At 33.9% G+C, this 144,179-nt stretch overlaps 13 protein-coding genes across 14 annotated transcripts; 6 read left to right on the top strand and 7 right to left on the bottom strand.

Moving 5' to 3' along the window:
* Positions 1 to 3,049: 3,049 nt before the first annotated feature.
* LOC120119093 (3-hydroxyacyl-[acyl-carrier-protein] dehydratase FabZ-like) lies at positions 3,050 to 3,786 on the bottom strand. Its single transcript, XM_039138982.1, has 3 exons — positions 3,513 to 3,786; positions 3,370 to 3,430; positions 3,050 to 3,278 (listed from the first exon to the last, which is right to left on the bottom strand). Exons 1-3 carry the CDS (start codon positions 3,712 to 3,714, stop codon positions 3,050 to 3,052), a joined length of 492 nt encoding a protein of 163 aa, XP_038994913.1. The 5' UTR covers positions 3,715 to 3,786.
* Positions 3,787 to 6,071: 2,285 nt separating this feature from the next.
* LOC120119014 (type I inositol polyphosphate 5-phosphatase 5-like) lies at positions 6,072 to 9,340 on the top strand. The gene is made up of 7 exons (XM_039138929.1): positions 6,072 to 6,118; positions 6,215 to 6,319; positions 6,577 to 7,156; positions 7,246 to 7,439; positions 7,540 to 7,648; positions 8,904 to 9,052; positions 9,121 to 9,340. The coding sequence occupies exons 1-7, from the start codon at positions 6,087 to 6,089 to the stop codon at positions 9,338 to 9,340; spliced, it is 1,389 nt and encodes a 462-aa protein (XP_038994860.1). The 5' UTR covers positions 6,072 to 6,086.
* Positions 9,341 to 14,997: 5,657 nt separating this feature from the next.
* On the bottom strand, positions 14,998 to 15,760 carry LOC120119015 (zinc-finger homeodomain protein 1-like). Its single transcript, XM_039138930.1, has one exon. The coding sequence runs from the start codon at positions 15,731 to 15,733 to the stop codon at positions 15,035 to 15,037; it is 699 nt and encodes a 232-aa protein (XP_038994861.1). The 5' UTR covers positions 15,734 to 15,760; the 3' UTR covers positions 14,998 to 15,034.
* A 1,760-nt stretch (positions 15,761 to 17,520) lies between these two features.
* Positions 17,521 to 17,970, bottom strand: LOC120119092. The gene has a single exon (XM_039138981.1). It carries the CDS (start codon positions 17,968 to 17,970, stop codon positions 17,521 to 17,523), a length of 450 nt encoding a protein of 149 aa, XP_038994912.1.
* A 19,322-nt stretch (positions 17,971 to 37,292) lies between these two features.
* LOC120119036 (putative GEM-like protein 3) lies at positions 37,293 to 43,420 on the bottom strand. Its single transcript, XM_039138947.1, has 6 exons — positions 43,417 to 43,420; positions 41,675 to 41,682; positions 39,724 to 40,105; positions 39,535 to 39,636; positions 37,876 to 38,147; positions 37,293 to 37,698 (listed from the first exon to the last, which is right to left on the bottom strand). Exons 3-6 carry the CDS (start codon positions 40,082 to 40,084, stop codon positions 37,510 to 37,512), a joined length of 924 nt encoding a protein of 307 aa, XP_038994878.1. The 5' UTR covers positions 40,085 to 40,105; positions 41,675 to 41,682; positions 43,417 to 43,420; the 3' UTR covers positions 37,293 to 37,509.
* Positions 43,421 to 67,616: 24,196 nt separating this feature from the next.
* LOC120119016 (flavonol sulfotransferase-like) lies at positions 67,617 to 75,637 on the bottom strand. Its single transcript, XM_039138931.1, has 2 exons — positions 75,632 to 75,637; positions 67,617 to 68,774 (listed from the first exon to the last, which is right to left on the bottom strand). The coding sequence occupies exon 2, from the start codon at positions 68,762 to 68,764 to the stop codon at positions 67,751 to 67,753; it is 1,014 nt and encodes a 337-aa protein (XP_038994862.1). The 5' UTR covers positions 68,765 to 68,774; positions 75,632 to 75,637; the 3' UTR covers positions 67,617 to 67,750.
* On the top strand, positions 74,637 to 75,242 carry LOC120119090. The gene has a single exon (XM_039138980.1). The coding sequence runs from the start codon at positions 74,637 to 74,639 to the stop codon at positions 75,240 to 75,242; it is 606 nt and encodes a 201-aa protein (XP_038994911.1).
* A 19,520-nt stretch (positions 75,638 to 95,157) lies between the features above and the next one.
* LOC120119021 (homeobox-leucine zipper protein ATHB-6-like) lies at positions 95,158 to 102,574 on the top strand. Of its 2 annotated transcripts, none has more exons than XM_039138935.1 (4): positions 95,158 to 95,508; positions 95,615 to 95,988; positions 96,117 to 96,146; positions 101,963 to 102,574. In XM_039138935.1, the coding sequence occupies exons 1-4, from the start codon at positions 95,445 to 95,447 to the stop codon at positions 102,572 to 102,574; spliced, it is 1,080 nt and encodes a 359-aa protein (XP_038994866.1). In that variant the 5' UTR covers positions 95,158 to 95,444. The 2 variants fall into 2 exon arrangements, with proteins under 2 accessions (XP_038994866.1, XP_038994867.1); XM_039138936.1 differs by lacking the exon at positions 101,963 to 102,574 and adding an exon at positions 96,365 to 96,837 and having other exon boundaries at positions 96,117 to 96,331.
* Positions 102,575 to 105,220: 2,646 nt separating this feature from the next.
* On the top strand, positions 105,221 to 107,355 carry LOC120118908 (40S ribosomal protein S6). The gene is made up of 6 exons (XM_039138824.1): positions 105,221 to 105,299; positions 105,385 to 105,449; positions 106,181 to 106,238; positions 106,330 to 106,438; positions 106,545 to 106,817; positions 106,944 to 107,355. Exons 1-6 carry the CDS (start codon positions 105,294 to 105,296, stop codon positions 107,180 to 107,182), a joined length of 750 nt encoding a protein of 249 aa, XP_038994755.1. The 5' UTR covers positions 105,221 to 105,293; the 3' UTR covers positions 107,183 to 107,355.
* Positions 107,356 to 115,385: 8,030 nt separating this feature from the next.
* On the top strand, positions 115,386 to 118,674 carry LOC120119011 (polyadenylate-binding protein 2-like). The gene is made up of 6 exons (XM_039138927.1): positions 115,386 to 115,672; positions 115,756 to 115,858; positions 116,225 to 116,295; positions 118,043 to 118,234; positions 118,418 to 118,536; positions 118,622 to 118,674. Exons 1-6 carry the CDS (start codon positions 115,550 to 115,552, stop codon positions 118,668 to 118,670), a joined length of 657 nt encoding a protein of 218 aa, XP_038994858.1. The 5' UTR covers positions 115,386 to 115,549; the 3' UTR covers positions 118,671 to 118,674.
* An 8,406-nt stretch (positions 118,675 to 127,080) lies between these two features.
* LOC120119010 (chaperone protein dnaJ A6, chloroplastic-like) lies at positions 127,081 to 132,291 on the bottom strand. Its single transcript, XM_039138926.1, has 8 exons — positions 132,232 to 132,291; positions 131,246 to 131,409; positions 130,710 to 130,851; positions 130,544 to 130,601; positions 129,657 to 129,699; positions 128,509 to 128,557; positions 128,345 to 128,425; positions 127,081 to 128,238 (listed from the first exon to the last, which is right to left on the bottom strand). The coding sequence occupies exons 2-8, from the start codon at positions 131,350 to 131,352 to the stop codon at positions 127,369 to 127,371; spliced, it is 1,350 nt and encodes a 449-aa protein (XP_038994857.1). The 5' UTR covers positions 131,353 to 131,409; positions 132,232 to 132,291; the 3' UTR covers positions 127,081 to 127,368.
* Positions 132,292 to 137,843: 5,552 nt separating this feature from the next.
* LOC120119089 (PLAT domain-containing protein 3-like) lies at positions 137,844 to 138,429 on the top strand. The gene is made up of 2 exons (XM_039138979.1): positions 137,844 to 137,915; positions 137,986 to 138,429. Exons 1-2 carry the CDS (start codon positions 137,844 to 137,846, stop codon positions 138,427 to 138,429), a joined length of 516 nt encoding a protein of 171 aa, XP_038994910.1.
* A 140-nt stretch (positions 138,430 to 138,569) lies between these two features.
* LOC120119031 (protein SCO1 homolog 2, mitochondrial) lies at positions 138,570 to 141,969 on the bottom strand. Its single transcript, XM_039138945.1, has 7 exons — positions 141,863 to 141,969; positions 141,265 to 141,397; positions 141,062 to 141,137; positions 139,374 to 139,577; positions 139,197 to 139,286; positions 138,957 to 139,089; positions 138,570 to 138,877 (listed from the first exon to the last, which is right to left on the bottom strand). The coding sequence occupies exons 1-7, from the start codon at positions 141,931 to 141,933 to the stop codon at positions 138,760 to 138,762; spliced, it is 825 nt and encodes a 274-aa protein (XP_038994876.1). The 5' UTR covers positions 141,934 to 141,969; the 3' UTR covers positions 138,570 to 138,759.
* Positions 141,970 to 144,179: the final 2,210 nt, after the last annotated feature.

The raw sequence follows: 144,179 nt of genomic DNA, 5'->3' as shown, positions 1-144,179 counted from the left end.
AAACTGAGATGCTATAATATATTTTAATATATAAATTATTGTCTTCTGTTAAAATAAGAAATGTAGAAAAGAGAAAAAATAATAATATGTTATACTTTTATATACACACATTTATCTATCACTTACATTAGGTGTTGTATCATTCGAGTCATCTATGTCAGCTGCGGAGATGGACTTAGGTGGGACTAGTAGGGTTGGTCATTTCTCTCTAAAAATTTAAAATTATTATATATTTATTTTTTATTAAAAAGTTGTTTTCGCCCCTTAAAATTCTATAAGTTCAAGTTCACTTCTAACATAAAATATTACGTCTGTCACTGGTCAGGTGCGGTAGACCAATAATTTAGCCAATATACCTCGAGATGCTGGTAAGTATTCTAGAAAGACAATTCAATATCTTTTATTGAAAGTGACTAATTCTTCACGCTTACGTAGATGACTAATTCTTCTTTTACATAGGTGCCTTCCGGTAATTGAAGCAAGCATTTTATGTTTAGCTTTTATAACACATTTTGAGTTGGGATGAGAATGTTTCCCCATGAACACAAAACGTGAAGTAAAAAGGATTTGGTTAAAAGAGGGTTTCGGATCGATGTCATCACCGATCAGAAAAATGTGATCGGAGAGATTAAAGTGTGGATTAAAAGAGAGGTTGAGAGAATTCAAAAATCGAATCGGTATTGTCTAAATTTTAAGGGATCAAATTAGAAATTAATCATATTTACTGGACAACGACATTGCTTATAGTTCATAGCATTGAATTTATGAAAAATGTTCAAGGCATTTATTTCACCCCGTCTGTTCCTGGAAACAGCCTGTTAAAGACTTTTTTTACAAAAGTTATTGAACCCTGCAAATGTTCCAGATCATAGTACCGAATAGGCACTGCAAATTGTTAAACCACTGTTTTATCATAAATGCTAACCCGTCTCAGCCTACATGAAATGATAGAAGAAACTTCACAAAAAAAAAAAAGAAACTACCATATCGTCAAAGAAAAAAACGATGAGAATCGCCGTGAAACGGGGACGCATGCGGAACAAAAGCCTAAGGAACAACATGGCTCATGACCGTCCCCGAATTCGATCAGCCGTATCCTCTCACCGTGACACGTCTCCGGTATGTACCCCGGCCGTCCTCGTACCGTCCCCATGCCCGAAACGCATCGGGTACTTGAGACGGACACCTTTGCCAGCCCCGTGCTTCATAGCATACTTGATTGACAACTAAGCATTCTGACCATGGAATCAGCCAATAATAATAGAAGCACCAATGTTGTCTCTATTAGCATGTTTGTTTCATGCTTCAAGTAGTTTCACTAACCGCCATTGATCCCCCACCCCATCCCACACCTCGTACGTGCATATTATTCAGGATAAAAAATGCTAAAAAGGTGAAGTGTAGTAGACGTGGACCCTAAGCGCCTATAAAGATGATATAAATAGGTAGCACTGGGCAGAGTGGCAGACAATCGAATTAAACCGATTTAATGCTGATAGTGACGCTATAACACCATTACGAATTTGGAACTAAGCCATTTTAGAAAAGGCCATAAACAAGTTATGGATAACATTATACTTGGGTTCCTCTGCATTATCATTCAAGTCAAAGGACTGGCCCCCAAGCACAGCTGGAATAGAACACTGCATTGAGGATTACTACTGTAAGACAAAATTTGCTGGTTTTCCCAATTAATTAGTCGGTAGTTTTAACAAAAACACCATTAAGGATGTCTTTACCTAAATATAACCTATACAAAATTACAGTAGAATCAGCTACCATAGAATAGGGGAGAAAATATATCTGGGGGTTTTTATGCAAAGACAAGAGACACAAAAGATGGTGTTTTAGAGATAAAAACCACCACCATAGGATATCAAAGGATGTAAATGGAAAATAATACATAGTAGCTACAAGAGCCGGGAAATTACATGAAGAAACAAAGATCTCAACAGGAATAAAATCCAGCCACAATTTTCCGAAAATGTACAAGGAGCTCAATAAAGCTTGATTTTCAACCCAAAAAAAATGCATTGAATAACAAAGAATCAAAAATACTGACAGTACTTATTAATGCTAACATGCCCTACACAAGTCCATGTCTAACACTCAACAGCCAGTAGCATCTCTGGGGTGAAAAAGACTTCACAGCTGATTATCTACCAAATCTTTGGTTAAGCCCATGTTTTTACCTCAAACTTCAACCTAGGCTTCATACAACAAAATTTTACCTCTGCAGTAAGATTGTCGACACAGCCTTACTCTATTTATGTGATTGAATAATGAGGTATGGGCCAAAAGAAAATAAGCTACTGTCTAAATACATAACCATGGAGTATTGACCAAAAAACAATCTAGCTGGCAGAATACACCCGTGGTTTCATGCATGCAGATAGAAATAGAAAAAGTTTTCATCATCATTGTATAGATCTTAGTAAATTAGTTTATGGAAACTGGATAATGTGAGCACCTAATTTCATGGAAAAAACACTTTAAGATAAAAACATTCAAACATTCAGAATGCAGAACTGCGTATCAAGTGACTAATGGAGAAGAAACATCATGAAATATGCATAAACGAAAAGAGAAAAAAAAAGGAGGAAGAAACTTTGTACGCTCTGGAAAATCCGATTATATAGAAGATGCTAGATTATTTTTGAGAAACATTAACCATTCAATTCATCCTTGATTAGTTAAGCAAAACTGGTACAAATGTATCTCAACTGATATCACTGAGCTTGAAGTTGAGTATGATAATTAAGATAACTTTTGACAAAGTAAAGTAGCTTAATCGAGCAAGCCCAAGCAATTTGATGTTTATATGCTAGAGCTTAAAACGAAACCCAAGTGGGCTCGAGCCAAGCTTACAAGATGTGCACAAGCTTCTCGAGTGTGCTCGGCTTGATTACACCCCTACCCATATTACTAAGGGTGGTAATTTAGGTGACAGAAAGCAGGACCAGAGCACTACCTCATTTATTAGATTGATAACCAAAAAATAAAATTATCAGGGACAACACAAAGTTATACATATGATTAAATCCTACATTCAGCTCCTAAAATAAAAATGGACAAAATTCAAATGATAAACAAAGTGATTAAATGCCCAACCATTCAGGGAAAAAGAAGATACCTCAACCATGAGAACACCGGGCATTATAGGCCTCTCAGGGAAGTGTCCAGGAAAGAAGTTATCATTTATGGTCACATTCTTTATACCAACAGCCGATACCCCTGGATTATACTCTATTACTCTATCCACCAACAAAAAGGGGAACCTACAAACCCAAAAAACCAGTTAAAATGTATCGGAAACAAGCAAAAGAAAAGCTTATAAAATAATAAATTAACACGGGATAATTTTCTCACCTGTGTGGCAATACCTCTCTAATTTTGTTAATGTCCATCACACTACGATAAGCTGGGAACCCTGAGAAGTCACGGGAAAAAGAGAAACAAACCCAGATTTCAAAAGAGTGAAAATTGAGTGTAAAAACAAAAATGAAAAGTACTTGTCTCAATGGGGGTCTCCTTATCTGTGCTGCTGGATGCATCTAAAGAGCCAAGTAGGGGTGAGTTGGAGCGGCGAGTGAGCTTCAGAGAGGACGATCCGGGCAAAGGAAGAGAAGGGGAAGGAAGAAGCCGGAAGTGCCTTCCGCGTTGACTCAATGAGCCTTGGATGAAAGACACGAGCGAGTTGGAAGCGACTGCCATTGGTGCAGAGATGCAGAGAAGCGGGTAGCAGCAGAGATTTCGAGTTGAAGCAAGTCGGAACTGAAGAACGCTTTGGTTTGACCATGTTGTTTAAACAAATAAAAAATAAAATAATTTCATTATTTTTATTTTAATTAATTTTATAATTGATATTAGGGTAAATTAAGTCGTTAGTTTTAATTAGTTCTAGTATTTAAACTTTTATTTTTTTTAAAAAATCATACTTGAAGTTCAGTTTTAGTATTCGTTTGGGAGGGTTTTATTATGTTGTCATGTTGATAAAAGAAGAATAATACCATACCACATGAATTGGTGAATTGAGTCGAATTAATGGTTTATTTATAGGGTTGAGGGTTCAATTGAATCTAATCGAGTAAAAAAAATTTTAAGTTGAAGAGTTCTATTTTATATCTCAAAATTTATTTAAAAAAAATTTTGAGTCGCATTGTTCGAGTTTATATTTAAATATAATTATAAATATTTATAATATTATGATATTATTTGATTTTAATTTAAATAATTTTTTATAATCATTTACAATCCGGCAGGTGTCCATCCTAAGCGAGTGTACATTTATATAAAATCCCAACTTTCCCTCTTATAGTAAGTATTAAATCCTCCGAAGCAATTGGCGGCAATGTCTCCTCCTTTCAAACAGATAAAAGAAAAAAATTCATTTAATTATTTTCCAGAACAAAATTTAAGAAAATTTGATGAAAAAAAACTTCCACGCTTAATGAACTCAAACACCCAGAATTTATTGTGTATCGTCATGAATCTCTGTCATTTGACGGTTTAAGAGTATTGAAAATTGACAGTAATTTTCCAAGTAACCTAATGAATGCAAGCCAACTCGGGGATGATGAAGATCGCTTGCACCACCAGACTGCCCACTCTCCTGAAAACTCCGTCAAAAATGACAAGAAAAAGAAGGTATCTATTATACTTTTTGATCATTTTGTGCATGGCTAAACAATCGTTTCTATATTTGATTTGATCTGTTTAATTCTGCAATGGGTTCAAGTTCAATATTGCAAAGATTTTTTCTTCTAAGAGACGAGGTAGAGGAGGCTCAAACGACGATTCTGCGTCACCGGATTGTGATGCAATTTCTGCCGGTATCACCCTTATCCGACTATCAATTTTCCTTTTCTTTTTCGGTTTTTTTGAAGTATTTTATGGGCCATATTTGGTAGATTTGGAGAAGAAGATTAAGATTGCACCGACGAGCAAGGACTTTTTGGAAGCCTCTTCTTGAATAAGAAGAAATTTCTTAGGTATGATTAGTGTATGAGGTGCAATTGATCCTAATTTCATCTGAGGATGTGGTTATGAAATTTTTCATATATGATATATAAAATAAATATATTTGGAGAATAATGAATCCTCTGAAGAAGGAGAATAACATTTCTTTATATCGCCGTGACCACTTAATGAATTCTGTTTTTTTTATACATTTGGAGGGTAGATTTTGAAAATAATGTCTATACTTGTATTTAGAAATGTGTTAGACATGAGTACATAAGAAAAATGAAACGTTGAAGAAACATAGACGATAATAGTGCTCGACAACTGAGGTTGTAAATGAGACGAGATAGATTACGAGTTACTCGAGATCGACTCGGTCAAAGCTCGATAAACACTTGATTTGAATGGACTCGATTCGAGTTCTTAACGAGCCGAAACGAACTACTTGATATTCGACTCGGAAAACTCGTGAGCAGTTCGAAAATATAATATATTAAGATTTTTTTTTAATAAAATAAATTATTAATAATATTAACATTTATGTGTTGATTTTTTTTAAATGTAGTATAAGGTTTTTTATGTATTTAAGGTTCGAGTTCGAGTTTGAGGATTTAATTGAGTTAAGTTTTAAGATTTTTTTTTCTTTTAGAGCATTTTCGAGCTTTTACGAGCTCCAATTCATAATTTTGACTTCGAGTCGAGCTTGAAAATTTTAAACTTGTGAGTTTTCGAGTCGAAATGAGCTCAACAATACTCGAGCTTGACTAACTGTTTACAGCCCTATTGACAGCTTTCATTTCTTGTGCCATCGTCAAGGAGACTAAGTTGTTATCTAGTATAAAACTTTGGTAGCTTACCTAACAACAAATAGTTTGATTTATAAGCTAGATATTAGAAATTTAGATGGGGAAAATCTTAATGGATCAGTGGAAGTACCAGTTCTGATGCTGACCCTTTGGCCTTTATCATTGACAAAGTTGACAGTATTAGAATATAGAATTGGGAGAGGAAAAACGAAGAAAAAAAATAATGTACATCTTGTTGCTAATTCCTATCTACTTTCAGAAAGAAGGGGAAGTGGTGGGTTGCTCGAAGGGCTGAATCTCTCGAATTTCGAGTGTTCCATGGCTTCAGTGACTGAGATTCGAGATTTTCGGTATGGATTCCATGTTGTGGTTTGAAGTTGTTATTTTACATTGATTAGGCCTGTGTTACATCTTACAGCAGGAAAATCCCATTATTGAGCTTGCAGGATATTTGTTGCAACCTGGAATGTGGGAGGGAAGATACCCAACAGTGACATGAACCTGGAAGATTTCTTTCTAAGGGAGGGCTCTGCAGATATATATGTTTGTGGGTATGATTTACTCGGAATTTTGTTATTTTTTCAGTTTCTGGTCTATTTTGGCATTGCTTAATATCACATGAACACAAGTTTAAGATCGATTATACAGAGATTAACTTGGAGATACGATACCATTAGCAAGATGATAAGAAAGATTGTGTCAATTTGTCATGAGTTGCTTGATTTTGTTTCCCAGATTCATACTGATTTCTGGTTTCTTCAATGAGAGTTTTTGGAGTTTGTTTACAATTAGAATATTGATTTCCCAGGTTTCAAGAAATTGTTCCACTCAATGCTGGAAACGTTATAGGAAGTGAAGACAATGAACCGGCTACAAAATGGCTGGCTCTTATAAACCAAGCACTTAACAAGCCGCGTCACGGTCCCAAGCACACGTCTGCGGACACTTGCAATGATTCAAAAAGCACCAATACTGATGCCTGCAAGGAATTGAAATCACTTACCAATCCTCACATTTTCGATAAACAAGTGCTCAAAATCCTTAGTAAGAACTTCAGGGCCGGGAGTAGCCTTCTCAAGACTTGCAACTGCCCTGTTGATTACACGCATTGGGAGAACACAAGGCAAAGGGCCGTTCGGGGTTTAGCAAATGATCAAGATCTTAGTCCCTTACCTGTGGGTTACAATACGAGTATCAGAGAGTTGGTTGCCCTCTCTGAGATGTTCCCACTTTGTTCAACTGAAGAAATGAGTTACCGCCTTATCACTGACAAGCAGATGGTCGGACTTTTCCTCTCGATATGGGCTCGGAAGGAGTCGATGCCATACATCGGTCATGTCAGATTGTCCTCTGTGGGAAGAGGAATAATGAAACGCCTTGGCAACAAGGTTAGCGTCTAAATGATGATGATTCGATCTTCTCAGTTTTATTATATGATCAATTATATTCTCGAGAATAAATTGTCAAATATTTGCAGGGGTGTATAGCAGTAAGCATATCGTTGCACCAAACAAGCTTTTGCTTTGTGTGCAGTCACTTAGCTTTGGGTGAAAAGGAAGGCGATGAGGTGAAGAGGAATACCGATGTTTCTGAGATCCTCAGGGGCATACAGTTTCCCATCATTTGCACAACTCCAAATCACCGAGCCCCGGAGAAAATCATTGAGCATGAGTATGTTTGCATTGATATAACCACTGGACCCTTCTTTTATTGAAAAGGAAAAAATATATCGCCATTACGTCTTTGATCCATCAATTCTTAAATGTTGCAGCCGAGTCATATGGCTTGGAGATTTGAATTATCGGGCAGCCTTGAGCTATGAGAAAACCAGGAGCTTGTTGGAGGATAACAACTGGGACACCATTCTGGAGAAAGATCAGGTTTATCACTTTCCACTTTTATTCTAAATAATTAATAAAAAAAAAGTCTTTTAGATCAATAACTTTCACCAAATCAGACTCTGGTTCGAGTGATGGGTTGATATATGTCTAGTTCTGAAGAAAAATCCCTACTGAAACTACTTAAGATGGTCAATACATCATCATTGTGAGGCCATGTTTTCGTTTGAGTTAGAATTATTCAACCCCTTTTCATGAATATAAGTAAAGGTCAATAACAACTACCTTCTGCCATCAGCAAACTACAGAAAAGTCAAAAGCCGTCCAGTCCTTTTTCTAGATGTTGCTTCCATGAAAATCCTATCATGTATACTCTAAAAAAAATCACACGATTGATAATAATTTTGATTATAACGAGAATATATATTATGAGGATTTTAATTTAAAATGTTGCATCGTCTATTCTAAAAACCCATATGATCGGTAATAATTTTGATTATAATCAAGAATGTTATATTATGGGAGATTTTAACTTAAAATATTACATTGTCTACTCCAAAAAGTTACACAATTGATAATAATTTCGGTTACAACTAAAAATGTTACATGAGTTTCTTTACGATAACATTTTAGATTACAACCAGAAGAGTTACACAATTTACATGATTTGTTATAAAGATGATATTAACCAATTAGGCACTTAAAAACTTTTTTATTAGAACTTATTTAGTCATTTTTCAGTCTTATATTAACCGTTTGTATATTAGATTCCTGAAAAATTCTAATGCGGTAAGTCAAAAGTTATGTTTGAATTTAACTGTTACTCTCAATCAGAGGCCGAACACGGTGAGGTTTAGTGGGGTCATGGTTCCCCAAATTTTGAAAAATTATAATTTTGACCCTTAATGTTTTAAAAAATTTAATTTGACCCACAAAATTTTTAGGAATTCAGATTATGCTTTTAAATTTTTGAATGTTCTTAATTAAACCCCTCACATAATTTTTAAAAGTTCTCATTAAGCCTCTCAAAATTTTAAGAATTTTAGTTTGACCCCAATTTTTTTAAAAAAAAATATAAATAGAATCATTTAAACCTTTTGCAAAAATTTAATTTTAACCTCTAAAGTTTTTAAAGTTTTAATATAGCCCCAAACTCTATAACCAGTTCCGCCACCGGTCTCAATGCATCAAACAGACAACTATAAAGCAAACAAAAGAGGGTGTGGGTTACACTAAACTGGTAAAAATTCTTTTCATGTTTGAACTCGGTTGACCTGTTGTTTTCAACTGAATACAGCTAAATATGGAGAGAGAAGCCGGAAGAGTATTCGGTGGCTTCAAAGAGGGACGGATACTCTTTGCTCCTACATACAAGTACTCGTATAATTCGGATTCATATGCCGGAGAAAATGGCAAATCCAAGAAGAAACGCCGAACGCCTGCATGGTATTCTACATCAAGGCTAAACAGAACTACTCGATTGTTTTTCTTATAAACTCGAAACTTTTCTTCAGGTGTGATAGGATACTATGGCGCGGTTCTGGTATCGAGCAACTATCTTATTTTCGGGGAGAATCCAGATTTTCTGATCACAGACCTGTTTCTGCTGTTTTTTCTGTTGAGGTCATAGCGAGAAGGAAATACGATAAATTCAGGAAAGGCTATTCATGTGGTCTAAGGACATTTGACCACGAAAAACGCATACCTCGAAGGCATAGTTTCTATGACCACTAACTTCAAACTTTCTATTTCCATAGTTTGATTTAGATCGTAAAGTTTTTGGCAAAATGGTAACTTTTGCACCTGTAGTAGACTCACTTTATCACTTTCGTCCCTAACGAATTTTCGTATCAATTTAGACATCGAAGTTGCTCAATTGCATTATTCTATACCTTACACTTAACTTAAAACCCTAAACCATAACCCAATAACCTTAGTGTTTATAATTTAGAGTTTATAATTTAGAGTTTTAAGTTAGAGATAAAGTATAAAATGATGCAATTGAACAATTTGATGGTTAAATTAATACGAAAATACGATAAAAACAAAAATGATAAATTTGATCTACTACAACATAGGGGGAGAGTAATATTAGGGAAGGTGGGAAATTGAAAAAAAGAAGAAAAGCAAAACCTTGAATCGGACCTCAGAACTTTTACTGATTTCTTCGAGCTTATTTTCTGTTGGAAGTGAAGCCCCATTCAAGTGTTTGAGCAAACTTGAGCTTGTAACTGTCAGATTACTCGATCCCTGGTCTTTTCTTGACTCGTGATTCGGATGTTCCATCAAAGCCACGTATCCCAAATTGAAGTTAATCCTTGATCATCAATGCTTTCCGGTAATTACGTGAACGAACCAAGCGTTTAACGCATCGTTCGTGAACTATTTGGCGAGAAGTTCGTTTATGTTCGTTTATTTATTAAATGAACGAACATGAACAATATTTTATGTTTGTTTATTTAAATAAACGAACACGAACAAAGGGCTTGTTCATTCATTTACATTCGTGAACGTTCGTTTATGCTCGTACGTTTGTGTCCGTTTACATTCGTTCGTTTATCATTTTAACGAACGAGCATGAACGAATACGAACAAGCTAAATTTCTTAACGAATGATCACGAACAAAAATTTTCATCCATTTATTCGGTTAAAGTTAAACGAACGAATATGAATTTACTCTTATTCATATTCATCCGATTCGTTTATAGTCCTATTTTATGGTGAAGGTGTACGAGGACGTAATAAAACATCGATATATGTCCTTTTCCGATTCAAGTAATTTCTAGGATAAAAATTCCTTTTAGAAAAATATTATACTATCTTAAAATCTGAATCAATAATTTTAAATTAGTATTTGAGTAATTAGTTCGAAGATATTATTTTGAGCATGATATGATGGATGTAAGCACGTTAAATGTTACTTTTGCTTATGTATTACCTCAAATTTCAATGTCCGAATTCAACTTGTGGGATGAGATTTTCTCGAGTAAATTTTTATTGAATATTAAGTGATCTTGATTTTTAGGAAGCGACTTGTAATTGTTAATGAAATGTAATTTTTAAATTTGATATTGGATAATTATAAAATATTTTATACCGAATGTGATTTTTTCCGATGAATTATTATTTCAATCGATATTATAAGATTTAATATGAACCAACTAGTCTTAGTGGTTAGAAAAATTGTTGTTGTTTCTAGGGGTTACGAGTATAAACAATTCTAGAGCAGTATTTAGTGTCAGGTAAGCTTTCCGAGAGAAGAGCTATGTTTCTCCATCCATGGGAAAAATTCAGGTTTGGCTTAAGTCTCGGGTTCATTTGGCTTGTTTCAATCTCTTTGCGCTAGCATGCATTCGGTTGATGCTAATTGATCCCTAACAACCTCGTGCTTCGTGTTGCTTTCTTTTATGTGATGCTAGTATTTGGCTATATTTAGAGCTATTTACTGTTGCCTTTGTGAATAATATTGAATCATTTGATATTTTTGATTTACTGATGTATCTTCATTTTATTTCACATGTAGATGATAGTAAGTGATCACGGCATGACGGAAAATGGTAATCACGGGGGCTCTACCTATGAAGATGATTGTTTCACCCTTGCTCCTAGACGATAACAGAGTGACATGTTTTCTTCTTTATGAGTATGATAATGTTTTTTTTTCATATATGCATTGCTCTATTCCTCTACCCTTAGGATGCTGCTACCGTTAAAGACTCATGGAATTGCACATTTACAGCTATGCATAGTGTGCAGCAAAAAAGGCTAAACTATAACTATATGTGTATTTGGAACTGGTGGAGTTTGGGTCAAATTGTTGTTATCCTCTAGTCTTAAGTGATATGGTGAGGAATTAAAGGATGTTTCAATGTAGAAAATAAATCTCCTCCTTTTTCGGCCCACATAGGTGCTCATCTAATTCCATTCCTTCTCGATGAAATCAGAGGACCAACATCTGAGGGCCCTGGAGTTGAATGCTTGGCGGTTACTCAGATTGTTGCATGCTCAGTTATCAGGTTTACCATGCATAAATTTCCCCTGTGATGCATTTTATGATCATCAGAGTTCAGGTTCAAGTGAGTGCAATCATACCAAAGAGAATATGCTTTGTTTCTTGTATATGGAAGCGTCAGCTCTATACACCTCTTGGAAGTCTAAGAGGGGCTTTGGGTTTTCTACGTGTCAAGACTATTTTAGTATCCCAACGATGAAATGATATCCTGATAAAAAAAAATCCCTAATTCCGTTGTTTCATAACTTGTAGGTCCTCTAGCAACAAAGATTACAGAAGTGCTGCAGCAGCATATCACAAGTTCCTGAAATCTGCAAGTGAGTGGTTATCACGAAGAACAACTGATGTATGTATATTAATTTATTTTTCATTTTATCCTTAACAATTTTCCTTCTCTTTTTTTTTTCTTTTCAATTATGTTGGGGCAGAAACCTGTTAAGCTACTTGCACTTGGACTGGCAACAATGTTTATCTCAAGTGTAATGTTATCAAACCTGATATTTTGTCAGCTCAGAGAAATTTAACATGGAGGAAAGAAACAAGCCTCAAACTTAAATGATAGCATGAGTGGTTGGTCTTTCGATGAGACATTCGTTGTCAGTGTTGTCTTAATCCTTGTTACATGTATGACATCAAGTTCTATGGTAGAGGAGGAGCATTATACATGGTATTTTTTGATATCCACATTCTATCTCCTCTTACTCCGTAAAACAGCACAGTCCCTTGCATCAGCTGGTTTGCAGAGTTCTTTTCTCGTGCAAAAAGGAAAAAGTGGAGAAGGTTACTTTAGAATATGTTGTATCTTTCTGCTACTTATCTCTGGAAGGATTTTGAGGGGCTGGCATCAAGGTGGCGTAAACTGGACAAGTCTTCCCGACATTTCTAAATGGCTTGAATGATAATGATTATCGCATCTCCCTCGAGAATGACACGCCCCCACGTATTTTCAATCGCAAAGCGAAGCCCGTAAATGAATGCCAATACCTTAGCAGATTCGGAAGATTGGGGGGATCCAATCTACGCGCGAGGCCACCCAAAACAAGTCCATTGTGATCACGAGCCACCACTCCTAGCATGGCTTCCCCGGAGCTTGGAAGGAAGCTCCCGTCAACATTAAGTTTGACGGTCTCCTCAACTATTTTCCATTTCAGATTTGAAGGGGGAAACGGAAGGCCGTCTTGAAGATTCGAAATTCCGGTTCGCATCCCCAAATTCCGTCAGCAGATGCTTTACCGTGACCAGATAAAAAAATTTACCTCTAGAGGTTATGTAAATCTGAGTATCTTTTCTGTTCTCATGTAAGGTCTAGAACTTGTCTTTTTTTTAAATTTGGTCTCATGATCAGCCTATTTGTCTTGTAAATTTTAAAATTTAAATTACGTCAAAAATCATTTTTTTAGGACAACCAATCCAGTTAAATAAAGCTGGAGATTAACATATATGATTTGAAATCATTATTTAAATATTTATACATATTTTGTAATCTACCTCCTATATATATACACACACGGATCAACATACATCAATAATTAAAAGGAATTATTGTTGTTTTTAGGGTTACGGGTTCGAACATCAGTGATTATCAGTGAAATCATTAATTAAACGTTCGTTATTAAATGGTTGTAAATATTTAAAACAAATATATATATATATGTATAGTTAAGACAAACCAAAGCAAAAATTAATAAAGAGAGTGGTTCCATATCAAGTAATAAAGGCAAGGAAGAAGATGATCCATCACTATCCGATGAGATTAAGCTTGGAACATGATTCCCAATAGGACCACCAACACATGCATTTCCCTATATATGCAGCTTTACCTGCTCCCACTGTGGTTTAAATTTCCCGAATCAAGCAAACTATCCTCCACAACATCTTCCTGCTGCTCATACTTTGGACACTACAGCAAGCAAACTATATATCCCACAATGATACCATAAGTGTCCAAAAATTTTGCTCATTATTGCGCCACAATTTCTTGCCCTGTAGAGGGAAACAGGTCCCTCTTTTACCAGCAATGTAGTTGAATTCTGACTTCATCTATTTCTTATAGTCCCAACGATGAATCAATCTTTTAGTTTATTATAAGACATGAAAGTTTTATTACAACCTAAGACCTAAGACTAGGAAGTTCACTTCTCATGTCTCCCATGAGGAATCGGAATATAATTATGAAGTTCAAGTGCCACGTTTAATTCAGACCGGAGAGTTGCAGACAGAAACATGAATCTTTTTTTATGGTTCCTTGCTGTTGGGAGAGGCCCGCATGTTTCCCTTGGAAGCATTACAGAAGAAAATAGCTTTGGATCTACCCACAACTGGGTTTGAATTTTGCATTTTGGCAGCCTACAAAATATTAGTGCACATCATCTTGAATATTCGGAGAGCGACTAGAGGGAGGACACTCAGGACAGTCGATATCTCTCCAAATTTCAAATTCTCATATATTTTATGAGCGTAAACAAGATGTAAAAATAAAAATTGACCCCTCTTTACATGAACATCTGGCTCAACCATAAATACATAAATTTAGATGAACAAATTTGAGAATCTCATTATTCATACGCTAGGACAATAATCAGTACTGAAAAAGTAAATGCGGTACCAGCAAAAACCAGAGGAGGCCCCCATGATTATAAACCTTTGTTTGCGTACAACATTAAAGGTAAAATGCCTTAGAAAAAGGGTAACTGCACTGAAGGATGTGAAGACTGAAGAACAAGTGCAACAAGGAAGCCAACTGCTGTGAAAAAGCAGCCCTTACAAAAGCATCTACATTCAATGGAAGAAGAAAGACCAATTGTTGAAACAACAAGCAAAAAAAAAACTACATTCATTAAATGCCATGACGCCATCCATAACACCTCAAACTCTAAGGCTCTAAGCTCCACCGACCCCATTGATCTCTCCTTCCTTTCTCACACTTTTCTCAAGTACACAAATCAATGGTAGCTGAGGATTTTAAGTAGAAAAAGACTGATAGAAAAGAACATTAACTCATAGTAAACTGCATGGAGAAACACACGTAAAGGAAATCAAACAATCTTATGTTTATATATATGTATAGAGAGAGAGAGAGCGACCACGGTAAAAATTATGGGTCTTCCATTTTCAGGCCACTTGCATTGCATTGCATGTCTCCACTTTGCCTCAAAGCGGCATTATCTAAACCTATTTCATCGTTGAAATAAAGCTTTCGAAAGGCAACAAAAATGAAAATAGATTTATAGCTAAAATTCAAGTTCCCATTAACATTACGAAATAACCTAATCTGAAACCAGACTTGATAATACTATTAACAATCCATCTCCAACATCATATTCACTATCAAAGTACCCATATATATATATATATAATCGCCATAAAATTAGCCAACTTTTTTGTTTCCTCTCTCAATAACACGAACAAGCTGTTTCTAGAGTTTCTTACCAAGAGTGTGCTTGTTATTATGCATCCAAACTTTCAAAACATGCCTTTTGACCCCAGTTTCGTTGCAGAACTGTTGAACAATCTCTTCATCGTGTTTTTGAAGGCGCCACCCTAACCTTTCAGCCAACGCCAGCATCTTATCCTTTTGTTCCTGCGTGAACTTTGTTCTGAATCTCTTCCTTGAGCTCCCTTGGTTGGAAAAGTCCTCTTGATCTTCCCTGCTGTGTCCTCCTGAGATTGACGGTAAAGCCAATGGCCTTTGTTGTCCAGCGACGTGGAGGTAACCCGTTGGTGCTCTAAAGTAAGGCGTGAATTGCGGTGGCTGGTGGTGGAGGTGGCGGTGGTGGGGGAAGTAGAAGTCCGTGGTGGGAAGCTCCGATTCCTTGCGGTGGAAGTTACGATGACAGTTGCAAGCAGCGCATCTGAGAGCGTCGAGGGTACCTTCAGTTCCTGCCGGCATGAACTCACCGCAACCATCGACAGCCTGACCGCCGATCCCCACGGCATGGTTTTTCAAGCACTCCCTATACCTAGGCTTCCTCTGCTGCTGCTGCTGTTGACCGGTTGGAGTAACTGAACCCGGTTCAACACCCGACATTCTGACTCTAGATGAGTTACCCAGCGAGTCGTAACTCTGGGCCAAACCCATCTCCTCTTCTTGCTCTTCTTGATCCTCAAACTCCATTTCCCTCCTTCCCGATAGAACAATGATATATTTTTTAATTAAAAAAATGAAACTTTTTTCCTGATTACCGGAAAAGAAGACGATGATAAGAGGAGTAAGAGAGAGAAAACATAGTTTTTATTTTCCTTTCTTTGTGGGTGATGTTCCTCTTTTCCTGTCTATCTATCTGCAAAATGATTTTTTTTTTGGATTTTGGTTTCAAAGGGGCGTTCGATTATTCTTCATATAAGACTTCCCCTTCCTCTGAAATCAAAAGAAAAGAAAAAAAAAGGGTTTGTTTGGTTCAGGAACGTAAGATTATCAGCGGGAATAAAAGATTATCAGGGAATATGATTACTGAGAATGTTGTATTTTGTGTTTGGTTGGTTTAGTAGGAATATAAGATTACTGTGTTTGGTTAAATAAATAAAAGATTATAAGAATGTATATTTGACCAAATTATCTTTATTATATATTTGTTTTTTAACAAGTTGGAAAATATTTATATATTTCCTTTAAAAAAATTAAATTTATATAATTTATATAATTTTTTTCAAAATTGAAAATATAAAAATGTTTAATGAAATGGTAAAATTTTATTTTAACTCTTGAACTTCATATAAAATTTTAATTATAGATTTTTTTTGTAAATCTAAAATAGTTTAAGGATAAATTTGTAATTTAACCTTCGTAGAATTTTAATTATTTAATGACAGAATAATGATATTTTTGAAAGAAAAAAAAATTTAAAGGTATTTTAGTTCAAAACACCGGTAATCTAATAATACCTAAGGAAAGGGAGGCAATAACATTCCCGGTAATATACCCCAAAAAATTTACTATTGGTAACGTAAGATTCCCGGAAATGACACTCCCGACCAACCAAATGAGAGAATGTGAATTTCATTCCCATAAAAATCTCACATTCCTCAACCAAACACTCTTAATATTAAGTCATTGTGAATATAAATTTACCTTTTTGTTTCCACTGTGGAGTGAATAAGAGTGGCTACAGTGAAAATATGAGGGGTTCTCCACTATTGGCTACAGTTGCAGGGAAAATGGATTCCAACCCATCACGCGCCAGACCACTCACCTCCGTTGCGAGAATGAAATTTTGAAAAGAATAATTATGAGATAGTGTTTATTTTAAAAAATAATTTATTGATAATATATATATTCTCAGTTACTTAAACTTAAATCTGTGATTGGAATTAGCTCCATCGTTTGTTACTTTAGCAAGCGATCTTGCATAGTTTCTTTGTTGTAGTTTGATATTATTTAAGAGGCTTTTGATTAGGATCGGGTATCTCTAAAGAAGTACGTGGTTTCTTGGATTGCAGTTAGTTTGTTGCAAAGTTTTTTTTCCTTCTAAATACTCTCAATTATTTGACGATAAACACTCAATCATCATGCTGCAGGCGTTGGTGCTCGAATTCCGTGACCTCTAGCAACAACAATAATTCTTTTAACCACTAAATTAAATTGATTCGTCAGACAACCGATAAATGGGGAACCAAACAAATCCCAAGTAGCCATATGGAGGAGATACAAAAGTTTTAGGCACTTGTATCATTCTTCAAAAACTTTTAACCCTAGTACAAGTTTACACTTTTTGCTTCCTTTTATATGTCATCACATTTAAATTAACTCAAAGTATGGGAAAGTCCGTCGTTGGTAAAATAATGTAATGCTATGAAAGTATTATATATTAATCTTTGTTTTTATATATATATATTTTTTTTTGGATAAGTAACTTATATTCATCCAAAGAAAGCAGCAAAAGCTGCAACAAACAACGGTAAACACTATATCAGTCCCCAACTCATATACAAGTGCCTATATACATCATCTCTTCTATGTGTAGAGTGTCTATACAATTTGTAATGGACAGTTTCTTTAATCTTTGTAACAACCGCATCAACTGAACGCGAAACCCTCCTAAAAACTCTATGGTTACGCTCCTCCCAAATGTGATACAAATAAACAGTCCAGGCAAGCTTTAAAAACCTCACTCGAGGGGACTTACCCCTCAAATTCTCAACCAGCCAATCCATTCGTTCATCCCAGTTGTACAGACCAGAACGAATCCCACACACGACAAGAACAGCATCCCAAACCTCCTTAGCAAAGGAACAGTTAGCAAATAGGTGGTCACGTGTTTCCAGCCCATTGCCACACATAATACAGCCATTGTCCATTTCCAGACCAAAACGAATCAACCTGTCCTTAGTGGGCAGTCTATTAAGGATGACCATCTATGAAATGAGAGAGCATTTCGGAATATGAGCAGGGAACCAAATGACTTTGTGCCAGTTAACCTTCTCTCTGCTAGTTCTGATATTTTCCCATATCCATTTGCTACTAATTAAATGCCAATCAGTGCTAGGAAGAAACAAAGTTCTAGCCACCTCGCGAAGCTTCAGCAGTTTTTTTATAATCCAACTGAAATGGCCTTTACAGATCACTTCCCAAAAACTCACAGCTTTAAAACAATACTCTTTAATCCAAGCTATCCAAATAGAGCCTTCATTAGCCAGAATGTTTTTGATCAACAACAAGCAACATGCTTTACTCCACAGAGATAGGTCTCTAAGACCCAGACCACCCTCAGACTTCAATGAACAAATCTGGTTCCATCCAACACGAGCTCCTCTGGCAGGAGAGTCACTGCCCTTCCAGAAAAACCGCATGCATAGCCTCTCAATGTCCCTGACAATCCCCTTGGGGAGGATGAGCTGTCTACTCCAATAATTGAAAATACTGTGCAGCACAGTCTTGATCAGCTGAAGCCTACCCCCAAAGCTAAGCTTCTTGCTAGACCATTGGGAAAGCTTATCCCTAATTCTCACCAAAAGAGCAGCACAATCCTTGCTGGAAAGTTTCCGAGTGACCAGAGGCACTCCAAGATATCTAACAGGTAATTGAGCCACTCTAAATCCAGTAACAGAATGTATCTGAGCAAGGGAACTCCCACTTAAACCACAAGCGAACAGTTCCGTCTTCAGAGCATTGAGCTTAAGTCCTGACAGAGAGTAAAACCCCTCAAGGGTGCATTGGACCCCAAGTACAGATTCAAGGGAACCATGACAGAACACAAGGAGATCATCAGCAAAGCTAAGGTGAGTTAGGGAGATTCTTCTACATTTCGGATGGAATCTAAAAATTCCAAGCTTAACAGCTTTGTTCAGCATAGCAGAAAGAACATTCATCACCATGACAAAAATATAAGGAGACAAGGGATCACCTTGTCTAATCCCCCTTGCCCCCTTGAAATACCCCACCAAGCTACTATTCAAGCAAACAGAATACATAGGGGTAGTAATACACTCCCTAATCCAGTAACAGAAAACTTCAGGAAAGCCCATAGCCTCAAAGACAGACAGCAGAAAGTCCCAGTTAATGGAGTCAAAAGCCTTTTGCAAATCAATTTTAATAGCACATCTAGGAGATAGTCCATTCCTAGAGTATCCTTTCACAATTTCCTGGGCTAAAAGGGTGTTATCAACAATGCTCCTACCCTTTACAAAGGCTGATTGGTTATAGGAAATCATGCTAGGGAAATAAGGAGTAAGCCTATTAACCAGGATTCTAGTGATGGTTTTGTAAACTACTGAACAACAAGAAATAGGTCTAAACTCCTTTGCCATACATGCATTCAAAGACTTTGGGACCAGGACTAATATTGTAGCATTAAAAGCAGGCAATAAACAGGAAGATTGGAAAAAATATCGTACGTCAGCAATAAAATCACTGCCTACAATGCTCCAGGCAGATTTGAAGAAACCAGAAGTATAACCATCAGGGCCAGGGCTTTTGTCCTTACCTTGCTTAAAGAGAGCATCTTTAATCTCCAAATCACTGACCTCCTTTGTAAGGAAGGTATCTGCACCATCAGGGAAAGAGTAGTTCAGAAGGTCCTTCAAAGCTTCAGCTGAACACCCTTTTACAAGAGAATCAGGGGAGCCAATGAGGTTGATGAAATAATCCACTAGCTCAGTAGACATTCCTTCAAAAGAATCATAGCACTGCCCATCCTCACTCTTAATAACCCTAATAGTGTTCCTCTTCTTGTTGGAGAGGACCCTTTGATGAAAAAACTTTGTATTCAAGTCACCCTCCCTTATCCAATGGACCTTGGCTTTCTGTCTATAGAAAACAGCTTCAGCAACTTCTAAATCAACTAAATCAGCATAGATCTTCCTTTCTTCATCAATCCTCCTCTGGTTAATGTGAGCTAGATTGAAAATCTGAATCTGCTCCAATTCTGCCCTCTTATTCTTGACTCTACCAGAGATATCAGCAAAATAATCCAAATTAAACTGCTTAAGAACAGGCTTAAGTCTTTTCAACTTGTTGAATAAGCAGCTCATAGCATCACCAGCACATTGGCCCTGCCAAGAATCCCTAACAATATCTAGGAATTTCTCATGATCAGACCAAATGTTAAAGAACTTGAACGGCTGAGGGTTCTTTGCCATAATTCCCTTATGAGTCCACATCATACCCAGGCAATGATAAACAAAGCTTCTTCTCCTCATTCTTATACTATCATACAAGTCCGCATGCAGAACAGTGATGGACAGTCTAATCATATAAAAATAAATGTCCAAATAATTTTACATTATAATTCTTCGTTAAATAAACCCACTACTCCAAAGCAAAGATAATTGACATATGAAGTGACAATCGTTGACTCCCTTGACTTTGATGAACTATTATGGGTAAATTACTTAAATAGCCACTCAATTATGAATTGGTGTAAATATGATGATCATATTTTCAATTTTGATAATACAACTATTTAAGTATTTTTAATGTAATTGCTTGTCGTTACAAAACAAATGTTGTAGCCTATTTAATTAGATAATGATTTTCGTAATAATTTTAACAAATAGTTTTCACCAATATTTTTATTTTATTTTAAAAGTTTAATATTGATTACAATTTTTTAAATAGGTGACGGGATTAAAGCCTGGTTATTCATTTTAGTTAAAACATACTTTTAGTCAAAAGTGTTTTTTATACAATGAATAATCAATAACAAATAGTTTTTTATTTTCAATTCAAACGTAAAATCTAAAATATTATAATTTTTTAAAATATTTTAGATATAAGATTATTAAAACATCCTCATTTTATTTTTATTTTTTATAATTATTATACTTTGTAAATTTAAAATATATATTTTAATTCTCCATTTTTTTAAAAGGTAAGTTGGTTTCTTTTGAAATAGAAGGAACCCGTAAAATAATAAGGTCTGGTACAACAGAAAAGAGTCAAAAGACCCATTCATCCTAATTTTTTTTTACGATAATGATAAACATTTAATATAACAAAATATATTTTTTATAATATTAAAATATTTTAAAAAAAAATACTTATTAACTCGATCACAATAAATAATTAAGTGTAGGATTAACCGTCAGTTGTCGTTTCATACATTTTAACCCTAATGTTTTTTGTTAAAACCGTACTATTAAATTGGGAAACGGAATTTCAAGAGTTGACCACACTGCGTCTTTCTTTTTAATCTATATTTTGTACTTAGAAATCGGCATTTTTATCCAAAAAATCACCCAAAAATTAATAATTACATGTCAAGCACCTTTATTCAAATATTATCGATCTAGCTCCCATTTCAACAGAGTGGTAATAAAGCGCATTGCAGGATATTACAGGATGCACGTCTTGCAGACATGGACGCAAGGCACAGATCATGATGTGCGCCTTCCTGGAGTTCTGTCCGAGCTGACGTTACGGTGGAAAAGTCCATATTGTAATATGTGCCTTCGCGGGGTTTTCTGACACGTCAAAAAGGCATGGAGTATGAATCGAGCCTTCGATTATTCCTCCTCAATTATTTCACATTTTATTATTACCGCAACTGCCTTAAATCCTAGACGATCCCTCCCCCTCCCTATAAATACCCTCAAATCCAAATATCAATCCACACCAAAATTACATTAACATTCTTCCTATTTTGTTATAGTTTTTACAAGGTAAAATTATTTTTATTATATTATATTTATTTCATATATAATTTATTTGACCAAATTTTATTGTACTAATTATTTTTTATTACTTTTTGCAGTTGTAAAATATAAGACATGATCATATCTCGAGATATTTTGTTGATACGATAATAATATTAAATTGGGTTATTTAAATTATTGTGAATATTTTTTAATTTTTTAGTAGTAGTTTATATTTTAATTCATATATTATTTATTTCATTATGAGAATGATCGCATATTAAAAACAATTATTCGTTTTTGCATATATAAGACTTTCAATCTTTCAAACTCTCAAAACGATACGTATTTCAGCTATTGTTTACTATAATGGAGAAATTCGGAAAGATGAAATCGGCGTTATCTTCACATCAAATTATTCTATCACCTTATCCTTCAAGAGAAACATCACTCTTGAGGAGTTGATCACTAAAATTTCAAAGAAGGTTCATGTTGAAAGTACTAGAAGAATGTCCTCACTTCAGTACATATTTCCAACTGCACTATTTTCGTTAATTTATATAACATTTGAACTCTCCAAAGATGACGATGTTGCTATGATGGTTTATGCTCAGAATTAAAATTCAGACGTTGTTACACAAATGTATGTCACATGTATTAAAGTGTTTGCGGTTCGTGGTATGTAATTAGTCTCCCACTATGGGCTGGCTAAACAAGCTGATCAATTTGACAACCCAACTGTAGTAATGTGTGATGATTTTAACTCGTTAATGGGAAATCAATATCCTGGTACCATCTCATCAACAAGTTGTTACGATCTCAATCATTTTCATTTTTTATGGGAACTTAACAGTAAGTACTACATTTGACGTGCATGGTACGAACTACTACCTCAAACGTTTGAGTCCATGCTTCAATATTTACGAGGAAAAGACGAGCAAGGATACACTTACATCAGCCTCATCAACAAAGAAATGTGGACAAATACATATGATTGTGGATATCGATATGAACATATGACAACCAACTTGGTTGAGGCTATCAATTCGACCTTAAAGGGGGTGCCATTTATCAGTAACTACTTTGGTTAAAACGACATATTTTCGTTTGGGTGCGCATTTTGCTAAGATCAAGGGACAAGCTCAAACTTGGATTTAAAATGGTCATGTTTATCACCCAAGATTAGTTACAAATCTACAAAAAAAGGATTTATGCATCAAATGGAATGTATGTAACAAGCTTCTCTTGAACCCATGAATTATTTCATGTCATAGAAATGTCATGACCTCTTCAAGGAATTGAAGCTAACTCGTTTAAAGTTAATCTACAAGACAAGTGGTGTGACTGTGGGTTATTTCAAGCTCTAAAGTATCCATCTTCCCATGTCATAGCGACTTGCTCTTATACCCGTCGAGACTATAATCGTTTTGTGGATCTCGTATACCAACTTACAATTGTATTTAAGGTATATGAATTTGAGTTCCCCCAATAGTTAATGAGAAAGAACCATATTAGGTTCAGAATTGACTTCCGATTGTACCAGTTCCGTCCTTATTGAGGAAGGCATATCGTCCAAAATTCACTCAAATTCATTGTGATATGAATATTCGAGAGACGTCGAAAGAAAACAAAATAGGGTATGCGATACCACACCCATGATTGGAGAAGAAAGAGATATATGTCGATAGCATTTTTCGATAATCATTTGCTCGACACATTTCTCTATACATAGGTGTCAAGACACATTTTGATAACATGATTCGAGTTGACGTAACCACATACAATGAACTTAGTTGCGAGATTTATCGGACATCAAGATATATCCTATGAGTTGTAATATGCAAGCCCGAGCAAATATTTTAGCCTGTTCCTCGGAACCGTCTTCACTTAAATGTTGAAAATTTGTAGCCAACCATGATAACGATATTCGACCACCGTTTAAATTAGGCAGGATACCTTTAAGATACTCCTCGCAAAAGGAATGCTAATTACCATCCGCTACACCAGAAATAACATCCCCATCTACAAGAAGCCTCAAATATATGAAAACATCCTTTAGTGTAATAGTGTACTCCTTACACAAAAGATGTAATATTTGTGTCTTTGGTCTCCACCTCTCAATAAGTGCAGAAATAAGGTTGGATTCAAGGTTATAGTGCCCTTCATATTTCGTTTGTAACCAAATTCAGCCTCAGCTAAATACGGCCAGACACGACTCGATATCTCTAACTTAACATTACGAATAAATTGATCTAATATACGGTCATTCCCCTAATTAAATAAATAATATAAAAATTAAAATATAAACTAATACTAAAAAATAAAAATAAAAACATTCACAATAATTAAAATAACACAATTTAAAATTGTTACCGTATCGATAAAATGACTCGAGATATGATTCTCATCTAAACGCAACAACCACCTTCCATTTTATAATTACAAAAAGTAATAAAAAAAATTAGTAAATTAAATAATAAACTATTAAATGATTATAATATAATAAAAAATTTATAGCTTCTAAAAACGATAACAATACTTATTTAAAGCTTGTTATAAGAATTGATAAGGAAGAGAATAAAAAATTTTGGTGTGTTTAAGTGTTGTATGAGATGGTATTTATAGCAGGAAAGGAGTAAGGGGATGAGCGTTTGGGCGGTATTAAGGGGGTAGGTGGTAATTTAATGATTCGCACCTTCCGTCACGTGTCAAATTCCCTGCTAAGGCGCGGATTACAATCCACGCTTTCCCATCGTGGCGCCAGCTCGTAAAGAACCCAGAAAGGAACTCTTGATGATCCGCGCCTTCCGTCCACGTCTGCAAAGCACATATCCTGAAACACACTTTATTATCACTATGTCAGAAAGGGTGCTAGATCAGTAGTATTTAAATAAAGGATGTCTGACATGTAATTATTGATTGTTTAGATTTTTAGGTAAAACACCTTAGAAAATAAACTTTTTAAAATGAATAACACTTTTCTATTATTTTATTAAAAAATACATCTAACCAACATTATTTAAAAAAATGATCCATAAATTGTCCACATAAGAATACTTCGTGTTCTGCAAAAACATATTTAAAGATTTTGATTTCTGCAAAACGCGAGATCCATCAACATGAAAAAACTTAGATGCAAGAAAGACATGGAACTCACTTTCTACATAAAGTCTTTAAACATTTTCTACAACACGCAAAGTATTACTACATGACTAATTTGGGAGTCATTTTTTTAAATAATGTTGTTGAGGGTCGTTTTTCTGATAAAATAAAAAAGGGTTGTTGAATAAAAAAACCATTAGAAATCAGAGGATTTTTACAACCGAATCAATTCAATTAATTATAATTTAAATTAATTCAAATAATCAAATTAAATCAGTGTGATAAAATTTAATATCATAAACATATCTTAAATAATTAAAATAATATTTAGGATAAATTACACATTTAGTATCTAATCTATCAATTTTGGTTCATTTTAGTATCTTAACTTTTATTTTTTTTTCTAAATCATGCATAAAGTTTAGTTTTTGTTTCATTTTAGTATTCTGCCATTAGAAACTTTAGTTTTTGTTTTATTTTAGCACTCTGTACAAATTTTACGTTAAGTTTTAAGAAAATGAAAGTTTAGGTATTAAAACTGATAATTTAGGTACTAAACGCGTTAAGTTCTTAATGACGAGGTACTAAAATGAAAAGAAAACTAAATGTTAGGTATGATTTTGAAAAAAAATAAAAGTATAGATACTAAAATGGATTAGAACTGATAGTTTTGGTAGCAAATGCATAATTTACCCTAATATTTATACTGGTTAATTTAGTTGTTTTAATTATGAAATTTTATAACTGAAAACCAATCGACAAATGCTATTTAACCTATCTTTCAACCAACTAAATCGATTAACCTGATTAATTTGAAAACAAGCAAACCCATTAATTTTGGTTTTGTCAATTCTTTTTTGTTAGAATCGAAAATTACTCTACTCTAAATATTAGGGCACATGTTAACATAGAATTTTAACTACTTATTCTTTCAAGATGTAGGTTAGGTTTGTAAAAGAGTCGAGCCGAGTTCGAGTATTGTGGAGTTCAACTCGATTCGAAAATTCTAAAATGGAGCTCGAATCGGTTTAAAAACTCGCAAGCCTAAAATTTTAAAACTCGACTCGAACTCGAAACCATGAATTGAAGCTCACAAAAGCTCAAAAAACTCTAAATGAAAAAAAAATCTTAAACTTAACTCGATTGAAGCTCAAACTCAAACCTGAACATTAAATACATGAAAACTTTATATTGCATTTTCTTAAAAAAAATCAACACATAAATGTTAATATTATTAATAATTTATTTTTTTAAATATTAATTATTATAGTTTTGAGTTGCTCACGAGCTTCTTAAGTCGAGTATCAAGTAGTTCGTTTTGGCTAGTTAAGAACTCGAGTCACGCTTGAGCTCGAGTCAAGTCTATTCCAATCGAATATTTATCGAGTCGATCTCAAATAACACATGATATATTTCGTCTCATTTAGAGCCCTAACTAGGTAAATGTCTTGGCCTGTTCATTGCTGATCACTTTATCTTAAATTTGTTGTTTGCTTCTTCTATACATTACAATAATTACTAGAGGTTCCTCGTAAATGCATATGCAATTATCTAATAATATGCATTCATGTCATAATAATTATTGGGTTTTTTTTTTCATATCAGCTACTAAAAATGCTGAATATAGCTAAAATGATGGTGTATGCTTTATAACTGCAATCAGATAATTTCTTTTTTGAAGCTGCATCCGTATAAAATATTCAAATAACAGCAAACGTTTAATACTAAAATAATTGCTCAAACTGTATCTTTTTTCTCAAATAGATGTATAAACTATTTTTTGACTAATCCTAGTGTCTAACATTTTCTCCGTTACCATTTTAGGTGTTTAACGTTTTCTCCGTTACCATTTTAGGTGTCTAACGTTTTCTTCATTAACATTTTAGGTGTTAGGGCGTTAACCGCCGTTAAAAAAACCTCGTTAAATGACACATGTCATACTAGGGTAATTTTGAGAATTTTATTTAAAAAAAATAAAATTATCAAAATTAAAAAAATCTGCGCAATTCCAACCCCCACCCCGCCGCATTCCCCCTCCCCTTAGCCGGTTCTCTCCCCATCGTCCCCTTCGCCTGTGCTCTCCCCATTATCCCTATGCTTCAATTAATTATAGTTTGGGTTGAATTTAATAATAAATTTGAGATTAAGAGTAGGGATTTGGGTATTTGGTTTAAGGATTTATGTTTATGAACTTATAAATTTAGGGAGATTTAGTTTTCGATTAGTTGCGAAAGTATGTGGTTTTGTTAGTAGGTGATTGGCCGGTCACATGTAGTTGGTTTTTCGACCGATTGACAGTGTTGATGGTGGACGACGGTGACAAATAAATTAAAATTAAAGTTTTAAAAGTTTTATATTTTTTTAAGATTTGAACAACTTTTAGTTTTTTTTTTTGAAAAAATATTTATGTTTTTAAATAATTTTTTAAAAATTACTAGAACATGACATCGAGATTAGTCTAAAAATAATTTAAACACTTATTAAAAATTATATAATTTTGACACTGATTTGTTTTTATTAAGCGAAAATCAAAAGGCTAACTGATAAACATAATTCACAAAAGTAAGTGGTGAGTTAAACAACAAAGAAGGGAACATTAGGGTTCCATTTTTCAGCAGATGTGAGGGAGGGGGACAGGGTTTCCCATGTGATATCAAAAGCAGACAACAAGGCAAAGAAAGACATCTGATGAGACATACTGACAATGCATAGAGACAGTACTCCCCAGAAAACAACACAAGATGTGCCCTAAAACCCACAAACAAATAATATTTTTTATTTCTTTGCGAACTGTGAATCAAAAACTAAAGAGATGCAAGTATAATGGTATTGTCAGGTGGAGGGAAACCGCTAAGCCAATACAGACAGATTACAAAAGAAGCAGACAGAATTTTCATTTCATTGTAAGCTTTTTTTCTCTTCCTTTGTATATCAGTTATTTGGCTCTCACACGTTTCCCCTCTGTATCTGTCCGACCAACCCAAAAACTAATTAAAAATAAAAAGTTGAGAGTTAAATTGAATAGCAATATGTCATTTCCACACGAATTAAGTAATTTTCGTGATTAAAAAATTATTTTTTATTTTTTAAATTCGAGTTTAAAGATCATAGATGTCATGAAATTTTAATATCTAAAATTTAAAAATTATCTTTAAATAAATAGTTTCTTATACTTACATCATATTAATAAAAGAAAATATGCCGCTCCCCTCTCTACCAACCAACATTTGAAACGGGAAACGGAGATTCTCTGGGAGAAACAAATAGCAGTAACGGGACGGGGAAAAGGGGTTTTATGTTTGAGAGAGAGAGAGAGAGAGAGGAAATTACGGGTAAAAGGGAAGTAGATAGTGACATGACCTGAAAAGAGTGGGACGGCCTTGATTTTGATTTGCCATATTCTTTTACAGCTTTCTTTTCTCTCCCTTTTCTTTTCCAAAACAAAGTAAAAACAGTTAATATAAAAATAAGACTTAATATCAAAATAAGTGTATAAACTATATTTCAATTCTTCAATAGGTGTCGACTACTTTTTATTTATCCATATACTTAATGTTACAAACGTTGTTTATTTAGGTGTTCAGCTATCAATGACGTTAATTTTTTTCATTAAGTGACATATGTCATCATAATCTAGTGATTTTTATTTTTTTTAAATATTACTATATTTGTTAAAAAAATTCTAATTTATCTTAAATTATAAAAACTCCAAAATACTTAAAATCCCCAAATCCTATATCGTCGTCGCCCTTTCCGACCATGACCATCGTTGCTGACATAGTCTCTATCATCCTCCTAGCCATACATCATCCATTGTCGTCGAGATTGCATGAGATCACTATTTTCATCCTACGGTTTATGGGATATAAAACGTTGATTCTTCGTCAACCAGTCACGATTTCACATGAGTTTTCGTCATCTAGGGGAGATGAGGTCGGGTGGAACTTCGTCGACAGCAAAGGGTAATAACTGACATAGGTTTAGGGATTGAACACCTAAATGAGTAACATTTGTAATGTTAGTCACTTGGATGGGTCAAAAAATAATTTAGGCACATATTTAAGAATTGAGATATAGTTTGGGCACTTATTTTGGTATTAAGCCTAAAAATAAGTGCCTAAACTATACATTTTTTTCTCATTTAAATATCTAAATTATTTTTTTGGTTAATTTAGGTGTCTAACATTTCTAACGTTATACTTTTATGTATATGGATTGTTATCATCGTTAAATTCAAAAGTGAAATGACACGTGTCATCTTTATAAAATTTTAAAAATTATATTTTTAATAAAAAAATAAAAATTAGTTGAGCATGACATGTGTCACTTAACAATATAATTTAACTTCCATTACTGTTGATGACACCTAAAAGTGTAACGTTGAAAATGTTATATAGATTTGAATTGACTGAAAAATTTAAACACCCAAATAAAAAAACCAATATAATTTAGACACTTATTTTTATATTAAACAAAAAAATATATGTTAAATAAATAAATAAGACAGTGGGTCCCAGCTTTAGTTCTTATGTGGCAATTATTTTCATACAAAATATAAACAAAATAATTAACATAGAAACAAAACCCTATCTCGTTTGTTTTCTTCTTCCTTATTGTGATATGTTCACGGCAGAATATCATATTTAGCATTATTATTTTAATTATATCGTATTTGTGTTTTAAAAGAAATTTGTTATTGAATTTATTGAGCGATTTAAGTAGTAAAGAGATTGTTATTTTTTTAAAAAAAACTCAAATTCTAGTAGATAAGTTTATAAGGTGTGTAGTGTTATCAAAATATTAAAAAAAATTGAATAAATATTACCTTATAAACATCTTAACTATTAAAAAAGTTATTATTTAATGGACAAAACATTTAATATTATATATATTGTTTTAAAATATTTAATGTGATATTTGTATTTCAATAAAACATACTAATATTTTATTTTGATAAAATGATTTATTTTGACATTATCCTTGTGCTCATTTCTCTAGGTTTCTTGGATCGACAGGCTTCATGCGTGGCCAGTATTATTCACTACTTCCAACTCTTCTTTGTTATTGAAATCTATACTTTTTAAATTGTTGAAACAAACTTAGGGTGCGTTTGGATGGGGAATATGGGATTCCCCGAGAATGGAATCCACATTTCCCCGTTTGGTTGGTCGGGAATGTCATTCCCGGGAATGTTTTATTACCAATAGTGAATTTTTTGGGGTATATTACCGGGAATATCATTACCTCCCTTCCCTTAGGTATTGTAACATTACCGGTGTTTTGGACTAAAATGCCCTTAATTTTTTATTTTTTCAAAAATATTCTTATTCTTTTATTGAATAATAAAAATTCTACGAATGTTAAATTATAAATTTATCCTTAAACTATTTTAGATTTACAAAAAAAAGTCTATAATTAAAATTTTATATGAAGTTCAGGGGTTAAAATAAAATTTTACCCTTTCATTAAACCTTTTTTATATTTTTAATTTTGTAAAAAAAATTATATAAATTTTATGAATTTAAATTTTTTAAAGAAAAATATATAAATATTTTTCAACTTGTAATATTATACAAATATATAATAAGGACAATTTGGTCAAATATACATTCCAATAATCTTTTATTCCTTTAACTAAACACAGTAATCTTACATTCCTATTAAACCAACCAAACACAAAATACAACATTCACAGTAATCCTATTCCCTATTAATCTTTTATTTCCACTGATAATCTTACATTCCGTGAACCAAACGCACCCTTAGAGTTATTTCTTAACCATTAATAACGCCAACAGTCCTGGCATACTTTTAATAAACCCTAAAGATACGTGGACAGCTAAAGGATACAATATGATGTATCAATGTCTGCTATAAATGTGGGAATAGTGTGGTTAAGGGTTTGAACGATTTAAAACATTCAACTTCTTGTCTGTCTCTATCTAAGTTTGAATTCAGATATCTACTCCCAACAGGATCTGTCGTGTCAATTTTTGAATTCAATGTATCCGTATTTACATGTTTTAAATGTCTGAACTTTGTAGGATATTTTATGGTTTCTCCAGCCTTTAGGCATATCAACTTAAATTTTAGCTTGTTCTTCCAAAATACATACTTGAATTCAAATGCTTCTCAATGATTCCATTTGGGGTTTAAGTGATATTGTGATTTTGAAACCAATAACATTATTTATTACCATCATCTCCACCTTGTATCAACAATGGACATATTGTACGAACCAACTTTAATCAGCGGATAAATGAATTTTTATTATTTTTAGAGGTCATGAGTTCGAAAACTAACAATTATAACATGGTAATTGAACATTCATTGTCAAATGATTGCATCTCATGCCGTTGTACTCTTTGCAACTTTTGTATTGTTCCAATTGCATTCATTTCTGCCTAAATTTTGGTGTTCGACCAAGTCTAAATTTTGGTGTTCGACCAAGTCTTATATCCCAATGACAACCTATGTTCTATAATTTTAGTTCTCGTCATCATGGTTAAATAAGATTTCCTGTCTTTGGTCTAACTTTATATTAATTTATAGTGTTAATAATACATTATTGGAGTATTTCATAGAATTATATTATCTGTTATATCTCTTTTAGATTTTTTTCTACAAATATACATATGTTGTTATTCTTTTTCGTATTGAATCCTAAGACTTTCAGAGTTATTCGAAGTCTCTGAAATTTTGTATTCTTCATACAACTATAATTTCTAGATATGATCTCTGATAGATCCATGCAATTAGTAGTATCTACTATATATATGACAATCATATCTAATTAACCTGTCAACTTAGAAATAACCCTCATCACTATGAGACTGGCTCCAACAATAAGAGTTAATATATAAGGCATCTTGATAAATCTGGGGTGAATACAAGGTAATATATATTTAAACTTTCAATCATTTGATAATGAACACTCGTACTCATACATATACAGTGCTAGAGGCAGGAACCTCAAGTGATTATAATAAACCCTTTAATCATTAAGACCATTTGGTTCGTACTACATGTCACCGTAAATCCCTAGAGATCAACACACGCCGTTTCTCCCGTCAATCACTGTTGAAGGTTGAAAAGTGTCTTTCTTTCCAGTGCATTGGTTTGCAATATTCCTATCAAAGAGGATTTTTACGTAGCGTATTCAAGAGTCTCTCATGCAAACTATTTAAGTCAATGACTAAATTATTCAATTCTCTAGATAATGCGTCACACGAGAAATTATTAGATGTATTCGATTCATAACGTCATTTGTGGTCCTAATCAATAAAATTTATCTATCTCAAGGTAACTTTCAAATAATTACGTATTCCTTTTTTACACGGAGGAAAGAGATGAAGATTCACATTGGAAAAAAATGAGGTAGATGGATTTTATTGGTTGAGACCACGAATGACATGGTGAGCCAGATCTATCTAATAATTTTTTACGTCACACATATTAATGTTTTTTTTATTAATCTGGGTAAGTACAAGGCAGTATCTGCTAAAAAAATAAATTGTTAACCTTTCAACATTGATCACTCACACCACTAACATCTATGGTGCTCGAATCCGGATCCTCAAGAATAATAACAATTCTTTTATAATGAAGGCCACTCGATTCGTGACACACACATCAATGCTGAAATCTGATTTCTAGGTAAAATGGTCAAACTCAAATTTACACTTGGGATGGCTTCCAATCCGAACAAATGTCTTGAGATTCACACTTGTTCTAAATTTGCACGCTTGTTTCATTAGGCAATAACATTTCTTCCTGTTTCATCTTACAGATAAAGAAAAATATTTGACCTTGACACAGTAAAAGGGAAGAATATCGGTAGCTACAAGAGTGATCAATTGATATAATTTTTCTTGCTTTTAGGTATTATTATGCTTGTATTTACAACTATCAAGGCGATTAACCCACTACCTTTGAAGAAACATAATGGGAAACTTGGATGGTTGGAAACTGAAAGGATGAGTAAAACAAACATTTTGATTAATAGCTAGGTAGAATTTGGAAATGATTGGGAGTTTGAAAAAAGAAGAAGCAACGAACTAATTTATTTAATTGGTTAAAGGAATCGTTGTTATTCCTAGATGTCACAAGTTCGAGCACTAGTGATTGCAACAGGATGACCGAGTGTTCATTGACAAATGATTGAGAGTATTTAAAACAAATACTACTTTATAATCACCTTAGTTAATTAGTGATCCATCTAAATTTCAAATGACAAACCAACACCGGGTTTTATGAGGTTTTGCAAGTAGGTCTAAACCAGACATTTATACTTACAAGTTCATTGTTTGAATTGAAGGAAAAAAATAATTGAATTCAACTTGTTTATTGTTTATAGTAGAACTAAACTCAAGCAACTAGAGTTATGATGATTCAAACTCAAGTATCTTAATACTTAATTAGAGCAATTGACTAGTTGGTATATATATAGAATTTTTTTACAATGTGTAAAATTCTTTTAATTTTAGACTTTTTAAGACCATTGGGTGAGAGAAATTAAATGCTGAGATTAATAGTAGAAAATGAAAAAAGATATTTACTGGAAAAAAATGCAATAAGTTAATCTCAACTTTTGATTTTTCTCAATTTAATGGTCGTAAAAATGTGTAGAACTAAAAGAGTTTTGCACAGTATAAGTGGATCCTAAGCTATCTACTTTAGGGAGGTTTTTAATGAGACTCCTAACTATGGTCTTATTAAATAAATTCAATCTTGTAGAACAAAAAAAAAAAAGAGTTTTACACAATATAAATGGATCGTAATCTATATATATATATATATACACACTAAAAGAGGTTTGCACAGCATAATAATATCTTGCCATAGATAATAACTAAAATTCTAATTAATCATATTTAAATTATATTTTAACATATTTCTATAGTTGTAATTAATCGATATTCAAGTTTATCTAATGAAGTAAATTATTTTAATAATAACAATTATTAGTGAATAAGATTTTTTGATAATTGAATTATATTATTATATATATCGTAACCTAAAATCTGATGTAAACATTACGAGCGGATAGAAGAGATCACATTAATCATCAAGGTGATCGTCAAATATAAAATATACTTACCAAATCGATTAAATTCTTTAATAGTCTTGTCGTCTAGCTCAGTTGGTAGAGCACAAAGCTCTTAACCTTGTGGTCGTGGGATCAAGTCCCACTGAGGGCAATTCATAACGGAAGTCTTCCACGGAAGCTGCTCTCAACCTGACGGTCGTGGGATCGAGTCTCACTGAGGGCAATTCATAACCGGAGGTCTTCCACAGAAGTTGCTCTCAACCTGACGTTGGGGCAGCCTACTACCCTACCTCCCCCTTACCACATTACATATGGGAATAGGGTCAACTAATTTTTTTTTTCATTTCTCGACATCTCAACTCTTTTGACCGGTTAAGCCTGTATTTTTTTAATGAGCTTTACAAGACGGGGCCAAAGAAACGAGTAGACTTTGAAATAGCCAATGAAAGAATGTGAAATCATAATATAATAGACAATGATGGCATCGGCTATTAAAATCAATTCTAAGGAGTAACCTAGAGATTACGACTAAAAGTATGGATGATGGCCATCATTATATCAAAAGAATAAGAATTATTTGGCCCAACACTCAAATGCCAATGCTTTGTCAACCTAATTTCTTGAGAATCATCACTTTATTTTTAGGGTAAATACTAAAATAAGTGTCTAAACCTACTTTTTTTCCAAATAGATGCCTAAATTATTTTTTGACTCATCCAGGTGTCTAACGTTACAAACGTTACCTATTTAGGTGCCTGAGCCGTCAACAGTGTTAATTTTCCCGTTAAATGACATGTATCATAATATGGATTTTGAATTTTTTTAAACAAATAAATTAAATATTATTATATTTATAAGAAAACCCCTAATTTCTCTTAAATTATAAAATAGCTTCCAAATCCCTAAAATATCCAAATCCTCAGCTTAACCCGCCCCCGCCCCCTTTTCGACCACAACAACCACTACCAACGTAGCCCCTACCATCCTCTTCATCATATGTTGCCGTAGTTGCCATCGATTGGCCGTCAGAATCACGTGGGATTGCGCTTTTCAACCTATAGTTCGCAGAGTATAAAACGTCAATTTGCCGTCGACCAGTCACGATTTCTTAGGGATTTGGTCAACGGGGGGAGAGGAGGTCGTGTAGAGTTTTGTCAACTGCAAAAGGAAATAACCATCATAGGTTTAGGGATTGAAATGAAGGTTTTCAAAGTTTTAGGTTTATTTCAAAATTTGTGTTTTCTTTATATATATAGATATATAATTTTAATTTTATAATTTTAAATAAAAATTTAAATTTGCTAGACTGTGACACGTGTCACTTAACGAGAAAATTAATACTGTTGACAGCTCAGACATGTAAATGGGTAACGTTTGTAACGTTAGGCACCCGGATGAGTCAAAAAATAGTTTAGACATCTATTTGTGAAAAATGATATAGTTTGGACACTTATTTTGATATTAAACCTTATTTTTAATGCAATTTATTGCCACTACCAATGAGTTGGTTAAAGTGGTAAGCAACTTGATATCGCTTAAGTGAATCTTGAGTTAGAGCCTTTTTTATACAGAAAATCTCTGTTGGAAGACTCACCCATTAAAATTAGATGTACGACCAGTAAATGTGAATCCTTGGAAACCGGGAGAGAGAAAAAAATGAAAGAAATAAGCTTTCACCCGAAATGATTTGCTTCAAAACAATGTAAGAACTTTTGTACATTGTAAATGCACTAACCGTCTTGAAATTCGTGGTGTTAAGTTTCTTCTCAAATTTCACTTTCCTGGAATAAGATTCAATATCTTAGTGAAATGATATCTCAACCGAACAAATTGAATATATATATATATATATATTCTTGACTGTCGATGACTCACTTAATTAATCAACCTTTTTTCATCTTTTCTTCCACGTTGATTTTGGCACTATTATAGTCTCAAAATTAAGATCAACCATGCCGACAATGAAAATTACATTTTAATCAAAGGGAAAAAAATGCCTATATATTTTATGATACACTTCCTAATGTTAATACAATGAATTTTAGGTAACTGCTGGTTCTTTGGTTTAAGCTTGTTTGTAGCAATGGCTCTTTTTCTTCTATTTAGATTAGAAAGATTTTTAGCGAGTCTCATATGTTGGATCTGGCTTTAATTTTAAATAAATTGATCTTTGCCGTAAAAAAAAATCACCAGCTAATACTATTTAAATATTCCCCTATTGTAAAATTGCACAGATGGTTGTGAAAAGTGCTACTAAGGGTTGTCGTTTTCTAAGTTTTTCTTTGCTATTTTCTAACCATTCCAATGGCTATAGTTGGTCGTATGTATACGATTGTCACCATGGAGTTCCTCATCCTGCTCTGAACAAAACCCAATCGGTGGTAACCCTTTGTCGGAGGAGGAGGATGGGAGGAAGAGGGACGACATGGGTTGATTTTTTTTTTTCTAAATTTTTTTCTTTTTTAAAATAATATTTTTATTATTAAAGAATAAAAATATAACGGTAGACTTATAAAGTGTAACGGAAAAATCCTTAGACACGTATTTTTAATGAAAAACTCTTTAAGTATCAAAAGTCAATTTGAAGTATAATTTAAACACTTATTTTTGTATTAAACCATGAAAATAATATCTATAAAATTTAACGAGAGTAAATAAAATGAAACTAAAATCTATTGATGTAGACAATTAATTTTGCCTTAAATAGTAATTAAAAGAAAGCAGTTGTGTTTTCGTTTCTTTTAGAAAGACTGATATTGTTGCCAGTGGTGCTCGTGTCAGCTGGAATTAGATATGTTATCTGAGGTCTGAGAGTGGACTTGGAGTTGAGGATATTGGAGGCTTAAATAAGACTTGCATTTAGGCGTTGATCAGGAACATTCTGACTGATAAAGGCTCTATCTGGGTAACTTGGATTAATGCTTATATTTTGAAGAATGGTGACTTTTGATAGGTTAGTATTTCATCCAATGTAAGTTGAAAATTTAGGGAGATCCCGAAGCTAAGGTCGAATGCTCATCAGCTGTTTGCTAGTGCAAACAGTAGGGTGCTTAAGGCCAAATGAATTTGGTATGAAATTAGGGTGAAGAGGCCTAAATTCCCCGACATAATCTTGTTTGATTTGTTATGTTCTTAACACAATATCATTGTGTGGATGGCCATTTTCGGTACGTTGCTTTGTAAGGATAGGCTGTTGTGGATGAAAATTCATATATATGATGATAAATGTGTTATTTGCAGTAATATGACTGAAACCAAATTCATTTATTTTTTTTATTGTATCTTTGTATGGAATCTCTAGGAGGATATTCTGGATTTGTCTTCATCCCGTTAATCGATAGTTCGATACCCTGCTTGATAAGGCAGTTGCATATAGCAAAAAAAAAAAAGTGAAAAATATGGTATGCTATGAAGTAATAGAAAGGATTAAAGCAAGTCAAACTACAAACAGACGAGTTCAAAACAGCACAGATTCATTTTATCGTATTCTTTCAACTTCCATATGATTTCCAGATACAACTACACCATTACCTAATCTTTCATTGGCATAGAATATCGAAGAGCTTCCGAAGTAGCATTTTCATTCAAATATGCCTCCAAGCAGTGGAGCAAATGCTCGCATGACAGCATGTTACAACCGGGGGGTGAATGCTATTCTGGTAGAAACAGTATCACACAGATTGTAAGCTATGTTGTTGCAAAGCTTCCTGCAAGCATGTAACCGCACCTTCATAATTTAAGAAGCCCATGAACCAAAATTCATGACTATCGACGGAGATAATCTGGATGTACTTTTCAGAAGGATTGACTCGGCTTGTTGAAGGATTAATTGCTTTAAGTTGATGTAATGGGATAACTACCTGTTTAAGCCAACCGAATAAATGTCAAGAATCATAACACAAACGTGCAACCAAACCCTTTGATACAAATGGTTATCGATGTGGTATAACTTTGTCATCCTGAAGCGGAGAGGAAATATGATCTCATTGCTACCAGTATTTTATAAATGAAAGCATGTAAGGTTAATGCAAACAAACCTTGTAGTAGCTCCATTCCGTCTTGCTACCGTTTTGGTAGGGAAGAGGACTGTCACTGCAATATGCTAGCTTTGCTGTAGATACATATAAAACTCCCATGACAGGACCAGCTGATGTGGATAAGTAACATGCAAATGAATTTTGAAGCTGCTCTTCTGGAACTGTCTCAAACGTTTGTCTAAAAATCTTCTCATAGCCACCTTCTGCTAGAACCTTTGTTCCCTGAGCAATTCTTCCCATGGCAGCCTCAGCAAAACTAGGGCTTGTTTTTACTGATAAATAAAAGAGATAAAAACATATGTTCAGTAATTTTATGTATGTGAAACTGCTAGATAAGCAAGAATATAAGGCAGGGAGGTGAGAGCAAGGTTCATGAACAAAAGAAAAAAGAATCCATCAAAAATAGCATATGATTTTAATTTAAAAATGTAGACGTAATTTTCCATACATCTTTCTTTTATAAAATTGAATATTTGACAGTATACTTCTTATGTCCAAACAAAAGCAAGAGTGTGATTCTAAAGGCAAGCACCATACAAGACCAATAGACAAGAGACCAGATAAGAATAAGGGTACATAAGATCAATATTTTGCTGTCATCCAATGTGTGAATAAATTGAGCATATTCATAGTGCAATGCAAGAGTTGTCATCAACAAATGGACATGAGACCTGAACAATGAAATAGCAAACATTGTTTCGATGGTAATAATTCTATTCATTAGTAGAAACGAGAATGTATCTTGTGACATATTCAACATATGGGTAGGTTTGAGCTTCATTAAGGTTGAATCGGATGATCATATATGATTTAAAAAATAATACTAGGGTTGAACTTGAAATAATTAGCTCACTTCTAAGTTCTAGTCCAAGGTCAAACACAAGAGATTGGAGACAATGAGAAAACAAACAACAAAGATTCTTACCAACTATCGGGACCTAAGGAATGCAATCTCATGAATCTATATAACTGTCTCATCAGTCTGAGAAGAGAGACTAGAAAGCTAATCCTAACCGCCGGGACACATGGAAGCAGTAACTACAAAATCTCTGGACACGAAAGCTATGTGATGCCCCCAGTTTTACCGACCCTTAAATTTTACATGAAATTCTATTATTTCCCAAGTAAATAGTTCAGAATAATTGTTAACTGCAACCAACATTTGACTAAATTGATAATTGCATTTCCATAAAACACCGGCCGAAAACATGTTTAAAAAAAGCAATGAAGAATATCACTTCCTCTACCTTTCCTTAATCACAAAATCTAAAATTCTCCAACCATTTGGAAAAATGATGCTTACATAATATCCTTCATTACTCCTAGAGGTGGTGAGCTAACACCAATCCAACAAAAGAAATAGTAGTGTAACCTAGCCTTAATCCAGATAGAAATCCCTAATTCAATATCTGAGATTTCAATCTTCAAGAACTTAATATCAATAGCAACAACCCAAAGAATCACATAGTTCTATCTCATTACAAACTAAAACAAATCAAATTACCAATCCCTCGTTATCAATTCTAACTTAAAAGCTCATATATTGCAATCTAATCCAAACCAGATATAATCACACAAATACAATCAAGAAGGAAAACACTAAAAGAAATTAAAAAATAAAATAAATAGAAAGCATTAGGAATTTTAAAAGAAAAATACAGTGCTGCCACGTGTTCCCGGCCAGATCCTCCGCTTTCTTCGTCGCTTCAGCCACTTTTCTCCCCCATCTCCCCAAGACATCCTTAACTACACCCATCTTCTCTGTTTCCAAATTCAAAAGCAAACAATTTAATCATCAAAATTATCAAATAAAAGATCAAGTTAGAAATAAAACGTGTAATGGCTTGCCTTTGAAGGAAGCCGAAGAAGATTCTGGAGGCGGAGCATGAACAACGTAAGGATTGGATCCGTAAGGGGCTGACATGGTCGCGCTGTGATCCACAGCAGGCGATTCACTAGCCAGTTCCGGACTCCAGTGAACTGATTTTCTCGAACCCGATGGCGACTGAACCTCTGATTGCGGGCTTTGAATCTGACTTGCTTTCAGATCCCGAGTCTTTTTCTCTTCCTTTTCATGTGGCTCTGATGTAGGCACCATAACGAAGCCCTCCGCGTCCATTGCGGGATCCGAATCTCTCGGGTTCGGTTCTCGAGACGGAGACTGAGTTGAGCTGGATTTTGGATGGGTTTCCATCTTCGATTGTTCCATTCTTCTGGAACGTTCGAGGAAGAAAAAGTTGCGCGTTGAGTATGGGTGAAATTTAGCAGAGGGACTGTTATTTAACCTTTGATTTGTTTAGCACGGTAGGAGCTGTAAAATTTATTATTAAGTGATTGGGAATATTTAAATATATATTAATTTATAATTGTTTTAGTTTAATAAAAAAATTAATTTGTTTAAAAAAGAGGATAAAGAACACTACATAACACTTAATTTTGTATGTTGGTCCATTTATACATTAAATTTTTAATTTTAATAATTATAGTACTGATTTTTAGGTTTATATTCAATTATCTTACTCCTTTAAGTTAGTTGATTATTGAATAGCGACTATCGAATAAGAAAAATTAAAAATTGATGAATAATCGTAAAAGCGTAAATTATTAAAGAATGATTGAGATATTTTATGAATTAGGAAGAATGAAATGACCATCCAGCTCAGTTGGTAGAGTATAAGGCTCTTAATCTTGGGGTCGTGGGATCGAGTCCCACGGAGGGTATTTTATAATTTGGAGGTCTCTTACGGAAGATGCTCTCAACCTGGTGTTGGGGGTAGCTTATTATCCTACCTCCCCCTTACCCCATTACATATGGGAATAAAGGTCAGCTAATTTATGAATTAGGAAGAATCAAAATTTAAAAGTTTAAATATTGAGCATGAAACAAAAAAGACAGAAAAAATCATTTAGGACTTCATGTTGCATCAATCATCGAGTTATAGGAAGGAAAACACGTAAATTAAAAAGTAAAAATTAAAATATTATCTTAAGTATGTGGGGTCGAATCGGATAATATATTTTTAACATTATATTTAACTCTGACCTGTAACACTGTAATCCAATTTTCCTCGAATATTCATGAATTCCAATGTAAATAGTGATAAAAAATTTCCTTTAAAACTGCTTATAATTTACTAATAAATAATCATCCATAAAGATAAAATAAAATGAGATAAATACACGGGTTTACAAATCGATGGAGAGCTCCAAAAATATATCTACAAAATACAAATACAAAATACCAAATACCAAATAAAGTTACGACTGAATACAAAATGGGTTCATAATAGTACATACCCTCTAAAGATGACTCAAGTCGTAGTTTGAAGGTCTCTGAAAATCTAGTCCGTTGCACTAGAATGTCTGGTGAAAATAACTCCCCACAAACTTCCATAAGAACCTGCGCACGGAAAAACATTCCAAACTCTAAGCTTACGAGCTCAGTGCCTCATTAATAAATGTACTATATTACATTCATTCATTAAATGAAATGGAAAGTGGCACAGGTCTGAGCATACAACTACTGAACTACTAATATGTGGCTGACATCATGGTGCGACTGAGGGATTCTGCATCTCGGAGCTCACACACCCCTCTAGCACTGCCAATGTACCCTCGGGTACACCTAGGGTGAGATCTGAAATTTTGTATTGGAAATATTCACACGCCAATTCACACCGTCGAGTCTTAGGGCATCTGCACCCAATTGGCCACTAAAGTGCATGACAATGACTTGGATCCACTGACTGTCGTATTCTGCTAGAATGAACTTGGGCGTCCTGGTTGTTTCCCGAGCATCAAACAAGGCTAGTTTTATGTAACCTAGTTGTTAATGTTTCTACTGTTATGTTATGAATTTATGTTATCAATTCAAGTCTTATTTGAGATTATTCTAAGTATATGGGGTACCTCGAGTCTAATCCCTCAACCTTTGGATTATTTATCCAAATCTATTTGTGAGTACCGATACTGACCCTTCAGTATCGATATTAAACCCTTGGTATCGATAGCCACCTGATGGTATCGATACTCACTGACTGACATGGCTTTTGGATTAAGGCAATATCAATACTCTGGGGTAAGTATCGATACTTTGGTGCTGGGGTATCTATACTTGGCTGAGTATCGATACCAAATTTTGGTTTGATGTTTTGAAAAATACCTCATTATCGATACCCCTATGGGTAGTATCGATACTTCTGCTATGATATCAATACTCAATGAATGAGTATCGATAATACCTTTATAAAACTGCCTATTTTCTGCCCGAATGAAAAATAATATCGATAATGTTCTTACAGTATCAATATTGTCACTACTGTTCTTACAGTATCAATACTGTCGCTACTAGGTGCCTTGTTTTGGCATGAAAAATCATATCTTTCTATCCCAAATACCCCATTGAGGTCGTCAATTGATGCTTAAATGTTTTATTTGATATTAGGGGTTATAAAGAGTCTGTAAGCATACAGAAAACACTCAAACAATGCAATCTACCACGAGCATGCTTCAAGCTCATGTACTTACACAAATCTTACCTAATGAACTACATGTGGTATAGAAGAGTTAATAGTGAGTTACCTGATGATTCTATGTTGCTAGGGACGTCAAAGGTTCAACCCAAAGTGAGTTTTCTCTTACCACTTACTTGATAGCTTTTCCCCCACCTCTTTCACTATACAAGAGAATCAAAAACATTGGTTACTAATATGTTTTAGGGGTTAAGAAGGGTTTAAAAATACTTTCTAAGCTATAAATCGCTGAGACGAACTGAATCTTCCAAGCTCACTAAACCCCTATTAAACTTATTTACTAAAGTCATGGCCAAACTTTGTGTTTGGGAGCTTGAATTGAAGCTTATGATGGTTAGATTCTGAAACTTCCTTTTGAAATCCTTAGTAAGGATTAAAAACTATAAAGTCTTGATCTTTGCTAAGGTTTTGTGAATGAGAAAATAAAGGAAGAAGAAGAGTAGATGAGACAAGCTTGTAAAAAAGAAATGGACAAGCAAAGATGCGATCTCACCAAGTTTTAATTGGTTTTCAGCTTTAACTTTAAACTATGGTATAATTTCCTCCTTGGTCCATATGATTCTGACTGCATATTAAAACACCCTTTTTTATTCTCTACTAGGCTTTACTCAAGCCCAAATCCACTTCAATTTAGGTCAAAACTCGTACTTTTTGAACTTCACCATATCTGCATCCTTAACTGATAGTAACTTGATCGCAGATAATCTAGGAAAAGACGCACGCTCCTCTTAGTTGATTGAAGAGATCGTCTATCCTAGGAAATGGATAACAATTCTTGATAGTTAATTTATTCAACTACCTGTAGTCGATGCACAACCTCATCAACCCATTATTCTTCTTAACAAACAACACCGACGCTCCTCAATGAAATATGCTCAGTCGAATGAAGCATTTCTCTAGAAACTCCTGAATTTTATCCTTCAATTCCTTCAGTTCTATCGGTGTAATGCGATAGGGAGCAATGGACACCGGAGCCAAACCTAATATTACTCCAATGCTAAACTCCAACTCACGCTTGGATGACAAACCCGGTAATTCCTCTGAAAACACGCAAGGAAAATCTCCTACTGCTCAAAATTTCTCGAGTTTGGGTGTCATCCACGTGAGCCAAGAATGCCTCATACCCACGATCGATTATTCTTCGGGCTTTCAAAGCCAAAACTATATTTGTTTGGAGGGATATCTCACTAGTCACTACTAACTTGGTCTCATCAACTGTTCTTAGTTTAAGTCAACTAACTTTGCACCTTAAACTGGCATCATGCTCGGTTAACCAATCCATCCCCATTATCATGTCGAACTCCCTGAAGGGTAACTCCATCAAATCTGCTGGAAAAGTCTGATCCTGGATTCTCACTGGGCTATGTCAAAAAATTTTATCCTCGAGGACATCTAGACCTAAGTTGCTCGTTACCAGAACACCTATCTTGAGATTCTCTACTGGAGTTTCTATTTCTTGAACTAGGTCAGAGAAGATGTAAGAGTGGGTGGAACCAAGGTCTATTCGTGCAATAACTAGTCAGGAAAATACTGTAAAGGTACATGATATGACATCTGCTACGTCAACCTCCTTTCATGCTCACACTGAGTATTGTTTAGAGGCCACTCTAGGCTCCACACCAGCCACCGATCCAGCTGTCCCTTGACTCTACTTCCCAGACACTACATCATCATCTCTAGCTAGCCTTTGACTCTTCTGTAATGATGATGCCGATTGTTGAGTCACTAGTGATGCTGCACCATAAGCTATTGGGATGTCTCTGACGAAATGATCCATGGAGCTACAACTGTAGCAGCTTCTGAATCCCAACTGGCATGTCTCCGGATGTCTCTTCCCACACTTAGTACGTGTGGTATATGTGTATCCTCTGAATGGCTCACTAACAATGCTATTAGAAGTTATGTTCAATGGTCTCCTCCTCGAGTTGGATTTACCTCCACGACCTAAACTCTGTCCAATCTTCTTGGACTGAGATGTTAGAGGTCTCAAGGAACCCTAACTGTCCCTGACCCTTTTAGTCAGAGTTTGAGAATGTCTCGTTGACTCAGTGGCTCTCCTAAATGATCATGTCACCTCAATGAACTATCTAGCCTACCTCTTCAAAGCCCTATTAATCACCTTTCCCTGGCAGGTTAGCTGAGCAAATACCCTGGGAGGATCAACAACAAGTTGGATCAATATATCACCACGAATGCCATCTTTGAACTATTAACAATGACGTTCCTTAGTCATTATCAACTCTGCTACATATTTTCTAAACTTGAGAAACTATCACTCATACTCTAACACTGAGTGATCACCCTGAGTCAAGTGCAGGAACTGCTCCATTAGGTCATTAGTGTGAATCTGGTTGATGTACTTCTTTTCGAACTCAGTGAGAAACTGATCCCAAATCAGCCTCTTTGGCTCCATCGCTATCTCAAAAGTCTCCCACCACTCTATCACGTCACCCTTAAGCAAGGCAGTGACACACTTAAGGTTACCCGTTGGGGTAAGATGCAACTACTTGAGGGTATGGAGTGTCTCAAAGAGCCACTAGTCGGCTGCTATAGGATCATCATCCTCTGAGCCGAAGAACTTGGTGGTTTTATATCTGCGTAGTCACTCAACTTGGAGCTTCTAGGGTATGGTAACTAGCTGAGCTGGGGGTACTGGCGAGGGAGGTGGTACAGTTGCAGTACTAGGGAGAGAACTAGTTATATATCTTTCTGACTGTGGGCTTAATCGTCTGTTATGGGTTCTATATGAAATTAGAAAGAGAAATGAGGTCATTATCTTTATTCCAGTTGTTATAGTACTCTTGACTCCTTAGAGACATATATATATACAAACACTAACTTACTCTAACCCACGAGTCCTAGGAATGACTAATCATGGACGCTTTGATACCACTAAATGTAACACTCTAATCCAATTTGACTCGAATATCCATGGATTTCAATATTACATGGGACTATTGAAAGAGTGACCCAAAAATTCCTTTAAAACTACTAATAATTTACTAATAAATAATCATCCAATAAGATAAAATAAAATGTGACAAATACATAGGTTTACAAATCGATGGGGAACTCCCAAAATACATAAACAAAATACAAATACGAAGAACCAAATAAAGTTACGACTGGATACAAAATGGGTCCATAATAGTACATGCCCTTTAAAGATTACTCAAGATGTACTATAAAGGTCTCTGAAAATCTGGTATGCTACACTAAAATGTCTAGTGACGATAACTCCCCACGAACTACCCCTAAAAATATACGAACAAAACACATTCTGAATGTTGAGCTTACGAGCTTAGTGCCTCACTAATAGCTGTACTATACTACATGCATTCATTAAATGAAATGACAAGTGGAACATGTCTGAGTATACAACTATTGAACTATTAATCTATGGCTGACATCATGGTGTGACTGAGGGATTCTGTATCTCAGAGCTCACACACCCCTCTAGCACTACTAATGTACCCTCGGGTACACCTAAGTGAGATTTATAATTATGTATTGAAAATATATACCAGCCAACTTACTCCGTCGAGTCTTGGGGCATCTACGTCCAGTTGGCCACTGAAGTTCATGACACTGACTTTGATCCACTAATTGTCGTATTCCGCTAGAACGAACTTGGGTGTCCTGGTTGTTTCCCGAGCATTAAATAAGTCTAGTTTTATGTAACCTAGTTGTTATTGTTTCTTCTGTTATGTTATTAATTTATGTTATCACTTGAAGTCTTATTTAAGATTATTCTAAGTATATGGAGTACCTCAAGTATGATCTCTTAACCTGTGGATTATTTATCCAAGTCTATTCGTGGGTATCGATACTGACCCTTCAGTATCGATACCCATATGAAGTCATCGATACCCCTTGACTAACGTGGCTTTTGGATTAAAGCAGCATCGATACTCTGGTGTTGGGGTATCGATCATTGGATGAGTATCGATACCAAATTTTGGTTTGATATTTTGAAAAATAGCTAGTATAGATACCCCTATGGTGAGCATCTATACTCAATGAATGAGTATAGATACTACCCTTATAAAACATTATCGAATACTATTCTTAAAGTATTGGTACTGTCGCTATTGGGTATCCTATTTTGGCACGAAAAATCATATCTTTCTACCCTAAAAGCCCCATTGAGGTCCCCAATTGATGCTTAAGTTTTTTATTTGATATTAGGGGTCATAAAGAGTCTGTAAGCATACTGAAAACACTCAAATAATACAATCTACCATGATCATGCTTCAAGCTTATAAACTTACACAAATCTCACCTAATGAGCTACATGTGGTATAGAAGAGTTAAGAGTGAGTTACCTGATGATTCTAAGCTACTAGAGACATCAAAGGCTCAAACAAATGTGAGTTTTTACTTACCCATTGCTTGAGAACCTTTCTCTATCTCTTTCACTAAACAAGAGAATAAAAAACATTGGTTACTAATCTATTTGAGATAGACTAAATCTTCCAAGCTCACTAAACCCCCATAAAACCCATTTTCTAAAGCCATTGCCAAACCTTGTGTTTATGAAAGCTTATGATGGTTAGATTATGAAAGTTACCTTTGAAATCTTTAGTAAGGCTTGAAAACAATAAAGTCTTGATCTTTACCAAGGTTTTTGTGCACGAGGAAATGAATAAAGAAGAAGAGAAGATGAGACAAGCTTGTAAATAAGAATGGGACAAACACAGGCGTGATCTTACCAAGTTTTAGTTGGTTTTCAACTTTAGCTTTGAACTATGGTATAATTTCCTCCTTGGTCCCTCTGATTCTGACTCCAGATTAAAACACTACTTTTTAATCTCTATTGGGCTTTACTCTAGCCCAAATCCACTTTAATTTGGGTCAAAGCTTCCTACAAGCTAAAGAATTAACCCAAGGCCTATAATACCCATAACCCGTATATGCCTCGAAATACGAATTATAGATGTTACATCAACACTACAAACATTCATTGATGATAGATGCCTAAACTTTTTGTGCCATTTTTAAAACATTTCTTTATCAGCTTTAAAACTTTTTCATTAATTGTGAAAATCATAAAATAATATTTGAACGTTCAAAACGAATCATATTCTACGTCACAATTAGGCAGTTTAGTGTTGTATCATAAATTATATATAATTACATAAACACTGCTTAATTATGAAACCATTTAAAGACAAGTATGATAAAGCAATATACATATATAATATACATGTCACTAATAAATTAAAGATAGGATGTCTTACTGATTTTGATATTAGGTATGTTTTTTGAAAAGATGCTCATGAGCCTCATCACTTCACGTTCCTTTCTTTATCTGAACCTACACATGAAAATTATCACACACTAAGTAAAACTTATTGAGGCAGTAATATAGCTAAAGTGAAATAATACTTAAATTTCATAAAGTATTAATAACATAAAGTTGTAATTTAAACCGAAAACATTAAAACTTTTAAACCGAGCTATTCAAGTTGTTTTCCTCTTAAAAACCTAAAAGTCATCATTTTATGATTTTATCAAAAATCAGTAAATCAACATCAAATATCATAAACAAATCAAATTTTTTCCTTCATATACTTGTCATAACTTTCACATTTACTTTTATATCCCAATGTATATATAAGAGAATGCAAGGTACATGAGTTAAACGAGTGTGAGTAATATACACTTCAGTGCTATCATCATAATCAGAACATGCACTCCAAGTATATCATTTGCACCAACAGTGCTACACATAATGTACACAAATGTACCATATCTTAATCTTAATCCCTCCACCTCATGGCATGTCTATCGTACCTACGACTCTCAATGCAACATAAAATAGGCATACGAGACATATCTTATTCATTTCATAATCATTATTTCAAATTCAAAATCATTTTTACTTTATCATCGTCGAAATAAAACGTGGGTAATTCATACATTAAATAATCCATAAAACATTTATGTAAACTTACTTGAAAAATAATAAGGTTGACTTATCACTAGTCGCCCTCATTCAAAATAATTAATTAAATAAACTATACTCACTTTGACACTTTATAAATCAAAATATAAGACTCACTAAGCTTTAGGTTTAGTCCTTTGTTTTCAATTACTTCAACTATAAATTTTATCGAAATTTCATACTCTGGAAGTTTGCACAACCTTAAAAGAAGTATTATTTTTTATTAATATACATACTTAAAAATCATTTCGTTTGTACCTATGGAAACTATACTCAAATATGAATATAACCATATAAGGCACTTCTTTTATTTCAACTTGTACAATTTATAACGAATTTTCAAAGCTAACTTATAGAAATTGTTTTGAGCAGAATATGCTTTCTGACCTATCATTGATAAAAAAATTCATATATTTTTGTATACTCCTTGAAATCAGTGGACGTTTGTTTTAAACGAAACTAGACTGATATAAGAATCTAACAGTATAGATATCATCCTATAATCACATCTGTATAAATTATAGTGATTTTATAAACTTACTGTTCAAATTGTGACTTCTAAGTAGCTTTCCTTAATTAGCACCCTTGGCTTATTTCATAATTTTATTAACTTACCAAATGTATGTGTGTGTGTATATATATATATCACAAATCACATAATATTTAGGGGTAACTTCTTACCATAGTAACTCCGTCACTGGCTCATTGCAAGTCAATGTTCGTTCGATAACATAAGTACAATTAAATATGCTCTCACGTTTGTCACACTATCGAATCTTCTCTACGATAATCTTCTTGATCCCGTACTTTTTCTTTCTCTTTCAAGTTACTTGAATCACTAAATTTATCGAGGTCTGACGATGTCATATAATAACATAAAATATTCAAACTATATGTTAGTAGCAAACTATTATAATCTAAGCTTAAAGGTAAAATTTGATAAAAATAAAATCGATATAAAACTAAATCATATTTTACATCAAAATTTCAAACTTCTCAAAATACTCATTAAATTTCATATATATTTATTTCCATCATAAACCCTTCAACTTTTGCCAATTACACAATCATGCCTCTAATTATGAATTCTTTCTAGAATTCACCTTAATTTTTTTGTTAAATTTATAATGATCCTTTACCATTATGATCATTGTACATTAATTACTAAAATTTCCAGCACCTTAATAAAATAATCTAATCCATACTTAAACATTCAAAAACTTGTAATTTCGTCTTAAACTTTCTTAGACTTTTCAAATTCAACCATCCATCTTTATAAACTTGAAATTTGATCCCAACTCAATATTTAAACTCAAAAATTAGCATACTAATAAAATTCCTAGCATTGTATTATTTCTTGTTCAAAATAATACCAACATGTTTTCAAGCTCATAAACAAGTCCCTAAATTGTGAGACTTTTTGAATTCCACCCCTAAAATTTACCAAACTTATAATTTGGTTCTAACCAATTTCCCAACTTGAAATTCTAACATTTAAATATTAAATTTAACATTGAACATCCCAATTCTCACATTTAATCAATGATGTATCATAATTCTCAAAACTTGCAAATAAGACCTTTTACTATCTCAAGGCTCCAAATTGATCTGCAAGTCATATAGAATACTTCTAATATCAATTCTAGACCATAGGAAAATTTTCAATATTCCCCCAAATTTTCCTTATGGCTGAACCAAATTAATGCACTAAGGTAAGGATTTCATTCATTTTCAAGGATGAGTTCAACCTCTTATGATCAAATTCATGCAATTCCAACCATCATAATATAAAATTGAATCAAAATCAATCAATCTCCTAAAACCTTAAGCATGGCCGAATTCAATACAAGGCTTTACACATACTTTGAATCATCATACAAGCCTTAGAATTAATCTGCAACATAAAAAATACAATAATAATCTTCCATTAAATCTTTAAAATCCATAAACCCATCATAAACCCTAATCACTAAATCTCAACATCCAAGCATGCTTTACATGAATTTCTTATACCAATTCTCTATTTCACAACTTAGTCAAAAAATAACTCATACAAGCTTAAAAATCAAAAATGAAATATTTACCTTGAAGTAATAGTGGTTTCGGCCTCAAGCTTGAAGATGGCTGAAATTGTGCTAAATTTCTTGATTATTCTAGTATTATAATCCTTGACACATGACTTATTCATAATATAATTGAATTTAAAATTCAATTTGTAACCCCCCAGACCGATGCGGATAACCCGATCCGATCTGGGTTGTCACATTAGGGTCACCGGAGCGACCCACTGTAAAAATAACGGAAAATTTAAAACTTTTTATCAGAACATGTAAACTTATAAAATCATTTGTCACTATTTAAAAATAAAACAGATTTCCAGACTCGTATATAAAACAAAATACAATTACATGCCCCATAATCACATGTACCATACTCTGCAACAACGCCGGAAGAACTCCCTTACTGAAGTCGATAGATGCACTGGTACAATTCTTTTAACCTGAAAAGGTGAGTAATAGAGTGAGCTTCGAAAAGCTCAGTAATACAGAACTACCAGATGATGCTGAAGAACGTGCAGATACAGATAAACATACATATCCTTATTATTTCCGAACATTTACATATTTTTATGCTGAGCAGAGATCTTACTGATATTTCAGATGGTAATGGACAATGAGCTTTCAGTTCAGACAAATATTTTGGATGACTGAGTTCAGGAGATCAAAATAGGTTATCTAGTGTGTTCCCGTAAAACCAGTAAAAAGATACAGATCTTTTAAAACATATATATATATATACCCCCATCCCATCACATCAGAATGTGTAAGTTCCCCAGAACAGAGATATCAGAAATCAAAACAGAATTCAGAACAGATATCAGAACAGAATCCATATCAGAAATCAGAACAGAATTCAGGTCATGTATCAGAACAGAGTTCAAGTCGGAAATCAGATAAAATAATTATATGATTAGGGAACACACCAGAGTTTACAAATATTATTCAGAGGTACTGGATAATCTTAGCAAGTATAGAAACACGGATTTTCAGTATACCGATAGAATGTCAGAATTTAGAATCACTATTGTAAAAAGTTCAATAACTGATGGAATCATCAGTTATTCAGAATGTGAATTATCAGGATCATATCTTATTCGGACAATTTTCAGAAGTTGTACGTAATCAGAAGGGTATTTAGAATCCTTTACATCCATGTCAATTGATCGGATAATCGAACAACTTGAGAACGAAGATTCAGAACCTTAACAATTTATGTTCACTGGTCAATTCATTTTCCTTCCAGGGTATTTACTTTTTAATACCACAAATTCTTGTTCATAGATCATCTTCAAAATCATCGCTGAATAGATCTTCCAATGATCTTTATTTCATTTCCAAACTACCACGATATCATGAAATACTGACGTGCTTGATTTTTAGTTCATATTCCATAAGAACAGTACATCTTATAAACTCATCAGAATTTCCAGACTTATCCAATGCACTTACTTAATCCTCAATCATTGAGGTTACTTAGCTTATTTAGCAGTCAAGTCCATTCTAGTTACTTCAGGGTTTTTCAGAGTAATACAGACGTTCCTGTATTTCAGATATATATTGTACTTCAGATCCATTCAATTTGGTCTTCTTGGTTGATTTCTCTAACGAATATTTATTTTCTTAGTACCGGATGTGATCCAGAGTTGAGCTGAGTACTTTCAAAATTATCATCGAACCACATTTGAGAAGACGAACACACATTCAAGAAACATTTATGCTGTTCAAGTACTGACATATCTTTAAGATTGATCAACTTACTTAAGTTGTGATCCATAACTTCTAAAGGTAGTCCAACACCTATGTTTATTTGGATTCCTTAATTAATCCAAGGCATTTACTTAGAATAGGACACAAGGGTATTTTGGTAATTTTGGTGTTCATTTTTATTCCATTTATTTCAGAGCTTGAAGATATCCAATCATTCTTAAGCTTAGTGGTATTCTTGGGTCATTTCTATTATAGGGGTATTTTGGTCATTTTACCGATTCATCGTATTTCAATCATTTCCTTTCGTCTGCTCTTACTATTAAATTCAATCTTATTATTTATTTCAGTTCTTTCGAACAATTATGACAATAGAACACCCCGACAAATTATTCTTCAGGTATTTACTCATAACTCGGATATTTTTTGGTCAAGTGTCTTCTCAGATTTTACAAACAGAATATCAAGAATTTTCCTAAACTAAGTCAAGATCTTAACAATCAAATCCGTACTTAATAGAGTTAAGTATGAATCCTCAAAGTATTTTCTCATTCAGGGTCAACTCAGACTATTCTAACTCTTAAGGGCATTTCTATAATTTCTTAACCAAATAATTTCGATATTAGCTCTTAACGAAAATAATATAATTTAGAGATCCTATGATTAATTGCTTTCTTGAACACTCTCTGATCTTGAAACGGTTCTCTTAACAGACTTCTAGTATCCTTCACAAACTCTCTTAGGATTAAAACCGGTTATCCATAATTTCCAAATAAAACTAATATTTCTTATGCACATCAATATTTTTATCAGATCAATATGTATGTAAAATCCTCTTATCTAACTTCCATATTCAAATCTTGTCTTTTTATAACATAAGGGTATTTTCATAATTTTACCCTACCGGAGTATTCTCATAATTTCTCATCCAAGTACCTTTAACATTTAACCTTTGATGAAATAAATTATAAGTTGCAGATACAGGGCTGATTTATTTATCACTAATCACAAACTTGTAATTTAATCTAACAATTCCTCAATCTCTTATATTAGTCATTCGATCCGTAATTAGTTACAAAATTTCTACCACATCATATCGAGTGTATAAATTATTCAACTCCACCAAAGTGACCAACATTATCTTGTTCATGCATTTATCAATATAAACATGTTCCATAAAGCATAAAGAGGTAGTAAAGTATTACATCGATTTCTGTGCAATACTGATCGACCATAAAAATTCTATTCGAATGCCTTTGATCTTCAATTCAACTTCCAATTATTCCTCAGATACATATTTGTTGAGTTAATCGATTGACGGATTTGGCCAAGAGGGGGGTGAATTGGCAATTAAAAATTTGATGGAAGCTTTTGCAGAAAATTGAAAGTAATTGCACAGCGATTTAGAGTGGTTCGACTTTCTCAATCAAAGTCTACGTCCACTACCTTAGCTATCCACACTAAGGATTTTCCAACAAATTCACTAATTTGTTCTTTCTTTTGAGGCCAAAGAGATAACCTTACAACACCCTCAAGAATATACCCCAATTCTTGAGAACACTCTTTCTCAAAGAGAAGATTACAAATTTGCAAACTTACAAGGAAAACCTCACAAGGTAAGATGTTTGCACAATTCTAGAACAAGAAAAGAACACTCAAAGATAATTACAAATGAGCACAAATGGTGTTCTTGAAAGCAAAATGAATATTGAAAGGAAAATTGGCTTGATTTGCAAAAACTTGGTGTTTGATGCTTTCTCTCTTGTTTCTCTATGATTTCTTTATGATTTCTTGTTGATCAAGGGCTTCAGAACTTGTTTAAATACACCTTGAATCACTTATGAACGTTGGGGATGATTAGTGAAGATCATATAGCCGTTTTAGTGTGAAAACAATTAATAAAACAGCTTGGAGCGTGGGGGGAATCGGTTCCCTAAGTGTAAAATTCAAATATTTCGACCGTTGAACAGGGGGGAATCGGTTCCCTCCGAGCATTCTGGAAATCTCGGAGCCAAACCATTCAGGGGGGAATCGGTACCCCATTAGGGGGGAATCGGTTCCCTCTGAGCAATCTGGAAATTTGGCTTTGAAATGGTTCGAAATACTTTGAAAGATTATTTTGAAATTGTTTTAAGATTAAAACTTAATTTTACACTTAAGTAAGGATTAAAAATGATTTTTGAAATATTTGGAGTAATGTTTTGATATTCGAATAATTATATCGAATATACTTAGAAAATCATTAGGAAAATATTAAAATTCATTTAGCTTAATTTGTTATATCGAAATATCAAAATGTTTTCAACAATCTCCCCCTTTTTGATATAACAAAACATTTTAGTAATTTTAAGATTTTGAAATCAAGTTTTGAAATTACTCCCCCTTACTTTAACACTTCTTCCATTTATCATTTTAAAAACACTTTAACATTTCTCCCCCTTTTTGTTAAATCAAAAAGACATTTTAAAGAATTTAAACAAGGTTTTGAAATCAGTTACCCAATTGATTATATATATAATATAAGCTGCTAAGATCACAAGCAAGAGAAACGTTAGCCATTAGTTTCATAATCAATATTCATAATTAATGTGAAATGGAAAAAATTGGTCATAATGCAACTAATATGTAAATGATGCAAAAATAAACATTAAGCTTAAAACGAAAGTGAAAATCAAACCAAATATATAAGCATATAAGTTCAAATATCCATTTATCCAACAAATTCAAACACCCAAAATAAAACAATCCATGAACATCAAAATGTTTCACAATTAAAAGTCCTGAGTTCGGGACGATAAACCCATTGTGACCCAAAGACCGAGTTTGATAAACAAATTACTAAGGAGACAACCATAAACCAAGGTTTCTATATTCTTGGAAGGAACAATGTTTATGGAAACTCACTAAAAATGATCTGTGGCAGATAAATCTTCTTTTTATGTTGGATACAATATATCCACCATATATCTATGTTCCTAAGGGAGGAGTACCTACCTCCGTATGGTCTAAACCACCAAGAGATCAAATAATGAAGGAATCTATCACGATGAGTTCTTAGGGTACTCTCACTATCCTTAGACTTATAGGGTGAATCACAGTCCCTTTTTCATTAAACCTTAGGTATCTAGTCCAAAATGGGTAGCGATTGTGCCGGAGTCAATAAAAATGAATTTTCCTAAAAGATAGGATCAAATTCTAATAGTTTCAGATCAGAGTTCATTTTGGACACATACCACATTGGAATAGAAAAATACATACTAATTGATGATAAACCAAAGGTTTGAGTTAAAAGAGTTTATAAAACTTATAGGATTTAAGAGTAGGAAGATATTGGAAGTCCATATCTTCTATAGCTTGGATCGAAGGGATACACTCTTCCCAGATTTTATATGACTCAAAACAAGTATGGTACATATGGTATAGATCTTGTCCATAACCAGGTACGTTGAAACAAGAGTTCATAATGGTCATATTTGGGTTATTTGGATTGGGTGGAGGAATAAGAGGTCGGTTTTGACTTGAGTGACTAGACAATGTCCTAGGTCGTTTAGGATTTGACATGGTTTAAGAATCGGAATAGAATATATAACCTACAAATTTAAAAAGCACATGTATGTAATTCAATCAATCTCAAAACTCAATTGAGTCCTCAATATTTCAAGGTTCTCTAAATCAATCCTAATAGGCAAAGTTTTTGAAAACTTTTGAAAAAAAATGGTTTTGAGAAACAATATAGTTTTCATAACATCAACATAATTCAATCAAAACACAATTAATGCCCGATCTAAAGTTCATCGTAGAACTAATTAAAACTAGTTCTATGTTTATAAATTGATGAAATAGAAGTTTTGGAAAAATACCTTGAAGGATTTCGGATTTGAGTGAGATTAGATGAAGTTTGCACTTTTTTTTATGATTCCAACAGGTTTAGAGGATGATATTTGAAGTGAATTCCGATTAATATCGTTGATTTGAGGAAAAAATGGAGATTTGAGAAAAGTTGAGAGAGAACGGCGGAAGAGGGTTTGAGTATTTTGGGATTTTGGGTGTTCTGCCCGATTTAACAGAACCCCAGGGGGGTATCGATTCCCCTGTGGGGGAATCGGTTCCCCTTCAAAGGGGGAATCGGTTCCCTCATGAGGGGGGATCGATTCCCTCTGCACCAAAATGCTAAAATCCGATTTTTAAGCACACAAAATGCTAAATTAATCTTCTCTAGTGGTATAGGCAACTCATATATTGAAAAATAATTATGTTCAAACAATTAAATTAATCTTTAATCGATATTTGAACATAAAATTAATTTTTCATCAAGAATCATAAACTCCCCCTAACTAATAGCAATGAATGCAATCAAAAATTACTATTATGAGCATTTTTCAGTATTTATTAAAAGTGCTGAATTATTTTAAACACTAAGTGAAGATAGGTCAATTAAACCTAATTCTCTCCTAAGTATCGAAAACCTTTCCTTATCTAAGGGTTTTGTAAAAATATCCGCTAATTGATGCAAAGTATCAACAAATTCTAGAACTACATCTTCCTTAGTGACATGGTCTCTAATGAAGTGATGTCTAATTTCAATGTGTTTAGTTCTAGAGTGTTGGATGGGATTTTTAGTGAGACAAATAGCACTAGTATTGTCACACTTGATAGGAATAGTACCTACTTCAATTCCATAATCAAAAAGTTGTCGTTTCATCCATAAAACTTGTGCACAACAACTACCAGCTGAAATATATTCCGCTTCAGTGGTAGATAATGCAACACAATTTTGTTTCTTTGAAAACCAAGAAATCAGCATATTTCCAAGGAATTGGCAAGTACCGGAGGTGCTTTTCCTATCTAATTTACATCCTCCATAATCCGCATCAGAGAAGGCATGCAAGCTAAAACTAGAGTCTCTAGGATACCAAAGTCCTAAACTAGGAGTGTCCTTAAGGTATCTAAATATTCTCTTAACAGCTAGTAAATGTGATTCCTTAGGACATGATTGAAATCTAGCACATAAGCAAACACTAAACATAATGTCCGGTCTACTTGCAGTTAGATAAAGCAAAGAGCCAATCATTGACCTATATAATTTAATATCTACACATTTACCTCATTCATCTAAGTCAAGCTTTGTTGAAGAGCTCATTGGAGTGTCATGAGGTTTCCCATTTTCCAGTCCAAACTTCTTGAGCATATCTTTGACGTACTTAGCTTGATTAATGAAGATGCCATCTTTTCTTTGCTTGATTTGGAGTCCCAAGAAAAATGAGAGCTCCCCCATCATGCTAATCTCAAACTCACTTTGCATTAGCTTAGAAAATTCTTGGCAAAGAACATCATTAGTAGAACCAAATATTATATCATCAACATAAATTTGAACTACTAATAAATCTTTACCTTTATGCTTTAAAAACAATGTAATGTCAACCTTTCTTTTTGAAAAACCTTTTTTAATTAAAAAAATTGATAATCTTTCATACCAAGCTCTAGGAGCTTGTTTTAAACCATAAAGAGCTTTTTGTCAATTTAAGAACATGATCTGGAAATTTTGAATCTTCAAAACCTGGAGGTTGTTCCACATACACTTCTTCTTTTATAAAACCATTTAAAAATGCACTTTTAACATCCATTTGATATAATTTAAATTCATGAAAACATGCAAATGCTAATAACATTCTAATTGCTTCCATCCTAGCTACGGGAGCGTATGTTTCATCATAGTCTATGCCCTCTTCTTGAGTATACCCTTGAGCAACAAGTCTAGCCTTGTTTCTCACTATATTACCACTCTCATCAAGCTTATTCCTAAATATCCATCTAGTACCTACAGTAGATTTATTACTAGGCCTTTCAACTAATGTCCATACTTTACTTCTCTCAAATTGATTTAACTCTTCTTGCATAGCCATAATCCAAAGTTCATCATTTAATGCTTCTTTAATATTCTTAGGCTCTATGCATGAAATAAATGCAACATAATTACAAATATTTCTAAGAAAAGATCGAGTTGTTACCCCTTTGGATGGATCACCTATAATCTCACCACCCTTGACATAGTTGTACTCTCTTGGATAAGATACTTCCATTTCTTCAATGGTTGGATTCTCAAGAGGATCATGAGTTTCCTCATTCTTCGTTTCTTCATTTGATGATGGTTCTCCGACTTTATGTCTAACATCATTTGTATTTATAACACCTACATCATCATTCACACAAGAATCCTTCATTGGAAGGGGATTATCATCGAAAACAACATGTATAGACTCTTCTACAACTAAGGTTCTTTTATTAAATACTCGATAAGCTTTAGAATTTAAGGAGTAACCCAGAAAAATTCCTTCATCACTTTTAGCATCAAATTTGCCAAGGTTTTCTTTACCGTTGTTTAAAATAAAACATTTACATCCAAAAGGATGAAAATAGCTAATATTAGGCTTTTTATTTTTGAAAATTTCATATGGAGTTTTCTTTAAAATTGGCCTAATCATTACTCGATTAACAACATAACAAGCAATATTTGTGGCTTCCGCCCAAAAATATTTTGGCAAATTATTTTCACAAAGCATAGTTCTAGCCATTTCTTCTAAAGTTCGATTTTTCCTCTCACCAACTCCATTTTGTTGAGGGGTTCTAGGTGCTGAAAAATTATGACTAATACCATTAGAATTACAAAATTCAATAAATCCAAGATTTTCAAATTCAGTGCCATGATCACTCCTAACACTAGTTATAGAGTAACCCTTTTCATTTTGGAATACTTTTGCAAACGTGATGAATTGTTCTAATGCTTCATCTTTAGTATTTAAAAATAAAACCCAAGTATATCTAGAATAGTCATCTACCAAGACAAATGCATATTGTTTTCCACCCAAGCTAGTAGTTCTAGTTGGCCCAAAAAGATCTAAATGGATCAATTGTAAAACTCTACTAGTTGATACATCATTAATGGATTTAAAAGAAACTCGCTATTGTTTTCCTTTAGCATAAGCATTATAGATTTTATCATTATCAAATTTAAGCTTAGGCAACCCTCGAACTAAATCACCTTGAATTAGCCGTTGCAAAACACTCATACTAGCATGTCCTAGTCTCCTATGCCATAACAAATCATCATGCTCATCCCTAGCAACTAGGCACAAAATAGTCATATTAATAAAATCTAAATGCATCATGTATATATATATATCCCTATTTTATGACCAACAAGCATAATCGAAAATAGATGCAATGTTAATAAATTTTGCAATCATTTAAAATAAAACATTGTATCTTTTATCAAATTTATTTTTCAAAAGATTATACTTTTAATCCATTCACATATAAAACATTATGCAATGTTGATTATAGAGATTAAGAGAACATGCATAAAGTTTTTGAAAATGTTATGCATTAAAACTTTATAATATTTAAACAAAAAATCTATGCATAAACATTAAGAAAAAAAATTTTAGGTCAAAATTTTGCAAAACCAAAGTTCTTGAAAAATCGATATCAATTGTTAAAGAGATATCAATTACTTTTTAAAAACAATTTTGACCAAAAATTAATATGATGAACTAGAGTTTATAAAACATTATCAAAATTTACCATGTTCATCATACAATATTTTTCAACATACATGAGATAAAACATAATTCAACTTTTTAAAACCTCATGCATGCATAAACTAAATGAGCAACCAAATAATAAAAACATTAAGTTTAGAGGTTACCCATTCCCTTTTTATGTGTGGCTTAGAGCATCTTGAATATCATCATCTTTATCACAATTGCTCTCACACACCTACAAGAGACATTTAAGTAGATTTTGGTATCCAAATTGCTTTGGATCCTTGAACATTAGTTTCAATGCCTCTTGTTCCTTTTGGAACCCATATTTGTCTAATTTTAAATCGTTTTCCTTTCTTTAAAGGACAAGTAAGTTCCTTATGACCATGATAATGACAATGTGAACATATTGTCATTATTGAACTAGATGAATTATTTAGAATGATCTCTTTTTCTCTTGTTAAACATTCAAGCTTATCTTTCAAATTGAAATTTTCTTTTTCAATACTTTCAAATTTCATTTTTGAGAGTTCTAAATCCTTCTTCAAGATTTCATTTTGATTTTCAAAATCTATTTTCATTTCTAGAAGAAGTTTGTTTAATTTGAAAATTTCTTTTTCAAAGTTTTTAGATTTTATTTTTGAAAGCTCTAACTCCTTTCTCAACATTTCATTTTGATTTTCCAAGTCTATTTTAGCTTTCAAAAGAATATCATTTTTAGCAATAAATTTAGAAATCAATTTATTGTATTTGGAGTTCATGGTCTCAAACTCCGAAAATAATTTATCATAAGCATCTTGTAACTCATTAAAAGATTTTGAATTTGATATATTTGAGTTAGAAGATACCTTTGGCTCTGTGAGAGCTAATAGAGACATCACTTTTATTGGTTCTTTTTTTTCCTTGTCTCTATAGATCTCCTCAATCTTATCCCACATTTCCTTGGCACTTGAACAAGAAGAAACTCCTTTATATACATTAGGATCAATTGCACAACACAACATGTGCATAGCCTTTGAGTTTTGTTGAGCTTCCTTCCGTTCTTGAACACTCCACTTCTTTGCCTTCTTAGTAGGAGAGGAATATCCTTTCTTGATTATCATCCAAGCTTCCATATCAAATGCTTTGATGAATATCATCATACACCTCTTCCAATAACGATAATTTGTTCCATTGAAGTGTGGAGGCACGTCAATAGGTATGGATTCTTCCATGGAGAATGAACCGGAAGTAGACGCCATCTTTATCGATTTAACTCTTCCCGGATCGACTCAAGAGGCGATTAAACCTTCAAATGAGTGAGGCTCTGATGCCAATTGTTGAGTTAATCGATTGACGGATTTGGCCAAGAGGGGGGTGAATTGGCAATTAAAAATTTGATGGAAGCTTTTGCAGAAAATTGAAAGTAATTGCACAACGATTTAGAGTGGTTCGACTTTCTCAATCAAAGTCTACGTCCACTACCTTAGCTATCCACACTAAGGATTTTCTAACAAATTCACTAATTTGTTCTTTCTTTTGAGGCCAAAGAGATAACCTTACAACACCCTCAAGAATATACCCCAATTCTTGAGAACACTCTTTCCCAAAGAGAAGATTACAAATTTGCAAACTTACAAGGAAAACCTCACAAGGTAAGATGTTTGCACAATTCTAGAACAAGAAAAGAACACTCAAAGATAATTACAAATGAGCACAAATGGTGTTCTTGAAAGCAAAATGAATATTGAAAGAAAAATTGGCTTGATTTGCACAAACTTGGTGTTTGATGCTTTCTTTCTTGTTTCTCTATTATTTCTTTATGATTTCTTGTTGATCAAGGGCATCAGAACTTGTTTAAATACACCTTGAATCACTTATGAATGTTGGGGATGATTAGTGAAGATCATATAGCCGTTTTAGTGTGAAAACAATTAATAAAACAACTTGGAGCGTGGGGGAAATCTGTTCCTCCTCATAGGGAATCGGTTCCCTAAGTGTAAAATTCAAATATTTCGACCGTTGAACAGGGGGGAATCGGTACCCCCTATGGGGGAATCGGTTCATTCCGAGCATTCTGGAAATCTCGGAGCCAAACCATTCAGGGGGAATCGGTACCCCATTAGGGGAGAATCGGTTCCCTCTGAGCAATCTGGAATATTTGGCTTTGAAATGGTTCGAAATACTTTGAAAGATTATTTTGAAATTGTTTTAAGATTAAAACTTAATTTTACACTTAAGTAAGGATTAAAAATGATTTTTGAAATATTTGGAGTAATGTTTTGATATTCGAATAATTATATCAAATATACTTAGAAAATCATTTGGAAAATCTTAAAATTCATTTAGCTTAATTTGTTATATCGAAATATCAAAATGTTTTCAACAATATTAACATAAATTATATCAGAAACGAAGCTTAATTGCGATAAACGGATCGAATCAGGTGATAAATCAGTGAAAAATAGCTTACCGAGTTCGAATTTGGCGAAACGGACTTCGGATTCAGATTCAGGACGTCGAAAGCATAAAATATGACTTTTCAGAAATTTGGTATTTTTGATCAAAATCAAAGTCAACGGGTTTGACCGGTAATTTCGAGCCTTAGGGTTCGAATTTCGAAAAACAGACTACGGAATCGGATTTGGAACGTCGAAAAATGTCAGGATATGTATACTCGGTCAAAGTCAAAGGTCGTTTAATGCCTGGTTAAAGCCTATCAAAGTTTTGGTTAACAGTGGTCAACGCCGGTCAACGGTCAACAGGTCGGGTCAACGGGTCAGTTCAACAGGTCGGGTCGGGTCGGGTTATGACCGGTCAAACCGGTCACTTTTTCCTTCCCCACGCGCAGTGGCGACGCGTGGGGGCGCGTGAACAGTGCTAAATTCCCGAAAAAATTCCTAAAAATTATTTTGAGCAATTTCGAGATACTTACAAAGCTCGGTTCACAATTTTGAACGTTGGAGAGCTCGATTTCAACAAATCGGAAACTTTGACCGCTTCACCTCCTCACGCGCCCCCGTCGACGGAGACCAAGGATGACACTAGTAGACTCGGAACGATGCAAGGAACACGATGGTGCGGGAGGTGTCGTAAACGGATCATCGGATCATCGTGAATCGACGAAAAACCAATTAAAATTGAGTTATTACCGACAATACTTCCGATTGAAATTAACGACGAACGACGACGATTCACGACGAAAGGTTTGAGGGGTTTTGTTCCTCGTTCGACAACGAACACGATGGTGATTTCGGCTCGTTGATCGGAGGTCGGACGGCGAGTAGATCAGAGTTGAAAGAGGGGTTGACGGGAGAGGGAAATGGGGGATTTCTGGAAACTGAGCACGGGTGGGGGGAGTTATATTTCATCATATATAAAAAAATGGTTAAATCATAGGTTTAGTCACTGAACTTCCTGCACTTCTTAAAATGGTATGCCAACTTTAAAATTTTACAATTTAATCCACCGTTTCTTTCAAAATACCAATTAAATCCAATACTTTATAATTTCTTAAAATTTAGCCCCTAAATTAGGGTGTTACAATTCTCCCCTCCTTAAAAGAATTTCATCCTCGAAATTCATTCATGTCACATTATTGCAGAAATGAAACTTCCATCAGTTTTTTTTATTCATATCTTTCATGTAGCTCTTATAGAAATATGAATCCTCCACTAATCCTTAACCAGTTGAGTATATCTTCTTATCAAAAATCTCTCTCATTCCAAGTAAATAATCAAAACAACTTTATCCTTGTGAAATCAATTCAGTCTTGGTTACGAGAATAGGCTCATAAAGCAGTAGCATATCCCAATTTCATTTCTGGAGTTGGGTCAGTATTTCTCGGATAATTAACTCTCACATGGCTCGTGAGGTATTTTACAACGTTTATACAGATGTTACTGGTATTCCTTTTTGCAAAGGAAGGGTCTTAACGAATAGAAACTTAGGTTTACTCATTATAGATAGGGACTCAACCTTGGAGTTCCGGCTTAGAGAGGTATGATTGTATTCTAGGGGCATGTTCTGATCAGACATATTTTGACATTCGACCGGTCGGTCTATCTTGAAAAATTTTGACTCAAATCATAGCTCTGATACCACTAAATGTAACCCCCAAGCCGATGCGGATAACCCGATCCGATCTGGGTTGTCACATTAGGGTCACCAGAGTGACCCACTGTAAAAATAACAGAAAATTTAAAACTTTTTATCAGAACATGTAAACTTATAAAATCATTTGTCACTATTTAAAAATAAAACAGATTTCCAGACTCATATATAAAACAAAATACAATTACATGCCCCCTAATCACATGTACCATACTCTGCAACAACGCCGGAAGAACTCCCTTACTGAAGTCGATAGATGCACTGGTACAATTCTTTTAACCTGAAAAGGTGAGTAATAGAGTGAGCTTCTAAAAGCTCAGTAATACAGAACTACCAGATGATGTTGAAGAACGTGCAGATACAGATAAACATACATATCCTTATTATTTCCGAACATTTATAGATTTTTATGCTAAGCAGAGATCCTACTGATATTTCAGATGGTAACGGACAATGAGCTTTCAGTTCAGACAAATATTTCGGATGACTGAGTTCAGGAGATCAGAATAGGTTATCCAGTGTGTTCCCGTAAAACCAGTAAAAAGATACAGATCTTTTAAAACATATAAATATATACCCCCATCTCATCACATCAGAATGTGTAGGTTCCCCAGAACCATACACCCAACCCAACACATCATATAAGGCCCTGAGCACAAAGCCGAGGAACCTGCGGAACTTTTTCCTTCAACAATACCCTCCCAATAAAAAAAATTTCCGTCATTAAACGGAGATATCAGAAATCAAAACAGAATTCAGAACAGATATCATAACAGAATCAAGATCAGAAATCAGAACAGAATTTAGGTAATGTATCAGAACAGAATTCAAGTCAGAAATCAGATAAAATAATTATATGATTAGGGAACACACCAGAGTTTACAAATATTATTCAGAGGTACTGGATAATCTTAGCAAGTAGAGAAACACGGATTTTCAGTATACCGATAGAATGTCAGAATTTAGAATCACTATTGTAAAAAGTTCAATAACTGACGGAATCATCAGTTATTCAAAATATGAATTATCATGATTATATCTTATTCGGACAATTTTCAGAAGTTGTACGTAATCAGAAGGGTATTCAGAATCCTTTACATCCATGTCAATTGATCGGATAATCGAACAACTTGAGAACGAAGATTCAGAACCTTAACAATTTATGTTCACTAGTCAATTCATTTTCCTTCCAGGGTATTTACTTTTTAATACCACAAATTCTTGTTCATAGATCATCTTTAGAATCATCGCTGAATAGATATTCCAATGATCTTTATTTCATTTCCAAACTTCCACGATATCATGAAATACTGACGTGCTTGATTTTTAGTTCATGCTCCATAAGGACAGTACATCTTATAAACTCATCAGAATTTCCAGACTTATCCAATGAACTTACTTAATCCTCAATCATTGAGGTTACTTAGCTTATTTAGCAGTAAAGTTCATTCCAGTTACTTCGGGGTTTTTCAGAGTAATACAAACATTCTTGTATTTCAGATATATATTGTACTTCAGATCCATTCAACAGTGGTCAACGCCAGTCAACGGTCAACGGGTCGATTCAACAGGTCGGGTAGGATCAACGGGTCGGGTCGGGTTGTGACCGATCAAACCGGTCAAAACAGTTCCAAAACCGGTCAAACCAGTGTAGGGGTGCGTGAACAGTGCTAAATTCCTGGAAAAATTCCTAAAAATTATTTTGAGCGATTTCGAGATACTTACAAAGCTCGGTTCACAATTTTGAACGGCGGAGAGCTCGATTTCAACAAATCGGAAACTTTGACCGCTTCACCTCCTCACGCGTCGCCGTCGACGGAGACCAAGGATGACACCGGTAGACTCGGAACGATGCAAGGGACACGATGGTGCGGTAGGTGTCGTAAACGGATCATCGGATCGTCGTGAATCGACAAAAAACCAATTGAAATCGAGTTATTACCGATGATACTTCCGACTGAAATTAACAACGAACGGCGACGATTCACGACGAAAGGTTTGAGGGGTTTTGTTTCTCGTTCGACAATGAACGCGATGGCAGTTTCGGCTCATTGATCGGAGGTCGAACGACGAGTAGATCGGAGTTGAAAGAGGGGTTGACGGGAGAGGGAATTGGGGGATTTATGGAAACTGAGCACGAGTGGGGGGAGTTATATTTCATCATATATAAAAAATGGTTAAATCATGGGTTTAGTCACTGAACTTCCTGCACTTCTTAAAATGGTATGCCAACTTTAAAATTTTATAATTTAATCCACCGTTTCTTTCAAAATACCAATTAAATCCAATACTTTATAATTTCTTAAAATTTAGCCCCTAAATTAGGGTGTTACACAATTAATGAGAAATTCCAAAATTGCCATTAATGAAACTTAATAATTATCAAATGATATTGCATTATATTCCATTAAAATATTCCATAGTCAGAGATGAATCAAGTTAGCTTTGAATTTCTACTTCAGTCATGCAATTTTCTAAAATTACATTTTAGTCACTAAAATTCCACTATTCGGACAAATCTGAAAAACTACACTGATCTGAGCTAAATTTCTCTAATATAAAAGATGGAAATAATATTTCCAACCATTATATAACATTCTTCAAATTTTCAAAAAATTTTGGTTCGATTCGATTATCCAATTTTTACATCGGACTTTAATGCTTTATAGCTTCTAACACAAATCTGATTACCCCAAAAATTCTTGTTTTAGGCCAAACTGTTCATTTGCGACTAAAATATATAACTTTTCAAAATTAAAATTTTTTGTTATTAAACTTTTCAAAGTTTATACTTTAGCCACCAAACTTTCAAAACTTATATTTTAGTCACTGGCTAAAATTTGGGGTATTACAGAACCATCTCGGGTTAGCCCAAAACTCACAATCCGAAAATTGGGGCATTATAGACCCAAATCCAAATATTTTTATATAAAATTTAAGTCAAGTTCGATTTTGTAAGAAAATATTTGATTATATTAGATTAAATAGAGTCAAAAGCTATTAGATATAGGTTTCATGTCCATCCCTACTCAAGTACATATAATATGTTGTGAAGAACAAGTTGAGAGGAAAGATGGAGTATACCAAAAAACAACAACTGAAACTACTACCTTGTTTCAGATAAGCCATTAAAACTTTTGGAACTATTATAATTAAAATTTTGTCTCTAAAATTTCTTTTTGATATAATTGTTTTTGGGATACTGTCAATTTTAAAATTAATAGAATTAAGCAATGATCTTAAATTTGTATGATTCCATTATTTTATAAGGCATTTGAATTTAAAATTAATCTCTCAATCTTTCAATTTTTTTGATCTAATTATCTTTTAAGATCATATATATTTTAAAGTTAAACAACTTGCTCCTCTCGTTATTCAATCCTGATTTCGTTCATGCGGGTGATCATTCGGTGATCACCAATATCGACTGATTGTTTTCTTCCACGCTTTTATTAGATGCTGATCGGTTTAAGTCATTTTTATTACTTGGTGGTCACTTTGGATGCATCGGAATTCTATTGTTCATGAAGGTGTTCACCGTTTAGTTGAGGCACAATGCAGGGTTATGACCTTTCTGCTGTTCTTATAGTTTTGGAAGATGTGAAACATTCAGCGATTTAAATAGCGGTTAGTGATCAAAATAACACTTGTAAAATAATAGCGTTGTCCTCTTTGACTGTTTTTATATGACCGCAATCTTTGTAATAATATCTGTTATGTCATCAATCACGATAAACACGATATGATCGAAAGCGCTACCACAACTACTATTTGAATCCGTCAACAACGATATAAATACACTTAATACATGATATATTTATCACACATTTTATTCGACAATCTGTGTCCATAAAGCACATAGTTACCACGAAAATAGGAACATAAGTCGCCCCAAATTTATTTATTCTTTTATCAAATGCAAGTCATATTCACTGAGATGGTGAATAGATTTATTAACAGCGATTGCTAAATCATTCAAACAGCATGAAATACCGGGGATCAACGAAAGCTGAACCCAGTACCTTGAAGCTTTTGTTCTGTGATCTGGTCCAATGTCTCGGCCATTTGAGGTGACAAATGATTGACCCAATCTCCAACTTCTCCTTTCCTGAAGAAATCTGCGTTGCTGATAGGACGTTTCGAGTTTCTGGTCTCGTTTTTATTCACGTCCTGCTCGCTCATATTCTCAAAACTGCACAGCTTCACTATATCTTCCACGATCTTATCGTTTTGTTCCTCGGGTGAAAAGGGTACCCCCAAGAACTCCGCCACTTTCCTCACACAATCCCCAGGCTCCTTCTTCACATCTTCATATTTCAAGAACAAAACCTTCTTTGGTGACTCCAGGCTAGCTTTCCAATACACCAAGACGTGATCCCAGTACGGTCCGTAGTGCGAGACCCCTTCGCAGAAAGAGTCAAAGGCTTCGTCTAGCGTAATCGGTGGAAGATCTTTGGGTCTCAACTTGTTGGCGAAATGCCACTTGGAGATTAAGACGTCTTTGGGATCTCTACAGATGTAAACAAAACGGCAACCGGAGGCATCATCGGTCATGCGTTGTGGAAACAAGGAGTAAGGAAGGTGGGTTGAGAGAAGCCGAGGCGAAGGGAACCCATCGATGAACGAAGTTGACCCGTCGACTTGAATACATCCATCCAGGAAGGGGACCAGTTCTTGAGGGTTGTTTTTGCTCAAAGGATGGTCGCTGAAATCGAAGGAGCTCCTGTTGTAGATGGAAAAGACGAGGGCCCTTAGCCACGTCGTGCCGCACTTGGGGGACGTCGCGACGATGATGTCCGTGGGTCGAGGGTTGAAGTGATCGTTGACCAACATGCTTCCCCGGAGGGCAAAAGTCGATAGCCAGAAGCGTTGGTAATGAAAAAGCTGGTCCAACCACCAGCCTTTCCTGGGGATGAGAGTGGGCAGCACCTCATCCAAGTTCTTGTAAGTCTTCTTGTATCCTTCGGCAAGTTCTAAATTCTCAATGCGCGAAAAAAATTTTGAAGTCTCCATGGGGAAAAGGCTAAGATCAAGAGCAGATCATTGCTACTTAAGCCGGCCACTAGGTGGAACATAGAAAGGAGATTCGAGATAATTATCGAAATAAAATATTGGATTAGCCGGAGATTTTACAGAAATAAACAATTTGAAAAATAATATTTAAAGAAAAAAATATTTTTTATTAAAATAAATAATTACATAATAATATATGTTCTAAATATTTTCAATCATCTGATAATGAATGCTCAATCACCTATTACTAAATATTTTCAATCATATGATAATGAATGCTCAATCACCTACTACTGTAGTCGTTGATGCTCGAATCCATAACGGTGCAAAAAAAATGTTGATTTGAGTTTAAATGATGTTAACTTGTATTTGATCAATATTTAGCCACAACTTTAATATTTTAAGCATTGAAGGATTTGCACGAGATTTTATAGAAATAAGCAATTTGAAAAATAATATCTTAAACATATTAAAATTATAATCAGACATCATTCATATCACATTCAAGTGTTATTATCAATACACGAATCCAAGGCAAATATATATATATAGTGGCTCTAGAAAAATGCTACTAACAAATTGCATTTTTATTTTATGTAATGAAATAAATGTTATTTCTTTAAGTAATTTTTTAAATGCCATTCTCTTAATTAATTATATAAAAAGAATAATTTAACTAAAATTCGCCTAGAAATAAGTTAATAAATGCAAGAAAAGTCTATTTCCACATAAATCAATGGAATTAATCAATGTATTTTGTTTAACTTATCACTTTTAACCCAAAAAACTTGATCAGATTAGTTAATCATCTTCACCTTCTGATTAATCATATTTAACTCCTTTTTCTGCCTTAAAATACTCCTTGTTCTACTTCTTTAGTTTTAGTAAATATTATAATTTGGAAGAATACAAATAGAATGACGAACGGGATGACGCCTACGATGGCCGTCCCATAATTTATTAGCTTCAACTCATAGCAAATAGTCAACTTTCTATTTATTTTTTTAATTATAAAATGGTTAAAGTTTATTTATTGTATTTTGTTCTATTAGTGTTTTTAATTGTATTGTGTTTGAATTGTGCAAACATATTTTTTTTGAGAATTTTCATTGATTGTTACTTGTATTTATCTCATTGGGAGTATATTATTTTAAGATTTTAGATATAAATTTTAAGAGAATCGTAAGTATATACTTTATTCTCAAAGTTAATAGACTGGTGAATTTTAAAAAATTTCTTTTGTGAATAACTATGATATTCGATATACATCACTCTAAATTATTGTATTAAATTTTATTACTTTTGTCAAATTTCCAATACCCTTTTATTTATTAATGCATCTCATCTTGATTATTTTCCTTGATTAATTAATTCAACAATAAGGTTTATTAATTTATTTAATTCAAAATTTTCAACATAATTTAATTTAATTGTACGAACCAACTTACCTCGATAATTAGAGAATTCGTTGTAATTTCTAGAGATTACATAATCACGGTCAAACAAATACATTATGGGGATTGTGTATTTAAAACAATGTAACCGAGGCCATGCAATGAGGTGTCAAAGAATTGAAGAAAGGTGGCAGCACAAATTAATTAAATCCACACGTGGCAATAGGAGTGGAAATAACATGGAACTGATGGAAGCATATGCATGCATGTTAACATGGGAGAAACAAATTGAAACGTGACAAATAAAGCTCCATGTTGCAGCATTGTTTAAACTTGGTGCAAGGGTGACATACAAATCACGGCAAGTAATGTGAGCTGCCAAATTCAAGGCGGTAGAATTGGTAACATCCAGAATTTTTTATGAGGCGATTTAATTATCTTTTATATATATATATATTATAATCAAAAGGTTCTTAATCTTGAGGTTATGGGATCGAGTCCCACGGAGGACATTTCATAATATGGAGGTCTCCCACGAAAGTTGCACTCAACCTGGCGTTGGGGGCAGCCTACTATCTTACCTCCCTCTTACCCATTACATATGAGAATAAGGGTCAGCTAATTTAATCAAAAGAAAAAAAAAGAATTGCATAAGAAATTAGATTTTGTGTATCTAAAAGTATCGGCAACTGCATAACACCTTTGATTGACAGTAGCAATATTGCTGGGATAGGAAATTGAGCTTAGTTACTAATAGAAAACGAGGGGGCATTTGCACCATTCAAAGCTTGTGTTGGTTCTCTCTGCTCAGTTCTCACCACTAGGTTGTGGGAGTAGTTTACTCAAGTAGATTGATTTTAATTTGTGATTTTTTGGCGATCTTTTAATAGTTTAATATATTCTGGTGGTTGGTTTATCGACATGATCACATCTTTTTGTATATATTTTTAGAGTTTTTTTAAATATTTTTCTTTTTCGATTCTTATGTGATATTAACTGATTAACTTTTTGTGTTAATGATAATAAGAAGTTGTCTTTATTATTTGTTTAGTTTGCGATTGTGATTGTAAATTTTATTGTAATTTAAAAACTAACGATTTTTACTTGTCAAAAAAATTCCACTGAAATTACATTGCATGTAGGCATGTAGACAAACTGAACATTTAGTAAATCGTTCATGAACTGTTCGGTGGAAAGTTTGTTTATGTTTTTTTATTTTAAACGAGCTAACATGAACAAGATTTTATGTTTGTTTAATTAAATAAACGAACACAAATAAAAGACTCGTTCATTTATTTAAGTTCGTGAGCGTTTGATAATTTGTTCGTTTATGTACATTCATCTATATTCGTTTATCTAATTTATTCGTTTATGTCTGTTTATATTCAGTCCAATCTCCAGACCCGTTTGAAATATTAAGACTAAATAAATTTTAAACTTAGACGTGTTAATATTTTAAAACCCAATTAATTATAAACCTAAATAAAAAAAAACTCAAATCAATTAAAGAAAATATAAATCCTAAAATTTTTTGAAAAGAAAAAAAAACTCTTCTCAACTATAGATCCAATTAATTTTATGTTCATTTATTTTTGTTCGTTTATGTTTGTTTATTTGTGTTCGTTTATCATTTTAACGAATGAACATGAACAAGCTAAATTTCTTAGTAAATGAACACTAACAAGAAATTTCGTTCGTGAAATTATTCGTGTTCGTTCGTTTGTTCAGTTAAAGTTAAATGAAAAAACATGAACATTCGTTCGTATTCATTCAATTCGTTTGCAGGACTAATTGCATGGCCATCTGGATGGGGTTTTAACTCCATAAACTTTTTTTGTTTTTGTTTATGAACCCATAATATTTGAAGTGCTATTTTTTTATATAAATAAAATATATATAAATTTATATTTAATCTACAATAAATTCATAGTTACCTTCTAGTAATAAGTACAAAAATTCGTTAAAATCTAACCCCTACAAATAGATCCAACCCGAGAATACTTGGGCCAAAACTCATAAACAAATTTAAGTTTGGTTCCCTTAATTAGCAGCAAGAAAATTATATTTTTTTTTATAAAATAGAAAGTTTATGTGATCCAATTCCAACTTACCGTCGAAGTAATTTATTAAGTGATTTCAATAATTAAAAAAGCCTTAAATTTGAATTGTTGCGTTCGTAGAATATGAGTGCTGATAATACATTATATCTACCGCGTACTTATTGTAGCAGAAAAATATAAAATATTATAAAAATATAAATATAGATCATTAAAAATATTTTAACCATTGAAATATATAAAACATTGTAAGAATATAAAATTACAAAAAAAAATTGATTATATTTTGTTTGTTTAATTAGATAAAAATAATAATATCACACATAAGAAAGTATTTTTTGAGATATTATATTCTAGATTTTTTCTTACCGAAACTATATTATAGATTTTAATTAACCACTTAACTACTGATTCATATCTAACTCGTCGCTTTGATTCTATTCTAGGGTAAGCTATTTGAAAAACTAATTAATGGGAATTAAATGGAAGAAATTGCCATCGTAATTAAATTTTTGGGCCATTAATTATATTTATATTTAATTTCTATTAATTAAATTATTTTTAAATAGTACGTAATTATTACAAGATTTAAGATTAATTTACTTATTCAATCTTATAATAACTACATACTATTTTAAAAAAAATGACTTAATATAAAAAACTTGGCTAAATCTTCAAGTTACTTTACCTTTAGTTGATAGAAGACAAATAGGGTTGTGGTTAGGTTGTTGGAAGTTATGTGCAAATTTTTTACACCCTTAGATCTCAAAATTTTTTTTCTGAAATAATAAATGACTAATTTCATCAACTTTAAAAACTGATAGATATACTCTATTTCGGGGCTCCTGTGCAAAATTGAAATTGTTTTTCCAAAAAAACTTTTTGCTTGTTAACGAGATTCGAACTTAGGATCAACAAAGTCATGTGCCCAATGATCTAACCACGCCCTTGAAGACATGACGCCACTAATTTTGGTGTTGATCGTTTTTGTCTATATTTTTTGTATTTTTAATTTATTATCAACTTTACCTTATAACTCATTTTTCTCTATTTGTATGACATATTTTTCTCTGGTTTTTGGTATATTTTTATCGTTTGACATTTCTTTTCGTCTATCTTTTTTACCAATGTTAAATTTGACAACACAATGACTGATCAAGATGATATTTATTTGTTATAATATTGATATTTTCTGCTTTGGACCCTCATATTGGATTTGAATAGATGATTTATGTTTGTGGATAGTTTTCTCATGTCGTTCGACTTTTATCTGCATTTTATTGGTGATCTTTTAATAGCTTGATCATCTTTTGTTATTCGTTTGCCGATGTGATCAAATCTCTTCTTATATATTTTTGGTTCAAGTTTTTTTATTAGGATTTTTAACATTTTTCTTTATGATACTTGTGTAATCTTAAGTGACTAGTTTTTTGTGTCATTGATTATACGAAAATGTCTCAATTATGTATTTAGTTACATTTGTGATTGTAAGCCTTTATTATGATATTTGATATTTCTTTTTTAATAAAATTAATAATTCTCATAAAATATTATATAATTTATATTATATTAACCCAGAAATAAAATATCAGATAAAAATTATCATTATCATATATAATTATGATATAATTAATTAAACTAATAAAATGATATATTAGATTTATTGGGGAAAAATCAAAATTTTGAATTTTCATATTATGAGAAACTTAATATAAATTTTAAATTATAATCACGAAAAAAAATGAAGGGTAAACTATACATTTAGCACTTAAACTATTAGTTTTTATCCGTTTTAGTACCTAAACTTTTATTTTTTTCAAATCATACATAACGTTTAGTTTTTGTTTCATTTTAATATCTCGATGTTAAAAACTTAACGCATTTAGTACTTAAACTATTAGTTTGATCAATTTTAGTACCTAAACTTTCAGTTGTTTTTAAAACATAATGTTAAATTTTGAATAGGGTACTAAAGTGAAACAAAAGCTAAACTTTAAGTATGATTTTAAAAAATCTAAAATTTAAGTATTAAAACAGAAAAAAACTGATAATTTATATACTAAACGCATAAATTTACCCTATAATGAAATGAAAGCCTTGTAAGCTAAAATATTAAAGTGTAGAAGTCTTCCCCAATAATCCTTTTTGTATTAGTAAAATAAAATGTTGAGAAAAAGGTCGAGTGGGGGCTTCAGCAACCACAGATGTATATACACACACAAACACACAACTTAAGGCAAATCTGTGCACGCAAGAAACGAATTTCAACTATTAAAAAAATGTATCTTTCTTGCACTACTCTCTCTCTTATACCGATCCACCAACCCTTTTTCGTCCTTTTTCGCCTAAACCAAACCCATTCCTTCCAGATTCTGATCCAAACCGATTGAAGGAAACGCGGGATCGATAGAGACATCGGCCATGGCAACGCAGGCAGCGAACGTTAACAAGAAGTTGAATTATTCCGTGGCCGGTAAAGAGAACGATACCATGATGTTAGGTGGTGGTCTCGTTTCCAATAAGTCCGGTATCGATCTGATGCAAAACTGTGATCTCCCTCCGCCGGTCAAGGTGTTTACGGGGCTGGATAAGGCGGTGGAGTTGATGTCGATGAATAGCAGGGCGGTTTACAACATCACGGGACGAGAGGACGATGAAGACGACGGTGGGTTCCGTGACGATGGGAAGTTGGAAATCTTCAGGGCTTTGAGATTGTCCCAGACGCGTGCGAGGGAAGCGGAAAGGAAGGCGGCGGGATTGGCGGAGGAAAAGCATCGTTTATCGAACGCCTTCATGAAAGATTCGTTGCAGCTGTTTGCTTACCGGCAATGGGTGAGATTGCTTGAGATTCAAGTCTGGGTGCTGAAATCGCAAATGGAGACGAAACGTTGTGATGAAACAGAGGGAGAAAGATTGGAGGAAGAGAGTGGAAATAATGGGGACGAAATGTCATGGTTAGTTGCTCTGGCGATTTGCTTTGGTATTGCTAGTGTTGGTTTTGCATTTGGTTGTACATATTTGTTTTGAATTATATATATATATATATATTACAACTTTGAATCAGTTTTGGATCCAAAACCAAACATCAAGAACAGGAAATGTGTCTTTTGATCTGTCTCCCTTTAAGATCCGACCATAATCTCATTCTTCAATGATAGCACGAACCGAGTCACTTAAGTGGTAATAAAATTGTTGTTATTTCGAGGTCTCTAGTTCGAGGTAAGGAATTTCAAGATATGAACGTTCAATATAGAATGATTGATAGTATCTTTAAACAGATGTTGTCTTGTATTTATCTATATTAATAAAAAAACGTGTTTATGGGACCTATTAAGGATCGAGAGACAAAAGCTCGAGGCCAAAATGATGAATACACACCGAGAGAAAGTACATTTCTAACCGTTGGGGGTTTGGACCAAACAATCGGAGATCTATTAACACTTGTCCCGCGACAGATATGGATGATACCCCGGTGGCACCTTCAAGCTGGTAGCCATTTTCTACTTCATACAAGCGAATGGGGAACCTTACATGCCCACAAAACTAAGCATCCATTGTACTAGCTAAATACTTAAAACTCAGGCTAAAATGCACGAAGTTTATATGAATGTGAGCAGGATGGATAGAGGGGAGCAGGTGGGACCGTAGTACTGAAATTTTCAAATTTTCTTATATTTTTAATTTTTTGTTTGTATGTATTCTTGTAAATTTTATAAATCCAACGTTAATACAAAATCTTATCTTGAACGTGAGCCAAAGGTTGAAAATAACCAGTTGAATCATTCAGCTTTTACACCAAGTAGCATAATTGAGTAATTCTGTCAGTCATTAATACGAAGACTAACATTTGACACTTCAACTGCAAGCTTTGCCCTTTTTTTTTTTTGAATATGAAAGAGAGCTAACAATACAGCAGATTACATATTATTTCTCGAACAGGCCGAACTAACCTCCTACAGCAGGTGGTCAATCACTTCAGGGGGATCGTGGAAAAAATTTAGACCAAAGGGAAGGGACCAAGCATGTTTAGCCAGGCCATCCGCCACTCTGTTGCATTCACGAGGAGTTTGCACCATGTCAATATTCCAACAACGAGCAAGCAGATGTGAGTCGTCAGAGGGGAAGCACTAGTTGGGTTCTGTCTCCATTCAATCGCTGAGAAAGCTTCTTTGCAATCCGATTCAACGATTACTGCTTGAACATTAAGATTCCAAGCCATCATAGATGCCCCACAGTTCAGCCTCCGTAGTCGAGCAAACACCAATGGATTTCGAGAAACCCCTCATCCAAGCTCCTGTTGAATTCTGTAAAAAAAACCTCCTCGAGAGCTCAATCCCGAGCTTGCATTCCTGGATCCATCGATGTTAAGCTAAAACCACCCCCACCGGGGAAGGGACCAAGTTGATGTTCGGTTCTGGTTTCTCTCCCTCACGGGTTGGGAAAGGCGAGCCCGGATGAAACCTTGTTGCATTTTCACGCTCCTCTGCAACACATTCTCACATTAAAAAAATTCAGGATCGAAAATTACCTTGTTTCGTCGTAACCAAAGGTTCCATATGATCAAACCAAAGAGCAGATCCCAATCTACAGCGTTGATCGGAAAGTGGCTTTGATTTCGTAAATTGAAATCCTTGTGTCATATCTCACAGCATCTTTACAATTTCTCCCGGCAATGGCGGATGCACGTATTTTCTAAAGTGGACACTAACCCAATTTAAAATCTGATTTTTTTTTATGTTTGTTATTTATTTTATTGATAGTGTTCATCTTGAAATTTTATTGAGGCCTATTCCATACAAAAAATTTCTACTATCAATATATCTGTGTCAACCTCAAAAAAATATTTCTTGATCGCCCTCCCTCTAAGCTGCAAACTTTCTCGTGAAAACCATAACGAGTACAAATCAAAGTTTGCATTCCACGCTCAGAAGATGCCATTGAAGTGATGCAACATGTTGCAAACTTCTTAATCAGTTTAGGAATGTTAATAGTTCTCCCCATATTGTTAAGAAAGGAAGCTTTCCGAATATAAAAAAGATGAAAGGGAAAGAAAAAGACTTCTTTCGTTTTTTTATATATAAAAAACAGCCTATTTGGAGCAATGGTAATTGAAAATTTAAGCAGCTAAAACCATGCATTCATAACTTGTTCTGTTGATTTCTTGCAACACCACCAAAGCTTTTCTGGTTATGAGGTCCTCTTGAAAGTTGTGAGGGTTTGAATAGGAGGACTTTAGCCATTATAATTGCAGTTGGGGTTTTAGGTGCTGCGGTTTTGATGATGTTTGGATAGGGGATCCGAAAATATATTTTAGGGTGGGTGTATATAAGTTAACGGTATAAAATTTTTGAATGAGGTAAGTATAAATAAAATTTCATGGTGGAAACTATTAATAAAATGAGTCACTAATAAAAGAAAATTTAAATTTCAGGTGAAAATTATAAAATTTCAAGATAAACACAATTAATAAAATAAGTGACTAATCGAAAAAAATCTTAACCCTCAAACCATGAGTGCATCCGTCATTGTTTGGATTTGGACTTCGGTGGTGGCACTATTTGAGATGGGTATGACTGAGGAAAAATAGTGTTTTTGGAAGAGACGGTGATAATGGTTGGGTTGAGTGGGTAAATTTATGGGAGAAAATGAAAAATTATTCAAATGTTAGTAAGTATTACTATAATTTATCTTTTTTAATTATATATATATTTATTTGTGTCACACAATAGTCTGTTAAATATCAAACGACATTTAGCTCTCAACGATCATATCTTAATTAAATTAAAGTGAAAGTGATAAAATATTATACCATTTGAATTTAGTAAGAAAAAAAATACAAAACTTAAAAGAAAATGATTAATCCTCTAGTTTACCCTAAAAATAAAAATATTCTTATTATAATACAAAAAATGTTTTTAGGTTCGGAAGTATTTTCATGAAAATTGTTCGTGTTTTGAGAAAATTATAGTTATTATCATACACGAACTAGGTGATCTTGGTGGTAAATGAGTTATTGTTATTTTTTGAGGTCTCGAGTTCGATCATCAGAAATATTAAAAATGTGAGCATTCAATGTAATTAAAATTTGTCTTTAAATAAATATTGACATGTACTTATCCGTTATTAATTAAAAGACAATTATTTTCAGTCATTTTAAGTTAGCTATAGTTGAACACTCATAAAATTATTTTCTTGATTTGTTTTAAATTCTCTCTGAAGATTATTATAAAGATATGTTTTTTTATTAAAAAGATATATATTTAACTCTATATAAAAATACATTTGAGAATGCGAAGAATGCTAAAAGACTCGTGTGATGCTAAAAAAGTAGTACCTTATTTTTATTTATTAATCCGACATAGGTACGATATAATATTTATTTAAAGTTAACTCTTTATCGTTTGATATTAAAAATTAATATTCTGACATTCAAGGTGTTTGAACCGAAGATCTCAAAAAATAATAATAATTTATTTACAACTAAAATCAATTGATTCGTGTAATATCGTGTTTAAATCAATATATTGTTTTGATTTTTTTTTTCATTTTTGAATTATAATATAATCATAAATTTTACATATAATATTATCTTATTATATGAGACCAGTGATTTTATGTAAAACAGTTATCTACCTATTAAATTATAATAATTTATTTATAAAAAATTATAACTCAATTCAAGTAATTTTAATAGTCAAATAGAAAAATATATTCGAGTATCAATTATGAATGCAATATTATTCGATGCGAATTAGTTTACACATTAAATTAAAATCGAACCATTAAACATAAATGACCATAATTCTAATCGGAATTAGAACCAAAATAACCTAAATTTTTTCTCTCAGTATTCTTGTGTCATTTTTTTTCTCTTCATTTGTTTTTTGTTTAGTCCGTTACGACACCAATCTTAATATTGATTGCTGATCGCCGATGATTATTATTTTTCTTGTTCTTTTTCATATTATATCTTTATTTTTTTTCTTGACTTTTTTTACTTTTAAATAAGAATTTATGTTATTGTGACACATTTTCTCTACTCTTGTAATACGCTTTTCTCTGTTCTTGTGACATGCTTTTTCTCTACTCTTGTGGCACGTTCCTTATGGTTTTCGGTAAGTTTTTCACATACTTTTGCGATCGTGTTGGTGTTTCCATAAAGATTCTCATTGTACTTGTTTTTTTGATTGGCTTGTCGGTGGGAATATATTGTAAGATCCCATCTTTTGTAAATGGTCGTTTTCCAATATAATTATAATTATGTAGTGAACCAGTCTATCAAAGTGTTTGATTTGCTCACCACTCATTTATCACATCGTAAAACGTCTCGTTCGTTCGACAGAGACAGAGTTTTATGAAGGTTATTGGATTGTTTTGGTGTTTGAAAGTTTTTTTTTCTCTTCGTATCTTTGGATTTAATATTTTTATTTTATGTATGAGTTTTTTGTGACCTTGTATTTAATTTTCTCTTTAGATGCGTTGCAATTTTAATTCCTCCATTTTTATTAATGAAATTCAGTTGTCATTATTCAAAAAAAATAAAATAATATAACCATAACACGACATTATTTAATTTATAAATCCTAATCCTTATACCTAAATTTGAAATTAACATGACCTAAAATCGATCAAAAAAATTAAGGCTTAATACTAAAACAAGTGCTCAAACTATACAATTTTTCTTGAATAGATGCCTAAACTATTTTTTGACTCATCCCGATGTTTAACGCTTTCTCCGTTACTATTTTAGGTGCGTAACGTTTTCTCTATTACCTTTTTAGGTGCTTGGACGTTGATCGTTGTTAAAAAAAGGCTTAATACCAAAATAAGTGCTCAAACTATACGCCTTTTCCCGAATATGTGCCTAAACTATTTTTTGACTCATATTGCTGTCTAACGTTACAAACATTACCACTTTAGGTGCCCGGGCCATCAACGATGTTAATTTTTCCGTTAAATGACACATGCCACAACCTGTTAATTTTAAAAATTTTATTTAAAATTTTAAAAATTCAAATTATATATTTTTTAGGAAAAAACATAAGAAATTTGAAATAACTTCCAAACTTTGAAAACATTCATTTCAACCCCAAAACTCACATCGATCCCTGCCCTTTTCTGTCGATAAAGCCCCACCCAACCTCACCCCCCGACGACCAAAACCCCCATGAAATTGTGGCCGACCGGCGACGAATTAACGTTTTATACCTTGCTAACCCTATAATAAAAATCGTGATCCCACACGATTCCAACGGCCAATCGACGACAATTGTGACTATGTATGACTAGGAGGATGGTAGGAACTACATCGGCGGTGGTGGTTATGGCTGGAAAGGCCGACGACGGTGGATTAAGGTTAGGATTTGGGATTTTGGGGCTATTTGATAATATAAGAAAAGTTAGTTTTTTTTATATAAATATCATACTATCTTTTTTTTAAAAAAATAGATTTCAAAATAACTTGAGTGTGACACATGTCACTTAACGAGCAAAATTAACGCTGTTGACAACTTGGACACCTAAAATGGTAACGTTTGTACGTTAGGCACATGAATAAATCAAAAAATAGTTTAGGCATTTTTTTGTATTAAACCTTAAAAAGAACCCGTTAAGTGACATGTGTCACGTTTTTGATAATTTTGATAATTTTTATTTAAAATAAAAGTAAAAAATATAATTTTTTTTTGAAAAAAAACGTATTTTTTTCAAATCTTAAAAAAAAACCCAAAACTTTTAAACCTTAATTTTAATAACTTTTGCCACCGTCGGCCACCATCAACACCGTCAATAGGTCGAACACCCAATGACATGTGATCGGCCAGCCACCCACAAACAAAACCCCATACTTTCGCAACCGGTTGAACACCAAATCCCCCTAAATTTATAAATTCCTAAACATAAATCCTTAAACCTAATACTTAAATCCCTAACCATAAACCCAAATTTATTATTAAATTCAACCTAAAATATAATTAATTGAAGAGTGGGGATGATGGGGATAGCACAGGCGAAGGGAATGATGGGGAGAGCACCGGAGAAGGGGAGGGGAAATGCAGCGAGGTGGGGGTTGGAATTGCGCAGGTTTTTTTAAAAAAAATTAAAAATATATTTTTTAAAAAATCAAATTCTCAAAATTACTAGAATATGACATGTATTACTTAACAGAATTTTTTAACGGTGATTAATGTCCCAACACTTAAAACGGTAACGGATAAAACATTAGGCATCGAGATAAGTCAAAAAATAATTTAGGCTCCTATTCGAGAAAAAAGTACAGTTTGGACACTATTTTGATATTAAGCCAAAAATAAACTCTTATGGCATGTCTACTGGGAAAGTTTTTCTGGAGTATTGGACATTTTAGGCTTATTCAAAATTAATGGGTATATCAATTATTTGAGTGTTTATTATTCAATGATCGAGAGTATTAGAACGAATACTGTCAATTGTAATCAACAAAAACCAGCAGATAAAACCATTAATGGCCGTTCCAAACTTCTGCAAACAGTTCTGAGTCAGATAAAACCAGCAGTTGTTTTATAACAGTTGTGGTACTCTGTTGTAACTGATCTGTATCCATCAATGGTTTTATATGTACTGGGTTTATATGATCATTTGTCATATTCAACAAAAACTTTAATTGTTTTTACAAAAATAATTGAATGAGCTAACTAAACAAAGTCGAAATTCTCTGTCCTTTACTTTTCAAGTTAGCCTTTGGATAGCACTCATAAAACAGAATAGAAAACACGAAAGGTAAAGCTGCCTACCATGAAGGGTACTCAAAAAAGGCCATCCACCAAGTGAACTTTTTTCCTTATTAGATTCTGCATAGAGTTGCTCGTAGCTCTTTGGTTTTTGTAGCTATCCAAAGACGAAAAGACCTCTCTTAGTATAAATGGATGACAAAAGGCCATGTGATCTCCTTTTGCCTTTAAATGGATGGGTGTGATGTTACATGGTATCTGTTGGTATAAATCACCATGCACCTTTTTTTTTCTCTGGCCTCAAAATTGAACGAGTGAACCATATTCTCATGTGTTCCTGTTTTGGATATGCACCGATGACTCATATGACTAGACTGCATGTTATGGCCACTTGGACGAGTATCATTTTCTCTTGTAGGGGGAAAATTAATCATCATCTGCAGTCGCTGGAATCTATTATTCATCAGGGTTTTCACCTTTGAAAGTAGTTGTTTTGATTCGTGCAACACTTGGATTAGATCTTCGTAACGTAACCGAGTTGCCCATGGATCATTCAAGGGGGCCATGTTTAGCATCACAGGCAGACAGCCTTTCTTTTCTGAAATGCTTTTTACGTGAGGGGTGCCCCAATTCTCACGTGGTCACAGTCACAACTCATCATTTTCTTCTTCCCGTGGGTTTCCCATGAGTATCCAAGAAAACCCGGCGATTTGATCAAACTAAACCCTTTAACCGAATATTTCCTTTTTTAGCACCGTTTGTTATATATTTCCCGAAGTGATACTCTTTCGGCTGAGGTGGCGAAAGGCGCATCCCCAGGGACGCGTTTTACCTGGTTTTACGCTGAGTTGGATGCCACGTGTGAAAGATGCATCATCGGAAACGCGCTTTACCTTTATTTTACTGATTCAGTTGTCACGCGGAATTTTTTTTAATAATAAAATTTTTATTTTAATTGTTATTATAAATTAGCAATATATTATGTAAATTGTTTCAGTTATAATTTAATAATTATCGAATGTATTTTTTTTAATGTGTGTTAAAGGTGGAGTGTATTATCCACATTAATTGGATATCCATATCACAATGTATTCTAGTAGATTTTGGACGACCTGAGTCCCTCAATAGCAATGGATCTGGTACAATTGTAAGCCAAGTTTGAATCTCATCTGGGTCTCTTTCGTTTCCTATGGGCGGAATGCAACATTCCAAAATACGGGTTAGTGACTAAATTGTAAAATTTCAGAGTTTGGTGATTTAAGTAGGATATTTGTACAGTCCAATGATTTGTTCGGAAATATTTCCTGAAAGTTATTAGTAATTATCAAAGGAATTAAAGGGCAAAATGGTCATTTAGCATGAAAGATATTTTTTATCTCTTTATTAAGAGATAAATGTGAGTTGGGGAAAGAGTTTCTGAAAACTCTTTCTTCTTCTTTTCTTCTTCTCCAACGTGCAGGGCAAAGGTAAGGTTTTCTAAATTGTTGGTTATTTGTTAAATTAAAGATTAGGTTTTGATCATTAGATGATAACTAAGCTTAAGGAAATCTTAAGTTGTCTTATAATCAAAAGATGAAGAAGTTATAAGAGATTAAAGAAAATGAGTTTTTATATGAAATCATGGAAAAGAGTTGATAAGTTGAATTTAAAGTTAAATTTGACTTGTCATCATCCTAATTAAGGAATATGAAGTGTTAGAATTGTATTTAGAACATATTGAAATTTGAGTATGATTCTTGAATTTCATATGAAGGATAGGATTTTGAAGTTATAGATGATTTTCATGGATATAAGTTGGTTTAAGTGATGGTAGTTGAATTTAATGACACGATAGGGGTTTAAAATAGAAGAATTAAGTGAAGAATTGATGATTTTCGGGGTTAAAATGCCAATTCTGGTTAGAGGGAACCGATACCCTATGAAGGGAATCGATTCCTCCTCTTGGACGAAAGTTTTCCAGAATGTCCAGGGGGTATTGATTCCCCTGGGGGGGGGGGAATCGATTCCCCCCTAAAGGAAAAATGAAATTAGGTTCAATAATCTGGCTTAAGTTGTTAACATCAAGTTTAAGGTTTAGGCTTCTGATAGTTGTTTTGAAATGTTATATTTATGTAGATATTGAGCCTAAACAAGTTCTGGAATAATCAAAGGATTAGAATTTATTCAAATCAAACAAGGCTAAGGTGAGTGCAATTTTTATTGTACTTATATTATTGAACGAACATTGGCTTGCGATGAGCCAGTGATGGAGTTACTACGGTAAGAAGTGACTCTTAAATTGTTATTTGATTTCATGATTTTTATATGTGCATGAATACATGAAATGTGTATAGATTATTATAAATGTTACATGATATACATGCATACATGATTATGCTATGAGATATGACCATGTGAAATGAGAAAAACTATGTGAATATATGAAATGACATATGAATATGCAAAATGTGATACATGTGATATGATATGAAATACATGGTTACACATACATGTGGTATGTGACAGAAGAGAAAGAACAAGTGATGAGAAATGTATTCATCATAAATGCCCATAGTATATGATACGAGAGCTATAGGTATAGTTGGCATGCCAAGAGTCGAGGGTTCTGTAGTCCTTCGGGACGTAGTCCTTCGGGACGTAGTGGTCCTACGGGACATATATAGCAGTCCTTCGGGACGAATACTGAACTAATGTTCGGTGCCCCATGAGGGAATTTATACGAGCTGTGGTGACAGCATTTGTGCACAACCTCAATGAACTCACATACCTCTATTCTCAATAATATACATGGGCAATACAATTGAAAGATAAATTAAAGTGAAAGTGGCACAAGAAGGTAAGTGTTATATGTGCTTGACATGCTTATATATGTTATCATGTGATAGATACATGCATGTTGAAATGTCATGATCAAATGATAAGAATGCACATTCATGAATTTGTTGTTAAATATTTATTTATTGCCTCACTAAGTCTATGACTTAGCGTGTAAGTGATTTACACGTAGGTACCAAGAAACGTGAAGAGCAAGAATAGAAGTAGCAAGGACAGTATTATTACTTGAAGATCATATCAGAAGTAATCAACAAGTATGTATTTTGGCGTGTATAGAGTGTTGGCATGTAATAAGTCGTTAATTATGAATACTCTGATCAAACTTGTATTTTGTGGTCTCTCTGATGTAAATTTAAAGTATTTTGTTTTAAACAAAGTTTTAAATTACCCGGGGTATTTTCTTTAAGTGTCCAGATTTGAAAAGTCAATGTGACACCTCGGACTCGTATTCGGGTCTGGTACGGGTTGGGGTGTTACAGTTAATGGCATCAGAGCTAAGGTTTAGTCGATTCTCGGCATAAACCGGAGTCTTGAGTGTTTTATAAAGTATACATGCCAACAATATAGTGAAAACTTCTGATCTGATGGAATAGTAAGTATGCTGTTGTGCTAATAGAACTATATGATTGTATTTTTATAGATGTCCGGACAAGGTAGTTCTAGAAATGAAGTGGGAGATGATATACCCGCTGAAAGCAGTAATTCACCTGCCCTGGCCAGGCAGAGTGAAGAACAGACACCCTCTGGAGTGCCTGTGAATGATCAAGATGTATTCTTTAGAACTTTAGACGCAGTATTGACGCGTTTTCAACCTCCTGTTACTTCAACTCCAAAAATGAATGTTACGAAAGAGTTAAAGGGATTAGGAGCTCCAGAGTTTAGAGGGGAAGCCGATGAAGGTCCTATTACTGCGGACCTTTGGCTTAATGACGTGAAGGTCATGCTTACGGGACTTTATTGTTCCGATGCTGAGAAGTTAGATGAGGTAATTTCCTTGTTGAGAGGACAAGCAAGGATTTGGTGGACCAATGTTACATTGAGGATGACTAACGCCCAAGTAACTTGGTCATTATTTTTAGAAGAATTCAAACATAAGTACATCGGAGATCAGTTTGTTCGCCAAATGAAGCAAGAGTTCATGAATCTAAAGCAATGGAATCACACCGTATATGAGTACGAGTGTGAATTCAATAAGTTGAGTCGCTTTGCTGCTGAGCTTGTTCCTACTGAGAAGGATGCTTGTGAGTGGTTCGTAGAGGGGTTACGTCCTCGGTTGAAGGAAATGTTGATTGTATTGAATTTATCCTCGTTTCAAGAGGTAGTCAATCGTGCCAAAGCTTTGGAAAGAGCTCAGAATGAGAGATTTGAAAATTCAAGGACTCAAACAGTCAAGAGAGCGGGTGCTTCTTCGAGTTCCGCACCGTCAAAAAGAGGCAGAGATGCTGGTTCTCGACCTCAAGTTAGATCGGAGTCAGTAGTATCCTCAGCTAGAGGATCAAATCCGATGAGAGGCAGAAAAACTCAATCAGTGGGATCTGGAGCTGGGAGATTTAACCAGAGTCAAGATAGACAATGCCAACATTGTGGAAAGAATCATCCTGGAATATGTAGAAGGATTTCTGGAGCTTGCTTTAGATGTGGGGAGACCGGACATTTTGTTCGGGATTGTCCTAGAGTAGTCGATGAATCTGCGCAGCCAGAGAGGTCTATTTCTACAGGCCAAAGGGGAAGAGGTAGAGGCAGAGGAAGAAATCAGTCAGAGTCCTCTGCTCAACAAGAGATATGTTCCACTGCTAGAGTGTATAATCTCAGGACCAATGAGGATCGGGATGAACCGGAGATTTTAACAGGTACTTTTCGGTTGTTTGATAAACGGGTTATAGTATTGATTGATACGGGTTCTACATACTCATACATTACTAGTAAGTTAGTAAGAGAATTGAACATTCAATTAGAAGCTACTAACAATGAGGTGATAGTGATGAATCCGTTAGGACACAGTGCTTGGGTCAATATGGTGAGTCGAGGGTGTCCCATTTGAAGAATTTGAAGTGATATTGGGAATGGATTGGTTATATCGTTATTATGCTAATGTCGATTGTAGACTGAAAAGAGTAACGTTGAGAAGTCCAGAAGAGGTAGAAATTGTGGTGTTTAGTGAAGGGTGGAATCCATTGGCAAATGTGATCTCAGTGATGACGGCAAAGAAGTTATTGCTACAGGGATGTCAAGGTTTTATTGCTAATGTACTTGATGTTAGAACTAAGGAAAAAGGGATTGAAGAAATTCCTATCGTTAGAGAGTTTTCTGATATATTTCCTGCAGAATTGCCAGGTTTACCTCCGGACAGAGAGGTAGAATTTCAGATTGAGATAATGCCGGGAACAGTGCCCATTGCCATGTCACCATATAGGATGGCTCCAAAAGAGTTGCAAGAATTAAAGATTCAATTACAAGAATTACTGGACAAAGGTTTTATTAGACCAAGTGTATCACCTTGGGGAGCTCCAGTTCTATTTGTTAAGAAGAAAGATGGATCAATGCGTCTTTGTATCGATTACAGACAACTCAATAAAGTAACCATCAAGAACAAGTATCCACTTCCCCGAATCGATGATTTATTTGATCAATTAAAGGAAGCTTCAGTGTTCTCAAAAATCGATTTGCGTTCGGGTTATCATCAATTAAAGATTCAAGATAAAGATGTTCCAAAGACGGCGTTTAGAACAAGATATGGTCACTATGAGTTTATAGTGATGCCGTTTGGAGTTACGAATGCACCAGCTGCTTTCATGGATTTAATGAACAGAATTTTTCAACCCTATTTGGATCAGTTAGTGGTGGTTTTCATTGATGATATTTTAATATATTCAAAGTCAGAGGAAGAGCATAGTTCTCATTTGAGGATTGTCTTGCAAAATTTACGAGACAAGAAGCTTTATGCTAAATTCTCTAAATGTGAATTCTGGTTGAATGAAGTGACATTCCTTGGACATGTAATTTCTGCAGAATGAGTTCGAGTGGATCCTCAAAAGATTAAAGCTATTCTGGAGTGGGAAGTTCCAAAGAATGTATCAGAAGTTCGAAGTTTTCTGGGGTTAGCTGGTTATTATCGAAGGTTCGTTAAAAACTTTTTGATTATAGCTTTACCTCTAACTAAGCTGTTGAAAAAGGAAATAAAATTTGTTTGGACTCAAGAATGTCAAGAGAGTTTTGAAAAGTTAAAGAAGATTTTGACAGAAGCTCCAGTGTTAGTCCAACCTGAGTCTAGCAAGGACTTTGTAGTGTATAGTGATGCGTCTCATAATGGCTTGGGATGAGTGTTAATGCAAGAAGGCAAGGTGGTGGCCTACGCTTCGAGGCAATTAAAACCTCATGAGAAGAATTATCCGACACACGATTTGGAGATGGCTGCAGTAGTGTTCGCTCTAAAGATCTGGCGTCACTACTTGTATGGTGAAAAATGCTACCTGTATACGGATCACAAAAGTTTAAAGTACTTGATGACTCAGAAAGAGTTGAATTTAAGACAGAGAAGATGGGTGGAATTTCTCAAAGATTATGATGTTGTGATTGATTTCCATCCTGGAAAGGCAAATGTGGTAGCGGATGCCTTAAGCCGAAAAACGTTTGCAGCTTTACGAGCTATGGATGCTAAATTATCATTAAGCGGAGATGGTGCAATTTGTGCAGAATTGACTATCAAACCATCATGGTTAGATCGAATTAAAGGATTGCAGGAAAAAGATGAAAAATGTTCAAAGAAGTTGCAGCAAATAAATAATGGAGAGAGTACAGATTATGAAATCAAGTCTGATGAGAACTTGTATTATCGAGAGAGATTGGTAATTCCGGATGATGATGAATTAAAGAATGATTTGTTAACGGAAGCTCATTGTAGTCCATTGACAATGCATCCGGGAGGGAACAAAATGTATATGGATCTCAAGAGTCGATATTGGTGGCCGGGAATGAAGAAAGACATTACAGAATTCGTATCTAAATGTTTGATTTGTCAGCAAGTTAAGGCTGAGCATCAGGTTCCGTCGGGACTGTTACAATCAATTTCAATTCCTCAATGGAAATGGGAGAATGTAACGATGGATTTTGTCACGGGGTTGCCTTTAACTCCGAACAAAAGAGATTCAATATGGGTGATTGTAGACAGGTTAACTAAGTCAGCCCATTTTATTCCGGTACGAACTGATTTTTCTATGGATAAATATGATGAGTTGTATATTAGAGAGATTATACGGTTACATGGTGTACCTGTTTCCATAATTTCTGATCGGGATCCTAGATTCATGTCACGATTTTGGAAGTCTTTACATGGATCATTGGGCACACGACTGAATTTTAGCACAGCATTTCATCCTCAGATAGATGGTCAGTCTGAACGAACTATCCAAATTCTGGAGGATATGCTAAGAGCTTGTGTAATTGAATTCAAAGGATCATGGGAAAGGTATTTGCCACTTTCTGAATTTGCGTATAACAATAGTTATCAGTCAAGCATCAAAATGGCTCCATATGAAGCTTTATATGGAAGAAGATGTCGTACACCCTTGAACTGGTATGAACTTAAGGATCGAGAGGTTATTGGTCCTGAGTTGATTCAGGATACGGAAGAGAAAGTTCAAGTCATTCAGAATAATCTGAAAGCTGCAGCTGATAGACAGAAATCATATGCGGATTTAAAAAGGAAAGAAATTGAGTTTCAAATCGGAGATAAAGTGTTCTTGAAAGTGTCTCCGTGGAAGAAAGTATTGAGATTTGGACGTAAAGGAAAATTGAGTCCTCGGTTCATTGGACCATATGAAATCGTTAAGAGAGTAGGACCAGTGGCATATCAATTGGCTTTGCCTCCTGAAATAGAGAAAATCCATAACGTCTTTCATGTCTCCATGCTGAGGAAATATCGATCCGATCCATCTCATATTGTGACTACTGAAGAGATCGAAGTTCAATCAGATTTGACTTATGAGGAAGAACCTGTTCAAATATTGGCTCATGAAGTCAAGCAATTAAGGAACAAGACTATTCCATTAGTCAAAGTGTTATGGAGAAATCACAAGGTGGAAGAAGCTACGTGGGAACGCGAAGAGGATATGAAGATTCAATATCCCCATCTCTTTGAACAATGAAAATTCGAGGACGAATTTTCTTAAGGGGGAGAGATTTGTAACATTCCAAAATACGAGTTAGTGACTAAATTGTAAAATTTCAGAGTTTGGTGATTTAAGTAGGATATTTGTACAGTCCAATGATTTGTTCGGAAATATTTCCTGAAAGTTATTAGTAATTATCAAAGGAATTAAAGGGCAAAATGGTCATTTAGCATGAAAGATATTTTTTATCTCTTTATTAAGAGATAAATGTGAGTTGGGGAAAGAGTTTCTGAAAACTCTTTCTTCTTCTTTTCTTCTTCTCCAACGTGCAGGGCAAAGGTAAGGTTTTCTAAATTGTTGGTTATTTGTTAAATTAAAGATTAGGTTTTGATCATTAGATGATAACTAAGCTTAAGGAAATCTTAAGTTGTCTTATAATCAAAAGATGAAGAAGTTATAAGAGATTAAAGAAAATGAGTTTTTATATGAAATCATGGAAAAGAGTTGATAAGTTGAATTTAAAGTTAAATTTGACTTGTCATCATCCTAATTAAGGAATATGAAGTGTTAGAATTGTATTTAGAACATATTAAAATTTGAGTATGATTCTTGAATTTCATATGAAGGATAGGATTTTGAAGTTATAGATGATTTTCATGGATATAAGTTGGTTTAAGTGATGGTAGTTGAATTTAATGACATGATAGGGGTTTAAAATAGAAGAATTAAGTGAAGAATTGATGATTTTCGGAGTTAAAATACCAATTCTGGTTAGAGGGAACCGATACCCTATGAAGGGAATCGATTCCTCCTCTTGGACGAAATTTTTCCAGAATGTCCAGGGGGTATCGATTCCCCTGGGGGGGGGAATCGATTCCCCCCTAAAGGAAAAATGAAATTAGGTTCAATAATCTGGCTTAAGTTGTTAACATCAAGTTTAAGGTTTAGGATTCTGATAGTTGTTTTGAAATGTTATATTTATGTAGATATTGAGCCTAAACAAGTTCTGGAATAATCAAAGGATTAGAATTTATTCAAATCAAACAAGGCTAAGGTGAGTGCAATTTTTATTGTACTTATATTATTGAACGAACATTGGCTTGCGATGAGCCAGTGATGGAGTTACTACGGTAAGAAGTGACTCCTAAATTGTTATTTGATTTCATGATTTTTATATGTGCATGAATACATGAAATGTGTATAGATTATTATAAATGTTACATGATATACATGCATACATGATTATGCTATGAGATATGACCATGTGAAATGAGAAAAACTATGTGAATATATGAAATGACATATGAATATGCAAAATGTGATACATGTGATATGATATGAAATACATGGTTACACATACATGTGGTATGTGACAGAAGAGAAAGAACAAGTGATGAGAAATGTATTCATCATAAATGCCCATAGTATATGATACGAGAGCTATAGGTATAGTTGGCATGCCAAGAGTCGAGGGTTCTGTAGTTCTTCGGGACGTAGTCCTTCGGGACGTAGTGGTCCTACGGGGCATATATAGCAGTCCTTCGGGACGAATACTGAACTAATGTTCGATGCCCCATGAGGGAATTTATACGAGCTGTGCTGACAGCATTTGTGCACAACCTCAATGAACTCACATACCTCTATTCTCAATAATATACATGGGCAATACAATTGAAAGATAAATTAAAGTGAAAGTGGCAAAAGAAGGTAAGTGTTACATGTGCTTGACATGCTTATATATGTTATCATGTGATAGATACATGCATGTTGAAATGTCATGATCAAATGATAAGAATGCACATTCATGAATTTGTTGTTAAATATTTATTTATTGCCTCACTAAGTCTATGACTTAGCGTGTAAGTGATTTACACGTAGGTACCAAGAAACGTGAAGAGCAAGAGTAGAAGTAGCAAGGACAGTATTATTACTTGAAGATCATATCAGAAGTAATCAACAAGTATGTATTTTGGCGTGTATAGAGTGTTGGCATGTAATAAGTCGTTAATTATGAATACTCTGATCAAACTTGTATTTTGTGGTCTCTCTGATGTAAATTTAAAGTATTTTGTTTTAAACAAAGTTTTAAATTACCCGGGGTATTTTCTTTAAGTGTCCAGATTTGAAAAGTCAATGTGACACCTCGGACTCGTATTCGGGTCGGGTACGGGTTGGGGTGTTACACGGAAACTCAAATTCATATACCTTGAATACTTGTGAAAGTTGGTATACGGGATCAACATAATTTTTGTAGTCCAAATGCGAATGTGAGCAAGCTACAATGACATGAGATCATGGATATTTGAGTGATTGAAAGAAACCACAATCGCACCACCTCTCATGCATATTAACTCTGAAAGAGTTAGCTTCAATCCCTTGCAACGGACGTGGCATTTCGGTTACACGAAACAATTCACGGGTGTAAGAAAAATTTGTATCCAACATCTCATTTGATGCAACCATTTTTTTCTGTAAATCAGCTACTAGTCTTGGGTGGTAAATATGAAAGTTTTGCATCCAAGTAAGAGCTTGTCCACCGAGCTTTGCAAAGAGTTGACCCAAACGAAAATAAGTCGTTTTGACCAATGTCGTGACTGGTAAATGACACGCCCCCTTTAAGGTTGAATTTATTGCTTCAGCCAAGTTTGTTGTCATATGACCATAGCGATACCCCCCATCATACGCATTTGTCCACATTTCTTTGCTGATGTCCATAATGTACTCGCACCCCTTCTTATTTTTGCCAAACAACTCTTGTAGCATCGACTCATACCTTTGAGGTAAGAGTTCGTAACCTAAGCCATTAGGAATATGTAATAGTTAATATGAAGTATAAATAAGTAATACGAAAATGATAGAAAAATTGGGGAAAAGTAACATACCAATCCGCACGACTAATTGACGTTCATCGTTCTTCTTGTATTTTCCGTAATAGTTTGCAGCAATATGACGGACACAATAACGATGTTGAACATGTGGAGGTCTATACATTGTACCCAAAGAGTCCATTGCTGCTTTTATCCCAGCTCCTCGGTCTGAAATAATGCATACTCGTTCCCTGGTGACAACATGTAAACGTAAATTTTTAAGGAAAAAAGCCCAAGACTCAGTGTCTTCTCCTTGAACGAGGGCAAACGCAGCGGGAAGAATATTGTGGTTTCCATCTTGGACCACAACCAATAATAAAACTTGCTTGTATTTCTCATACAATAAAGTACCATCAATTTGGACAACTGGTTTACAATACTTGACTGCATTAATACACTGAGGGTAAGTCCAAAAGACACGGTAGAATTGGCAGCGATCACAAACCACTCGATCATTCACGTAATGGTGTTGAGTTTCGAACTCAACAATTGTCTCGAGATTGAGTCTTTGCACAACATGAAACCAACTGAGCAGCTCGTTGTATGATGAATCTCATTCTCCATGAAGTTTGCAAATGGCATTCTGTTTTGCCAACCAAGATTTTTTATATGAGACGGTGTACCCATATTGTGACTGTATAACATAAATCAACACTGCAACAACTATATGAGAGCTTTGCTTCACAATGGGCATGATTGCTTGGCAAATAATGTTGGAGTCCAAGTTGGGATGATCCTGGTTTATACCTCTTGCACAACACGTATGAGGACCGTTGTATCTGGTTAGTTCCCATAAGTTGTTCTTCGGGATGCGCCTTTCACACGTGGTAACTGAATCAGCAAAATAAAGGTAAAGCGCGTCCCCGGGGATACGCCTTTCACACGTGGCATCCAACTCAGTGTAAAACCAGGTAAAGCGCGTCCCCGGGGATACGCCTTTCGCCACCTCAGCCGAAAGGGTGCCACTTCGGGAAATATAAAACAAACGGTGCTAAAAAGGGAGATATTCGATTAAAGGGTGTCAGTTTAGTCAAATCGCCAGAAAACCCCACCTGTTTGTCTCTACTGTTTTCCCATAAATCATCAGCCAATTCTTTCATGGTTTCCCATAGATGATCATCATGGTTTTATATATTTTAGGGTTCACATAATGACAGAATTAATCTACGACGTTTCATGTTTCAGTCAAAATAACATATATTAGATAGAATCTATTAGTTAACTAATGGTCAACATGTGTTATTGATGTGATATTTTCACATATGTTTAATTGGTGACATAACACGTCATATCATCACTTTAGTGATGTCGCATATAACATCATCATTTTAGATGATGTGACATTTTATTATTTTGGATGGTATAACATATATCACATCATCAATTGAATACAAGTGAAAATATCACGTCAACAATATATTTTGACATCAACTAATAATTTTTATCTAATAGGGTATATTTTAACTAAAATACTCAAAAAAATAAAGAGATCATTTGTGAATAATTTTGTCATTATGTCTTTAGGGTTTAGCTATTTTCATTACCAAAATTTTTGACTTGTGCTTTGCATATCAAAGCTTTCTGCAAAATTGACAATACATAAGCTTTGTATGATAAGAACTCATCACTTGTTCTTCACCACAAGGAGTCAACTAATGGATCAAAACGTATCCTTTGCTTTGAAGATGCATTGAATGATAAATCCCTTAATTTGCTTTGATTCAGAAACATAGTTTACCATCAACTTTCATCGGACCCTAACTTTTGGCTTCACTTTTAACCCAATTAGAGTACAGTCATGATTTTGATTCTTTTTTGGTGGCCCTGTGTGTTCTTTTATGTGTGTTCCATACCATTGAGCACTACTAACACAGTTAAACTTTACTATGAAAGTAAAATTTTATTGAGAGCGATGGGGCATTAATGCAGACAAAATTGATTTCTCATCCTGTAGGTCAAAGTATGGAAGCATACTACAATGGTTTATTGGTGGGAAAAAAAAAAACAATTTCATTTATGCTTGGTTTTGCCATTAAAGTTTGTGAATCATATACCGGGTTGATTCAGGTGATAGGTAGTTTGATATCATTTAAGTAAGATATCGAGTTCGTGTCCTCGCATATATGCAGAAAATCCCTGTTGAGATATTTACTCACCAAAACCAGATGTGCGACGCATGTCGATCTGGATTAGTCAAGACAAAACTTTGAAACATAGAGGACAACCAAATTTAATAAAAAAAAAAATAAAACCGGTAAAGAAAGAAAATTGCATTTGGAATGAATTTGGTGTTAATTTGCATTTAGCCAACCTTGAGTGGTGGTGTGCGTACCCAACCCCAGTCAAATTCTAACCCTAAATGTCACCACTGTTGACATTTATTTAAAGCCATAGGAACTGGTTAACACCAGCTGGGGTTGTTCTATACATATTGTTGAAAGCTTGGGTTTGTTTTTTGGATGAGAACCGAGACAAATCAGGAAACTGTGCTGCAGAAAGACAAGAAATATAATGGTTGGGGAGTTGACACAGTACACTGCTTGTTCTACATTTATAAACCCACTACTACCTTGTACAAGTTGGTCTGGTTTTAGACAAGCTTCTTTCAAGACTCTCTAAAACTTCTTAAAGCTCCGACCAAAACAATTCAATCGATACCACTTTCTTAGAACAACAAAGAGATCTGTTTGAAATAGCCACTGCTCATCTACCATGAAGAGACCACTTGGCAGCTCGGATTCTTTTGGTGCTTTCATGTCCATCTGTCCAACTACAGGTCCAATAAAACAATCCCAATTTCGTACTTCCATTTAATTTTCTTGGGATTTACTACTTATACGTGAAACCGAGTTGTAATTAAAGTTGTTTGTTTCGGTCTGCAGATGAACATAGTCCGAGAAACAACCATATCTACAGCGGGAAGTTCCGGTCGATGTTCGACGGATACGACGAAGAAGTGTGCCTGGGAGAATCGGGGCATGTTTCCGAAAAGAAGCGGAGATTAAGTGTGGATCAAGTCAAGGCCCTGGAGAAGAATTTCGAGGCCGAAAACAAGCTGGAACCTGAGAGGAAAGTGAAACTAGCTCAAGAGCTGGGGTTGCAACCGAGACAAGTTGCTGTCTGGTTCCAGAACCGGCGTGCTAGGTGGAAGACCAAGCAATTGGAAAGAGACTACGGGCTTCTCAAAACCAGTTATGATACTCTCAAGGCTGATTATGAAGCTCTCCAGCTTGACAATGAAGCTCTTCTCAAGGAGGTAAATATTAACAAATTATAGCATTTCACTAGAGTTCTCGGGGTCAAGCAGGACGTTGGAGGAGTGATTGAGCGACTGAAAGTCTTTCGAACAGATAATATATTATAATTGTGTTAATTGTTATGCAGATAAGAGAGTTGCAGGCGAAGCAGAGTGGGGTGGACACTGATAATAAAACACTGGAACAAAGTGAACCCTCTTTGGCTACTTCATCAGAGCCTGCAGATCTCAACGGCAATGGATCAGTTGGCTCGAAAGACGGGTCATCTGACAGTGACTCGAGTGCTATCTTGAATGAAGACATCATCATCAACGACAGCAATAGCCCCAACAACGCGGCTGTTTCTTCACTGTTTATTTCATCAACAACATCTTCTTCTTCACCATCATCCATGGATTGCTTCAATCTCCCCAAAACAACCTTTCAACCCCACCAGTATGTGAAGATGGAAGAACACTTCTTCAGTGAAGATGATGAAGCTTGCAATTTCTTTTCGGATGAGCAAGCTCCCAGTCTTCATTGGTATTGTCCTGATCCTGAACAGTGGACCTAAAGGCAAAAAATCCAACATGTATGTAATTATGGGACCAAACCTAATTCAAGGAAGCAAGGCAAGAAAAGGCAAAAACGGGAGTTAAGCTACTACTAAGACCGCGATTTCCAGTTTAAAAAGAAAAAGGAATTCGGAGAAGAAGAAGAAAAGGCAAAAATTTTCTCTTGTGCTGTAAATGGAAAATTCTCCGTAATCCATTGGTGGAAAGTGAAACTTCTTTATGGACAGAAGTTGAACCAAAATAATATATAGTAAATAAACATTAATCATCATAATTTTTCCTTTGCTTTTTTTTCTTTTCCTTTTTCTGTTTCTTGTTTCCATGTGCAAAAACCAGAAAATGTCAAAAATAGAAGTATAATCCAATCATAATTAAGACATGATTTTCACCTGGTGGTCAATGTGGAAATAGTTTCACCAACGAAATAGATCAAGCTTTATTGAGGTGTTAGGTAGCGTCACTGGGGGGAAATATGTCGCGGAGATCCGGTTACCAAAGAACTGGGCTCGTCTCTGGTTAGGCTCTTTTGAAACGGTGGTTGATGCAGCCTTGGCTTACGACAAAGCGACCTATAAAGTGAGACTGTAAAAGGTGACTTGAAATTGTGAAGAGGATTCAATCTCTGGGATCCCCACTTCAAACATGGCAGCTTGCAATTGTGGAGAGAATTCAATCTCTTGGATCCCATCGCCATCTCCCTCCCGTCAAAATACACTAGTGACGCTGTTGGAGTGGATAAAAGTTCGGAGTCACCCTTACAATTAGTTTTCTGGTAGTGGTACTAATATCTTTGGAAGTTGAATCGATAGAGAGACTGCCATAATATGTCCATTGTTCTTCTCCAACAATTTTGCCATTTTGGCATTTCACGTAAACCAGGTTAATCTCCAGAATTGCTTTTTGTGTGTTGTGTGTTATCTTCTAATGAAAAGTAAAGTATTAATTACTTGCCCATTTTCTCTATAGCTTATGATGACTTTCATGTCCAAAGCAAGAAATGAAGAAAGTTTAAATTACTTACCTTGCAACAGTCTCGATAAAAATAACAACACCCAACATAAGCTGCAAATAAAGTAAGAAAGATGTGTTAGCTGATTTCACTCATGAGTTATAGAAAACATTTCAAACAACAAATATACTTACTACAGGAAGATTAAGTTCAGAATATGATCAGACATGGAAAGGACATCGGTAGCATGGTATTCATCACTCATTCTTTATTTAGTTTCATCACTCATTCCTTATTTAGTTTCAGAATATGATTTTGAAACAGATGATAGTTGAAAACCAAGTAATACGTGATGACCAAATAGGTAGTTTACTTTACAAATAATTAAAACAACGGCCAGTTAGAATCAAGCAGTCTTTCCCCTACAGTCCAATCGGAACCACCGGCGGATGCACTCATGTTGAGATGGTGAGGGTGGACATTAAAATCTGAATTTTGTTTGATTAGTCATTTGTTTTATAAATGATGTTTACTCTAAAATTTTATTATGTTCACTCTAAAATATGATTTTTTTTCAATTAATAACATATTTATTTATATTTTTTTCTCTAAAATTTTATTTATGCTATTTTTTTAAAATTTTATACCGTTAACATGTACGTGCCTACCGTTAAATATATTTTTTATCCACCACTGATGGGAACCATCCTTTTCCTCTCAGAAAAACACAAGTCGTGACCGTTTTCACCGTCGGATTTCATACCCACAGTCAGTGTTCCCGGTAGCCGACAACTGATCCACTTGGAAATGGTATAGAAGGCAATAAGGGTCGACGGCGTAAAAAGGAGGAGGAACCATGGTGTTCCAGATTCTTTCACTTTTATCTGAGCTTTTAAAGTCTTATCATACCGTCCTTAAGACCAAACAACTTCATGCTTTAATCTCAAAAACCCATCTGTCCCTTGACCCATTCTTCGCAACTAAACTTATCAGGTTTTACGCCTTAAACGATGATCTCTGCTCTGCCCGTAACCTATTCGACGAAGCTCCTCAAAGAAGTGTTTTCCTTTGGAATTCTATTATTAGAGCTTATGCACAAGCCCATCACTTCAACGACGCCTTATCGTTGTTTAATAAGATGCTTGCATCGAAAACAAAACCCGATAATTTTACTTACGCCTCTGTGATACGTGCCTGTTGTGATAACGTTGATTTGGATGGGATGAAACCTGTTCATGCAATGGTTATTCTATCGGGATTGGGATTGGATTCCATCTGTGGTAGTGCACTTGTGATTGGGTATTCAAAGTTGTGCCTAGTTAATGAAGCATACAAGGTTTTCCATAAGATTCCCGAGAAAGATTTGGCTTTGTGGAATGCCATGGTTTCGGGGTACAAGAATTGTGGCCTCTTAAACAAAGGGTTGGAGTTGTTTAGTTGGATGAGATATATGGGTCAGCAGCCGGATGGGTATACTTTGGTTGCCCTGATATCAGGGATAATGGATTCCCGCTTGTTATGTGTGGGTCGAGGAATCCATGGTTTTTGTTTGAAAGCTGGTTTTGATTGTACTGTTCATGTCGGCAGTTCGCTTGTAAGTTTGTATTCGAGGTTTAAGTGCATGGATTCGGCAGAAACCGTGTTCTGTAGTTTGCTTCAATTAGATTTAGTGGCATGGTCTTCTTTGATAACCGGATATTCTCAATGTGGGGATTATGGGAAAGCATTCTTCTACTTTAGGAAACTGAACATGGAGAAAGGTAAAACAATAGATCCCATATTGGTCTCTGTTGTACTGGCGTCCATTGCTCAATCGGCAAATGTTAGACTTGGTATTGAGATACATGGATATGTTGTTCGACATGGACTTGAATCCAATGTCTTGGTTTCCTCTGCTCTTATAGACATGTATTGTAAGTGTGGATCTGTGAACTTGGGGATTCGAATTTTCGAGATCATGCCGGAAAGAAATGTAGTATCTTTTAATTCTCTTATGTTAGGTTTGGGGTTAAATGGCCTTGCTTCCCAGGCATTTAAGGTTTTTGATGAAATGCTAAGAATCAACCTAAAACCTGATGATTCCACATTCTCTGCCCTTCTTTCTGCTTGTTGTCATGCCGGCCTCTTTGATGATGGTTTCAGAGTTTTTAGGAGGATGATAACTGAGTTTTGCATCCAACCTAAAATTGAGCATCATGTTCACTTGGCAAAGCTTCTTGGTATGGTTGGACAAATTGAAGAGGCATATAACTTAATCTTGTGCTTGCCAAAACCAATTCACTCGGGTATTTTGGGAGCACTGCTTTCGTGCTGTGAAGTTCATGGAAATTTTGAGCTGGCAGAAGCTTTATCCTTGCAACTATTGGGAAATGAATCCCAAAAAAGTGCTGACAAAGTTATGCTTTCCAACATTTATGCTGTTCATGGGAGGTGGGATGCTGTACAGAAGTTGAGAGATATAACAGAGAGAAAACTGTTAGGGCTTAGTTGGATTGAAAGTGGTAAAACTTGAGTATGATATTAAGTTGGGATCCCTGATAGAATTTCAGGAGAAGGGAAGCCACAAGTGTTGGTAGGAACTTGTGAAGGCAATTTTTTAACATGATTGCTGTTCTATTTAGCTGCCATCAACTCCTTGGGCTGCTCTCTCTTTGACTGCAAGTAGTGATTAACCGATCATCGACCCTTTCGCCACGATTTATGTGCTGATATTTACGGATTATTTCAGCATGCGCCACGAATTCGGTGACAGAAAGAGATTGATCTTCACACTTCTCATATGTGAATGGTATGTTTGCAATGTTCCACCCTGTATATTATCAGATAGGGAATGGAATTTATTGTGGAATTCATGCTATCCTTCGAGAGAGTTATACCATGGTCATTTCTGGTACCTGTGAGTGACTGTTAATTGATCCCTGTTTTTCGGTAGCTATATTTGGCCATTATACGATCATATTCGTAAATTAAACATATAATTAAAATAATCTCTTATAATCATATTAGAACAAAGATAAATATAAACATATTTAATCACATCAACAAACAAACTACAGAAAGAAATCAAAATACTGAAAGATCACCTACAAACCGAGTACTGAAACTAAGTCCAAGGGATAGCATTGATTTTTCATTCCAAGTATTCGATTTTTCTTAGATTCTTAATATAACCACAACCTCGTCTTTATCTAATTTACTCGTATGAAAGATAAAGCATTGATTTTAATGGAATACCCAGCAACCTCGTATTTTCCCCCACAAAACCAACCATTTTTTTCTTTTAGATTTCTTCTTTTTAAAATACCTTCCCCTAATTTAGATCATTTCTATCCCATTAATTATGATTTAGATTCGGTCCCCAATTTTTTTTTTTTTTTTTTGCTCATCATTGTCTTCCAGATTAATGCAACCATTTTTGTTGTTAAACTTACTCGTTTTCAAAGCTTTTGTTGTTTTATTCGTATGTGTTATTAGGGAAATGGATTCAGTATTATATCAATCACCAAATCTTTAGAACAATTTGGCAATGGAGCTTTCCCATCTTCCTTGATTTTACTTTTTGTTCAATGATCATCAATGTCTGAGACTGTTATTCTTTTTAAAGAAATGGAGGGGCCATCCTTTGCCAGTGAAGATAACTCTACTGAAATGGTGTATGGGAAAGTTGAAGATGTTCTCGCAGAACTGAAGAACAAGGAGAGGTGCATTGAATCCTTGAAAATCCAACTTGGACAAGCTAAAGAATTGGAAACGGAATTGGCCGAGAAAGAAGCTTCCTTCCATGAATTGAAGAAGGAGTTGATCGAGTTGAAATCCTTTGAATCCGAAGCAATAGATTTGTTGTCGCAGGGGAAGAAGATAATCCATGAATTGGAAGAAGAAATCGAGAGGAGAAAAGAATCCGAGAAGAAGATATACGATTCGTTTGTTCCTCAATCGGAAGAGCACAAGCAAACCCAGATTTCCCTCGAGAAATCCAAGCAGGAAATCAAGTTCCTCCTCCAGAACCTGGACAAATCCCAAGATTCATCCGAGGTTGCATCACAGAGTTCCATGGTGGATGAATTAACAGAAGATAACTTGGCCCGTGTATTACAGGAGGAGTTGGAGTCATTAAAGAGTCAACTCAAATCCACCATTGAAGCCGAAGAAAACAAGAAGAAGTCCATGGATGATTTAGCCATAGCATTGAAGGAAGTGAAAGATAAAGCAGAGGAAACCAACGAGACGCTCCTTTTGACAACCATGGAGCTCTAGAAAAGAAAAGGGAAAGTCCAGAACTTGAAGCTGCAGTTGAGGAACATGGAGGAGAAGTACATGGAAGCAAAGAAAGAAGCCAACATATTCAAGAACATTGCAGGGACATTAAAGGTTGAAGCTGAAGAAACCCAGTTGGCATGGAGTGGGAAAGAGAAAGGATTCGTTGAATGCATCAGAAAGGTTGAAGATGAAAGGAATGCATCACAGCAGGAGAGCAAAGTATTGCTTGAATCACTCAAAGAGGCCATGGAAGAGAATCAAAAACTCAAAGACATTATCGCCGAAAAGGATGAAGCTTTGAGCATCCTATCACAAGAGAACGAAAGCCTTAAGATCAACGAAGCATCATCAGTCGACAACATCAGGGATTTGAAGATTCTGTTCTGCGAGACAAACTGGGCAGCCAAGGATCACAAAGACGAAAAAGAACAGAGTAAGATGCCAAAACATCATAGATGCAGCAACTCTTGTTTGAATCTAGCATTCTCGAATTGCAAAAGCAAGGATGCAAATGGTGATTCCAAGCTCCCACTCGGAGCGAGTCATGGTGATTCAGATTCAGAATACTCCGACGATCCACTTAAAGGCTCCATTTTTTACATGGTTAAATCCCCAAAGGTTCCGTCAACGTCGAGCAAAACCCATCAAAGGCAAAAGTCTTCTTTGACAGATGATGAAGTGATGAATATGGAGGAATTCGAGCAGATTGATGTTGGCAATTTCGATGGAGAAAGTGATAGGAGTTCTAGGAAGCAGAAAGCCTTGTTAAAGAGGTTCGGTGATCTTATAAGAAGAAAAAGAAAAGGACAAATTTTAGATTAAAATGTTGTTGCATACGTATATAATTTGTAATTTGTTTGTACATCTGATGTGTGATTTCTTATTTTTTTTTCTTTCAATTATTCTTAGTATTTTTAAAAGAAAGAGAATTTTTGTTTATAAAGTTTGATTTGTGCAAACCATTCGTTGAAACAAACGGGATAAATTGTAAGTTATTTGGGATCTATTCGATTAACGTTCAGTTAATTTTGAATCGAATAAATTTGAGTTAGAACTCGACTAAATTTTTTAATAAACCAAAATGAATTACTTGATATACTACTCGAAAAATTTCCAAGTAACTCAAAAAATAACATAATGAAAAAAATATAGCTTTAGATTTTTTTTAAAAATTAAATTATTATTAATATTAACATTTATATGTTGTTATTTTTAAAATATATATATATATAAAGACTTTCATGTACATAAGACTTATGTTTGAGTTCGAGCTTCAATCGAATTATGTCTAAGAATATTTTCAGTTCAAGTTTTTTTCAAGCTTGGGTTGAGATTCAATTTTTTATTTCGAGTCAAACTCAAAAATTTTATGTTCACGAGTGTTCGAGTCGAATTCAATTTTTTATTTCAATTTTGAATTGAACTTAATAATTTTAAGCTCGTGAGTTTTTGAATCAGTCAAACTATGTTTTACACTTTTTGAGTTGAGTCGAGCTCAGTACTTCTTGAACTCGACTCAAGTAGTTTACAACCCTAGACCAATGGGATGATGGAATTGATCTAGGAAATTTAGTGCCATGATGGTGTGATTGTGAAGCTTAGGAGGCATATCTAAAAGTATTTTTAGTAAAGACACTAATATATTAATAACATAAAATTTAAACGGTGTAAATGTAAAATTTCAAGGATACATATCACCAATAAAATAAATAATTAATTGTTATTTTAATGTGGTCCTTAACTCAAAAAATAAATCTAATGTAATTCTTTGACAAAAAATTTTCGTAGTTGACTGTTACAGTGCTGACGTGACAGTTTACGGTGAGTGATGACTTAACAGATGACATGGAAGATATGCTAAATTGTTTTTTTATTTTGTTCGAGGGTCAGTTTGGTTTTTTATGTTCAATGACTTGTTTAAATTTTAAAAAATAAAAATTATTTTAAATTTTTCAAAACAAAATTATTAAAATATTCAAAAAGTTACATATAAAAATATTAAAAATAAAAATTAAATTACTAAAAAGTTAAATATACCTATTAAATATACTAAAACTATTACAAAAATTTATTTTTAATATATATCATAAGTTATAAAATGATAACTTATAAATTGTTAAAAAATAAAAAAAATATTTTTAAAAAGATTTATTATACATAATATATACATATAACATAAATGTATATTATCAACACTTATACAAAGTATTTTTACTTGATTAATTACGATTTATAAAATTTTAATTAGTCAAGATTTACAAATTTTAGATTAGTTGAAACTTACTATGCTTTCTAATTATATTTTATGTTGAAATTCATTATATAGTTACCTTTTAAATCATTCAAGACTTATACAAAGATAATTAGAAAATATAATAAGTTTTGACTAATACAAATATTATATGTCTCGATTAATTTGAATTTTGTAATTCTCAATTAATTCAGTAATAATACTTTGTATGAGCATTGATGATAAGCTTATGCGTTACATGTATATATTTTTTGTGGTTGCCCTCCAGTTCCAAGACTTCTCATTGACTAATCTGGACTGACTCGAGTTGCACACCTGGCTTTGGATGATGAGTCTCCCAGCGGGGATTTTCTGCATATACAAGGACTCGAACCTGAGATATTGTTTAAGCAATATCAACCCACTTGAACCTGAGACATTGCTTAAGCGATATCAAACTGCTTACCACATGTAATTTGGGTCCATAATTTTATGTTGAATCTACATATTTTTAATAATTTATAAGTAATTATTTTATAAACTATTATATTATTTATTTTATTTTAAAAATTTATAATAGTTTTAGTTTTTTTAATATGTAGATTCAATTTTTAGTAATTTAATTTTTATTTTTAGCATTTTTATATTTATTTTTTGAATATTTAAATATTTTTATATTTATAATTTAAAATAATTTTTATTTTTTAAAAAATTAAACAAGTACTTGAACTTTAAAAAATTGATTTGGCCATCCAACAAAATAAAAAAAATCAATTTAGTCTATCTATCATGTCATCCGTCACATCATCATCCACTGCGGATTATCACATCAATATCTTGAACCGTCACATTAACATCGTAACGATCAATGATGAAATACGTTGGTCAAAGGATCATACTGAATTTATTCTTAAATTGAAGGGCCACATTACATTTAAAAAGAATATGAAGACCTCTAATATCTTTTTACATTTGACCCTTTTTAATCTAGAGTTCAAATAACTATATTATTAATGGGTTAAGAAAATTATGAATATACACTATTCAAATAAACGTTGGGCAGGTGTAATTGTTTGGGTCTAAACAAATCCATTTAACAAGATAGCCCAAATTACAAAATCAGGACCCATGAAATTTCCACGTGTATGAATCTAGTTTAACCCATACTACAGTAATGGTATGCCAATAGCACTGTATTATTTCCTTTCTATTTATAAAAATCCCACCTTGACGAAAGAAACCCTAACCTGTAGAGAAGAGCAGCGGCATCTCTTTCTCAGAGCTGTAACTTGGAAGACCCATCAAACCAAAATGAAGGTTTCTTTTATCCTTCTTCTTTTGTTTTCATTTTTGTTTATTCTTTTCATTTTTGTTTAACTTTTGTTGTTGTTGTTTGTTTCAGTTCAACATTGCAAATCCAACCACCGGTTGCCAGAAAAAGCTAGAGATCGATGATGACCAGAAACTGTATTTTCCTCTCTCTTTCTCTCTCTCTCTCTCTCTTTCTCTCGTTAGTTTATTTTGAGTTCAGTATTAGTGTCAAATTCTGTTCTTGTTATCTTAACCATGAAAAGAGCCATGAAGAAAAAGACATGTCTTTTGCCAATATATGTTCTGAGCTTTATTTATTTATTTTATTTGGGTTGAATCATATTTTGTAGAGTGTATGGAGAATGTGGAAAGTAAAATAGGTTTTAAGCAAATTAAAAATGTTTATTATTTGCTAATGGAATTTGAATATTTGTTATTTAAGGTTTAATTCTATGCAACTGTGAAAAATGGAAATCTTAAATTTGATTATCTCATTTGCGTATAAAATTGATCTTGAGTTGTAGATTTGGACTTTGTTTCGAACTAGATCAATGTTGCCTCTCTTTATATTGTTGAAACTTCATGGATACTCTTTACATGTGGTGTGTTTAATGCAAGTGTTTATATTTCCTAAATCTTTTGCAAAACAAAGCATCAGCTAATGGATATGAAGCTGTGACTTTTAATGTAGTCTTCTGGTGGAATAACTTGCTGGATATAGTTAATTTGTATTTAACAAGGGTAAAAGAACATAGGAAAAGAGACCTTCAAACATGGTTGCTCATTTTGTATGTTGCGATTGTGATGGCATTTGCAAGGGTAATTTTTTCTTGTTGCAACTGTTTGTGAAGAAATTTCTCATCTTGACTTGACGACTGAAATTGCAGTCGAGCCTTTTTTGACAAGAGGATCTCACAAGAAGTCAGCGGTGATGCCCTGGGTGAGGTATGTTTCCTTATGACTTCTAACTTTTCTCTTCTCTTAAATTTCTGCTGGTGCATGTAGACTTCATAACCGCAATTATATCATTTAACAGGAGTTTAAGGGCTATGTATTCAAGATCATGGGAGGCTGTGACAAGCAAGGTTTCCCAATGAAGCAGGGTGTTCTCACGCCTGGCCGCGTTCGCCTTTTGCTTCACAGAGGTATGTGGACTCCAGAACTTCTTTCCTTTTTGTTTATTTGTAGAGGTGTTTCTTGTATGGACTTTTTGGATCATTGAAAACTGTTTTTCTAATTTTCTTTGAAAAGGTACTCCCTGCTTCCGTGGGTACGGTAGAAGGAATGGAGAGCGTAGGAGGAAGTCGGTTCGTGGATGCATTGTCAGTCAGGACCTTTCAGTTCTGAACTTGGTCATTGTGAAGAAGGGTGAAAATGATCTTCCTGGATTGACTGACACTGAGAAGCCGAGAATGAGGGGTCCAAAGAGAGCATCGAAAATCAGGAAGTTGTTCAACCTCTCCAAGGAGGATGATGTTCGGAAGTATGTTAATACTTATCGTAGGACCTTTACAACCAAATCTGGTTAGTACAAAGTGATCATTTGAGCTTAAGTTTCCCGAAGGAGTTTTTCATTTATAATAAATTGTTGGAGAGCATATGTCCCTATAAGTTAATGACAGAAACTGCCATCACTTTCTTGGAATGCAGGTAAGAAAGTAAGCAAGGCTCCCAAAATTCAGAGGCTGGTGACTCCTTTGACCTTGCAGAGAAAGCGTGCTAGAATTGCAGAGAAGAAGAAGAGAGTTGCAAAGGCCAAGGCCGAAGCTGCCGAGTACCAGAAGCTCCTTGCCCAGAGGTTGAAGGAGCAGCGTGAGCGCAGGAGTGAAAGCTTGGCCAAGAAGAGATCTAGGCTCTCTGCTGCATCTAAGCCTTCCATTGTAGCCTAAGTGCGCCCTCAGGCTCGGCGTTTTGGTCAGTAGTTGATGACAGTACGCTTTTGTGGAGATTTTAGGGTATGACGTGAGCAACATGTTTCCAGTTTTGTTGACTTTTGGATATGTTTACTTATTCTCTGCTACTTTTAATACATTTGCATCTCCAAGAAGACCAGTATTATCTAGTTTTTTTTCTCAAACTTTGTTCGTGGCAGGGTCAAGTTAAAATGTTACAAAAACGGTACGATAACCTAATGTTTGATTGAACTTAAAATGTTACGAAAACCTAATGTTTGATTGAACTTAAAATGTTACGAAAACGGTAATTATTTTTTTAATTGAAGATGTTATGACGAAGATAACATTTTTTATCAAAAAGGTTACGAAGATTACATTTTAGGTTGAATGTTTTTGCTTGCGATGCAAAGATTGTCATTTTTTAACCTTAAAATTAGGTTATCGTACCTTAGATTTTTTTGTTAATAATATCCTCAAAATCATTGAAATTAATAACTGCAGTCACCATATTTTTCATACGATCCCTTTAATATTGATTATTATTATTATTATTGGTATTGTTATTATTAATAATTATATATTATTATTATTATCTACTAAATTTATTTACATGTACAAATCAGGTCCGAATTCAAAATCAAAAATACCTAGCACCCAAAGCCCACAAGAGGAGACCCATTGGAATTAAGGTTTTGTATTTTTTTTCTTTATTTGCCAAAAGTCTTAACCGTTGAATCATATTTAATCTAATGGTTTATATTAGCTATACCATTTAGGGTTTCATCATTAACCCTAAATGGTGTTGTAATTGTTGATATCATCACCAAAGCCAGCATCGTTGCCAAGTGATTCCAGCTGTCGTTTTTAGATCTATCTCGTCACCCAACCACGTCAATCGTCAAAGTCATTTTCAAGTCGGAGCTGTCGAATCAGGTCTTATCAAAATCCAAACACATCCCAAAAAATACGTGGCATTAAAAATGTAAATTATCACCGTGCATAGGCAAATAATGATTGTTAGAGGAGCAAGTAGAGATTAAGTTTTATTTTTGTAAAAAAAAAATGTGTATCTTATCTTTGTAAAATCCGGATATAAAACCCCAAAGAGAGCATGTAAAAGGGATATTTTTCTCTCATTCTCACAAGAAGCAATACAAAAAAAATCAAGGTAAAAACGTTTTTTTAGCAAATTTCGAATAAAAAAATATTAAGAGGAGTAGAAGAGTTTACCATAGAAGGGGAGAGCTTTGAGTCGTCGGGGGTTCGTCGTAGTAGTAGAAATTGAAGGGTCGGGTCTTAGTTTAGGAGGTATCTAGGCCTTACTTAGGGGGTTTTTGACTTCGATTTGTGTCTAGGTGGGTAGATCGGAGTGTTTAGATTTTTTTGGGTACTTTTAGGAACTCCAGCCAGTGTGAGCGGTGGTCGGAACGGGGGCGACATGGTGGAGTTGGGTTTTGGTGACACAGCCGGTGAGAGAGTGAATGAGGGTTGAGAGAGTTTTTCAGAGTTTTTTTAAGCTTAGGAAAAAATGAATTAAAAAATAAAAGTGTGTTTTATACTGAAAAGTTATGGGTTAATTGCATATTAGTCCCCCAACTTCTGCCGCATTTTTTGCACTTCAGTCCCCAATTTTGTAGTTTTTATATTTTGGTTTCGAAAAAATTGTTCCAATTGTGTGATTTCCCCTTTTATTTCAATAATGTTGGTTGAAGTAAATAATTGGTAGAATTGCATTGTAAACCCTCTAACTCTTCTGTGTTTTTATATTTTGGTCATGTGTAATGTCTGTATTGATGTTATTTTTTATATTTGTGGCCTGAGTTCGTAATAAATTCATTTTTGGCATGCTAGTGTATTTTTGGTTTAATGGTCTGGAAAAATCATGCTTTAGTTCATATGATTTTAGTGTGTATTTACATTTAAATCAATGTTTTAATTCCTGAATTTTCATGCTTATTTTCGGTTTTTTTCTAATTTGGTCACTATGTTGATTTGTATGCTTTATTAAGATATGGTCCCTAAACTATTCAGTGTGTTTCAGTTTAATCCTTAAACTAATTTGTTATTAAATTAACCCTAATATTAATTTTATGTTAAATTTATTTGGTAATTTGTGAATAGGCAGTTAATCTTTAAAATCAATTTTGTATAGTTTTAATTTTTTTTAAATGCATGTTGTTTTATGTCTTTTAGGGATAAATCTTTTAGCTCAAGTTATTTAGTTTAGTTAGTAATTAGAGCCTTAGATTTTAGACTTAAACCTTAGATTTAGATTTCTCACACCTAGACTCTAATTTAGGGAATAATTCGATTTTAGCTCTAGTATTTAGATGTCCGAGGGCTCATTTCGATTATTCGATTCAATAAAAAAAGATAATTACTTAGGGTTAATAATTAGAGCATTAACCTTAGCTTTTTCTCACTTTAGTCCTTGAACTTTTGAGTTAGATATTTTCATTTCACATAATTAATTAGGTTAGTTAGAGCCTCCGCTTTAAGTTTATTTTCACCTCAATCCTTTAATTTAGGGAATAATTTGATTTGGCTTTCGCATTAAGATGCCCGATGGTTCAAATCAATTATTCGAATCAATAGTTGATTAGAATAAATTAGGATTAATATTAGAGATTCCACTTTCAGTTTTAGTCCTTTAAGTTCTTTAATTTTCATAATTTGATATTTTAGGATAGAGGAAGCCTTAATTAATCTTGTAGTTTAATTAGGTCCAATAAATGGATTGTTTGATTGCATTCCGATTTCACAACTAAGACAATGTTGATTTACCAAGGAATTAATGGTATAGTTCCCACAATCATGCTCTGGGGCGACTACTGGTAATTCCCAAAGTAGATGGACATCTTTTTCAAAACCCTTAATTTTTTAAAATTTCGAGACAATGTCTGGTTATTAGGCACACTAATTGATCTCTCTCATTCATGCTGGGGGTGAATATTATTAGCTTTAATAAACGAGCACCCTATTAAACTTTGCATCCATAGTGATTTCTAAATTAAATATAACTTTGAACTCAAAATTTCCAATTTTAAATATAGCGCAATCGACTTGGTACTAATTTTTGGACGCCATGGGGTGGGTGTTAATCATTCCCTACGCGTAACTGACTCCTAAACCCATTTTTTGCTTTCGTATACCCCAAACTTAGTATTTTGATAAAAATAAAATATTTTATTAAAATTATCCAATTTTTATGATGTCCAAATTGCACCTTAAAATGATTGGTGACGACTCCTAACATTTAAAAAACCTTTTCAAAGAAAAATCTCAAGTTGTCGACATCGTTTTTCCCCACCCGGGTAAAAAATAGAGTCGACATCTTGGCAACTCCATTGGGGACATTTTGTTTTCTAAAACAAATTGAGAGTTGAGCGGCGGCATGGTTAGTTATACGAAGAAACCCTCATCGAAATAGATAGTTACCGCCTTGTGGAACACATTCAAGACATAGACATCGATAGACTTTTTATTTATTTTGTTTGTTTATCATTAAATGTAATGAATTATGAACTTTTGTTTGTTTATTTTAGTTTGTAATGTTTTTATTTAATTGTTTTAATGTATTTATTGTTTCTATTAATTTGGTAATGCTCAAATGACATTAATTGAAAGTAAATGAAAATGAAATAACACAAATCGAGATTTCAAAACCCATAATTACAAGGTGATGCTCAACGGTTACGTGATGATAAAAGAGATGAACATTTTTCCTATTGTGGCATAGGTTTATACAATGCCCACATCTTTTGTTTTCTTTGGATATCTCTCGAATATCCATATCAAAATGAATTCGAGTGGATTTTGGACGACCTTTCTCCCTTAATAAGGACGAATATGGTATAATCGTAAGCCAATTCTGAACCTTGTTTAGGTCTTTCTCATTGCTTATCGGGGGAACTCAAATTCATATACCTTAAATATGATTAAAAGTCGGTATATGGGATCTAAAAAACGGTTATAATCTTGATGGGTATAAGAGCAAGTTGCTATGACATGGGAGCATGAATACTTTAGAGCTTGAAAAAACCCACAATCACACCACATGTCTTGTAGATTAACTCTGAACAACTTATCTTTAATCCCTTAAAGAGTTTATGCCATTTTTGTGACACGAAATAATTCATAGGTTTGAGAAAAGCTTGTTACATACATTTCATTTGATGTAACAATTTTTTTATAGATCTGCAACTAATCTTGGGTGATAATCATGACTGTTTTACATCTAAGTTAGAGATTGCCCCATGAGCCTGGTAAAAAACGTTCCCAAACAAAAATACGCCGTTTTAACTGATTTTGTTACTAGTAAATGGCGTGCCCCATTTAAAGTCGAATTGATAGCTTCAACCAAGTTAGTTGTCATATGTCCATATCGATATTTGTCATCGTATGCATTTGTCCACATTTCTTTGTTGATGAGGCTAATGTAGTTATATCATTGCTCATTTTTTCCTCGCAAATCTTAAAGCATAGACTCAAACTTTTGAGATAATAGTTTGTAACCTACGCGTCAAATATAGTACTTACTGTTAAGTTCCCATAAAAAATGAAAATGATTGAAAAATGAAATTAAGCATCGTGACATACCCATATGCACAAGTAATTGGCGTTCATAATTCTTCTTAAATTTTCCATGATAGTTTGTGATAATATGTCAGATACAATACTAATGTTAGACATGGGTGGTTGCTACATTGGACCCAAAGAGTCTATTGTTGCTTTGATCCCAGCTCTGCGGTATGAAATGATACAAATTTTTCCCCTCGTGACAACATGTAAGCATAAGTTTCTAAGGAAAAAAGCCCAAGAATCTGTATATTCATCTTTAACAAGGCAAAAAAAAAAACTGGAAGAATGTTGCGATTACCATCTTGGACAACTTCCAATTGTAAAACTTACTTGTATTTTCAGTACAAGAATGTCCCATCAATTTGGATTATGGGCTTGCAATATTTCACAACATTAATGCACTGTGGGTAAGTCCTAAAAACCTGGTAGAATTAGCATCGATCTCAAATCACTCAATCATTGTGGTAAGTATGGAAAGTTTTAAAGTCGACTATCGTTCCAGGATTCAGTCTGCACATTACGTTAAACCAACTTGGTAGTTCATTGTAAGATGAATCTCACTCGTCATGAAGGTTTTTAATGATATTCTACTTTACCTTCCATGTTTTCTTGTAGGAGACGATGCACCCATATTGAGATTTTATAGTTGAAATCAACACCGCAATAACTATATGGGAGCTTGCTTTGACCATGAGCATGATGGCTTGGCAAATAATGTCGGAGTTTAAGTTGGGATAACTCTGGTTGATCCCTCTAACACAAAATGTATGAGGACCATTGTATACTGTTAGTTCCCATATATTGTTTTTTCTCTTCTCTTCGATACATGAACCATCTAGTTACATCCATTATCACGTTGGACATAGTGACAGACATATTTTTCGGTGGTGGATCGGTTGACTCTGGAGTGAAAAAAATTACAAATATTATAACTCTGAATTGCAATCATCGTTTATTCTTTAGATGAAAACTCCATTCCGATATATAACTTATCATCATTGACTAATGAGTTAAATTTGTAGTCATCAACATTAGGCATATCCGTAAATTATGACCCGCACATTGCATCATAGTCAACTTCATACATGTGTGCTGGGGGTTAAGTGTGTACCGTAGTTATGGGAATTTCATTTACATCATCGGAGTCCATATTGAACTGTGGTGATTTTGGCTCAACGAATAGTTCAGCCTCATCACCATCTACACTTGATTCACAAAGAAGTTTTTCTAGTGGAGATGAGGGTTCCTCTGTCTTATCGATATTTAGGTTGAATAAGTTGGTAGTTAAATGCCTTCTTATTGAACTTGAAGCCATCATGTCATATGGTTTTTGAACTGAGTGTTGTGTCGCAGGCATATCCACATTAAGGTCAAAGAAGCTCACAGTTGAATGCCTCTCCCTGGAACTTGAAGGCACCGTGAGGTCGAAGAAGCTCGCAGTTGAATGCCTCCCCCTAGAACTTGAAGGCACCGTGTCAAATGGGTATTGAATAGATTGTTGCGTCGAGGGCATCTCCATATTTAGGTCAAAGAAATTGGTAGATGAATGACTTTTCCTTGAACTAGAAGCGATGTTGCCATACGAATTATTCATGGTGCCAGCTCGGTACAGATCGTAACAAGTTGATGATGAATGTCTCCCCATTGAACTTGATGGAATGGTACCATGCAGATTTATAGTTAACGAGATAAAATCATTACACATTACTTGAGTTGGGTTGTCGACTTGATTAGCTTGTTGAACCAACCCATAGTGAGAGCATAATGACATACCACGAATTGCAAACACTTTAACAAATATGGCATACATTTGTGTAACAACGTCTGAATTTTGATTCTGAGTATCAACCATCATAGCAACATCATCATCGTTGGATAGTACGAACGATGTATAAATTAACGAAAATAATGTAGTCAAAAATCGATACTGAAGTGAGAATAATTTTTTTAGTACTCCCAACATGAATATTCCTTGAAATTTTAGTGATAAGCTACTTAAGAGTGATGTTTCTCTTGAAGGATAAGGTTATATAATGATTTGATGCAAAGACAATGTTAGCTTCATCTTCCCAAATTTCTCCATCATATTAAATAATAGCTGAAATACGCCTCATTTTGAGAGTTCGAAAGATTGAGAGTATTATATATGGAAAAAAAATTGTTTCTGATATACTAATACTCTCCTAATTAAATAAATAGCATATGAAATAAAATATAAACTAATACTAAAAAAATAAAAAAAATATTCACAATAATTTAAATAACATAATTTAATATTATTACCATATCGACAAAATGTCTCGAGATATGATTCCTCCTTTCATTTTACAACCACAAAACGTAATATCAATAATTATTACAATAAAATTTGATCAAATAATTAAATATGAAAAAAATATAATATAATAAAAAATAGTTTTGCCTTCTAAAACCTAAAACAAAATATACTTCGCTTGATAGAGAAAAATGATAGAAGGAAGAATGTGAAAGTAATTTTGGTGTGGTTTGATATTTGGATTCAGGGAGATATTTATAGGGGGATAAGGATGGGTAATTGGTCAGGAGAGCTGGATAGTGGAGACAATAATTCAAGGGCAATAGTGAAAGGCGAGTTTCATGAGCTGCGCCTTTCCAATGTGGCGCCAGCTCGGACATAACCCTAGGAAGGCATGCTTCTTGATCCACGCCTTCCGTCCACCTGTCAGAAAAGGTGCTAGATTGGTAATATTTGGAGAAACGTTGTTTGATAGGTAATTATTTACTGTTAGGGTGATTTTTGGGTTAAAAACCAGTTTTATAACAATATATATATTTCTTCACTTTTTTCCATATATCATACATAGTTTAGTGAATTGACTCAAACTTAAAAACTAATCTACTAATTACTAAAAAATTCAAGTTATTCGAGTTTTGTTTTATAACTCTGCTCAAATTTGAATTTTTTTATTTGAGTCTAGTTAATTAAATTACAACTTGAAGTCAATTTGAGTGAAGTTTTTTTTAGTTGAAAATATCTTTTTTTAATCGAGATAAGTTTTGTTCACCCCCAAATAATGATAAAATTACTCCAACATTTGTACAAATAACCACTTTATCCTCTATTTTTTTTGGAGTATTTTAGCCCCAAACATTTCAAATTTTTGTCAAAATAACTCCTATTGGATGAACACTATTAATTTATTAACGGTCAACACTTGTTGACGTGATAATTCTTCATGTGTTTAATTATTGATGTAACATGTACCAAATCATCATTTTAAAAGATGTAATACATATTATATCATTAATTTAAATAATATTATATATGTCACATCAATTATAATCGAGCTGATAATTAAATGACTAGAGTTTATTTTATCCATAACAGCACACAAATCGAGTGGTATCTGTGATAAAAAAATTATCGTTATTCCTTGAAGTCACGGTTCGAGTACTAAAAATATTAAAGTTTTGAATTTTTAATGTCAAATAATTAAACATTATTTTTTAACATATTTACAAACACCGTAACAATGGAAGGAGGCCCAACCCAAGAAAGCCACATCGGTTAAATACCACGGAAAGGACTAGGACCTATTTTGCAAATTCGAAGCACAAATAACCCTGGGCGATGGGTAACCGTTGATCTTCCATCATCGTACGGCTATGATAGGATGAGCAGAAACCCTTTGTTTCTAATAGAAGTTATCCAGTGAAGAAAGTACTACTAATAGACTTGGGATACTCTTTCTAGAAGATTCGACGAATAGAGATAGAGAGGGGGGAGAAATAAGATAAAAAATGGATGAAGAGGAGCATGAGGTGTACGGAGGTGAAATCCCCGACGAAGGAGAGATGGAGGGCGAATTGGACCCTCACGGCGCCGACGTCGACATGTCCGCCGCCGATGAAGATGCTGTCAAGGTAATTATTTTAAAAACAAATTCAAAACCCTAGCTCGAGACCGTCCTTTGTTTTTTGTTACTATGATTGCTCGATTGTTGTAGGAATTGGATGAAATGAAGAAACGGTTGAAGGAGATGGAAGATGAAGCGGCGGCTCTTCGTGAAATGCAGGCCAAGGTCGAGAAGGAAATGGGTGCTGTTCAAGGTTTCCCCCCTTCTTTTTCGTATTTTTGTGTGTGAATATTTATATGATCTGAGTTTTAGTATAAAATTATGATGTTAGGGTTTGTGAAATTGTTCTCTGGATTTTTATTATTTAATTTGATAATTCCATCAATTCTGAAACTTCAAAGTTAATTTTTAAACTGAAAATCATTTCATTTTTTAGAAGGTGATTCTACTGCATTAGTAGTTTATTGATTTTACTAGAGAATTCTAACAGGGAGTTATAGCCTGGACATTTGTTAATTTTATCTATATTTCAAGGCGCTGACCGTATTTAGATTTTTAAACCATTTTTCTATTTTCAACCTGAACATTTATTCTGAAAAAATAGCACTCTTTATGACAGATCCTGCTGGTGCTGCAGCTAATCAGGCGAGCAAAGAGGAAGCTGATTCAAGATCTGTTTTTGTTGGCAATGTGAGATAAATAATATCTTTCTTTAACATGTTTTCAAGGGTTGGCCAAAAGCTATTTTTCCTTTACACAATATTGTACTTAAAGATAGCAAAAAATTGTATCTGTATGCTAAATTTCAAAAAAGGAAAAAGGAAATAAGAGGGAAAAAAGAGAAAATGTGGGGGGAGGGGGAGAATTCCTCAAATATTTCATGGAGAAAAGAAGGAAAAGGGAGTGATGGAAGAACATGCTGAATGGGATAAAAGTAAAGAAAATGAAAAAAAAGAGAAAAAAAAGAAAGGAAGATTTTGGAAGAAAATATATATGAAGAAAGAGGAAAATATCGTTATGATGGAAACTTTGATTTGTTTTATGTGATGCATGTAGAAAATTTATACTTGAAAAATCATGGAGAGAAAAGAAGTATAATACCAGCCCCTGAAAAGTGTAACTGGTCTTGTTTGGAGTGGATGGATGGAAGTAGCATGTTAACTTACATGCTTAAACTTCTTGCAAGGGATTTAGTTTGGTTGTTTTGGCGAGCTAAGCCAAGTCAACAAATGCTCTCTAAGATGCAAGAACACCGTTGCTGATGGTCGTGGTGGTCGTTGGAGTGTGAACCTCTGAAATTTGTGGTCGTTTTGGCTGATGCGGTGAGAGGCATTTGTTTGCTTCTTTGTAGCATTAATCTCTTGTTGCCTGTTGTTTTTGTAAATAACCTTGTTCTTATTTCTCTCATTGTTAGTTGTTTCTGTGATTTTTTCCCATTTTAATCCTTTTTCCCTTATTCTTGAGAAAATGTATCCAACTAAAACTGTCCTTTCTTTTAAGAACTGGATGCATGGATTCTCTTCCTTTATTTTCTTTAAGAATTGACTCTTAATTGTTTTCTTCAGCTGGGGGATCATAGTCGCTAGAAGTTGTATTCTATAGTTAAAGAAAAACTCTCTCGATCATCCATCTCTTTGATAAAAACATGATTTCATCAATCTGTGGGGTCTGTCTTTTGGTTGTTATTTCCCAATAAAAGGCCTTGATCAGTCTGCTTCTCCTCAGTATCATGTTTCCTTCAACATTTCTTATTTGAGTTACCCTTTTCATTTTGAAGCGCACAATGGTCTTCATGTTTTTTTTCTGCTTTAATTTTATTGAATATTGATAAAAGATTGCATGTTATAAATAAATACAAGGCTAGATGTTAAATAATTAGCATATTTCGCAGGTACTGCATATTATGTATTGAATTATAGTCAACATGATAACAAGATGTGAAATGTTCAAGTTGCTGTTGCTTTTCTGATATTTCACATCGGAAATCAAATATGTTGAGCAGAAATTGCCAAATTTGGGCTTTTTGCGTCATGATGTTTATTATTCCTTTCAAATTAGAATTTGTTATAAGCATGAAATCTTGTTTGATTTAGCATTTCAATGAGTCTGCTTAATAAGAGAGTTGAATGGTGGCATTGCTAAGAGAAATTTTTGAGTACCAGAAGGACGATTGACTTTGATAATTGAATGTGACATTTCCTAGACCTTGAAGAGAACATGTAACGGCCTGTTTAGTTAGTGTTCGCTAACAGAAAAAGTCTCTCTGCCTTAAAAAAAGAAAGAAAAATGTGGAGCATACAGTGTTCTCATTTTCTGTAGCCACACAAGGTTTGAGATGGAAGTATCATGATAGCTAAGCAATGGTGGTAGCTTTTCTTTGGTACTGCTGACCGACTAATTTCTCTTTGAAAACTTTGGGTTGAATTTTATACTGCAGGTTGATTATGCATGCACACCTGAGGAAGTGCAGCAGCATTTCCAATCTTGTGGCACTGTAAACAGGGTTACTATTCTGACAGACAAGTATGGTCAACCAAAAGGATTTGCTTACGTGGAGTTCCTGGAAGCAGAGGCTGTTCAAGAGGCTATTGTGCTGAACGAATCTGAATTACATGGCCGCCAGTTGAAGGTATTATGTTTTCTTTAATATTAAGAAGCTTGGTGTTTTTCCTATCAAAAAAAAAAAAAGAAGCTTGGTGTTTTGTTTTGAAAAATGGAGCCTGTTGGTCCCGTATAAAGGATTTCTGGTTTCTTTAGCTACTAATAAAGCCATTCTGAAACATAATTTTGGGTAGTCCTTATGATATTTTAGGTTTTGCCAAAACGGACTAATGTTCCAGGGATGAAGCAGTACCGTCCAAGACGATTCAATCCTTATATGGGCTACCGGCCTAGGAGGCCCTTTATACTGCCTTTTCCTTATGGATACGGGTGTTTTTCTTGTGCATAGATTCTCTTCTTCCAGTTCACAAATTAGATCCATTTTATTTGTCTTACTATGTTGTCCTCATTGCAGGAAGATTCCTAGATTCAGGAGGCCAATGCGGTATATGCCCTACTACTAGAAGACTGAGTTATTGAGAGTGCGAGTGGTTTGATGGGGGAAATATAATCTTATGTGAGGATATAATCAGGCATTTCTAGTTGATATTTTGAATTTGAACCATATAGTATGTGGTGTATGACATTTCTAGACTATCCGAATTGTTATAATTTAATAATTTCTAAAGTCGTATTGTGTGTTGTTGAATTATTAGAATACTGTTAGTTGTAGGGTTAAGCAGTAAACTGACACCACTCACTTTTGATACTTAAGGTTTGCAATGTTCCCATCAAATCTGTTCTACTTCTGTTTTCCATTCCTTTGTTCTAGTTTAACTTTTGGATAAAATACTAAAATGGTTATTTTTGTTTGAGTTTTATAAATGTTTTCTCATTAAATTAAAAAAAAACATAAGATTTGGTCATTTTCGTTTCATTTTAATTAAGATATGGTCACTGAAGGTTAATGGTTTGTTAACCTTTAATGGTTTGCTAACCTTTAATGGTTTGCTGACATTTTTATGCAGATAATATGTAGATTAAGTTTTAAGTCACTCGCATTATCGTTTTATTAAGTTGTGGTTGCTTACGTTATCATTAAGTTTTGGTCATTTGGAAATGAGATACTTGGAGAGTTACTGTAGTGGTGGTGGTGCGACAGATCCGGTAGGCTAGAAGAGTTAATGGTGATTCATAAAGATCTAGAATTGAAAAATTATTTGTTATTGAGCAAAAACAAAGATTCAGCTTTGAAGGTCATACATTTAAGATTGAATTCAATTGATGAATTCACGGATACGATTATTGATTTGTTTGAATCCATTGATTATGTTTTATTGAAGGCATTTTCTCAAGAGAAAATCACCACGAAGAGTAATATCTAGTTATCGGATTATTTGGATTCATTGATTTATCTTCTTGTTCCTTGTTGGATTTGGTATTATGCAATATCAATCTTTAAAAATTGAATTTAGTTTGTATAACTGAGATTACCTAATTTCATTTTATCTATAGATGTCTACCTCTCATTTTTCTCTGAACTTATGGTGTTATTATTTGTTATTGGAAGTTGGAAATCTTTCATTATTTTTCAAATGTAGCATGGGTCCTTGTAAGAAGGCAAATGAAGCAACAGAGTAATGAAGCATAGATGTCTGAAGAAGTACGGAGAACATGAACAATAATGAGGTTGGGAAAAAACCTATTAAAAATAAATAAATAAAAATGTTATCCATAAACTAATTTGAATTTACAAAAAAAACTCATAATCTGTATTTTGTCTAAACCATAGGGGTTAAAATAAAAATTAAATCATTTTACTGAAGGGTCACATCATCAAACTAACGACATTCAACGTTCAAGTGACCAAAACTTAATAAAACGATAACGTAAGTACCCAAACTTAATAAAACAATAACATAATTGACCAAAAGTGTATAAATATGAAATGAAAGTGACCAAAACTTAATCAATGTATTATTTACGTGGAAATGATATAATTTTACTTTTATATATTTACCATGTCATGTTAGCAAACCGTTAAAGGTTTAACAACCGTTAACTTTCAATGACCACATCTTAATTAAAACAAAACGAAAATAACCAAATCTTAGTTGAAACGAAACGAGAGCGATTAGATCTTATGTTTTTGAATTCAATGAGAAAAAAATTATAAAACTCAAATGAAAGTGATCATTTATGTAGTTTACCCTAACTTTTTTTGGCAAAAAATTCAAGTTTCTGTCTCGAGGAAAAAATTATGAACTAAGGAGAATCGGTGCAACGCATCTCTTTTGCCCAAAATGAATAAGCTCCACTGACGCACAATGGCTGGACATTGTCTCTCAAATGTTGTCTATAATTGCATGTCGTCGTGCAGAGTTTGTTCGAAAAATTTGATAATTTTAAAGCTCTGAATGAGAAATTGATCCAAATATTGTTAAGGAAAATGTGAAACTAATTGTTGTTCGTAAATGTACAGACATTAACATTAACACGATGTGGGTAACGTTAATGTCTGAACCGATCAAGCTTTTTGAGGGCTTGCAGATGTTTTAACCCAAATGTGAAATAGTTTTTCTTCAAATAGACCGTATCTTTTCAAAATTTATTTTGGAATTAAAAGGATAAATATTAAAAAGTTCATTTAATCAAAACATTAATATGTCCGATTCAGACATTAACGTTACACACATCATGCACGTCTGCATGTTTACGAACCAACAATTGGTTTCACATTTTCCTCAACAACGTTTGGATCAATTTCTCATTCAATGCTAAAAAATTATAGAAAATTTCCAACAATCCCCCACATAAATGAAGTTGATCATTTTATCAAAAACCATTTTAACTCGATGTGGTGATAGACTTTATGATCGATATTTGCATAGGATAGATAGGTGTCTTCCTTTGCACATTCCTTTGTGACAACTTATTTACTTTACTAGCTGACCAGTAGACGTGATGTCCTTGAATTGTTCTACTGTTTGTTTAAACGATTATATACTTCACACAACTACCCCTCTGACAAGAATTTTAATTCTCATGGGTATGTTATTAAAGCCATGAACATCGATTGGTTCTGCAAGAGTTTGAAAAAACTATGCCAAATAGTCTCCTTGAAGCGACCACATTTCACTCTTACATATGTTACTTATGTTTCTCGACTCATCAAAGCACACAATTGTCATTAAAAACTTTTCTTAGCCTATACCAATTTCATAAATGTTTATATCATAGGAACAGGCTTGGGATAAGAAGCCTTCATAGTGACTGCACACAATTTATGCAATTAGGCTGTCCCTTTTAACCTAGATATTGGGATCTCTAGTAAATTAGATAGGGTTTTCCTTCACATAACAACTTTAATTTTCCATGGGCTTTGGTCTCATTCCTTTAGATATTTTTTTCAACTTGATCTTGATTTTAACCCTTTGGTTAGTGGATCCGTAACATTATCATTTGATCTTATAAAATCAATAAAAATAACTCTATTTGAGATCAATTGTCTAATGATATTATGTCGATGATGCATATATCTCAACTTAACATTATACATAAATTTCTATGCTCTACCAATATATGAATGTTGTGGGCACAAACTTTGGCCATTTAAGAATATCCTCCAAGAAATTCAAAAGTCATTCAACTTATTCTATAGACTTGTCGAGCTACAAACTCAGATTCTATTATGAATCTGGCTATATCCATTTTCTTGAGGATTTTTATGACATGACTCCTCTTCTCAATGTGAAACATATTCACTTATGTATTTGATATCTTGAACATCATATATTCAATTGGCGTTGGAGTATCCTTCTAAGGTAGCATGATCTTGGGGTAATACAATCCATACTCTTAAGCATATGAGATATTACAATTCTCTCATAATTATTTTTCAGAGGTTTGTCATAATTACAATATCTTTGTTTCCACCTTTTGTTGAACATATAGACTTATCTTTATTGATAGTCTTCGATTATCTTCCTTAGTTTTGTAAGAGAATAAATGTTCGAAGAATTACATATTCTTTGATTTCGTTATCGTGTTCTTGTGAATCTCGGGGATTTTCGATTCATACACAAGATGTCGATATGTCATGCTATAATCTACATAGCCAATATGATCCACCGATTTGAGATTTCGTTTCCTTCGATAATGAGATCATTATCTTTACAAGACACCCCACATTTTTAAGTAATTGTAGAAAGATTTTCTACACTTCCATAACTCATATGGTGACTTGTCAATTTTTTCAGAGAACCTTATTTAAAGGGTAATTAGCTAAAAAAAAACAGGTTCCCATCATGTTCTGTGATAACCCAGAACTTCTTAACATTGTGTTCATCATTTCCTTTTTATAATTTAATTCTTCCGCTTTACTACTCCATTTAATTCAGAAGGGTATGATGGTGTCACTTCATGAATAATTTATTTACAACATAATCTGATGTTCAAGATATATCTTGAGTGTTGATCATCTCGTTGTTGTATCCTGTGAGACAGACGAATAAAGATCTCGAGCACTAAGGAATGGCTGAAAATATGTCTTAAGGAAACTGTGTAGTTGCAGGCCTTAAGTTGTTTTCAATAGGTTGTTTTGTAAAAATTGTGTATTTATTATTTATACTCCTTTATGTTATTAATTTTTTTCCTTTCCATGTTATTAATCATTTTGTTTTATTCTTGATTCATATACACAAATTTTGTGATGAGAGCCTACCGAGGTGTTGATCGTCCTTTGCCTTAATTTGTTGAATCACCGTGAAAAAAATTACGAATATGTTTCTTGATTATTTTTGGTTTTATCGCTACATACCAATTTTTGTGCTCAGCTCGTATCTGTAATTCTTCTTTTGCATTATTCCCCTGATAATCAATACAATAAAATAATTTCTCCCAATTTAAAGGCACTCATATCAAATCCTTGTGAAATTGAGTTTTGGCTATTGTTTTGTTCTAGCACTTCTAGTTACAATAAACCCTGTGGTCCGACTGAAGTTGACTTTTAGGGGTCTTCGTGTGTCTCCTCTTCAAGCTATCATTACTGCATATCATTTGTTGATGCGTACAGCCATAACTATCTGATGTAAGTTACAATACTAAAAAAAACTTAACATTTTAAGAAGCTGAGAGAGCTTGGGAATTTGGAAAGAAACTTGGTTTTCAAATTGAAGGGATGACAGAGAAAATATTTTGAAGCTGAGAATATTTGTTACAGGATTTTCCACATCTATGGCTGTTCATTCAGTTAATTCGGTGGTCGAACCGACCAAATTATCATTAACCGAATTTTTTTTTCTTTAACCGTTAATCGAACTGAACTTTTTTTTTTGAAAATATTAATCGAACCGAATAAATTTCGGTTAATTCGATTAATTTTCGAATTAACAAAATTTTTAAAATTTTCTAATTTATATAAAAATTAAATATTTTTATAATTCAAAAAAACAGTTTATAATTAATTTAAATAATATATAATTATAAAATAAAAAATTTATATAAAATTTTTAATTAATTAATATTGATTTAGGTTTAAAAGTTATTATATCTTAAATTATTAATTGGGTTTTAAATAGTTTGGGCTGAACCCATATGTTATATATAATATATTTAATATTTTTTAATTCAGAAAAACAATTTACAATTAATTTAAATAATATATAATTATAAAATAAAAATTTTATATAAATTTTTTAATTAATTAATATTTATTTAGGTTTAAAAGTTATTGGATCTTAAATTATTAATTGGGTTTTAAATGGTTTGGGCTGAGCCCATATGTTATATATAATATATTTAATATTTAAAATTTTATTTCGATTAATTAACCGATTTCGAACCGAATTAACCTTTAACCGAATATCCAAAAAACCTTAATCATTTCCCGACCGAACTAATTCGGTGGCCGATCGAATTAACCGAATTAATTGATTCGATCAGTTAATTCGGTTAAAACCGAATTTTGAACACCCCTAACAACAGCCACTATACCCAATTACTTCAAAAAGATGTTCCATTCTATTGGACATAAATGCAATAGAAAAGTTTTGGTCAACTTAAGTCCATTATGAAAAATACCCTATCCTAGCTCAACTCAAAACGGAATAAGGACTTCATTGTAATAAATTATCCCAAGTAGCTACAATCTTTTTCTAAAAGAAAATGTGCCTCGTTCAGAACCCCTTATAAGACCTATAAGAGGAAAAGAGTACCTTAGGACCTTGTATTATTAGAAGAAAAATCATTGGATACAACAGACGTAATAATCTCGGGACAAATCGAGTCAAAATACAAGACATTTCCAGAACGAATAGCTCACTTAACCAAAGTATTTACCACAATATTACAAGCTCTAGGAACAAAACACACTTTGTAATTTAAATTAGCATCTAAAATTCTATGAGCTTCCTAAAGATTATAACCCAAAATGGACAAGTCTTTCTCCGATCGAGACATCTTTTTAGCTATAAGCGTTGAATTCGATTCAAAGATTACATGCGTCCAATGATACACATTTGCCAAAGTATTACATTTAGAGCATGAATCTCCTAAAGTCTAGATTTGACACAACTTGGTGACGATACAATCATGTCCCTCGAATAAAATGAGCATGCACATATATAATAAAGCATCGAAATAGCAAAGAGAATTGCATTATGACATACCTTAGCACTTCCATTGTTGGGAAAATGCTTAATTTATTTATAACTAAACTTATAAATTATGAAATTCATACATGATTTGTCTACAACAAAGCACATCAAACAACACATATACACAAAATGTATCGATAGATTCAATATTGACTTACGATATTTCTTGGATTGACAATTACTTGATTAGTTTTGATTTTATCTTAACATCGCAGAATTTCAATAAATCCCCTTATCAACTTGATACTTTTTTTTTCGAAAAATTTATTTTATGAAGGATTTGAAGAACAAACCCAAGACTTAAGTTGCGTGTCTTATTAAAAACCTCTCTCTACCTAATTAGAGGAAAAGAGTACAACACAATTAAGAAAGATACAACTCGACAATAAAAGTAACAAACTGACAACAATTAACAAACGCCTATACGATAAAAAAAATCAGCATATCGCAATTACAACCCTGGTTTTCGCTTATAAAAATCCCTTACAACGGTGCTTTAAAAACTCACTCCTACCCACCCCTTCGTTGGCTCGAAGACCCGTCAATCCATTGATGTATCTTAAAAATATGTAAAATTAAAAACTTCACTATAAGTGAATCAAACCTTATATATTTTATAAATTATGATTGAGTTCATCCAATCTACCCAAACAATCACATTCGTGACCAAATATTTCCTCTGTTCTTGACCAATCATTCCTCATCTAATTTGGAATTTCCTCCGAGTTTAAAGTACTACTGCAAACAAATAGTACAAACATTATCTCAAAATAAATAAAGGAATTACCAGAAGTATGGGATTGCAGACTTAGTGTCATCATATATATATATATATATATTGAATGTTTGTAGCAATAGAAGCTTTTCCCAGCAAAAACCTTAAATTTCCAACTTTGTTGCAGCTTTAGAAAGATGGGTTTTGAAGCCAATAAACCCCACGCTGTATGCGTCCCATATCCATTACAAGGACATGTAAGCCCCATGATGCAACTGGCTCAGCTCTTACACTCTAGAGGCTTCTTCATATCCTATGCTAAGACTGTGGTCAACCATAGGCGTTTGATCAGGTCCAAAGGGCCTGACTCCGTTGAAGGGTTACCAGATTTCAGGTGAAACGATTCCCGATGGACTGCCGTCATCCGATCGTGATGCAACACAGGATGTTCGAGCTTTCTCTGGTTCGACACGAAAGAATTGCTTGGCACCATTTTTAGAGCTACTATCTAAGATAAACTCGTCGCCCCAACTGTAAGCACCCATTTCTATGGGTGGTTAGACCCGATGTCGCAATCTGTGAATCGGCTGTTTTGCCAAGAGAATTCATGGAGTAGATAAAGGGAAGGGGTTTGATAACAAGCTGGTGTCCCCAACAAGTGTTGTCCCACCCGGCGATTGGCCTCTTCTTGACACACTGCGGGTGGAATTCTTTATTGGAAGCCCTGACCGAAGGTGTGCCTTTAATATGCTGGCCTTTCTTCGCCGATCAACATACGAATTGTCGGTATTCATGCACCACATTGGACACCGCCATGGAAATTGTCCCCGACGTAAAGCGTGAGGATGTGGAGGCTTGTTAAAGAGATGATGGAGGAAGGATATAATGGGAAATGATAAGACGAAAGGCCTTGGACTGGAAGAACAAAGCTGAAGCTGCAGTTAGTTGCGGAAGATCTTCCCTTACCAACTTCGATAGAATGATCAAGGAGGCCCTACGTCACGGATGAGCAGTAAAATAACTTTACAATCGATAAATATTTGCAAGACTGACACGTTAAAAATTAGGGTAAATTACTTGTTTAATATTTAAACTATCAATTTTGATCCGTTTTAATAGCTAAACTTTCAATTTTTTCAAAACCATACGTTAAGTTTTGTTTTTATATTTTTTAGTAACTCGTTCAAAATTTACGTTAAGTTTAAAAAATATTGAAAGTTTAGGTACTAAAATATACCAAAACTGATATTTAGGTATTAAACGCATTATGCTTTAATAACGATGTACTAAAATGAAACAAAAACTAAACATTACATATGATTTTAAAAAAAATTAAAAGTTTAGATATTAAAACGGAAAAAAATTAATAATGTAGATACTAAATACGTAAATTACCCTAAATAGTACATATACATGTAACTTACAATTGTTATTTGAAAGCTATAAATTAATTAGGGCTAATTCAAACGAACGAGGTAAGTTTTATCGTCATTCATTCATAATAACTTTGAAAGAAAAAAAGAGAGACAAAATTGAGGGGTTACATTGTTGCCCAAATTATAGTTCAATCTCAAAGAATGGCTAATAAAAGACTGTAATCACAGAGGAATTTATCTCTTCTTACACCTCGCTGTTTACATCGAGATTCATTTATATGGGACAAAACTATCACAGCATAATCTTACCTTACCTATCACTCCAGATATTAGAAGCTTTCAGCTTTCCTACTTCATGCATTTTCAGAACATCGAAATGTGTTTTCGCATGTACTGGTAGTTCCAACTTCGGAAGCTGCAAACACCGAACAGCGAATACGATTTCCGGGGCAGATAGCACCTAATATCGGTTTATTCACCTAAAAGACTCGATCTCTCTCCTATTGCTTGCTGTCTTATCCTTGCTTAAGTCGGCAAGCTCCTCAATAAGCCTCTTCTCTTCACTGCTCAGTCTTTTCGGAATTTCAACTTGGACGCGGACCAACTGATCACCCCTCATGTTGGTTTTATTTAGAACAGGAACACCTTTCTTGGCCATTACAAGGGTGGTGTTTGGCTGTGTTCCGGCTGGTATCTTCAAATCAACCATACCATCCACAGTTGGAACCTTGATTGTTGTTCCCAGTATAGCATCTATATATGAGACCTTGCAGGTGTACAATATGTTGGTATCATCACGTTTTAGGACAGGGTCTGGGATGACTTCAATGACTACAAATAGATCACCAGGGTACCCACCTTTCCTTCCAGCATTTCCTTCAGACCGGACCCTTAAACGGCTACCAGAGTCCACACCAGCCGGCACTTTCAAACTAATCCTCTTCGTTCTCCTTACCCGCCCATCACCAGAACATGTATTGCATGGGGTAGAAATTTCCCCTGCCCCGCCACATGAAGAGCATGTCATTACCTGCTGGAAGACCCCCAGTGGAGTCCTTGCAGATGAGATAACCTGGCCTTGCCCACCACATGTGGTACATTTGGACGGTGTTGTTCCAGGTTTTGCACCAGAACCATTGCAAGTTCCACAGCTTTCTAATCGGTTTATGTCGATTTCTTTCTCAACTCCAAACACTGCTTCCTTAAAATTCAATAATAGACTGTAATATTCATCCTGCCCATCAACAGCTCTACTCCTGGAACTTTGTCCGCCCATGCCCATGCCACCCATACCACCCATGCCTTCAAATAGCGACTCAAACAGATCAAAGGGATTGCTGAAATCCTGTCAAAGCAAACATGGCATATATGCCGAATGAAATATAGAGAAAATACAAGAAAAGTGATTTGGAAATGAATGATCTTATTCAGCATCAGTAGAATTAACTTACCCCCATTCCCATACCACCACCTTTAAGTCCAGCCTCCCCATATTTGTCGTATAGAGATCGTTTCTCATCATCCGACAATACCTAAGCAATATAATACACCTCAAATACTAGATATGATTATACATCCAAAAGAAACCATAATAAGCACAACATAGTATTCTTACCTCGTATGCATTGCTAATTTCCTTGAACTTTGTCTCTGACCCTGGATCTCTGCAGAATATTATATGATGATGAGAAAGGTGGGGGGAAGCACTATTGTTCGAGCATACATGAGTTAAAGAATATATTTTAACTAGCAAAACAAAATGAAAACAACAAATTTTCAAGAAAAAGTACTTGTAAGTCAGAGATCTTCGAAATACTGCTCTACACTCTCTTCATTTCAGCAATTAATTCTACGAATATAAGAACAAAACTCAACAAACACCTAAGTTAGGAAATTTAGGACTACTACATTTTCTCTTTCTTTCAACCACCACATTCTGTAAGAGCTCATTTTGGATAAACTTTTTATTAAAGCCCCTGCTTGAAATAGACAGACATCTCTTCGGCACTTTTCTATTGAAAAGTTCTTAGCCAACTTCAAATACTCAAACCAGAGAGAGTGTGCTACATCAACAAATCATCACAGTTAATTCCTCCATCCTGAGATGAGGATATTATAATGAAAATAAGTGGATGTTGACCCAGCTCATTAACATGATCTCTCGGGGAATTCTAAATTTCTATCCTGCCTTTCAACAGTACTAAGAAAAGGGTCATGCAAGAACTAATGAAACCCATTTCCCAGAACCCAGCAAGGAAGTTAATTTCTATCGTTCGACCAGACTAAGGGAATACATTTTTCTGAACATCATTGTGGTCACTTCTACATTAAACAACTTGTACCACCACTAGATCTTAAAATGGGAAAGAAAAAAAACTAGTAGAATAATTAGAAACTTTGATGATTCTCAGAGACTAACCAACACCACATGGCCCAAAATATTCACACAAGTTTTCTCATATGGGTCTATATAGCCAATTCAGATGTGAATTGTCAGCTATTTATTTCTTCTGAGATTAACTTTCAGTGAGCAGATTGTTGCCAATCTGAATCTGATTTTCAGATCGCATCACATCAAATCCAAGAAAATCCAGATGACTAGAGCTTGCTAATATAATCATGTCATGTTTTTATTTGAACCACATCAAATTGAAGTTCCAGTTTACTAGCACTGCACATCACACATAAATATAATGAAATATATAAAAATGCAATGAACACAACCATAAATAGAAGGCAAGAGATATAAGGTTATCAACTGACTTGTTCACATCCGGATGGTAACTTCGAGCAAGCTTACGATAAGCTGAAAAAACCAACAGATTTAGAAAAAGTAAGATAATATAATACGGAAGACAAAAGCAGGAAGTAACCATGGAAAAAAAATTGAAGCTCCAATCAAAGCAGGACAACCACAAAATTTCCTTCATATAGTTTAAACACCTAAAATCTTTTCATTAGCAAAGAACATGAATGTGAATACCACCAAATGTTAACTACCCTGGTTGATCCATTGTCTTATTCTTAAAGTTGCAAGCATTCCTTTTATTCCCCTTGTAATTATGCACCTTGATGTATCCCAACCGAAATATGATGAGACCTTTTCAATTTTTATACATGCTCACTGTGTACTTAGTTATACCCTCAAATTTGTCTTAACGTCACTTCACATCAATCCAAACTTTCTAGATTCTCTTTTATTTATGTTATTAACACCTACCCTCCCTTAACATTAAAGCTTGTGCATCAGTGTTTTACGACTTTACATGCAGAAACCCTTAAATCCTGGATAAACTTCACTTCATCAAATTGAAAAATCATCAGATTTGACATTGGAGGTTCTGTACAAGGAGGTTTTTGAGTTTTCAGGGTTAATCTTGTACAAGGAGGTTCTGTATCGCTTTGACATTGGATAGGCCGCACTCTTTTTCCTCCATTTAGGACTTGGGAGTTTTTTAACGAGGTCCCTAACAATGCATTTTCTCTTTGCTATCAATAAAATTAATTTACCTTTCAAAAAAAATCAAATTGAAAAATCATAAATAAGAAAGTAAGTTAGCAAACAAAAATAAGCACATAAATGCAGCAAAAAAAATTATGTAAGGAATAAATAGATGAGTCACTGAACAAGTTCTGCTAACTCAGCTTACCACTTTTGATTTCAGATTTACTTGCATTTCTCGACACCCCAAGGACAGTATAATAATCCTGCTCAAAATGTATAATTAAGTCGTTAAAAACCAGTAAAGCCTATTTTCAACCCGAAAAAATTACAACAAAAAAAAGAAAAAGAAATTGTAAGTAGTTTGCACTCACAGTTTCAGCTCTAACAATGAAGCGTGCTCCCCTACGATGATGTGATGTTTGAGATGACCTCATAAATGATAAAAACGGTAAGGAATCACGTGAAAACAAGCCAGAATTTGATGATCCCAAATAACTCATTGTATTTGTGACTCTGCATAAGAGCAATAAACCCCAAAATGATTATTCCATGATTACCAACAAATAGACTACTATGGTTAAGAGGTAAAACATCACATTTTTTTACACAGGTATATCTTTAATCAACCATCAAGTATCAACAAACATAAATACAGTCTAAACAAAAAGAGTAACTACAAAGGGGGTATATCTGCCCATCTAACCATTATGTTCACCAATATGCCATGCATCAAATTCACAAATGCAAATCAATGCTAGTGCAGAAACCAAAACTAGCGAGTAGCAATGAGCCCGCAAATTCAGTAATTCCAAATCCATATAAAGGTCTAGAAGGAAATAAGTGCACTTCAATGATCAAATTCAATAATACCCTTTCTATATGCAAAAGAATTAAGTAGAAAACTAACCCCAATCTAGCTGTCACCATTCGATTTGGGACATAAGGACGTATTGCAAATTGAGGACGAATACTCCACTGGGCAACAAATGTGCTTCCACATGGTATAATGGCCATCCAATATGCGGATAGAGGACCTGAACTCCAACTTTATGCTGAATGACCTTTAGCAGGCTGAAATAGATTAAACATTTATGAAACTTGATTGATTGACAGCACAATAAAATGACCAAATTCAATCCGTTATAAAAAGTAAATGAAAAGAAATAATATGACTTTCATTTCATCTATCACTGATTTAATACATAAGTATACCAATCAAAATAAAGTCCAGAATAGAGAAGTTTTCTAATAATTACAATTATAATATTTATGTATTAAGAGCAAATAAAATAAACTGGAAACTAGTTTCCGCTAAACTTCACTGACCACTGACCCTAGAAACAAAGGTATTGATTTGGTCGGCATTAAACACTTCTTCTTATTCACTATTTCAAGGCCAACTAGCTTTTCTTTCAAAATTAATGCCTTCAAAAGTTAGTTTTGGTTTAGGTAGCATCTACCTTTCCTTGAGGATTTCAACTACCAACCCTTTATGAAACACATTTCTCGCCGAGCTATTATTATTAACTAATCTACAAAATCATTTTTCTTCCTTCTGTAGGAAAAATAAAGATTTTTTAACATGTTCTTTTTTTATTTAAAAAAAAAACACTTGATCAAAAGCTAACCAAAGTACTCCAAAAATTCCTATCCACTAGAGTTAACTATCCACCACCCAGTAATCAAAACTGTCGGCAACAATAAATCTAATAAGAAAACACATGAAATTACAAAAAACTAGAAGCCAGATAATTGATATAAGATTAAAATTTTCAACATGTATGCCATACTTGTAGAACTAAAGCAAATTGGTATATCGATTCTAAGGGGAAATGATTGAATAGAAATGGAGAATTTAAATGTAAAATATGGGGAAGGGGAAGAAGAGCAAGCCTTGTTTGGCTCCAAAGCGATTTGCTCTCACCGAGAAGGAACAGAGGATGAGGTTTGCTTAGCGCCTCTAAATATAGAGTTTTATTTAGTTAGCTGATTTTCGTGGTAGGTTGTTCTCAACTTGCAACCTATATTTTCCACCGTTAGATTGAAATGAAATGGAAATTTTGTTACTTTGTTCCCTCCGATTTTATAAAGTAACTATATTTTTGTCTAGACTAAAAAAATTTTGAAATTTTTTTATAATTTTTATTTTAAATTATTGGGTTAAACTATGCATTTAGTACCTAAATTATCAACTTTGATCCGTTTTAGTACTTGAACTTTCATTTTTTTTATAATCATACCTAAAGTTTAGTTTTTGTTTCATATGAGTACCTCGTTCAAAATTTAATGTTGAATTTTGAAATAACTTGAAAGTTTAGGCACTAAAACGGACTAAAACTGATAGTTTAGGTACTAAACACGTTAAATTTTTAACGGTGGGTACTCAAATGAAACAAAAACTAAACGTTAGGTATGATTTTGAAATAATTGAAAGTTCAGGTACTAAAATGAATGAAAACTGATAATTTAGGTACTAAATAAATATTTTACCCTAAATTATTTTTAGGATAAAGTATACAAATGGTCTTCAATTATAAGGCATTGTCTTGTTGAATTCTTTAACTATTAAAAGTTACAAAATAATTTCTCGAATATAGGATATTATTTTGTTATATCCTCCAACTATTAAAAATTACAAAATGATCACCCAACGATTCATATGTTCTAAACTCATTCTTTTCATGAAAAAAAATTAACAATCATATGAGCTAGACATTAATCTGTTAACTAGTATATGATAAAATTATATTTAATGATGGTCATTGTCATCGTTATTGCTTTCAATCACTAACTTAATGACATAATATAAACGAAAAATCGACCCACAAAATATAACTCTAACGATTTTAGTATCAAATTTTATCATAATTTTAATTTAACGAAATATTAAAAGTTTGAATTTCAATGGTAGGGGTGGATAAGTGCTAGGATAATGGTTTAAGAAAAAAATAGCTTATACGGGTACTAAAAATATTTTTATAATAAGGTGAAATGAATAGCGTAGGGGAAGTCGCTAGGAGCATATGACTTTTTGGAAAGGCAATCGGAACATTTGGCATTTTCAAAAAATTAATCGGAACACCTGACGTCTTCAAGCTCTGCATCTTCGTCAACAAAATTTTATTCTATTTTTTAAAAACAAATCAACCCTATATTGTACTTGTTAAAGACGCCAAATGCTCCGGTTGACTTTCCGACGATACCAAGTTCTTTAACACTTCCTCCTACCCTATTCATATTTCACCCTACTTAATAAAATAATTTTTTTAATACCCATATATACCATTTTTTTTAAACCTTAATCCCAACAATTTTACCGGTAAGAGCATATATCGTCCTGTCATTTGTATACTAAAGTTAAAACTTCTTGCATCAGTATGGTGTGATCTCCACCGTTCGAGTATTTTTTTTAAAAGTATAATGTTAAAATTAGACCTTAACATTTGTTTTAATAGCTATTTTTTAAATCATTTTAATTTTTAATGTTTTATTTTTTTTATCAAAATGGTTTTATTGGATAGAAACCATTAGTTTACTAACAGTCAATACATGTCATTAACGTGATATTTTTCATGTGATTAACTACTAACATGACATGTGACATATCACCTAAAGTGATGACATGGTATATGACATGATAACAATTAGGCACATGAAAAAAATTGTTAAGTCAACTACACACGTTAATCGTTAGTCAACTAACGTGGCTTCCATTCAATAGAAATTATTTTGACCAAAATTAAAATATTGAGGGAGTAAAATGCTACAAAAAGTAAGGGTTAGAATAATTGTTCCAATAAATGTTGAGGCTAATTTTGATATTATTTTTCTAAAATTAAGTACTTTGTTCACATAAGACATTACTACTTTCGGAGAGCGATCTGATTCATTGAAGCAATCATTTGAACCAACTCAACCATTTCAGGTTTCACCAATAGTTCATTAACCGAAAACTCGTTGCTTCCGCCACCGCCGATTGTCTTTTTCTCTACTTCATGGCCGGAGTTTGGCTTTGCTAATAAATAAGGGGGTGGTTGCTCTACTTCTTCGTGCTCCCAGACTTCGAATTCGATACCGCAAACTTCATAATAGACCCCTGCCATTGCCAAAGCTTCGATTGACATCTCTAAACTTAAGCTACACTTTGCTCCAGATATTTAGTAAATGTAACTCTCAACTGTTCATGGCGAGGACTGGCATGAAGCATTGATTTATATAGGAGAAGCAGTTTCAGAATTTTTCTTTTTTGGATGGTGATTGCATGTATATGACCTTTAATCCGTGAATCGTGACTGGGGTCGTGGTTTTCGGGAGGTGGAAAGTAAAACCATTCATTGTATTTCTGTTGAAGGAATCGTAACCTCAGACACCTAGATGATCAAAAAAAGTTTGAACACTTATTTAAGAAAAATGTTATAATTTAGACACTTATTTTGTAATTACGCCATTTTAACTGTTCATACTATTTCCGTTGTCCACTTGCATTTTGAGATGCTCGTACCTTGTGCAAATATTTTAAAAATATCATGAAAAAGTCAATCTAAATTGGGTCAAACCGATCAAACTAGACGGACCATCCAAGCATTGAACAATCTGATAATAGAGAAAATTTCGAACCTTTGAAAAGAATAATATTTCGTTTTACCACTGATGTCACTTAACGCTATTGTCGGAGGCGTCACACATCAACTCGAACAGATGATTCCAATTTGGTGGTTGCACAATCAGAGTCGTGATTAGTTTCTCCTTCAACGTCTTGAGCGACTTTTTTCACTATGGGTTGAAGTCAAATACTTGATCTTTTTAGAGAAGATTGTTTAACGGTTGTGCTATCTTTGAAAAATCCTTGATAAATCGTCAATAAAATTCTACGTGGCCAAGAAAATAATGTATTTACCTTACCGTGGTAGAGTAAAGGAGTGAACGAATAACATCGGTCTTGGTTTATCAACCATAATTTCGTTAGAAGAAACAATGTGTCCTAGAATCAACCCTTTATCGACCATAAAATGACATTTTTTGTAGTTTAAAACAAGGTTGTATTATAGGTACCGCTTTAAAGTATTCGATATATTAAAAAGGCATTCAGCAAAGGTATTACCATAAACCGTGAAGTTGTTCATGAATACCTCTATACCCTTCTCGATGAAATCAGAAAAGATGTTGAGCATTGATTCTTCGTATATGGCATCATTCGAGTCTTCGAAATTTGTTTGTTCTTTTCGTTTCTTTCTATTCTCTCGAAGTGTACAATCGTGAATTCGTCTAGCTCGAGCTTCGATTTCTTGATTAAATTCTTCTAATGTGCCCGGATTCTACTTGGTCATAAATTAAAAAACAAAAAAATTAAATCGGTTATTTGTCGTAGTCTCCGACAACTGTGCCAATTTTGGCAGTGTGTCGTTTTGATGTCAAAATTAAATGTTCCTTAATCTCAATAAAAGAAATGAATTAAGCAGAATAGAGATAGTAAGGGTCGATCCACAGGAACTATGAGGTTAACAAATTCCTCGCTTTTAATCTAGCTTCAGGCGTGGTTTTTAGAGAAGAGAAAACAAATGGGGATTTGAGAGTTGAAATAAAAGTGAGGTTTGATTCAAAGAAAACAAGAAAGTAAACTAAGAAAATTTAAAATAAAATTTCAGTTGATAAACTCAGCCTTGGTTAAAGCTTCTGACTCGATTTAAATCAATCTTTGTTTACCCTTGTGTGGTATTGATTGATGTATGTGGCCTATAGGTGTTGATGTATGTGGCCTATAGGTATTGTTGTATGCTTGTGTGTACACAACAATCGTCTTGTTTGATTGAAATATCTGGATATATTATAGTTAGTACCAAGGCACTTATTTTCTAGTTGGGCGTAGATGTCCTGAGTACTCACAATGAGAAAGTTTGTCTGGTGTACATTTTCGATGCAAAATTTTCGAATCTCACCCTAGGTATCCGAGGGTGCCATAGGTAGGCTAGAGGGGTGTGAATCCCGAGCGTGTATTGAATTTTATGATGGATGATAGCATGGTATTATAGTTAGAGACTAATATATGCATACTCATGGCAAGACCCTTAACACTAGACTAAAGGAAGCATGAGATTCAAACCATTATGATAGTGGATGCACCTTGAGTATATGGTTTGGTAGTATTGATGGCATTTTAGTGTTCCTTCCCTGATTATACTTGTTAGCATTCTTATTTTATGAATGGATGTAGTATAGTAGAGGTACTGTGTGGCGCAGGGCTTGCGAGCTCAACATTCGAAATGTTTTTCAGTTCGTAGGTTTCAGGTTTCATGAAGTGCGATGGGACAACAATATCATCAGAGGAGTCTCAACGATATACCAGAGTATAATGATGACGACTTAGTGGGCATGTAGAGGTCATAATTTGAAATGATTCAACTTGTAATAATTAATTATTTATTTTATTTATCGAGATTTTAAATTGGGGCTCCACTTTTGTATATGGTTATGGTTTCATATTTGTGTAAATGTTTTAAAAGTGAATATGGTTTCAAAAAAAAGTTTGGTTAATCCCTTCGATGATTCTATGTGATACTTGAATCTTCCGATTTAGGTATTACAGATAAACTTACGATGTTATATTTGGGCCCTTTAAATGGCCCAACAATACGAGCATAAAATTCAAAATATAAAGATCAAAGCCCCAATTCAAATATACACAACTGATATCTACATTCCCAAATACATATTACAGTGCCAATCGATCATACACGCACAATAATTTCAATAATATATTACCTCATCGCTTAGATTGCTTAAGCAGATTTTAAGCACATTGTAGGATAGGTGATAAACATTAATAACATTAATAATATATATATATATATCATTTATACAGAATATTTTCTTCCACCATAAGTATGTCAGTGATAAAATCTGGGGTAAACAATGTATTTAGTATCTAAACTTTTAATTTTTTCAAAATCATATCTAACATTTAGTTTTTGTTTCCTTTTAGTACCCTACCGTTAAAAACTTAACACGATTAGTACCTAAGTTATCAGTTTTGGTCCGTTTTAGTACCTAACTTTTAGTTTTTTCCAAAAATTAATGTTAAATTTTGAACAGAAGTACTAAAATGAAACAAAAACTAAAATTTATGTATAGTTTTGAAAAAATTAAAAGTTTAAATACTGAAATGAACAAAAACTGATAGTTTAAGTACTAAACACATAATTTACCCTTAACCTCCGATTTTGGAGAACCTTCGTTTGATCGTTTCAAATTAAAGACCGGGCCCTTTCCTAGGGACACTCCGCATCCTCGTATTTCATTTTCTTATTTACTGTTAATAGAATATGGTTACGCATTTTTCCCTTTTTCTCCTCAAATACAAATTGAAAAAAGATATGGATTTGTATTTGATTTAATTAATTTATATAATCCTGATTATTAGGGACTCTCCGGCTGTTCTTAAATTACAACAATATATGTATATATTGCATATTTATACACAATAAGAGCTTCCAAAAAGTTTAAACCCAATGGCGACCACAAAGCTGCTGATATTGCCTTTCTTCCTCATCTCTCTGCCCTTCTCCTCCATTGCTTTTTCCGTAAGTAACCCTCTTTACCACCTCCATTATCTCAGCCGCATGTCTAAACTCTCTTTTCTAAAACATGCAGGACGATGTAGATTGCATTTACTCAATGTACATTAGAACCGGAACCATCATCAAAGGCGGAACCGACTCCATCATCAGCCTAACACTCTATGATGCCATCGGCAATTATGTCAATATTAGCAATCTGGAAGCATGGGGAGGGTTAATGGGTGCAGGGTATAACTATTTCGAACGTGGAAACTTGGATATTTTCTCAGGTAGAGGACGTTGCTTGACTGCACCGATATGCGCCATGAACTTAACATCAGACGGTTCGGGTCCTCACCATGGATGGTACTGCAACTATGTGGAAGTCACCACGACCGGTGTCCATACCCCTTGCACCCAGCAGCTGTTCACAGTGGAACAATGGTTGGCACTCGATATTGAACCCTTCGACCTCACTGTCATTAGGAACTATTGTCCCGCCCAGACAAGTGCTGATCATCATCGTTCTGAAATGTAGATCAAGCACCTGATGAGGGCTGTAATTAATTTCTCAAATCATAAAATCGCTTTGCAAGCCATCTTGTTGGTCATCCAATACTCATTTCAAATTCAGCATATCCTCGAATTTTATTAGGATTTCAAAATTCAATTCCTCCAGTCAAGTTCAACAACACCCTATTCATTTCGACAATTGAATTGTCCTACGAGAAATCAAACTATATCCGAGAAAAATGGACCCAACAAAAAACTATAAGAAAGGAAAGATAGGGATTGGTTTCAATAGTTTCTATGCTATCCGAATTTCGAAGTGTGAGATGAAACATTACTCAAGTACACCAAAGCCTTGCTACTCGGCATTAACTTGATGTTTGTTCATTTCCTTCGATATTTCCTTCAACAGTTGCTCAGAATTGTACTCTACTCCAAAGCATCTTACAACCTTCATTTTCGGGTCTATCAAATACCTGGGCATTTATAACTTATCTATATCAAATTGTAAACAATAACAGCAATAAAAAGGATTGAGCAATGTTTGGAACATACATGTTGTGAGAAGACTCAACAAGATAATCATCACCCTCTTCTTCAACCTTTTTGAAGTAAACACGATATTCTTGTGCCATTTGCCTTACAGCACTAACAGGTCCTGTCAATCCCACTATTCTTGGATCAAACTCTGCACTTTGAATGCAAAAGTGGAGAATATATTAGCCAAACACATGTAAATGTACACAAGAGTAGCTTATTATTGTCAAATATTCAGTTACAAGTCATACAACAAACCTTTGAGGTAAGCACGGAGTTGTGCAGGACCATCACGCTGAGGATCAATTGTCACGAATACAGGTAAAACCTTCAGATTCTCTTTTGACTCTTGATACAAATAAAAACAAAAATTGTCATCTATATTACAAGACTAATAGCTATATATAACACTAAATCTTTTTTAAGGGGTTGTACCTAATGTATCTATAGCCTTGGCCATTATTTGGACTTGATCAGGTCCACTATCAGGAGATGATGTATAGCCAAAGTACAGGAGAACCCAATTTCCAAGAAACTCTTGTTCATTAACGACCCGGTTTTCTGTATTTACCAAAGTGAATGGACCACCGATAATTGGAGCTGCTGCCGTATCAGAACTACCAGTATTGTATTCCGTGCCTGCTCAATAAAAACACATTGCATACTAAAGATAGTAGTCATGTTTATACTGTCCTTCGTTCACTTGGCATTGGACAAAACACCAAAAAGTTGCATATGAAATTTCATGGATCTTTAAACCTCAAATTGATGCAACCAGAGGAATATTTTGGATCGTGCAAGACAAATCACTTAAGCAAACTAAATAAGCAGTAAAAAGTAAAAACCCCTGCCCAGTATATACAATCTTATGTCCACTCTTCTTCACCAGCTTCTCCAAAAAAATTTGGAAGATCCAAATCAGATGTAGCTTTTAATAAAGCATACTCCTTATCTTAACATGTAGCTTTTAATGCCCATCAATATTGTTTTAGGCATTAATTACATCTTACTGCTTGCATGGCCTTTACAAAAGAAGCAGAAATTATAGTAAAATGATTTTGTTTTAGGTAGGGGTAAAAACTATAGCCCCAAGCTTTATGGTCATATCTCTATTTTATCCAGCCATATTTCCACTGTTTTTAGATATTTTATTGTATGCCAACCAAAGCATACTTCAGAAAAAGATAGCGAAACACATACTTTTCTACAGCCTAATAAGAATCAAACAATAGATTATCTATGCACAAATTCAAGCACACTCTGTCACTTGATGATAACTATTCAATTAGATATATGACCATAGATAAAATAATACAGAGAACTTCAAATGCTTGGTTTCCAATAGTAGTGATGTATCATGGAATCATCTTGAGAATAATAATATGGAAGATCTACACCAAATGATTTCATTACCATAAATTCCTTCTATTTGCTACAGGTCAAAGTCATTCACGAATCAAGAGACAAATATAGTAATGCAAAAGAAACATCCGACAGAGTTATCTGAACTATCAGTGATTGCATTTTGGTTCAACTTAGCATATCTTTAGTTAACCTTACCAACCTCCTAACCATTTAAGAAAGTATCATAAAGCAATAAATCTGTTTGAAGACCTTCTAGTGGGCATTTCTCACAAAACTAGAATATGATGCTATTATGATACTATACAAACAGCAAAAGGACAATAATTGGGACATTTAGGCACAAGCATAATCAAAGAAGCGCAATAACATTAAAAAAAAAGTTAGACCAAAACTGGTAAGTAGAAACTTCTCAACAATTCCCAGCTCATTTATATAAAAGCACAAATGCAGAGGAAGTCGATGAAATAAGCTACTTGTAGGTAGTTAAATATGAACCCTAGCAATGAAATTCATGATCAGCTGACCATTAACTAAAGCAAACAATTGCTTGGTCTCATCTATTTTAATAGTTTTTTCTTCAGAGAAATATCAACAGAAAACAAATTGTGTAACTTCTACACAAGAAAGAACAGAAAATGTAGAGACCTTGCATATCTGAACAACCTAGTTTCAAACTCCTGGTGAACAACTACTAAGATTCCAACATCTAGCCAGGCATGTACACGACAAGTCGACAACAATAGAAGATAAACAGGTACCTCTCTTAATTGCTCTTCTCTCATCATTATAATGCAGAAAAGCTACCAATCCACCAAAGCCTAGTAACATAGGTGGCTGCACAAAAGGAGGATAAAAATAACTATTAGACCATTATTCCTACTTCTTATGCCCATAAAAGATGTTCGAACACAATGTAACAACAATGGAAAGCACATATGAACAAGCAACTTCACGAGCATACAATAACATAAGCACCCCATGAGCGAGAAGCCTGTGTTTCAACATTCACAACAGGATGACCAGTTGGCTTTTTGTAACCGTTCTTTGCTGATTGAGCATACCCACAAGATTGAATTCTCCTAGATGGATCAAACCTACATTTCCATAAAATCATTAGAACCTATAGCTTCACCAATTACACTAAAAATTGCTTCATACCGTCTATAAGACTAAAACTATGATCCCAATATCCTATATACAAGGAAAAGAAGTTCGAACGGTAATTACAACAAACACCCAAACCACCATTCATCGTCAAAATACACGATATACAGAAAAAAGACTCGTTGAAGAACAATCCCAGCATCAGAACAATTCAAAACGACAACAACAACTCCGGAATAATATTAGTTCAAACTAACATTCAACTGAAAAAGATCAGGTATCATCGATTGAACAAGATTCTTCAATGTTCCCTAGAAGAAACTTAAGAGCATAACGATCGTAGTCTTCATTCCTTTTCATTTTATATGATAATAAAACTTCAAAAATGAAAACCCAGTTTGTTCCAACAGCAAAAAGAAAGAAAGAAAAAGAGAAGGAAAAGATTAGAGTGCGACCTTGGGAGAAGAGCAGGAGAACGAGCGAAGCGGTGCTTAACAGAAAAGAACACGAAGCGAGAAATGGGCATATTACAGATTTGGGGAAATAATTTGGAGAATTTACTCTTGGGAGCAAAAACCCATCTGTGATTCCTTTTTATTTAAGCACTCAAATTATGAAGCATCATCTGCCTCTCTAGCAGAAATTTTATTGCTCGCAATCATGTATATATTAAAATAAATAAATGTTTTTATTTTAGAATTATTACATTTTCTTGTATAACTTTTTAATATTTTTGACAAACTGTATGTAATTTTGATTAATTTGTTAAAATCCATTTCCCATATATGCATTGATAAAAATTAAATTCATGACTATTGTTGTATTAATTGTAAGATATAATCACATTTTTGCACTCATTTTTAAAATATCATTTTAGTCTTTTATAGAAAATAAAGTAATAATTTTAAAATAAAAAATGTTATCGGCCCTATTTATAATAATAGAAGATGTTGCCAATCTTACTTTTGTATAGATTTATTTTACACGAATCAACTTACGTTAATGGTTAAAATAATTATCGTTGTTTTTACAAATCACGAGTTCGAACACCAACAACTGTAGCAGGATGATTGAACGTTCATTGTCAAATTGTTTAGAGTATTTAGAACATATGCTACTTTATAATCACTTTAGCTTAATAAAAAAAATATTTTATTTAGCGTAAAATAATGGGGCAGAATTTATTAACTAATCTTATTTTTTTATCACCAGTAATATTCTTTCAAACAATTAGTTAAAGGTAGTATTATTCTCACCGGAGGTCTTATGTTCAAATAATGCATTTATAAGGTATATACACATTATCAATGATTAAGAAAGATTCTGAACATATATTGTTCCGTGTTGTGTGTGCTTAATATTTAATGCAAATGATGTGCAAGTATACACAATCGCCAAAAATAATATAATGATAAGTGAATATCGTATTTACAGGGATTGGTGAAGTTTATAAGTTTAGGCACAACAGCAAACTAAATTATCTAAGTATAGTTAATGATATTTACACTAGTTATGCCTAGGCAAAGGAAATGTGTATGTATGATGGAAGAATAGTGCGGTGATATGAATAAGTGATCAAATAGGGTGTCACGACAAAATGGATGGAAATTTCATGACAATGGAAATGTGTATAGTATGATCAAGTGAAATGTCAAGACAAAACATAAAGGTAAACACACAAATTGAATAAAATAACTTGATAATCCTCACACTGTAAACTTCTATGGGAATGAATGGTGGAGTCACTTAGGAAACTTAAGTCTTATCTTCTAGGATGATCTAATCTTCTAATGCCTTACTTGTTCGACAGAGTTTGCTAAAGGTGTTTTATGCTATCTCTAGTCTAATAACCTAACAAAATAGGATGTCACGGCAAATCCTCTCAGCCCGAGCAACAACATTCTAATCTATTGACTAAGCTCTACCCCTCTTATTCATTGAAATCCTAACTTAATTTCTCTCGAACACTAAGGGATTAGGCTCTAGTAATTAACTAAAACATATTGATTATGCTAATCTTCCTTTAGTTTCTCTCGAACACTAAAGATTAGTGACTACGTTTCTCTCGAACACCTAGTCTTCTACTTAAGAAATGGACACTCTTATGCATCATACAATCTCAATTGATTAAGAACTCATAAGCAAAACAAGTAATGAGCAAAAGAAATCAGTAATCAACCATTTAAAATAAAGATTCGACCATCCATAATTAATCTACTAAATATAATCTAGTTCATGGTGGGGTTCGAATAAACCATTGAATAACCCAATACGTTCATTCGTTACTTACAACCCAATTCAAGATCAACCATAAAATAGAGCCAAGGTTGGAGAAGAAGGCACTCTGACATGCACTGTCGGCGCTCCCTTCAAACCACCACGAACGGTTAGAACGACTAGCTTCTCTCGGATGCACGTATCACTTCCTCGAGCTTCACCAATGGAGGAACACCACGAAAGTTGGAAAAAAGAAAAAGGAAAAAGAACTTGAGCTCGTCAATGGAGGAATGAAAGTTGGAAAGAGTGATTCATTCTTTTTTTCAAATGTGGTGTCCTTTACAAAATAAATCTAAGGAATGTACTTAGGGAATTTTCACCCAAAATTCCTATGATACCACAAAGTACATTTCAAATGCATGAGGGTTGGCTCCATAAGTGGCAGTGGGTCCCATTCAGGTGGTTAACAACAACAAACACGTGCTAATAAACAGTTGTCGTTTTTTAAAATATCTTTTCGTCCTATTCTACGCCTAGAAATGTCAACTTATTTCA

The sequence above is a fragment of the Hibiscus syriacus genome, unplaced genomic scaffold (assembly GCF_006381635.1).
Source record: "Hibiscus syriacus cultivar Baekdansim isolate YM2019G1 unplaced genomic scaffold, ASM638163v2 tig00110330_pilon, whole genome shotgun sequence".
Classification (NCBI taxonomy): domain Eukaryota; kingdom Viridiplantae; phylum Streptophyta; class Magnoliopsida; order Malvales; family Malvaceae; genus Hibiscus; species Hibiscus syriacus.
The sequence above is the reverse complement of the archived record's forward strand: the minus strand, read 5'-3'. Positions and strand labels throughout refer to the sequence as shown.

Bases quoted from the DNA above. Each gene is read 5' to 3' on its own strand.
- LOC120119016 (XM_039138931.1), bottom strand. From the start codon at position 68,764: ATGGAGACTTCAAAATTTTTTTCGCGCATTGAGAATTTAGAACTTGCC.
- LOC120119011 (XM_039138927.1), top strand. From the start codon at position 115,550: ATGGATGAAGAGGAGCATGAGGTGTACGGAGGTGAAATCCCCGACGAA. The intron at 116,296-118,042 runs GTGAGATAAATA...TTTATACTGCAG, and splicing joins GATCTGTTTTTGTTGGCAAT to GTTGATTATGCATGCACACC. The intron at 118,537-118,621 runs GTGTTTTTCTTG...TCCTCATTGCAG, and splicing joins CCTTTTCCTTATGGATACGG to GAAGATTCCTAGATTCAGGA.
- LOC120118908 (XM_039138824.1), top strand. The intron at 106,239-106,329 runs GTATGTTTCCTT...ATCATTTAACAG, and splicing joins GCGGTGATGCCCTGGGTGAG to GAGTTTAAGGGCTATGTATT. The intron at 106,439-106,544 runs GTATGTGGACTC...TTCTTTGAAAAG, and splicing joins TCGCCTTTTGCTTCACAGAG to GTACTCCCTGCTTCCGTGGG.
- LOC120119031 (XM_039138945.1), bottom strand. From the start codon at position 141,933: ATGCCCATTTCTCGCTTCGTGTTCTTTTCTGTTAAGCACCGCTTCGCT. The intron at 141,398-141,862 runs GTCGCACTCTAA...ATGGAAATGTAG, and splicing joins TCTCCTGCTCTTCTCCCAAG to GTTTGATCCATCTAGGAGAA. The intron at 139,287-139,373 runs GTACAACCCCTT...ATTTGTATCAAG, and splicing joins CAAGGCTATAGATACATTAG to AGTCAAAAGAGAATCTGAAG.
- LOC120119093 (XM_039138982.1), bottom strand. From the start codon at position 3,714: ATGGCAGTCGCTTCCAACTCGCTCGTGTCTTTCATCCAAGGCTCATTG. The intron at 3,431-3,512 runs GTACTTTTCATT...GTGACTTCTCAG, and splicing joins GGAGACCCCCATTGAGACAA to GGTTCCCAGCTTATCGTAGT. The intron at 3,279-3,369 runs GTGAGAAAATTA...TTGGGTTTGTAG, and splicing joins AGAGAGGTATTGCCACACAG to GTTCCCCTTTTTGTTGGTGG.
- LOC120119021 (XM_039138935.1), top strand. From the start codon at position 95,445: ATGAAGAGACCACTTGGCAGCTCGGATTCTTTTGGTGCTTTCATGTCC. The intron at 95,509-95,614 runs GTCCAATAAAAC...TTCGGTCTGCAG, and splicing joins GTCCATCTGTCCAACTACAG to ATGAACATAGTCCGAGAAAC. The intron at 96,147-101,962 runs GTGGACACTGAT...GCATCACAGCAG, and splicing joins TGCAGGCGAAGCAGAGTGGG to GAGAGCAAAGTATTGCTTGA.
- LOC120119036 (XM_039138947.1), bottom strand. From the start codon at position 40,084: ATGGAACAATCGAAGATGGAAACCCATCCAAAATCCAGCTCAACTCAG. The intron at 38,148-39,534 runs GTATTTTTCTTT...TTTATTTATCAG, and splicing joins CGGGAACACGTGGCAGCACT to TAAAAACAAGCCCTAGTTTT. The intron at 37,699-37,875 runs GTTTGTTTGCAT...TGGCTTAAACAG, and splicing joins CGGAATGGAGCTACTACAAG to GTAGTTATCCCATTACATCA.
- LOC120119015 (XM_039138930.1), bottom strand. From the start codon at position 15,733: ATGGAGTTTGAGGATCAAGAAGAGCAAGAAGAGGAGATGGGTTTGGCC.
- LOC120119089 (XM_039138979.1), top strand. From the start codon at position 137,844: ATGGCGACCACAAAGCTGCTGATATTGCCTTTCTTCCTCATCTCTCTG. The intron at 137,916-137,985 runs GTAAGTAACCCT...TAAAACATGCAG, and splicing joins TCTCCTCCATTGCTTTTTCC to GACGATGTAGATTGCATTTA.
- LOC120119092 (XM_039138981.1), bottom strand. From the start codon at position 17,970: ATGGTCATCCTTAATAGACTGCCCACTAAGGACAGGTTGATTCGTTTT.
- LOC120119090 (XM_039138980.1), top strand. From the start codon at position 74,637: ATGGCAACGCAGGCAGCGAACGTTAACAAGAAGTTGAATTATTCCGTG.
- LOC120119010 (XM_039138926.1), bottom strand. From the start codon at position 131,352: ATGGCCATTATACCATGTGGAAGCACATTTGTTGCCCAGTGGAGTATT. The intron at 128,558-129,656 runs GTCAGTTGATAA...AATATTCTGCAG, and splicing joins TACCATCCGGATGTGAACAA to AGATCCAGGGTCAGAGACAA. The intron at 128,426-128,508 runs GTAAGAATACTA...TATATTGCTTAG, and splicing joins AAATTAGCAATGCATACGAG to GTATTGTCGGATGATGAGAA.
- LOC120119014 (XM_039138929.1), top strand. From the start codon at position 6,087: ATGGCTTCAGTGACTGAGATTCGAGATTTTCG. The intron at 7,440-7,539 runs GTATGTTTGCAT...TAAATGTTGCAG, and splicing joins GAGAAAATCATTGAGCATGA to CCGAGTCATATGGCTTGGAG. The intron at 9,053-9,120 runs GTATTCTACATC...ACTTTTCTTCAG, and splicing joins AAACGCCGAACGCCTGCATG to GTGTGATAGGATACTATGGC.